The sequence below is a fragment of the Chelon labrosus genome (genome assembly GCF_963514085.1).
Source record: "Chelon labrosus genome assembly, chromosome: 22".
In the NCBI taxonomy this organism is placed as follows: domain Eukaryota; kingdom Metazoa; phylum Chordata; class Actinopteri; order Mugiliformes; family Mugilidae; genus Chelon; species Chelon labrosus.
In genome coordinates this window covers 8,504,436-8,624,265 of record NC_140355.1, presented here as the reverse complement: position 1 = coordinate 8,624,265, position 119,830 = coordinate 8,504,436, and the positions used below count along the sequence as shown (strand labels likewise).

At 41.6% G+C, this 119,830-nt stretch overlaps 5 protein-coding genes across 6 annotated transcripts; 3 read left to right on the top strand and 2 right to left on the bottom strand.

The window, feature by feature from the left end:
- The first annotated feature begins 2,566 nt into the window (after positions 1 to 2,566).
- LOC311507567 (5-hydroxytryptamine receptor 4) lies at positions 2,567 to 52,004 on the top strand. 2 transcript variants are annotated; one of them, XM_084571950.1, is made up of 7 exons: positions 2,567 to 2,901; positions 21,393 to 21,477; positions 21,909 to 22,076; positions 22,969 to 23,169; positions 23,502 to 23,655; positions 25,230 to 25,897; positions 49,733 to 52,004. In XM_084571950.1, the coding sequence occupies exons 2-7, from the start codon at positions 21,455 to 21,457 to the stop codon at positions 49,824 to 49,826; spliced, it is 1,308 nt and encodes a 435-aa protein (XP_084428076.1). In that variant the 5' UTR covers positions 2,567 to 2,901; positions 21,393 to 21,454; the 3' UTR covers positions 49,827 to 52,004. The 2 variants fall into 2 exon arrangements, with proteins under 2 accessions (XP_084428076.1, XP_084428075.1); XM_084571949.1 differs by lacking the exon at positions 2,567 to 2,901 and having other exon boundaries at positions 20,659 to 22,076.
- Positions 52,005 to 68,684: 16,680 nt separating this feature from the next.
- slc26a1 (solute carrier family 26 member 1) lies at positions 68,685 to 73,110 on the top strand. Its single transcript, XM_084572478.1, has 7 exons — positions 68,685 to 69,107; positions 69,442 to 69,648; positions 70,135 to 70,381; positions 70,490 to 70,721; positions 71,112 to 71,295; positions 71,722 to 72,009; positions 72,136 to 73,110. The coding sequence occupies exons 1-7, from the start codon at positions 68,700 to 68,702 to the stop codon at positions 72,715 to 72,717; spliced, it is 2,148 nt and encodes a 715-aa protein (XP_084428604.1). The 5' UTR covers positions 68,685 to 68,699; the 3' UTR covers positions 72,718 to 73,110.
- A 3,189-nt stretch (positions 73,111 to 76,299) lies between these two features.
- Positions 76,300 to 82,640, bottom strand: LOC311507721 (progestin and adipoQ receptor family member 3-like). Its single transcript, XM_084572178.1, has 7 exons — positions 81,809 to 82,640; positions 81,130 to 81,372; positions 80,835 to 80,997; positions 79,719 to 79,874; positions 79,333 to 79,530; positions 79,128 to 79,218; positions 76,300 to 78,221 (listed from the first exon to the last, which is right to left on the bottom strand). The coding sequence occupies exons 2-7, from the start codon at positions 81,324 to 81,326 to the stop codon at positions 78,079 to 78,081; spliced, it is 948 nt and encodes a 315-aa protein (XP_084428304.1). The 5' UTR covers positions 81,327 to 81,372; positions 81,809 to 82,640; the 3' UTR covers positions 76,300 to 78,078.
- A 1,430-nt stretch (positions 82,641 to 84,070) lies between these two features.
- LOC311507499 (anthrax toxin receptor 2-like) lies at positions 84,071 to 97,312 on the top strand. The gene is made up of 17 exons (XM_084571853.1): positions 84,071 to 84,507; positions 85,272 to 85,343; positions 86,126 to 86,197; positions 86,292 to 86,373; positions 86,551 to 86,655; positions 87,455 to 87,523; positions 88,554 to 88,634; positions 88,733 to 88,793; positions 89,528 to 89,623; positions 90,680 to 90,749; positions 93,032 to 93,110; positions 93,917 to 94,012; positions 94,141 to 94,191; positions 95,135 to 95,230; positions 95,410 to 95,583; positions 95,791 to 95,871; positions 97,158 to 97,312. Exons 1-17 carry the CDS (start codon positions 84,383 to 84,385, stop codon positions 97,194 to 97,196), a joined length of 1,449 nt encoding a protein of 482 aa, XP_084427979.1. The 5' UTR covers positions 84,071 to 84,382; the 3' UTR covers positions 97,197 to 97,312.
- A 45-nt stretch (positions 97,313 to 97,357) lies between these two features.
- Positions 97,358 to 111,445, bottom strand: LOC311507498 (ras-GEF domain-containing family member 1B-B-like). The gene is made up of 14 exons (XM_084571852.1): positions 111,176 to 111,445; positions 104,405 to 104,932; positions 104,155 to 104,277; positions 103,580 to 103,717; positions 103,234 to 103,449; positions 102,695 to 102,769; positions 100,706 to 100,798; positions 100,347 to 100,449; positions 99,914 to 99,993; positions 99,705 to 99,800; positions 99,505 to 99,600; positions 99,086 to 99,209; positions 98,910 to 98,982; positions 97,358 to 98,812 (listed from the first exon to the last, which is right to left on the bottom strand). The coding sequence occupies exons 2-14, from the start codon at positions 104,924 to 104,926 to the stop codon at positions 98,779 to 98,781; spliced, it is 1,773 nt and encodes a 590-aa protein (XP_084427978.1). The 5' UTR covers positions 104,927 to 104,932; positions 111,176 to 111,445; the 3' UTR covers positions 97,358 to 98,778.
- Positions 111,446 to 119,830: the final 8,385 nt, after the last annotated feature.

The window sequence follows — 119,830 nt, the reverse complement described above, 5'->3', positions numbered from 1 at the left end:
ACTCCGTATGTCTAATATCGTTGAGACTGTTTTTTATTTTTATTTTTTTTAAGTTTGGTTTTGTCAAAGCATCTGTCCCAACACGCTTTCACAATATAGAATATGAAGCCATAAATAGACACAACCAAACGTAGCTGGATAAAATAAGGACATTTATTTTTTTAAATAATGTGTCTACTGGCACCTGGTTGTTCCATTCATGCAAATGTATGGAACAAAGCAAAATACTTTACATGTTCCTGTTGTTTTGCTAGTAAAGAGGAGTCTTCTGTTGTGGTTATAGAGAGAATCTCGGGGATCTTTTGCTGAGTGAGCTTGCAGAGACAACCCCGACTTTCATAACTGCTACTGTTGATTGCTGTGATACCAGTACTACTGTCTCCATCTTATGAATCTTTCAGGGTATAGTCATCTCCACTTCTATTGAATTATGGGCTTTATTTAACCAAGAATGCAATGTTAACAGGTGTAAGTGTATTTCAAGTGTTCATAAAAAGTATGAAAAAAAGGTAAATGAAAGTGTCAAGTTTCAGCCACAAGACGTCAGGATTGTACAGTTTCTCCACTGGTCATTTCAGGTACAGTAATGTATACAGTTGTACCCTGTGGAGGTTCTGATCATAATCACTTTGCCATGACTATGATCCTGTGTTGTTTGCGTCTTGTCCTTCAATCATAAGCTCTAGGTCCTTTTCTTTTATACTTTATTTTGTAACCTTAAGCTTATTTTTGATTGAAATGTATTAACTTTGGTGTGATCTACAGTCTAAGGACTAAAACACAACAAATGGAGACCACAGGACCCATTCCTATGTACAATATAGACAGTAGTTAAATTAAATGAATATTTACACACATATTGACTTATGTTTTTTGGGGGTTAAATACAGATTTACATTTTTTGCAGTATTGTTACAGTTAAAGTACAAATGTGATTGAGAAAGCAGAGGGGGACTGGTCATCCTGCCTGGGTAAGAAAAGAAACCTTTATCTGTATAGTTTTTAGTATTTTGTTTCTTAAGTTTAAATCTGTTTAAAGCCTAACTGATCATCTGCTTTTAAACTCAAGGGTTAAACCATTTTCACAAGACGGGGAGCAATAGATACATAATTAGTGTTGATTTAAGTATTTAGTTTGGATGGTTTATACTGTTGATATGTTGATGAATGTATGTATCCATGTAAACAATTACTGTTGATGTTTACTTTCATATGGTGTGGATGTAATTTGGAGTGAAGTGTTTTATTTGACGATGTCCCCTTGTAAATAGACCAATCCTGTTAAACACCTGGAACAGGAGGAGAGTGTGAGTGGTGGTCGGTGTCGGTTGATGTTGGTGGTAATTGTTTATTGCTCTTTGAGTTTTATGGTGTCACACTGGGAGTTAATAAACAGCAAACCCTTTCATGGACCTGACCTCCGTGTCAAGCCTCTTTCTATGACAAAACTCAAAGCAGGTCAAACCGACACAAACTCAGGACTGAGGGTGTTGTTTCCTTATGTAGACATATATGGTTTGATGGAGCCTATCCCAGCTGCCACCTAATGTAATTTTGGCAAAACTACAATACCCAATGCTAGAAAATAATATATAATTTAATACTATGATTGATATGTTTGTAAATTATTAATGGTTTATTACTTAAGTAAATGGTGCATAATCTCTAAACAGTTAGTCAATAACACCTTAATCATTGAACAAATCAGCAGTAGAGAATTAACTAAACATTTACATATGTTTGTGAATGCAAAATAAAGAAGAATATTCCCTAAACTTTAAACACAATTCAATGATATTATTGACAATAGAGCAGCATTCAACATCCTAACCACGATCTGGAAAACAAGAAACGTCTCTCTCAAGACCAAGCTCAAAATCTTCAACTCCAACGTCAGAGCCGTACTGCTGTATGGAGCCGAAACACGGAAGAACACAGCTACCATCATAAGCGAGCTGCCGATATTCATGAACCACTGCCTAAGAAGCATCCTTGGGATCTTCTGGCCAAACAACAACATCACTCTGTGGGAACACACCAACCAGGAACCGATGGAAGTACAGATGAAAAGGAGAAAGTGGATCTGGACTGGTCACACACTGAGGAGAAACAACACAGCAGTAACAAAACAGGCACTGACATGGAACCCACAGGGCAAACGGGGGAGAGGTCGACCGAAGAACACCTGGAGAAGAAGCACAGAGCAAGAGTTCAAGAAGGATTGGGCTGACGTGGCAACAGCTGGAGAAGATGGCCCAAGACAGGCTTGGGTGGAGGCCATTCGTCATTGGCCTATGTTCCAAAAGGAATTCAAAGGCCTAAGAAAAAGACTCCAGGAGGTTGTGGACATAGGTACTTTAGTTTTAGATATTTTATTTAAAAAAATACTGAATACTGAATCATGAATCTTTGAATCCTTCTCTGTTTCCGGCATTAATGTTAAGCTAACAGGCTTCTACCGGTATATTTAGCATGCAGACATTAAACTCGTCTTCACATTTAACTCTCAAAAATACAATACATCATTAAATAAAATAATTCCAAAGGTATGAATATCATTGTCTTAAAGTACTCTCAAAATAAAGTCTCATGTCTCATTGCTCTGTCAGTCCACGCGATGGCAGCATTGGACACCAGTCTCTCTCTCTCTCTCTCTCTTTCTCTCCACCTCTCTTTCTTTCTTTCCACCTCTCTCCACCTCTCTTTCTCTCTCTCTCTCTCTCTCTCTCTTTCTCTCTCTCTGCACGAGGCGGACTGTCACCCGGTGTCACTCATCTCCAGCTCGTGCAGATCATCCTCACCGGACACGCGGGGAGTTCGTTTTTCTTATTTTCTTCATTAGAGCCTTTATCGCTCCGAGTCGCCTGGGTCAGAGGAACGGAGGCAGGGAGCCCGACGCAGGTGAGTGGGACACATGAAGACATTTTTAAAGTTTGCCAGAGACGAAGAAGAAATGTTTATAAAACAAACTGTTACAATTCTCATGTTGTTGCAGAGTTTTTATTGCGTGCTGACTAATAGGCCACCGCCGATCTGACAATTAAAGTAAAATTTAAAGTAGAAAAACAATTTCCTGAAAATTATTGAGCTTTTTTTTAATTATTATTTTTTTTTTATGTCACTACTTTACTCATCCACTTTTGTCTTATTTGCTATTCAGTGTTGTGAAACAAGGATGATGTTTATCTATACTGTCCCTTTAAGAGGACGCTATTCTATTAGCGTGTGAATTTGCCTCTTAAAGATAAATGATAATCTATTATCTGTTGACTGATCATTTGTCATGTCATTATTTGTCTTTATTTTTATTCAACTGAGGTGCATGGCCACAGGTAGAGAACTAAAACAGGTAGAGAACTAAAACTTGGCCCCTGCGTAAGTGCTTAGCCTTTAGTTGAACTTCCTTTGGCTCAGCACAGTCCCATGGCTTGTTTTATGACATGACTTTTATCATTTGAGTTGGAGGTGTGTCAGCCACTGTCTACGGATGGGTGAACATGCTGTAGATGTGTCGAATAGATTTTTTTTTTAAAAAAGCAGTTGTGAGAGGAGAATAGGAGGAGAATCGACTTTCGTCTTTTTTTTATTATTACTTTCCTGCTGAGACGTCCATGAAAAGATTGCCAATAGTTTCAGATCACTTTCCCCCAAAAGATGTTGTAAAGTGCAGACTGTCGGGAAGCATGAAAAGGTCTGCTGTTGTTCAATTACCCCGAACAAGGTGAACTGAACGCTGACATTTTATTGCAGGCGTGCTGCAATTTCCCCATCTGTGTTCCTAGATTACAGGGTTGTTTATTACGAACATGAACCACACGCACACATACTTGATACTGTGTCCATTGATAAAGCAAATGCACTTTATGCAGGATAGGCCACTGCTGCTGGCTGCTGTTCAGCTGATTAAGCTTTTAATTGAGTGTAAACAATGTAATGGCACTGCAGATAATTGTTACACTTCAGTAAGATAACTGCTTTGATGCACTGTGGATTGTATTGTTTACACAAAGGAAGTGTGTGTGTTGTGTCATGAGAAAGAGATAAGGAGAGGCAGAGAGTCAGGGAGGTGTCTTTTAAGAAGCTGTGAATAGAGAATAACATCTCTGTCAGTGTGTCGACTGCCATTCAAATAATATATATTATAAGATGTAAGGGTGTAGGTAAATATCAAGGGACCAATGCAGAAAATGATTTAATAAAATGTTTGTCTTAACCATGGGCAACCTGCTCAAAGCTTGTCTAAATCTTGACAGAAATAATAATGCAATGACGAGAATAATTATTTCCCACAAGTCTTCCATCCAGATTGGATGGTTAAACACGTCATGATTTTTATCCCATCCCAACATTCTGCGCCAACACAGAAAGTGGTGTCTAATATGTGGACATCCAGCTTTCATCCAGGAGACCAGAGCTCGTCACAGACCTGCAAAAAAAGGAGCTGTGGAGTAGTGGTTAGAGGTGCAGCTTAGGACCGAGGGGTCCCAGGTTCGGGACTCAGGGCACCTCAGCCATGGACATGGCGGGATGCGAGCATCTAACCCCCAAATTGCTCCCCGGGCCCGGTCCTGAGAGGCTGCAGCCCACTGCTCCGGCTGTAAGAACTACTGTGTGAACGACTTGATGGGTCAAAATGCAGAGAGATTATTTCCCCTTGTGGGATCAATACAATATCAATTCAAAATATTTGGGAAACCTTAAATCAGCCTCAGAGTGTTGTATTATGTAGCAGTTGGGCAGTCTGATCCTCATTAGTGGAAGAGTAACCGTACTTTTATGTGTCAACGCGTAAAAATGAAAGTTAGCAGAGTTAACGCCAGTGCTAGCTTTGCATCGCACACAACATCTCTGTCTACGCGACAACACTGCAGACAGTGTAAAGGTGAATATCTTCACCTTCAAAGATAAAAGAGAGATAAAGATAAAGAGCCTTTATTTGTCATTATATTATATAGGTATCATATAACGAGATTGCATGGTCAGACATGGAGGGTTGGTCCTGAGCCGCTGCACTCGCTCGCGCCGCCACTGTGGGCCAACCTGACCGGTGCCTAACACCTAGCATGTTTTGATGATGGGAGGAAACCGGAGTGCCCGGAGAAAACCCACGCAGACACGGGGAGAACATGCAAACTCCACACAGAAAGGCCTCCGTCCCGGGGATTCGAACCAGCGACAGGAGGAGTTAGGTGGTTCATTTTCAGTGACATAAAACCGTTGTTGCATGTGGATTTAAGGCCAAGGAAAGACGCAGGAAAAGCTATGTCGTTAAAAATATTCCTCTACCAGTAGACATGACCTTCTTGCTATTTACACATGCTGTTGTAAGCCAGAGTTTTAAACAAGCTGGGACTAAATGTAATTCACTTTCGTGTTGGGAAAATTGACAGTGTGTTTTCTACAAAATGACAACAGCAGGAGTTATATGGAACATTTTAACTTTTTCATGTTAAAACACCCTGTTTTGCATAAACAGAACCTCCTCTATTTCATCACTTGCTTCTCTTTTCTCATTCTTTAAATCATCAATAACTTCCATTTTACCAAATGTTGTATATGTAAAATTGTGGAAGTGCAGGGACGTGCTTTTTTGTATGAGTGTGTGCCTTTTTAATGTGGGAAAATCTTGGTAATTGAATTCTAGCAAATCACTCTGGGGAATTGCATGAGGCCAGTGGACACTGGTTTTGTGTCTCATTTATTGATCTCACTTGAAATATGTCAAATTCCAATATAATACATAATACACTGCCGTTGCAAAGTCTTAGAGATATTAGGAGGAGATTAGTTATATTTAGGTACTGTACATCTAACCTCACATATCACACAGGATGCAGAATTTTTGATCCACAGCTGAGGCACCATCAGCCATTGTTTAAATCATCTTCGTTACTTTCCCTTGATGTGACTTCTTTCCTTTGGAGAACAAACCACCATTAGCTTGCCAACATCTTTTTGGCATGTTCACATGTTCAAACATTTTACATGGAGACTCAAGTGTGTAATCCTTAAAGACACATCGCAGATTCCAGTTCAGCATTGGAAATAAGAAGCACTAGATCCTCGTCATCCTCTCTTCCATCCTGTTTTCCCAGAAATAAATGGTCCTCATTGTGTAACCTCTGGCAGAATCTGGAGAAGAAAATAAACAAACAACAAAAAAAAAAAAAAATGTGTGGAAACAAACTGCAGTAAACTTCTATTTCTATACAATTCATTGCATCAAAATTTGAATTATGTTGATGAAGAATATAAGCATGTGTGCATCATCCAAAAAAAATAAAAAATAAAAAAATCGAGGCACAAATCCAGCGCTGGACAGTAGCCTGCAGACCGCTGACAGACATGACCAGGTCTCAGAGTATCTGCAAATCAATCAGGCAGGTTAAACAAGCTTGTGTTGAGAGAGTGTACTCGATTAGCCTGCCTCTGGTTAGACGGCGTATTTGTTGCAGAAAAACTGATTTGGAGGATCAGAAACAGTTAATATCTTGTCCCTGCCGTGGCCTACTGTGCTGTCCTTATTAGCCACTCCCTGCAGACATTGAGGAGAGAGCCACCGCCTTCTGGCTAAATTTAGGCCATCTGAACCAACGCCAACTCATTAGCCTGATTCCCAGCACCAACCAGGACTTATTCATTATCAGTGTCACCTCACCCATATCTGTCTATAGGTTTTGCTTCTTGGTTATTGACATAGATAAGCTATCACACAGGCACCGGTCAGTTCAACACTGTAGAGTCAATATAGATATAATCTGTTTGTTGGGACTGGAAATGCCTTTACAGCTCAGCCTGTCACCCCAAGCCATTTACAGTTGTTTATTTTTATTCACCATAAAAATGATCAGTTCCGTATTAACCTATTAGGCTGAGTCTGACTCATTTCCTGACCACCTACACCTGAACAAGCACTTCTGTGTATTCAACTAGTGCTCTGGACCTATGAAGAAGTCTATTTGTTCTTCAGTTGTTTTAACGTCAAAGAACAACAACAGACTCTTGTGTTTAATTTGTGTTTCATGTTTTTTGACGGACACACAGCTGCTTTTGTATCAGTTGTTTCAGTCACTAGGTCCATGCTTTTACGTAACATGATAAATTTGTGTCTTACGATATGGTTATGGTTATTAACATCAGTCAGATTTAGACCCTACATTATTCATTATAAGCTGAGCTAATGGTATGAAATTGTGTGGTCTTCTTGTCTCCTAAGCTGGCGTTGCCAGAATTGCACAGAAAAACATTGCGTAGCTTGATTAAACATTTGTATTTTCTTACCATAGATGGTTACACAAATAACAGCCACTTTTGGTATCACAAAGATAAATTAGAGGAAACTTTTGCGAACCTTAATTGACACTAGCTTAGAATTTTAATGCACTCCACTTTGGCTAAAGTCAGTACTAGGATAGTTTTGAACAAGATGTGAATTGGAGGGGAGCTGTGGGGTACTGGTTAGTAGGGATGTCCAGATCAAGTTTTTTTGCTGTCTGATCCGATACTGATCTTTTAATAATCACTTTTGGCTGATCAGAGTCCCGATCTGATCTTAAACAAACAAAATTTCCACCCCTGGAGATTCATAAAGGTCTTTCTGATCTTACTTGTATTCTCTCAGGTCACAAATGCACCGTGCGACTGGATTAAGTGAACGGGGCTGTCAGTCTTAATGCAGCGAGGAAACGGTAGCTCATACCTTGGCTCCACAAAACCTGTATTCTATACTATATAAATGTGCTGGTCTAACTTAACGTAACCCTCTCTGTAATATTTTTCACTGTCGATGCTGTCTTGAGGAAACTGCTCTGGAGACAATGCAGCGTTCAGTGTTTGTTGGTGTTGTTTCGGTGCAGCCGTGAACTCAAGTTGGTAGTGTTGAATAACGACCTTCTACTACCACCTCACCAAACACCCACATTGCATAGTTTACAAAGTTACGTCTGACTGACTTCATTTGCCAGACTGAAGTTCTTCCATGCAGCAGACATGTTTAGGTTTCTCGTCTTCTGCGTTTTTTGGCAGCTTTGACATTAGCCAAACACCGTTAAAACAGAAGAGGAAGAAGATGTATTGACACTACAGGGATGTGGTTCTGGTTTATGGCAGACCTAAAATAAATAACTACAGAAGATTGGGCTTGGCTGAAGCCCAATACTGATCTGATACGATCATTTTAAAAACACCTGGATCGGGCCTGATGCCCATCTTCCTATACCGACTGGCACATCCCTAGTGGTTAGAGAGGCACCCTTGGGACCATGGCTTAGGTGCCTTGAGCAAGCACTCACTTGCATGGTGTGTGCTTACTTGGATGGATAAAATGCAGAGAAGCAATTCCTTTATTTACATGGCAAATAAAGCTGAGTCGGTTTTTAAATTTGATTTACTGGTGTATTATATGAGTAATGTGGCGGCACTTTGGGATCACACTGTGGGATAAATTAAAGAATTATCTTATCACGTGTATCAAAGTGTGAAAGCATGCACCCAATCCATAGAAATCTACATCCTCATGTGCTTATGTTATCAACCACAGAGCCTCGAAAACAGACAATCAGCTGTGAAACCTGGTATTTAGCCTTGCACTCGTTACCTCGTGTGACTTACTTATGGTAGCTTGTCAGAATGCCCGTTATGTGTAATGTAAACACGTTGCACGGGCTCTTAATGCGCCATACAAATAAACACGCTTGCCTTAAACTATTAGTCCACAACACATTTAGCAGTGAACACACCTTGTATAACAGTCAGAATTAAATATCACACTCATGTTGGACATTCCTGTGTCATTATTGAGGATATGTTTACTTAATAGAGAAGTACGGGAATGTGGAGAAGGGTAAGGCTTCTTTACTGGAACAAGGAAGAGCTTTCTGTTCTGCTTTTGGCCTGACTGTGGGCTGAATGATACCATTTATTTTGTGCAGTGACGTGAAGTTACTCAGACATTTTGGTGCTCTTGTGTCTGTTTCCCCGTACTGTAAACAGTTTTTGGTTAAATATTATCAAATTGAAATTTCTGTGGAACGAGAAATTCATGCGGACGAACAGATAGGAGTCCTGTTTGAATAAACTGACTTATTCGTGTTGAAAGGCCATGCAAAGCGACAAGTGAAACATTATACAGATGTGAATGAATAATAGAGGGTCTAAACTCGATTTAGGCGTTTTGGTGCGTGATGATAAGCACAATTTCCTGGCAGACTGCGTGCAGAAAAAGACATTGATGCGGACGCTGCTGCTGCTGTGAGACAGTGGAAAAGTCCTGACTACAGTAAATCCATGGGGAGGCACACAGTGGGTGATGGCCCCTGTGCACATGCTGTATGTCCACGGCCTGCCTCCCTGTCTGTCGCATTTGTCTACACATAGCTGTGTGTGCGCGCACATGCTTGTGTGTTGCTCACTTTATTCTTTAGTCACTCTATTTTACCCCCTTCATCCTGTGAGCTGGCACCCTTATTGTGACGAGTACGCTCAATTACCCGCTCACAACCCATTAGCCTCACCCACACAGCTTTATCCGCAACACTATATGCTCCACTCGCTCGGAGTTTCATCTTGCTCCAGTCATGCATGCAGCTCTCTAGCGTGTGATTTAGTGCATATTTGCGAGCACATGGAGCAGGAAGCGCCTCTTCACCCGGGGAGAAAATTAACAAAAATTAAGAGCGTTTGAATATGTAATACGTATAGGTTTTGCTCAAGTGCTTCAAACTGTAAAGACTTTCAGAGTGAGTCATGGAGTGCTTCTTATCTGGATTAATATTCCCATTCCTGTCTGCGTTATGAGTCTTTACATATTAAAGAGAATACAACATCCTCCGTCAGATGAAATGACGTTAAATAAAAACTCACAAGTGGTAGCTTTCTGACATTTATTGAGATGCAAGTTGTATTTGTACAACACATCATTGTACTTATCAACAGAGCCGTTCTGTTTTCAGCCAAGCTCTGTTTGTTTTAACTGGCAAACATGGTCTTTAAACCAAAAATACACGCCTCCAAGTGCCAGGTGGTTATTCAGCAGCTTGTTACACAGGTTGCTGACCGGATTACTTTAGTAGATTTAGATTTAGATTGGATTTAGTCTGCGCATCACATGCCACAACTACTGGGCTTATTTTGATTCAAAGTAAAATAGCACGCTTTTGGTTTGATGCCATCTAAATGTGATGTTTCTAAATTTTGACATAAAATTATACCATGATTTGAGATGAGTTGATTCTCTGTCAACACCATAGATAGTCCAACTATTTCACAGCTGACAGATGTTTTTTCTGTGCTCTAGTGTTTTTGTTTCATTGAGTTACATCGAGTTCCTGTGACTCCCAACTCATTTGGCAGGGTAACACAAACCGGACCAAAAGGAGAATGGGACCTGGTAGCTGTGTTGTGTCCTTTTAACTGTCTTGCAACCACTTGCCTCTGGTAATCCTACCTTCTGGTTTGTTAAGAGTGAGAAGGTGTGCGATAGCATGTGATAGCATGAACTAGCATGAACAACATTTACAATCTTGGCTGACAGGAAAAAGAGCATCATATGGATTAAATTTAACGGCAGAAAGCATTTCTGACAGGTGATCCCTTGGTACTGCAGTGCAGAAACCTTCACTGATTGTAACAAAGATGGAGACAAATCAAATATCAGAAATCGCCACACTGTTTCCCTACAAAGGGTTTTAGTGAAATTCTGTCAGTGCTTTTCCCACCACAGCATAAACCATTTATTGTGCATTGGTTGCCTTCACGAGTGTTACATGTTTCTGCTGGAGTAGCTCAACAAGTGTGCGTACGTGTTTGTGTGTGTGTGTTTGATGAGCTGGCTGCTTCTCGTGGGAGGTTATTTCATGGTTATCATTGCCAAACCAATTGGCTCTTGTGCAAACTTTACACGTTCCGTTTCCAATTACCCTGTTTCCTGCTGGTGCTGCCACATAACATAATATTGTAGGTTCAGAACTCTGTCTTCTGCTTTTGGCTAATTGTTGTTGAGTTAATCTGTCGGGGCTCTGCTTTGCTTTCTTTCTTTTTTTTTGTTAGACAAAATAGTGTCCTCCCAGCACCAAGCGATGAAGGTGAAGAGCCTCCGTACTCACTTGTGTGTGATGAAGATCATAATAATACAATAAAATAACAAACTAGCAAAAGCAGTAGATATAAGCACGTGTGAATAAATAAGTAAAGGAAAAATTGAAAAATATAAAACACTGAAGGGTCAAAATGAAACATTGTACCTTAAAGACACTCAAAGACCTGAGAAGACATGTGGGCCTTGAGTTTAGCTTTAAACGTGTCTGCAGAGGGGGGAACACTTAATTGAAAATGATGAATTGTCCCAAAGCGTTGGGGTGGCTTCTGGCAATGGCACAGCGGCCCTTTCTGCTTAGCTGCGATCGCAGGACAGCCAGGAACAACTCTCTTGGGATCTGAGAGGCGCAGAAGAGCTCAGAGATTTACTGGGGTGCCAGGCCATCTAAAGCTTTACAAACAAATAAAAGAGTCTTAAACTCAATCCTGTACTTGACTGGTAGCCCATGCAGGGATGCCAGGAGAGGTGTACTCTCTGCATTATGAACCAGCTGAAAGCAAGACAAGGATGACTGGCCAGTTCCCAAAAACATAGCGTTAGGGTAATAAATCCAAGAGGAAATTAGGGCATTAGTTACAATCTCTAAGTCATTAAATAGGAAGAACAGTTTGTTGTAGACGGTTGTTTTTCCCATCTTAGAGACGTCACTGAACTCAGAGTTAATTTGTTTGTCAAACTTTAAAGCTGGATCAAATATGATGCCAAGATTTCATGCATCGTCGTAAAGGTTAGGGGCCAGGAGTCTTAAGCGATTACCCCCAATAGAGTTGGAGGGACCAACTAAGACCCCTTCAGTATACTGTCATTTGAGAAAGTTTATTGACATTTAATATTTCAGGTCCTGGAAGAGGTCGCTGTGAGCCCTGAGTGTGTCATCATGGGTTAGATGTGGAGCATAGCAGAGTGTCATCTGCATAGCAATGGTAAGACATCTTCTTGAAATATTTGCCCTGAAGTGGAATCTTGACAAATCGTACAGGTGATGGGGCAGACATGGAGTAGGGGTTTCCAATTTTGATAGAGAGGATAGTTCAAGACAATACTATGGTCATCTGTGTCAAAGGTCTAATAGAATTAGTACAGTGCTTTTACAAGAGTCTATCAATAGCTGTAGATCATTAGAGACGATAAGTAGAGCTGATTCTGTGCTGTGACCGCCCTGAAACCTGTATTTCCCCGTATTGTTATTTTCTAAAAGGGACAAGAGCTCCAAGTAGACAAGAGATATATATATATTTTTTTTTATAAATAATGGGTTGCATTTTACCCAATGGCCAAATAGGGCCGAAACATCCTGGGATTCTTTTCCCCAATCGCACCAATAACAGTGGCTTTATGTGGGGATGCTGTTTTTGCTGCTACTGCTATCATAAGCCTCATCATTGAGCTTCAAACCAAGAAAAAAAATGCACTCTTGAAACAAAGTAAGATCAAAACCACTGTTTTAAATGTAAATGCCAATGTGTGGAACGTGTTCTGGATCAGCGACAAACAACAGCCCTGCGTCAAGTGGCACACAGCAGGAAAGGAGAACCCTGGGGCAAAGAAAACTGACATACCTCTGTGTACAACCAATAACAGGAGGAAATGTGGTGTATACAAATAAAATTATTAGCAGTGTTGCTGTCGTTGCAAATATGATTATACCGCAATAAGTCTTACAAATGGTCCATAATAAATAGACTCTCCCTCACCATTCAGAGAGAATGACAGCGACAGTCTGAGGCAATCCTTCTGACGTAGCTGGCATTAAAACTAGTAGCATGCATAGTGTTGAAGTGCCATGTTCAACACACCGCTACAGTCTGCATGCAAGTCAGCTTATCATTGGCGAGGTCTGGTAAATTAAAATAAAACTGATAAGTCCAGTCACATTTGAACTGGTGGTTTTCCTGGTTCACGACTTATCGATTAGTTGACAGGTAGCTAAGCTAGCATAAGGAGCTAATAAGCATACAGCTGTAGTACGTCATGTGTTATAATGCCTGTAGGTCAAATGTTGAGTGTATTTTGTGGGTCAAGGCCAAACCACAGCAAAGCAATGCGCATTTTATTATACTGTACACATTATTATTTTACATATTATGACATTACACGAGAAAGATATTTGGTTTCTGCAGGCCGGATGTAAACAAGGGGGAATGATGGAACAATTGGCTGGACTATTGCTCAGGATGAGTTGAACTGTAGGACATACAGTGTTGCTTCTGATGAGTCAGGATTTTAAGTTAGGGAAGAATATGAACTTTCCTTACAAACACACATCTCCTATTACAGTTCCCCACAAGACCCATGCTTTATTACCTTTGTTTATCATATAGGATGCATTTCAACACAGTCAACATAGTCAAGCCAGTTGTCTGCCCTGGCCATATATCAGTAAAAAACAAAACCCAGCTTGTCCTCCTGCCTGACTGCTAGCAACACTGACGGCCACACTGAGTCTGTTATACAGGACAGCAGCAGAAGTGGCTGAACCAGCTGTTCAAGAGTTGTTTAGCCAAAGCTGAAGCAGCACATACAGTTACATTGGTAGTCATTAAGCTGCAGTGGGCTTGTTTAGTAAAATTTTACTGCCAGCTATTATTTTATGGTGTGGAGGGAATAGCTCTTGATCCAACACTGCGTTAGTCTGTCCCACCACTTCTCTATTCTGTCAGCCTGCCTGTGACATACAAACCAAAGTCCACTGGTTCCTACGGACGATTAATATCTTTAAAAACTGGACATACATCTATACTTCTCCCTTAATACATATTTTTGTGTGCTGTTACTGTTTTCAGGAGTTGATTTAGGGCACCGGGATGGTTTATGTGGGGTTGACTCACACTCAACTACATGTTTATCATCATGAAGCATGTTCATAAATGACAAAGAATTGAATGTTGGTTTTCTTTTCTTTCTTTCTTTTTCTTTCTTTTTTTTTGTTTTAGATTTTTTGGCGATAACAGAAAATCTATAGATTGCTTCCCAGACAGTGCACACCTTACAGCACTTCTTCAAAAGACAGCATCTGGCCCGGCAGTAGTTTGTTTAGGAGACAGTCTTTCTTACTCAAACATTTAAAATTACAGAAGGATAGACTGGAGAGCAGGATACGTCTCCTTGGCAACAGTACCAGAGACTCCTCTTCCATGTACAAACAAACAAATGTGCATATGAACACACGCGCGCACACACGCACACACACGGTTCAGCCCGCTCACAATCTGAGGTGTGAGATTATGTGAGAAGCATTTACTTCCCACCTGACAAGCAAACAAGGCAGAGTTAGGGAGCATTTAATTAGCGGCTTTGATCACATTATCAGGAATACAATGGTTAACGGCCCGCTGTTGTTCCATGACGTTAATATGATTTACTACTTTTAAATATATACATATATATATTTTTTCACAGATAACACACACATTGTAGGGAATAGCACGCTACAAAATATTCCTGTTTGGAATTCTGTGCACATGGTGGAAAATCTTTGTTTGTGCAGCATGAAATATTTATGTGCGTGTGTTTTTCTGTGCAAATGTGTGTATATACAAGATGCTGTGTTTAATGTTTTACTAAAGGCTTAAATGAACTTTTCAAAGACATTGTGATTGTGTGTGTGTGTGCTGGTCTGTGTGTGTCGTTAGGCCCATTAAATATTTTTCTCGTATTTTATAGTAAGTGCTAAAAACTGTGCCAGAAAGATATTACCAACAGCGATAGTGAGCCGAACACGATGAGAAGAAATCTAATAACAAAACACTGTTTTAAGGATGGAAGATAGGCTAGTTTAGTATGTTAGCGATGGTGGTGGTCTATTGTGTCTTCTTAACTTTTTGAGTGCTGAAGGCTAATGTACTGGATATAATACAGTCTTTTCATATATGTCATTTTGTATGAGGAAGAGAGTCTAGATTCATGGTGTCCATCTTCTCCTCTCTTGATGGCAGTAACAGTGTTTCTCCTGTTTTTGTTTAAGGTGTACATTTTCAGACACACATTTACGTGTTTGCATTAGCACCCTTTGTCACTAATACTAAAACGAGGAATTACAAGGACACGGTGTCTTTCCAGCTAAGCCTTTGACAAAGCCTTTTAACTTCATGTTCAACCAGGTGGAGTTAGGTTTTCAGATGTGCATTAGGTTGGCAGCTCAGTAGATGAGGAAGACACCCAGATGGCGAGTGAGCATCTTCTAATTACAGCTCACTTCATGAGATGAGTCAGTCCTCCTACATCATGTGTCTGCCTGTTTGTTTTTGTTTATCGGTCGACCTCAGTCTGCATCTGTCGATGTATATGTATCTATGAAATATTATATTTTAACCGTATGTTATGAAAAAAGACATAAATGCATGTTTTTTTGTGCATTTTATATATAATACATCCAGTTATTTTAAAAGAGGTAGCTGATATAATATATTTTGACAATGTGCATGACTTTGACACGTTCAGACTGACATATCTCAACAATTAATGGACTGACCTTGGTGACATGTCCGACACTAGACTCAAGAGGTTGAGTGGAGAAGGAGTAGTGGATAATATTTCCCCACAGGCCGTGTATGTAAGGTTAAACAACTTCTGTATTTACTTGACTTTTCATCTTCTTCTATCATCACATAAAACATCCTTCGACCTACTCTTTGGTTTATCACCAGATATCTGGAAAACTGGCATTCCCATTAGCCACTGTGCCTTCTGTTTAGTAATGTTAGCATGCAATCACACTAAACTAAACACTAAAGTGTTAGTATTGCTAATGTAAGCATGTTAGCACTGGCATTAGCATTTAGCTCAGCCTAACAGTTTGTATTTCCTGTGACATCATTCAATCAGCTTCACTGACACCATGCACAATTTAGTTTTAGTATTTATTTTATCTTTACAACTTTGATCTAAATAAAACAAATGATGGCAGTTAGCGTGATAGTAAAAATGTAAATTATAAAAAAAAGTTGAAGGTGAATAAGTGAAGATAAGTGAAGGTGTATAGTAAATAAAAATAGAGAGAAATTGCCCTCTGTGCTCCAAAGTTCATGCTGTTCTGTTGAGCTCTGTGTCAGCCAGATGTGAAATGGACACAGTGACCTGCGAAAACACGCCTGGACACACATCACACAAGAGAGTCGCAGCAGCTACTCAGAAATATGGCTCTTTTCTCACCCTCTCTTTCTTTCTTTCTCTTCTTTTTTTTTCTCTCACAAATTTAATATGTGTTTTCCTTCTTAATAGTCCAACATGTGAGTAACTGAGTGAGCAGCGAGTAGCGACGAGGGTGGGTTGTGTTAGTTTTATTGTCCATGGATGATTTCAGTGTCTAAGTGCCTTTGTGTGAGAAACAGCAAGAGGATGATGCTGATTACAGTTTGCTCCACACATCATTAAAGATGCAGTAATCAGTAATTGCCCAGTGTGCTATTGAAACTGATGTTGTAATGTGAATGCAGTGCTGAACACCGTCCAATCTGTGCCCCATTGTTGAGCCTCAGAGTTATTTCTCAAGGAACTTGACATTTGATTATATTTATTCTGTTTGTAATCAGTATTTTCTGGTGTCCTAATTTTTACGGAATCCTAGAACGGGCTTAGTGAGTACAGCACTGACGGCAAATGGGTCAGGGGCCCCGGAAAGGTCTCTGTATACTTCAAATTAGGTGCTCGATAGAGCTTATTAAATTCGGTCTTCAAGAACAGACAGTTCAAAATGTTGCCGTGTCATAGAGAGCATTGTAAGTGAGCAAGCAAGAGGACGCATGGACAAGCTGATGCGAGTTTGTGCTAGGCTGATGACATATTCTAGCTGGCCAACTCTCCTGTCCATCCTACTCTTCAAAAGTCAGTGCTGTGTTCACGGGTTCAAACTTACATACGTGTTCTTAACCAGGATTGACATGAAATTAGGACAGACCATAGACTGTAGTAAAGTGGACGCTATGACAGCTTCTCTGAAGTGAAGTCGAAGGAAGTTGAGCTCCTCCTGGTGGCTGGCTGCAGTATAGGTCATAAGCTCCATGTCCTCCATGATAGCAAAACATAAAAATCCTTGTTTTTTCAAAAATTCTTTCTGTCAGTTCAGGTGGTTAATATAATGCTGATGTATGCTCAAGTCTCCATTTGTCTGAGAAGTTTAATTTTTGTTAATTATTTGATAAAAACAGGATGTGACATCATGATGATTGACAGTTGCCATTGAAAACTGCTCTGTGAACTGGTCCTGTAGGACAGATGCAGAGCAGAGCACATCATAATCAAACACGAGTGAGTCTAGCGGAAGTGTGGGTGCATCATCGATTAAAGCGGCTCCGACTCTGGCTCCAAATTTGCAAGATGGCACTGCCCCTGTCCCTGGGATACCAGCTTCAGTGTGGTTAATGGGAGGAAATGGACTTATTTATTTAAAGAATCTGACAACTTGCCCCTTTAAATTAAACTGAAACGATTGCATTGCAACAACACCACAGTGACGGTTATCAGGTCAGAGATTTAGAGAGATGAATGATGTGCAGGCTTGTCAAACTGTGAACGGCGATCTGTCTGCATGAAGCGAATGTTGTTGACAGGACCGCCGGCTGTCACACTCTGTCATGTGATGATACCGACCCTCAAGTGCGATAAGACCAGATAGCCTCCATAAAAGGCAGATGATGTTGTAATAGGTGCTTAAAGCTGATAAGACATCTACAGCTGTACCTTTGAAAGCCCACTGCTGTTCCTCATGAACAGATGTTTAATGTAACATGAGAGCTGAGAGCTTGACTCCATCTACTTTTGAACCTTTTTTTTTTGTCATTTCCTGTCACGCAGATTGATTCAGATTAAAATCCTATGCACATCTATTTTAGCTTTCAGCATGGTAAGTCAGCCCACCACTTTGAGTCGGAATAAAAACTATGTGATGGATTCACATGAACTTTTGTACAGACTTTCATGATCTCCAAAAAAGAAATTCTACTGACTGGTGATCCCTGTTTTTTTGTTTGGCGCCCGCTTAAAGCACTTTTACTGGATGGAATCCTCTTAAAACAGACACTGGGGCCTCCAGAGAATGGATTATAATCATTTTTCATCTAGCTCCATGATCAGGTCAGGTATTTGGTTCACGACCAAACTCGTAAGCATACTTTGCGTTTAGTGATATTTAGCTAAATGTACTGTCTTCCTTCAGGCTGTTGATAAAGATGTTTGTATTAGTTAGCAGGTTAAATAAGGGCTGCAGGAGTAAACACACTGTCCTTCAACAGGGAGAATAAGGGTGCTGTTCAAGTAGCTAGCCACTGACATTTGACCCCCCTTGACAAAGGCATGACAATTTCCCTGGTGGTACTCACTTAAGCGTGGTATTATTATTGCATTACAAAGACAAACTAACATGCTGATTTAATCTGGCAGACACAGCTGCTCCCTGTTGCAGACTGCGCAAGGTATTTTTCCTACTGTCACAAACTGGTTCATTGCCAGTGACAAAGATGGAAAAATGAGACAGGTCAGAATAGCAAACTGACGAAACCTTACTAAACATGAGGTGTGTGAAATCAGCCTGTGGTTCAGCATCAGCCCGACGAGACTCCGAGCTGAGCGAGCCGAAAGGTGAGGGGCTGTGACGTCCCCTCATCGGAATATCACATTTCTACTTAGAGCCTTAGCCCAGACGTAACACGAAAATCGCAATACGCACCACCTGTCCCACCAACCCCCTCTGTTTGGGTACCAAAGGAGCAGCCTAAGAGGGACAGTAGAGCAATGGAGTGTAGGTAACAGCGAGCAACACGAGTTAGTCCACAGGTGCAGAATTTACCACTAGGTGTGATAAATCCGATCAGTTTTAACATTCATTCCACTACGGTAGGAAGGAGACAAGTGGTGTTTGCTCTCTGAAGGACTTTTGTGATTGCATGCTTTATAAATGCGATAATATTGGCAGCTGACCTTAGTAAAGAATACATTCTGCTACGTAAAATGTATTCCCTTAGGCTTTTTTTTTTTTTTTGTAAAAGAGCCTTTTAATGTTGACTCTCAGCTGACTCTTCAGTCTGGCTTACATACTGAACCTTGAAATCACAAGATTGACTATCAGATCTGTTTCCAGAGGCGTCGTTAGGATCTTGAGACACTGTGGGGCTTAAGCCCAGAGTGAAATTAATAAAATATGCCAGACAAAAAATAAAATTTCATGAAATAAGTGCAACTCGACTTCACATTCATTTTTGTTATTACCTTAACATGAAGCCAACATACACATGGATTATGCCACTAATGCTTTTTTTTTTTTTTTTTTTAAAAACAGGGAAAATTGACCAGCCACGGTCTCATACAGTAGCTCCAGTCTCTCTTGTTTGAGAAGTGCTTTTTAACTGTGTAAACTCTGTGTCTCGTTTGTCTGATACTCTCCTGTTCTTCACCTCTTCAGGGACTCGTTTAGTGTTTCAGCTCTCTGTCGCGCTCCCCTTGTCCCCTGCTCTCTCCTCCTTTTCTCTCTCCTGTCTTGATCACAAAGAAATCTCACCATATCTCACATTTTGATATGATAATTTGATCAGAAACAAATTAAATAGTCATCATTGGTTATTATTTAATTTTCAGCTTCCAACTTCTATAAGTTGGATTTTACCAAGGCAAACTATGGTCATCCCGCTTCCTTCTGTGCAATGATCCATACTAATATCACAGATAGTGCAGGCGAGCTAGCTAGACCAGTGAATGTCCAACAGTATGCCTTTGGACTACGTCTTTTTTAACATTATTTACATAGCTATAAACCTAAGTAAAGAAAAACTGCACTAGCTCTTCTAAGTACAGATGGTATGCACCGTCTGCTCTTCGGCCAAATATAATGAGGCTCTGCTGCAATTTACCTGGCTCGTGTTCCCTTTCTGTTCTCCTCGAGGAAGTGGAGCCTTTGATAGGACACTTTTCTTGTCATATCTGTTTTGTTTCAGCTCAGCTTTCAGCACCACGGTAATTTCACAACTCCGTTCTTATATACATGACCAAGAAACAAGTTTCAACAAGTCATGCTTTGGGGACCAGAAAACAAATCATGTCTTGTAGGCTCATACTGTAACTGTCTGCGTGTCTTGCATGCATTTTTATGATGTAACATTGCTTTTTTTCTGTCATATTGAGTGATTGCAAATTATATTTATGCAGGAACATGAGGCAGTGTCAAGACAGACTAAAGAACCAACACCAAGGCATTGGGTAGAGACACAGATATATTAATAGGGGCCTAAAGCTGACAAGATACCTACAATCGTATCAATGAACGCTCACTGTTGCGCCGCATGATCAGATATTTACGGAGAGCATGACGCCAGGCAACTTTTTGGTAATTTCCTGATTGATACTAATTAAAATCCTGTCGATTTCTATTTTAATCCTTACTAGCAGCAGAGCGCTAATGACGCCAGTGTTGGTCTGTCTGGCTCTTAGCTGGTCAGTCAATCATTTTAAATCAGAATAAAAAGCAATTAATGGTTTGCCGTGAAATTTCCCAGATACATTCATGATCCCCAGAGGATAGATTTTTGTATCTTCCCCATCCACTGGCTTAAGCACTGCCATGAAGCTGACATTTGTAGTCTTAGTAGTTTTAATATTATGACAACTATGTAAAGATTGTCATTACAAATATGCAGAATTTCTCTGTAAATTGACACTTATATTCCTGGCCTCCAGAGGATGAGTGCCACTATCAGGTTAAAATTGAAAATTTTCCAGAATTCTGTTCATGGCCAAATATTCAGGTATATTTTGTGCAAATTTTAGCATGCTAAAAACTAATCCAGATTCTATTTCATTAAGTATCTTACATCTTGATATTGCTGATGTAAAAATGTTAAAAACTTCATTTACCAGTTTTAATATAGGCCGTCTGTCCTGACAGATTGTCCCTCAACAGAGAGAGACAGGATATTTGAACTGCAGTTCAGTAGCTGGTATCTGGCCTTTGACCTCCCTTGGCAAGGGAACGGGAGAGGTGAATTTCCCTTGTGGTAGTGACCAAAGCATGGTATGATTATTGCATTACAAAGACAAACTAACATGCTGATTTATTCTGGCAGACCCAGCTGCTGCCTGTTGCAGACTATATGCCCAAAAAACATTTTAATGCTGGGATCAAGTTACTTATTTGGGGAACAAATAGCACATTTTTGGCACCGTAGTGCTGCCACAAGACAGACAAGCAAGAACAAGAAATCCATCCAGTTTATACGCTGAAGCTGGTTACTATTCTCAGAAAAATACAGACTTAGTCCAAGAGCCAGTACGATTATCTCATGACGTGTGTGTGTGTGCATATTTGTATTAGCAGGGCCATAGAATGGGGTGATGAGGACTCTCCTCTGCTGACCTCAATGCAGATGACTAGTGATGGCCACAGCATCACCTCAACAGTAAGTCCTACAAATCACAGCACAGACTGAGTTATTGAGCGAGTCTGTTTTGTTACACCCATGCATTAGCATCACTGCTCTCTGCACGGTAAATCTGAATTTAATTTCTGCCTGAGCAAATCATCCATCGTGAACAATCTGAGGTTAAACTCTATTCCAGGGTTGTATTTGAGTAGCTTAAGTCCATCTTGTAAATCAAATGACAGTGATTGAAGGTCAAACTACACAAATAAATCTACATTTTGACCTACGTTTAAATGTTAAATGTGAAGGTGAGCGTCCAAGTGGTGTGTAACTCCCACTTAGCACCTCTGCAGTGCTCAGACACTATGAGAACATTTCCTCAACCCAACCATCCTGACCACGAGGCACAAAATGAGAATGTTCATTTTTGCTGATAAAGATGTGTATGTGTGTTTTTTTTCTTGCAGATCGTTGGATGACATAATTAACACAGGACAAGAGCAACAGGAGCAGCCGGAGTTCTTAAACACAGCGGAGACAATTGTCCTCGGCATCTTCCTCTCTATCATCATTATCATGACAGTGTTTGGCAACCTGTTGGTCATGGTAGCGCTCTGCAAGGACAGACACCTACGGTGAGCCTGTTGTCTCTTTTACCGTGCTGGAGACAGCGGCGGAGCGGAGTCTGTACCAATTAAATGAGTAACCCTGCAAACAACAGAATCTGGACAGAACACAACCTCCTGAGCCCTGTATAACCTTATAACTGTAAAAAAAAATTATAATTGAAAACTTCATCTTCACTATCATGGTGTAACTTAAATTTCAAGTCCGTCAGTAGTACTGTAGGGAAAGACATTAAAAGTAATTCTGGTTAAGCTACATTGTTTTGTTCTTTGGCAGTGAGAAAGCACTAAATATGCTGTATATACAAAAACCATGAGACACTGTGATCCAGTCACACACATTAGACCACATGTTCTATAATGGAAATGCTAATGCATCCTAAAGTGTCCCCAGCAAGGTAAATATATCACCATTGGAGAACCTGGTGGGCGGATTGGTGAGGAGCACTGATGTACTGTGTTAGAATAGCCAATATATATACAGTATATTAATTCTTGGAACATTTCTATTTTCACATCTTGCCTGTGCAACATAAAGGATTTGTGTTTTTTGAGAATATATGTGGTGCGGCATTTTATAAAAATTGCCTTAAAGGAACTTTGGAACAAACCCATCAAATGTCAGAGCACTCAGATTACAATCTGTCCTGAAAAACCCTCTCTGCCTGGACAGGTAGATTGGTATTTGGTACTTTTGACATTTCACGACTACCCCAAAATACAAGTTTAAAAAAAAAAAAAATAATAAAAAAATGCAATTTAAGTGAGAAGTTGGTTCTGTAGATGAAAAGTTCTGGGAAAAGGTTCTTGAATAGTAGCTCTTGATTGTACAAGATCATACAAAGAAAAGAGTATGAGATCATTTTTTGATTCTAACTCCTCTCCACATTCCTTCTCTCAGAAAGAAAAAGACCAACTACTTCATTGTGTCGCTGGCATTTGCCGACTTGCTTGTTGCGCTGGTCGTGATGCCCTTCGCTGCAATCGAGCTCACTACCGGAGAATGGCGTTTCGGAGAGATTTTCTGCCTGGTGCGAACGTCTCTGGATGTCTTGTTGACTACGGCATCTATCCTACACCTCTGCTGCATTGCATTGGACAGGTTTGTGTGGCAAAGAGAGGGAAACAGAGAGGGGAGTTTAAGGGGAGTTTAAACCTCATTTACGCTCATTAATACGTAAATCTAAAAATTTGCAAAGAAGTTTTACAATCCTGTGCAAAGACTGAGAACCACTAGTGGAAAAACAAGACGTATATCCTAATCCAGTGTAGAGGAAGCAGGAAATCACGTAAAAAGAAGCACAAGTAAGACTGATGCCAATTAATGTTTGGCAGATGAATTTGGATTTATCTTTGGATAATAGTTTACACTTCAAAAGCAGTACACCTGACTAAATAGTATGTGTGTGCAAGTCAGTGTGTCTATTATTCTAGGTATTATGCCATCTGCTGCCAGCCACTGGTCTACAGACACAAGATGACCCCGGTGAGAATGGCAGTCATGCTCAGCGGCTGCTGGCTCATCCCCATATTCATCTCCTTCCTACCCATCATGCAAAACTGGAACGCCATCGGGATTGAGAAAATTGTAAGTGCTCATCGTCGTAGTTAAAACAGAAGAGGCAACAGGTGACGGCATAATGGTCTCAAAAACAATCGGTTGTTTTATCATTGTTGTAAAAAAAATCCTGCATCAAATCATTGTATTTCAACAAAGCATGACTCTGAAGAGCAAATGCAGAAAGGTATGTTCTTTCTGTAAGGGCATAAGCAGCATTAAGCTCTCCAGTCAAACATTCCCTGATTCTAATAAAACTTCCAATCCCTTGAACAATGACAGGGTTATGCAGTGATCACAAAACAATCCCAGTCTCTGTGGATTCTTCCTCGCTGCGAGCGAAGACAGCACTTCAGCAAGCATTTTCGTCTGGTTTGGATATGTTTTGGCGTGAGGTTATTTCAGAGCTGCCTTGAAATGAGCAGCAGAATTCCCAGAGGCAGATAGGGATAGATTCAGCCAGACTTAATGAAATTCACGGCAGTTTTTTTTTCGCTGTCCTTCAGTCAGGCAGCATCCAAGCAACAGTGTTCTGCTATTTCATAGCTGGCTGGGATTCTGGACATCATAATGCACACACAAAACAAAACTGTATTTTGCCCGCACATTTAGGCCACTTTGTTATTATATATGCTCTGTGTTTGTATGTTGTTGTCTCTTCTTTGGTTGCATTTCTTTCAGAAACTTTGAACATTTTCATTGCACTTCTGTTCGGCCATAAAAAGAAATAGTTTGAAACCAAAAAGCTCCTCTCTGTCCAGCTGTCACAAGAGTAGAAGAATGGATTCAATAACTTTGACGCAAGTTAAATGATACGGTGCAGTATGTCTGCTTGGTTTGAACTGCGTGTTCCATTTTCACAAACGTAAAAAATGATCCTCTACACTCCTGGTGGCAGGGTGATTTGTTAATACCAGTCCACAAGGATATGGGATAAAATTTCAGCTTTGGGCCCTCCTGGACCTGCAGAATTTTAATTTACTGTGACATGCTCAAAGTTTTAAGTTAGGACACAGATAGGGGCCAGACAATCTAAATCTTTTTAGTAGGAAAGGATACCACAGAGCACTTTATTATTGTTATGATATTTAGCATATTACATCGTTTGGTCTTACCTTAAAGACCTGAAGCACAGGGGAGCAGCGTGGGTTTCTCAGAATTTCAGATAAAAATTACAGAACTGTAAAAAAATGACATTTTTGAATTTGGACACAGTTCGGCTAGTGTTTTTTCCCCCTTGCCTCCATTTTTTTTTTTTGCTAAGCTAAGTTTATCTCCTACTGGCTCCAGCCCCATACATGGCCCGTCACATTTATAGCCACGTTTCCATCCAAACTACACCGAACTTTTCGTCTTCAACTTTATTCAAGGAGCTAAAAGGTTAGTATGCTGACATAACAAACGGCAATGCTGTTTTTTTAAGCATAGTTTTCGGTGCTCCAGTACAGTAGAGTAAATGGCGGATATGCAGAAGACTACACAAGACACTAAGCGATGGAAATTAGTATTTTCGGAGTATTTTCAATGGTTTCCAGTCCCTGTGAAAAGTTCCTGTGTTGGAAACATAGCCTCTCTTATTTTGTCTTTATCTCTCATATTTACAGATTGAAAAAAAAAGGCAAGACTTGGCAGGAAGCTCCAACGACACAAGCTGTGTGTTTCTGGTCAACCGGCCGTATGCCCTGGTCTGTTCCGCAGTGGCCTTCTACGTCCCGTTGGCCCTCATGGTTCTGGCCTACCAGCGCATCTATGTCACCGCCATGAGCCACGTGCGTCAGATTGAGATGCTTCAGCGCGCTGGCTCTGCTCCAGTCCCCGGGACAGATCCGGTCATCACAGCGAGGTCATCCACCGCCTCAGATCCACTGGAGCACTATCGCCTTAGGACAACAACAGGTTCCTCCTCATCAGAGCAGGCTCCCATAGCGAACAGCCGCATGCGCATCGAGACTAAGGCAGCAAAGACACTTGCAGTTATAATGGGCTGTTTCTGCCTGTGCTGGGCACCGTTCTTCATCACCAACGTGGTGGACCCCTTCATACACTACTCAGTACCCTGGCAGCTGTGGACAGCCTGGTTGTGGCTCGGGTACATTAACTCAGGGTTGAACCCTTTCCTGTACGCCTTCTTGAACAGGGCTTTTCGGAGGGCGTTTCTTGTAATTCTCTGCTGCGGGGATGAGCGGTACACACGGAAGGGGAGCAGCTCGTATACACACACCCACAGAGCGTGCTCAGGGACATCGGTCAACGGGACTTCCATGGCACTGAGGTAGACACACAACAAAACCACATTTGCATTTTTCACTCATCTTTTAATAAGATCAAGCCACAGAGCCGAGAAATATATTGAATCAAATCCTTTATCTTGATTTCGAAGGAGATTAATTACAACTGTGAATAAGTCGCTGTAAAGAGGACTGAGAAAGAACTTGTTGCATTTCTGTCCCCGCGGCTAAAAGTCTATCAAAAGGAAATCAAGGCATCAAGGCAGGAAATAAGGTTAATGTGTTTCTTCCTGTGAAGACAGACAGTCTACATCTGAGTGCCAGTGACTTATTGGAAAGTATGCTCTCTTTGTATTTGTTTGACTTAGGTGCACTTCAATATAAAAATCTAAGGAGAGGATGACAGCCTGAGCTTTTATTTGTTAATAAGTTCATCTACAAATTTAATTGTTTTGTTGCAGAAGTTAGGAAAGTTAAGTTGACCCACGTTGCTGCTGCTTTGTAACATGGCCATGTTGAACTGCAAGGGTCTTTATATGTGACAAGGCACTGCATTTACCGACTGTATGCATACGTTACAGTTGGACTGCATGGATTAGGCTTCTAGAAACCAACGTTCCTGGACAAAGAAACTACAAGGTTCCGGAGATGGAACGTTTTAAAGCAAAGAGTGTAGAATGAGTTGAATAGTCACATCCTGTGTCCAGAATACACTGTAGTTGTATTGTTGCCATGAAGTCTGATCATGAGGTGTATCATATGCTTTCCCTTCTGTCCCAACTCCCGTCATGAACTATTTTGTAAGCCTTGAGAGCTGTAAGAGATAAAGTTGAGGCACTAATCCAGATTTCTGAGTACATGTGCTATGTTTGTATACAGTATACACTTTCTTAACGTTTGAAGATGTGGGGGGTGGACGAGTTGCGAGCATGTGTAGTTGTGTAACCCATGACAAATCGGCAGCAACTAAATGACCCAAGGGAATTCGGCAAAGACCAAGACACTGGACATTTATCAAAACCAAGTATGCAAACATTAGTCTTCTTTTCTTCTATTTATACAGCGTTTTTCTCTCTATTGTTACTCAAAGCGATGTACGGTCACAGTGTTACATTTACCCACTCGTTCACACAAGTACATACACATTCACACACCGGTGCCATGCACTGGGAGCAACTTGGTCTTCAGTGTCTTGCTCAAGGACACTTCAGCATGTTGTCCACCATGTCCAAGGCATCAAACTGCTAATCCTTTGGTTCATGGACAACCTGCTCTACCTACATCTGAGTGCTACATCACAGCTACATCACAGCCGCAAACTACGGGGGGGGGGGGGGGGGGGGGGCAATATGGTCCTGAGAAACGCCCATCATCTTAGTTTGGCCAGACCATCTGGTGCAGGACTCCCTGTAGTACGTGTTAATGAAGATAGATCTCCATAACCCTGGATATATGTTTGGGGTCATTGTCTTTCTGCGGAAGGAATTTGGGACTGATTAAATGTCTCCATGGGGACCGTAATAGATAAGAGTCTAACCTGAACCTGGTAAACATTAACCTTTTAGCGGTTTAAAACTGACACCCATTGAACAGTTAACATGGAATAGAAGAAATAACAAAAGGTGAGGGGTACAGCAGCTGAAGGCAGAGGGGGACGGGGGACTGATTTGCAGACATGGAGACTAACAGGAAAGCAGGTGGGCATTTAGCAATCCTTTAGCACAGAGAGGCAAAGAGCACTTCACTCGATAAAAAAACAACATGAGATCTGGGGGGGCGCTCCAATAGACCACCCGAGGCTATAGACCTCACTGCAGGTTCGATGGTGAGAGGACGGAGAACTGGGGTTAATATACTACTAAGCCGATGAATAGATGGATAGCAGGTGTGCAGGCTGATCAGCAACCAGGGAGCCGGGTTGGTGAGAGGAGCGCCGTGTTAACAACGAAGACACACAAACAGAGAAAGAAGGAGAGACAGCTCGGAAAAAGGAGACGAGAGAGACACTTTTGTTTATTTAACGGTCTAAATAAAGGATTTTTCTAACTGTTTAAAGTAGTTAACTAAGAATAACTTACCATAACACTGTTAACATTGTTTTATTCTAATTATCTAATTTATTAGAGACTATAGAGATGTCAGTTTGTGGATTTGTATTTTGTGCCTCAGTAAGGCCCTCAGTAGAACAACTTGACAGATGCTCTTACGAAATAATTGCCAGCTTGAAAAATATGAATCATCTTACGTCATTAGGCCACGGGATCAGCGTTTTTTACGTTTTTTAGGTGTTGAAGCATTACCAACTTGAGGAAGGATGGTTTATAATTTCCCAATTGTGATTGGATTACAGATTGGGATCTTCAATTTAATTACACTGTTTCATATTACAGTCCAGCAGTCAGTCATTTATTTGATTTGATTTATTTATTTATTTTTACAGCAGGTTCTCTGTTGATGTTAATGGTGCTGATTTAGTTGACTGCTGTGTTTGTGCTCTCTGCTTGCTCCTTCGAGTTGGGAGGATGATGGAGGAGGTGACATGCTTGCGTCTGCACTGTTTAGCTGAAACACAAGTGCTTCAGCGCTGGACAGAAACAAAGCCACTTGCGCGCAAACACAAAGTCACACACACAGATGACAAATAAATTAATACCAAATATGCACAAGCACACACGAGCCACTGACTGACAATATTTTACGTTCTATTCTTTTTCTTTTTTTTGCATTTTACTCTGTACAGTTATTTTACTCTGGAAGCTATTCATTCTCTATTTTTCCACCGTGCTGTGCATGTGCCTGCATCATCTGTCACTTGCAGAAAGGAGTAATGAAATGCCATATTGTCTCCGTTCCAGTCATACTTGTTTCACTTGTAATGTGTATAATGTGTGTGTCGTCTGTGTATGTCTAAATAATGTCTGTCTTCCTTGGTCTTTATGTGTGTGTGTGAGTGTATAGGAAACAGAAAGGCAAACAGTGTTAACTCCAATCTGATGTCCTCTCTTAAAATCTGTCTGGGACAGAAAACAGACTCAGACAATCAGATTACAGCCGACAGGATGCTGGAAATTGAAATTACTGGAGGGATCCTGTCAAATTATTCTGTCAGCGAGTTGTAGGCATTCAGGCGGGCTTTGTGGGCGGACGCCGAATTTGTTAGTCTGGGTGTTTCTTTGTAGTTTGAAGTTACAAACAAGTGTTCCTGCACTCTATTCATTTGTGTCCCGAGGTGTTTGATGGCACTCTTGGTTTGGATGTAGGACTTGGACCTAAGAAAGGGCAGAGTTATATACTTGTGTTCTCAAAAGTGTGTGATTTTTGAGTGATTTCCCCATTTTCGTCAGCCATTGATGATTTCTTTCACCAGATCTGCAAAACTTACCTCTGAATGGGAGATTTTTTTAGTTTTCCAAAGACTGCTCTAAAAAGTATCCTATTTGCTATAGTGTACAGTTGTTTGTCTACTTTTTCATGTAGTCTTTCTGCTGAAACCTACTGATAAATGAGTGTCTCTGTAATTTTTAACAAGTATTTTGGACGAGGATGATTTTAATTTAGGGCTTGTCATACCCTGGGATTATATGGCAACTGTGATTTTGCTTGATCCGATGATAATTGCATTAACATTCTTCTTTAACATGCAACAACATACAAATACATACAAAACCATCACTATGAAAATGAATACAAGGAGGAGGCCAGTGTTTTTAGTAAACTTCTTAAATCAATCTGCCATCAATTTGCCATCTTTGCCTTGAGGAACACACATTTCACAGGTTTCACTAGTATCCCTGCTGACACAGTGTGTTTAGGGAAGTATTATTTTCCTACTACGAAATTCCTTAGGCCGTTTTCCAGGTCCACACACTGGAGACACAAACACACACAGCTCCAGCAGTGGATAGTAGACACTTGTTTGTGATTAGAGTCATAACAAAGACCCTGTGTTGTGCCCCCCAGTAAGAGTAAGTAGGAAAGATATCTGGACCATCTGAAACAGGTTAAAGCTGTTGAGTAAATACAGTCCCACCATCCCTCACGTCCTTGTGCGTCCTTTGTTTACAGTATTCTAGTCTCTGCTCAGTGTTCGCGCTTTCTAGTAACTTTTGTGTGTCCTCTTCTTTCGTGTAAGTCGTGTGTCATATGTTATATTTGCCACAAAACCAATAATTTGCAAAGTTAATCAGTTGCCGTGTGATCAGGCGACACTTGGCTTTAATTAGCATAATGAGTTGGAACCGGCCAAGCTAGGACCATGGCTAAACGACCTCCCGGCCAAGATTTTTTCTTTTGCACAAAGTAATTGAAAAAATATGATGATCGTTGATTGATGATGGTCATTCGATAGACAGAGTCAGAGAGTCACAGTAGCTCTTTTCCCCGTTCATGCTGAGATAACCACCTGCTGGCTGTAGCGTTCGGACATCATGCTGAATTTCCCCAGGGATCACAAAAAGGATCGAGAAGAAGAAGAGTTGGTACTGATATCATCTAAGTTTCTGCAAGAAAATGAATGAGTGTTGCTAAAACTGTCTGCGTAAGATAAGTAATGCATCTGTTCTTTAAGCTAATTTTAAGACAATGGCAAGACACAAAACAAAAACCTTCATAATAGCCAGAAACAGAGCAGCTGAATGATTTGATTAAAAGTTGTGATTGTTAGTGCTTCGTGTTTGTTTTTTTTCCCACAGTAGTACAATAATGATCTGTTTTCCCAGTTTAATCTCACCTCTCCTCTGCTCCTCTGTTCTTCCCTCAGCTCTGTCATCTTTACCTCCTTCGGAGCAGATGACATTAGTGCTTCAAACAGTGTGGGCTGCACGTGTGAGCTTGAACTCCGAAATAAAATGCACGAGAGTGCGTTAAACAAGAGTGAAAGGCGCGAGTCGATGATACAGGCTTTTTCATGTGCACAGACCAGGCCTCGGTTTGCAAATTCGCTGCTGATATTTTGCTGATAAGGCCCTGTGCTTATTAAAGGAAGAAGTATATATAATTAAGTACTCTGGCTTTCCCAAGATGTTTGACAGCAAAGTGCTGTCTCGAAGACGCGTTCCCCTGAGGTGTCAAATGTCTAGAGAGAAAAACAACATGCTACACCTCAGAATGTCAAATCCTTCCTGTAACAGTTAATCAGGTTCAGTATGATGTTTCCTGAGGTCACCTTCAGCTCAGCATGGAAAAGCACCATTGAATTCCCTAAATACAGCCAAGCGGCGGCCTCTGTTATCAGCCTTGTGATTGTTACCGATCCTAGGTTAGCAGATTTCTACCAGCTGGCGGTCAGTGCCATAGCAAAGCACAGCTGTTTAGCTATTTGTAAATAGCTAAAAACTTGCAATCTTTCTGGAATGGGAGTCATCTGGAGGACATGCTAGATGACTCTTTGGGTCAAGGCCACGTTGCCATGCTTGGTCAAGGTATGAATTTCATCCATTATTCCATGGTGAATGTTTCTGTTTTTTTGGTTATTGAGATAAAATGAAGCTTCAGCTCCAAATAGGGACATTAGGTCTATGCCCAATGATTTAGCAAAGAAGACAAATGAGCTGTGAGTGCAAAAATCTAATAGAGTTTAGAAGTACTGCATTTATTAGACCAGGGAGGTATTAGACAGTGCATAAATTGTTATAGAATGGGCACTGCACTGATTTTATGCAGACAAGATTTCCTAGCCAAGTGATGTGCTACTCAGCCTGTCTAAACAGATGCATTTCTTCTTCTGTGGCTCTTGAAGACCTTTTTTGAAGGGGCGGCGATGTTGTAGTGACGTCATCAAGGCTGCCTCTGTTTGGCTTTGAAGGCAGGAACAAAACTTCAGGAAATGTATGACCCACGTTATTTGGAGCCTGGCCTAAAATATTTCTAAAATTCATGGCATTTGTATCTGCCTTATGTAACTTTGCCGTATGACATCTGTGGAGTATCGATTTAACTGTCATGTCTCACATCTCAAATTAACAAGTGTCCTTGGTGATCTGATCACAAGCGGACACCACTAAGTACGCCGAACACACACACAACGAGTGCTGAGGATTCGATCTGCACACAGTAGCGAGGACACATTCTTTTAGCAGCGTGTTTGCAAAAGCGGTAGTTCACACTCGTTCGCTGCGACAACAGGAAACAACAATAACACACATAGCGCATGACAGCAGGGACGAAAGCCACAGCTCTCATTTTTTTTCCTTCCCTTTTGTCATCCCCAAAGCAGTCCGCTGAGACACATACAAAGATGCATTCTAAGGATGTGAACTAGCGTACAGACATTAGAGCCGTCTACTTGTGAGCAGATCGCCCAAGACTCTTGTTAAGGTATGAATACTGCCCATGTCATGAATTTGCTGTTGCATTAACTTTTCAGACGTGTTTGACAGCTCTATCTTGATGGATGAAGCAGTGTTTCATCCGACATGAAAATTCGGTGTCAAATTTGAAACGTGACAATATGAACCCTTTTGGTTTTCAATGTTCAGTGGATTGTGGCTATACAGGCTGGGGCACTTTGTGCAGATGTGTAGCTGTGAAAAAGTGTCAATGAGAAGAAGGTCACTGGTGAAAGAGAGCACGCTTTTGTCAAGCACAGACCCCTGGTTTAGACAGACAGGTCGGGGAAGTGTAAACACTTGAGTCTGTGATTTATTATGAGACTTGTGTGATTTATTACTGCCTGATAGAGGCCTCGGATCCTCCAGCTGCTCCACTCCGCGTTTCAATGTCCTCTCTGTTTCATACCCAGGAGATTTTGATCTTTTGTTTCCTTCTTGTTCAACTTGGTGTGAAATGTTTGCCTTGTTTCTATAATTACCTTTATTCTCTCATTCCTAGCCTACCATTTGCCATCTATTTTTCTCTGTCTTTACCGAGTATAATGATCCAAAAAGGCCTAACCTTTGAAAGTTTTTGATTTAAATTGACAGTTAAGAGGGAGACAATTTAGATGCAATATGGGTCTCCAATAGTCACTGGCTTTCTTTAAATACTTTTTACTGATTTATAGAAGTGCATATAGGTAGAAAAAGTAATAGACGTGTAAGGAAAAAAATTAAAAGCATCTTAATAATGCTTATAAAAATAATAATAATAATATAGAAATACCAAAACCCAAACTGTTGGCTTGATTGCTTCATGTTCCACTTCGGTCCGAGGACATCAGCTGGTGTCAACTTGTCCTGTACTCTCTGAACTCATCTGTGACGCTAAATGAAACTCATCTCTCCACCAGTCTCTCTCTCTCTCTCCATCTCTGACTGACTGCGTGGTTTCCTTGGTGACCAAGTGGACAGTAGAATGGACCCACCTGGGATAATCAGCTCTCTGAAAACTCATTAAGGCCGTCTATTTTCCGAGAGGGACGAAGGGCTTTGTTTGTTTCTTTTTCCACTCTTTAAATTTTGGACCCTGGAGACATTTCACTGACTTGAAAGACGGCTCCATATTTACTCAGCTGAACCAGTTTTCTAGTATAAACGATGTCACCGCCATAGTTACATGTTTGTTGGGTATTAAAGTCAAACGCTTGTCACGTGTCAGTTCTGCAACACATAGAAATCTCTGTTTGTGCAAAATGAAGAATATTTACAATGATAAAATTGATGAATGAATTTCACTTAACTGATCAACTTTCAGGGTCTCATTAAGTTGTATACGTTGGACATATTATATGTCGCAATTGGAGCGCTCTGTGAAGTCATCGACAGGGTTGTTTGGAAAAAGTATTGACTGTATATGGAACAGGGAATGGATGCAGCAAATGCATATGGTTGGCTGACTCATCACTGCATCAGTGGAGCAATGAACAAAGTTGAAGTCAACTTTCACATAGTGATAGTTGGCGGACTTGATTATGTTGTTGCTGTTCATACTGTCCTATGATGGCTTAAAGAAACCTCATGTTAATGTATGCCATGCCTCTTGGAAGCACCTGTTAAAACGCAACAGACACATGAGCATCCATTTGTCGCTGTGGATAGACCACTTTCTTTAACTCCTGTTAAATGCTCCACAGTGATCATCGGCTAGCCACTAAATTTAGGTTGTTTGGTGCTGTCAGAGCCTTTTCATTGACTGCCTCCTTTATCTGAAAATGGCACAAGAGCAGTAACAGTAAAACAAAACAGTAAAGTTGCAAAACCAAGACAGTGAGTTGAAATGTGTTAAAATGCTCCATTGAGTTTATGGGAACCACAACGTTCCCCCACGCTGGCTTGTCAAAGCAGTTTTACTCTGAACATCAAGATGAAACCTCTACATATTCACAGCTGAAAAAAATGCTGATGGGCAGTGTCGCCCGCCCATCGGTGAGAATCTGTTACTGTTTTTGTGTTGTGTTCTGCACCGTTGCTGCTAGTCTGATCCCTGGCTTTTTGAATCAGCGGTAGAACAACTTCTCTGACCAGCTTTGCGAATCAGTGCTGGACAAGGGAAATGGAAGTGATGAAAGTAAACAAAGAAGGTCAAACGGCACACCCTTCTTGTTTTATACATCTTCATCTCATTTAAACATTCAAATGCACAACTATTTTCACAACGACATGATCATCTGGAATCAATAAACTATACACCAACGGATCAGCATGATTCATGATTCAGTTTTTAGCTCTTCCTAGCTTTCCCAACCTCCCAGCTTATCCCTCGTGCTACCTTTGGGGTCTCCGGGACCCCAAGCGAATGGACAGACAGAGAGAGATTATGCAAGAGGGTAGCACGAGGGTTAAAGCAGCTCTTCTGTTGTCTGTCGTCTTCGCGGTGTGTTCAAGTGCAAAATTATTTGCTCAGACATAGACCACGTGAGGAACAGTCACAGTCAGCCTTTGTTGCTGGTAGTTCATGTTAGTTTGGTGTGTCCGTACCTGAAAAGAAGATAAATTGTGTTAAAATCCCCTCTAGCCCTACGATACACTGGCGACCTGTCCAGGGTGTACCCCGCCTCTCGCCTGATGAGAGCTGGGATAGGCTGAAGCCCTCTGTGACCCTTCACAGGACAGTTATTTGGCCAAATTTCATGAGGCTAAAATCTGAATTTGTACGCAATGCGTGCAATTGCCAAGAAATGTATATATTCATGTACTGCAGATAAATCCATTGTAAAGATGGCAAATAAGGAACACACTGCAGTTCAAAAGGAAACAAACAAGATGACTTTACAATATTGTCAAACTGGTCCTTGACCGGAACTTCTGCTGGACTTCATCTCAGCTGACAGAGAGGGTACCTAAGGACGAGCTGTGTACTATCGTGACTTCCCATCATTCTATAAAGAGAGAGCATTCTTTTCTGAATTACAGTATTAACGCTGGTTCACAGTACATTCTGTGCAGTTCATGACACCGACAACGCAAGTGAGATAAATGGATTGTATGTGTTGATGAGTAAACCCGTGATAACGGTCCTCCTGATTCTGGAAATGTCAGCTTTGTTGAATTTAGTTTTTGTTTGGTTTCTTAAAATCCTTACAGCTAAGCTTTGAGCAGATTAGGCTTACTAAACAGATTGCTCACATTGCTCAGGTACAGTCACTGGATGCAGTTTTGATCATTTGTTTCTGTTTCACCTCACAAGCATGAGTACCAGCTGGTGATCACATGGTAGCATCATTGTTTTGCTTCCTGTAATTCTGTATGGAAGTCTATCTCCCGCACTGTAGGTCGGAAAAGGAAGTAGTTGTTCAAGGAATAATGATCCAAAATCCCTTGAGAACAATGTGCAGGTCTGATCTGCAGCTACTAGAAACACTAGATTCAAGTAATTGTGGCCTACAGTGGTTCGACAGCATTATTAAATCCAATCTCTTCTCCTCTAGCCCTGGGAATAACACGGAAGATAATTGTTTGTATCTTATTAGCTTAAGCGCATTGTGTTCGCCTGAGATTGAAATGAAGACACAGGCACGGTTTATGACAATTCCGAATGCAATGCAGAAAAACAGTTCTGGTCAATTTTTAACTTCCGATCTTCTTTTAGCTGCAGGTGAATCACATACTTTACATTTCTCAGTCTGAGCAAAAAAAATAATGGGCTCATATCTGATACAGACAGTAGAAAGGCTCAGTTTAAACCTGACATAAACACAGGCACAGCGAGCATGTGCACCTCGCAGAGCTGAAATTAGATTTGGAAATCAGGCATTCCTAGAATTTGTTTGTGCATTTTATGTTTTTGATGTTCCAATCATGTGTTTTTACTTGAAACTCTGCAGAGCACATTTGCAGCACGGTTGAAGAGGCGACTGGGTTCTCAGTCGGGACTACAGCAGCCTCTCCCTTTGTGCCAAACATTAAATATGACTTAATTGCCCCTTGTTGCGTAATGAACTATAAAATACCTCTCTGCGTCTGTTCTGTTTGCATGTGACGAGGATGTGTGGTAGCAGATTGCTGTGTTTTATGGGTCGCAAAATGTACAGACAGATAAATGGCGGGGAAAATGTTCTGAGAAACAGTGACAGACTCGATTTGTCTCTTAATGGAAGTGCAAGGAAATGCGGGATCATGAGGCCACGCAAACAAAGACTTTTAATTTTCCTCTGCAGTCAGCAGTACAGTATGGGGATAAGCTTTACAGGATTTCTCCTCGCAAGTGAAGGCACTTTTAAATGTCTGCTTTGTTTTTTGAGTGTTTACCATGTATGTATGTATAATCTTTATACCTCTTAATTTGTTTTCTTTTGGAGATTTTTGCTTCATATTTTTGGCGTTTAGATTTTATAGCCATGAACATATTTTATGTGGGACATGGCACACAGTGGAAATAGTGCAATCCCTTCTTTAAAATCTATGTAAGATATTATATGTAGTTATATATAATCCAAATTCTTGGGAGTTGACTTACTTTCACACTTTTGAACAATTACAGACATTGTGCTGCATTATACGATATAATATATATGAGTTAGGTACATATTATTCCATATGAATTAACTATGATTTCGTTTGGTAAATGCCGTGAATGAAAAATGAGGTCGACCAGGCATGAAGGTCTTAATGAAGCGAGACGGAAGCTGAGGCCGAACAGAATCGCTTTACAGATCTGATTAGCATGTCACACTTTCTTCATTACGCTCCCTCGGTATCAGCACGTGCTTACTTCAAAGACATTTAACTTTTCTCTACAGGTTGCTTTGCACATATGCACACTTGCTCAGGTTAGCCTCAGGGCTCTGCTGTTGAGCTGCTGTGCTGCTCCACTCCATGGCTCGGCTAAAATGCACATCATTCTCCAGACTGCTGCCTTCCTGGGATTTTCTCTTTTGTAACATCTCCAATGTTTTTTTTTTCCATAGTTAGGACTTTTATGTGTCCAAAGCAAAAGCCGGCAGCTGTGACTTAGACATATTTTAAACAGTCTTTTTGACCTGCAGAAACTTGGACAGATTTGGATATTGCCAATCTGAACTTAATGGCACACACCCCATCTTTAGGTGGTGTGAATGAATCTTTGCAGGACAATAAGCAATGATGGGCACCTTAAGGCCAGGAGCCTTCACGCTGTCAGACCTGCCATAATCCATCAGTGACGACGTTCTTCTGCTGACGCTTCTGAGATGGATTTTAAATGCAGACGGCTCCTAACCGTTTCAGCTTTTGCCCAAAGATTGTATCTGGACAGAGTAACAGTGACCGAGTGTACGTGTGCGCGTTACTGCAACTGTGTTTTTTGGATTGACAGTAAGATAGTTGCATATCATTTGTCTGAGGTGTACAGCCTCTATAGTTGTGAAGTCCTCAGAGCTTGGGCCAACGTTTCTGGTGCATGCCAAATAAAACTCTGGGCTCGATCCGGATCTCGATGAGGGCCTGATCATTCATTTTATTTTAACCAAGTTTTATTAAAGAAAAGCAACTTTCTCTCTTGTGTATAGATACTGGAGATATGACGTCTGGATTTGAAGCTCTTAGCTGGAGGAGCTTCACAGTAAAGACACAATCGTTATGTGCACACATACACACACTTTGATTTAAACTTTTCCAAGTATTTCTATTTCATTTCTTTGAGGCAGTCGGTTTCTGTTTGTGTTCCTATTAGTATTACGTGAACATAGCCCAGAGATCTATATGAATGAATTTGCAGGACTTAATTATTCCCACATGGTCAAGATCATCGGGGCTGCTTTGAAAAGTAGAGGTGTATTTACAAAAAAGCATTTCCTTCAAGAGCTGCCAATAGGTGATATATAACCAGGATTAAATTCCTCATTCACTCATTTGGATTTGCCCATACTGCCTCTGGTTTAAACTCAAAATTGTATATTGTTTATCTCACTTAATAATGTAAAAACGCTAAGCACCAGATGGTTTGTTACACCGAATGATGATGATGAGAAGTTATCACTTCCAGGCACTTTAAAATAAATACTTGGCAGGTGATCGGATGAACCATCTGCTTATGATGTGTCTGAGCAAGCATCAACCTCCGGCCCCGAAAAAATTAAGTCGACGCGGATGTGAAAAAGAAAACTGTGCGGGCTCCAAAAGCGAGACAGCGCACATGTTAAAATGCCCAATTTTATAGCAGAAATTAACATGTTTACAGCCAAGTAAAAAAAAAAAAGAGAGAAGAGGTTTTGCTCTCTGTTGCTAAATGTGTCATTCGTGTCAACTGTACAGATGTGACTCCTTCAAGTTACATTAAGGCTTAAAGTTATGCATAAATAATGGAATGGTCGCTTTGAGGCCAGGGGACAGGTTGGTGTCCTCAGAAGTGGCAGGTTGTGTGGCTACAGGTGCCACCCGCTCACTTGGCTCCATTAACGCTTCATGTCTGTACCCATTTTTGAATTTGCTAGGAATTAAGAGCTTCACCTTTCAGATTAAACATGGTCGACTAGGGTTCATCCATCTTTACAGACTGTTAATGAGTTTCAGGAACTTTGGGAGGTAGCAAATGGTCAGTGTAGCTATGTCGGTGGACCACTCGCGTCGTCTTTGTAAAGAAAAAGACGACCAGGATAGTCCGTCATCATCATGTCCGCCTAAAACACACCAGGTCCCAACTGACTGGGCCGCACCACTGTGGATCAGCCACAGGTGCACAGCTTGAAACTTCCCATGAACCACAAAATATAGTTAGTTGCAGCAAGATATTACCTAAACGAAAGGAAGAGGATAGAATGATTAGAAAATGAAATTAGAATGAAAGGAGACAGCCTTCTCTCTGGTGCCCTTACACACACAAAGTCTAAAATAGAAGCAACATCTCATTATCAGGCGGCCCATCTCAGAGCAGGAAGTGAGTCTGATTGAACTTCAGTGGGACGGGAGCGGATCAGCTCCAAGAACTAAGTAAAAGGTGAAATCATTTCCATTCTTCTCTAACAAAACAAGCCCTGTCTGGAGAAAGGAGTGGATTTTCTTTGTTTTCTTTAAGCCAGTCTTTGGTTTATGATGGGAGACGCACACCCTAGGAGCTGAGTGATGGGAAGAAAATGAATATCACGTCTGTTATAAGTAATTTAATCTCATTACATCAAGAACCACATTAAATATTGAAACTGGTCTCATCCCAGTGAACTGATTTCAACAATGTTTCTAATAATATACTTGTTCCGTGACATCAGACTTTTATTTTGAATTCGGGTTGTAGTTTCAGAACAGCGGGGTTTCACCGCAAGATATAAAGGCTTGTGCCTTTATGGAGCTGTGAATACAAAACCACCGAAGGAAATAAGTGATGAAAGTCAACATAAAACACTCATTATAGGATCTGAGTGATGTGTCAGCTCACTGCATGGAAATTTATCTTCTTTCAGATTGGCTACACATTCATCAGTTGCTATTCAAAATAGCATGGAGCGTAGAAGATAGGTCACTGTCAAAGTTTGTTTTTCAAACCGTGTGTTTCTGCCGCTTCCTAAATTTTTAGGCCTTAGGTCTCGGCGGAGCTTGTGTGCTCATTTGCATTTTAAGCGCCGTTTATTTGTGCGTTGTGTTTGAGTAACATCTCTTGAGAGACTAGGTGGGCCTGGATGGTGGCAGATGATATCTTAAGCTCACTGCTGGGGGGAGAAACAAATTATTTATAGCAGTGGAAAAAACAGGCTTAAATCAAGGTCTCCAAAAACCTGTAATGTCTTTTCATAGCCATAATTTTATGTGTCAAAACTCGTCAACTCTCATTGAGAGCTTGTATATCATAGAACTGGATTGATAACTGCTTCCTGTTTTCAGGTTTCCTTTCGAGGACCACATGTCAGCTCACTCAGTTGAGTTCAGGTGCTCCTGAATTATGCAAAAAACAGATCGAGTCAAGTGAAAACACTCAGTGACAGAAGAATCCAGTTGAAGAACTTTGTCGGTCGCCTCCTGTCGTGCTTTTTTCGTTGAATCCTTCGACTCCCAGAAGACCTGCCGTACGTACTTTTTGTCCTGAAAACACTTGAAGACATACTGACCCAGATTCCAGGATTTTATACTGATAATGTTTACTGCCATTTCGTCACTAGTGACTCTCCCTCAAGTACTGCTGCTTTCCAAGTACCGCTTCAGTTCAGTCTGTGCATGTTGTTATGACACAAGGATTATAGGGATGGAAAAACAAGACAGAAAAGTAAAATGCTGAGCTTTCCGAGAAAGGAATACAGACAGTAGTTTGTTAAAACAGCAAGACTACAGTAACATCTGCCCAACCAGTAATGAATGTTAAGTGGGTTGTACGGTTGTATGTTTCTGGCTAACGTTGCCAGTGTATCTGCCACCCTGCTGCACAGCGTTCCTGTGGGAAAACTCATCTTTATTATCTTGCCCCATCTGCACTCCCTCCTCTTCATCTCAGATAGTCAGGAGATAAGAGTGAAATTTGATTGTTTAATGTCCCAGAAAGAAATTAGCGCAAAATGAAAGGAACACAAACCTCCCCTGTATCTGGTGCCGATCTCTGCTAGGGTCACGGCACGGATCAGATGATGTTTTTATGTGGGTGACTTGGTGTCCGTTGTACGGGACAGCGGTGTTGTTTTGGAGGAGGAAGGAAGGAGACGTTGCAGCTGGAGTGGTGTATCCCACTGAAATATGATAGGCTGCGTGCATGGCAACACAATCACTTTAAATCCACGACTGCTCTGCTAACCCACCAACAGCCATAGTGACATCTTAGGGTTCTTAAACATTTATAAATTCCCATGACATTGAAAGTGGAGAAGTTGGCTGAATTAACTGGACAGTATTAGTACTGTTTTTTCATTATGAAGACCTAAACTTTTTGTTTCTCTTTGTCAAATATCTACATGTCAGAGCAGGATTACTAGGGAATTTACAGGGGGAAGATAAACGGGTCACTGGCGCGAAGCAGCTGAAGCTGTTGGCATCACACAGTCAGAAGCAGAGGAAACGACCAACGTAAACAAACATCCATGTGAACAAAGAATAAAATAATAAATTGACTTCGGAAAATCTCATCTGAAGTGCCCGCTGTCATTCCCCGAAAAGAACCAAAATCCCTTTTAAAATTCAATCATACCGGATTCTGTCCTTTCTCACGGTCGCTCCTGAAGCTTTTTGATGTTTGATCCGCTGACTGGAGTTCAGCCGCAGATCAGGCTAACTGACAGATAACGGCAAAGCTGGCAGCGTACATGCAGCACATCGGAGCCAGATGCTCTTAGGAAATAAACTGGTCTGGTTTAACTTTCTTTCTGGGGTTTTAACTTTCTTTCCGAGCTGCTACTCGGGCCCTCAGTCATGTTTCCACTGAGAGATCTAATTTGTGGGTTGGAGAAGTTCAGCTTCATTTAATGAAAGTATTTTAACCAAATTAACTTTTTAAAAGCCCACATGTTTAAGTATTAAGGTATTAAAAAATCAGTTCAAATCAACATTTGAAACATTTGCAAATCATCATAGCAGCAATTTAGCCACAACATTAAAACCACTGACAGGAGAAGTAAATAGCATTGACCATCTAGTGACAATTAAAAGTTCTGCTGGGAAACGTTTGGATGTGGATGTTACTTAGACACGTAATACCCACCTAGAACACACCAGGCACTCCCACCTCATAACAGTGACACTCCTTGATGGCAGCAGCCTGACACAGGCGCAAACACACAAAAACATTTTAGGAACAACTCAAAAAACATGAAAAACAGCACAAGGTGTTGACCTGGCCTCCAAATTCACAAGATACCAAACTGATCAAGTATCTGTGGGATGATCCACAGAGGTCCCTCCCCTCGACCCATAGGATCCTAAGGCCCCGATTAACAACGTTCTGTTACCAGACACCACAGGACATCCTGATAAGGTCCATGTCCATTCTCCGATGAGTCACAACTGTTTTGGCACAATATTAGGAAGGTGGTCATAATGTTTTGTCTGATCTGTGTATCTCATGTAGGGTTTGCTTATACTGTATCTTATTATTTCTATGGTATTTAACTTGGTTTGAGAATGTGCATTGAACACACATCCTTAGAATATACAGTAGCTAATATTTTGATGCCATCTCATGAAACAATGCTCAGGTTAAAATCTAATCTGTTACTCAATGAAAGTGGAACTGGAGCTTCACTTTAAAATTAAGTCAAAAATTACAGTATCTGTCATGAAAATTACCATTAGATGTTTTCCCCAAATCTAATCAAAATCTGGAATAGTGTTCCAAGATGTAAAAAAAAAAATCGCATCTCGAATCAAGACTGAAAAAAGGCGTCTTTGTGATATTTTATTTGAGCCAGCATTGCATCTCTTGATTTGGTTACAACCCTGAAGACTTCAGTCCTGGATCATTTAATTACATCTGTGGTAACAGTGAGGGCAGTTTAGTCCAGATTCTAGTCGGACAGCTACTTTGTCAAAGGCACAGACAGAGGAACAACTGGGGAATCTGTTTACAGCGCAACCAGTCGAACTCACGCTGTTTTAATAAAGAAGGCTGCGATAAATAACTCCAGCTGCGATTGGATTTAATCTAATTTGCCACAGGCTGTAAGGTTTGCGGCGTGGACATTGTAACAGCTCACAGTGGATGCTCCTTTTTTTTTCCAGTACATCGCCACCATACATCCTTTTTGGTCCTGCAGCATCAGCTAATCGGCTTTCTTGTCTGTCCTAATTGTGGAGACAAATATTAAACCCAAGGCCTTTAATGTGAAATAGTTTGTGGCAGCTGTGGAAGAGTGAAGAGTCTGTGATCTAATATTTGTGTGCGTGTGTGAAGGCAACTTAAATTGTCAGACTCTGCCAGTCCAGCTGGATGAAGAACTAAGTTCATTACTCTGAATACACTGAATGGCTATTGTAAAAATTCGAGGGGGAGAGGATAAGGCCATGCTTAGTATAGGAAACTCCTCGGGTCTAGACACTGATGATGGTGATGAGAAGAATAGAAGGCTGGGACTCTGGATGAGATGAGAAGTGGAAGCTAATGATCTCGACCTGGGCCGTGGATGTGAAGTCTCGAGGTGGACCGGGTGGAGGAGTGTCGCAGCACTTTCTTCTTCACACATGCATTAATATAAATTACAAACTAGTATCGATCCTAAAATGTTCGCTTTCTCCGTCTTTCTTTTCTGCCCCCTACAAGAATCACCGGCAACTCAAGTTCTATAATTGTGCTGAGGCAACACTTGGTTTTGGGTTTAGAGAAAAATCATCAAGCCACCCCTTACGTAAGAATACACTGAATGGCTATTGCGAAAAAAATAAAATATCCAACCCTTAAAGTGCCAGAAATGGGGTTTCATGTCATTAGACAGTTCTGAAACAGAATTCAAAATGTCCAGACGTATCAGCGCTGCTGTCATTTCCCCCCTGCTGACCAGTTCAACTGCAGTTGCTGCAGAATAGAAACAGATTTTTCCACATTTAAAGCTTCCCATGAGACAAACTAGTCAAATACCACAGTTCATTTCTCCTCTGTCTTCCTCTGACTGCCATTGCTGCTCTCTACGAGCTTTCATTTTTTATCACAATGGACAGCTAACACCGTCTCTGCCCTAAGATTACAAAAAATACTGGAACATCACCAAAAATGCACATGTACGGAAAGGTTTTCCTTCTCATCGGTTGGACAGTGAAATAGCGCTAAGCAAGACAGATTAGTCCCGACTCAAGAGGGGAAAGCTCTTGTGGGAGTGAACTGCTGAACTATCCATGGACAAGTGTTAGCCCTACAGTTCCTTCATGAAGTCGAATTTAAAAGATTTAACTTGTGGGAAACACTCTTTCGCCTCTTTTTTTAAACTCTGGGAATGTTCTCTCCTTACGGAGGGGAAAACAGCAGTTTCTTTTGCCAAAACGAAGCGACACAGCCAGAAAGCTGCTACGCTGGAGGTCAGAGGGAAGACATGTGGCGCGGATGTGGACCAATATATTAAACGTGATCGGGCTGGACGCGCTATATATCATCTGATACGCGCAGTCAAAACATTTGCTTCAGCCGTACGTCTATAATTTAAGAATAACACGTTCGAACAATACCATATATGAGTGGGCTCACTGTTCATATATGGCATTGTCCGAACATGTTATCCTAGCAAAGTGAGCTGTCATTTTTAGCGATAAGAAGTATAAACAACATTTTTCTTCTGTTGGGGGTGTTTTGGCCAAACTGTACATGTGAATTTATATGTGAATCGGTCTTCAGGATGAAGACGAATCTAAATCTACTTTGTTTAAGATGACATTAATGCGGTTTTCTTTATCCCTGTTTGACATAATGCCTTCCAGGTCCAGAGCTCTGGAGTAAGAGGGTTTAGTTACGTTCACAGATCCTTTTTTTTATCCAGCTGATCCACTGATTAAAAACAGCATTTTGGTTAATTTTGGCCCAGTTGCGATTCTGTTTATTAATGTGGACCGACTCTGTTAAATAACCCACTTAACAATAAATAACCTACCCACTGCAGTAAGTTGTTTTTGTCTGCAATCCAGAGCAAGAATGTATCTGTGTTTATGTACAAGTTCATGCCATTTAACACGCCGCATGTCTGATTGTTTATTTTTTATTTCCTCCATTTATCCCCCATGGGGATATTCTTAACCCATCCGTTCGTATACGCGCTGAGATTTGTGAGCAGTGGGCTGCCTCAAATGCCTTGTTTGATGCGGAGAAACAGCTTGGGGCTTAGGTGCTTCGGCCTTAAGTTCCCAAAGTTCCCAAATCGGCTCCTCAAACCACTAGGCCACAGCTGCCATCCAGGTCACGAATGAATAATTAATATCAAGTGAGATTTTTTTCCCTCCTCCACCTTATGCCATGTCTTAAATTAAGGATGCGGTCACGTTTGTGGTTTGGTTCTCTTGACTAGGACTAAAGCTGAGGTTCAGTTCATTTTAACTCTGTGCTCCACTATCTGACCTGAGTCAGTCGAGCTCTGAGATCGACTGACTCAGGTCAGATAGTGGAGCACAGAGTTAAAACCAAACACGGTGAAGCAGCATTTAGCTGTTACGCTGCACACAAATGGAACAAACTACCAGCAGAGCTGAAATCAGCCCCAACTGTAAGCACTTTTAAATCCAGGTTAAAAACATTTCTTTTTTCATGTGCATATGGCTGAGCCCTTTTAAATCATTTTAAATCGTAATCTTGGATTTACACTGTAAGTCCTCTTAATCGTTTTAATATATGTATAATATAATACACTTTTCTTTTTCTTTTTTCTTTTTTCTTTTTTCTTTTTTCTTTTTCTTTGTTCTTGCTTTTAACTGTGTGTTCTAATTTGTTCTGTTTTTATGTAAAGCACATTGAGTTGCCTCTTGGTATGAAATGCGCTATATAAATAAAAATGCCTTGCCTTGCCTTGCCATTTAGCGTTCACACTGTCATTTGTTTTCCTTTTTTTGTCTTAAATACCTTTATCGGCGTGGGGCGAAGAGACAGAGGAAGTGATTGGGTGGGAGGGAGATGACAGCATGCTGCAAATGCTGTTGGTTGGAATCAAACTTGCACCTCTGCAGTGAGGAGTATGGCCTAGGTTTTATTGAGCAGCCTGGCGCTCTTCCTCTGCTTGAGGAATGTTACATTTTCTGATTTGGTTTTTACTCCCATGTTGTCATTCTGTGATGCCTGTTTCTCTGAGTTTCCTCCCCTTCTGTATTTCAGTGTGCTTTTGTCCAGTACTGGTCCCTGCCCTGGATGGTGGTGGATAGGAATCTCATCCATGACTGACAGAGACAGAGCCATGTTTGGACAGTAAACAAACTCACTGTACAGAAAACACACAAAACAGAGGAGCAGAAGTTACGGAACATTTCTGTTTATCTTTTCCCTCGTCTCCACCTCACCCGGGACATGCCTCCACATGGGACCGTGTGTGTGTGTGTGTGTGTGTGTGTGTGTGAATGATCTAATAAGGGCAGGCTAATGATGCAGCCCCCCTGTGGTGAGTCCGACAGTCTTCAAGATGAGGTCGAGATGACAAAATGAGACATTTAGCCTCTACGTTTAGGGTTTTTCACTCTGTGCTCAAACTACTATAAAGATTAATTTATTTATTTATTACGGCTATATGGAATTTGATCCTCAGTATTTTTAGCGATTTTAAACGTGCACTATTCCCAAAATATCATGTTTGACTTGTTGCTCTGATACCCATCATAATCATAATAACCATCTCATCAACACTCCAAGGTCTGTGAGCTACTTCTACAATAGTTAACGGGACCAAACAAATATAACATGCTAATCTAAAAGGCGTACGCATACTTGTGGCTGTATTTATAGACTTCTTATCTGGGCTCCAAAGACACTTAACACCCTTCGTTTAGAGCTAATAGCCACTACATCATATCCACACTGCGCTCAGACAAACTCCTGTCAGATCGTGTGCAGACGCCCATTCCTCTGAGAGACTTTAAAGCTTCACCAGCTTATTTTCCAATAATATTTACGACTGTTTTCATTAGTGTGTGGTTTCTCTGAGAATGTTTTCTATTAGTAAATTACGAGGTCTTGATCTCAGCGAATAAATAACTAACATACTGTCTTTGTCAAGGGAAGACCACATATTTCCAAATGCCACCAAGAAAAGCAGTTTGTGTGTTGTCTTTTCTCATGTCGTCCATTTGGGTCTGACTTAATTATTTATTTGGCGTGACAGATGTGGGATCTGTTTCAGCTTTGCTCCGATATGTGTTTGGAGGAGGAAAAGATTACTTTTATTGAGCTTGTGAACGCCATCAATATATCACGGCAATAAACCATGTGTTCCCAGTAATTATCCTTTTGGTAAAATTAAACACCAGGCAGAAGGTTGGGCGTTTTATTGAGGCGTTTTCTGAGCCGTCGTTGAGCATCTGTGGCCCTAGTTTATTTCAGCGTGTGCCACAATGTTTGCGCTCGGCTGACCTCCGTTGCCTGCTTTTTAGCCGATTCATCGCATTGAACTGACGTCGCTCTGTTTGATTCAGAAGAGGCCAGATCTGTTTGGAGCTGAGAGCTAGCCTTTGTTACAGGTAGCTGTTTGATGTCAGGTTGATGTGTCCATACCTTGAAACATAAAGCAGCTCCAAATAGAGTCTTTAGAGAAAGAAAGAAAGATGTGAACAGTGGTAGATTTTCAGCTGGTTTAGGATCAGGTTTGCATGTTTATACAGGTAAAAGCAATGAAATGTTAACCTGGCAGCCAGACCAACTCCCACGCCTATATTATTGTTGTGGCAGAAAGTTTGTCTGGAAACCTTCCATTGGGAACTAACTGTGCCCCAGCAAAGATCTGCCAGGCCAATCAAATCGTTTGAGCAGGGTTTAAGGACACAAGAGATAGTAAGAAACTGAGTCTGGCTATGAATAGCATAACAACACGGTGGTCTTTGTGGTCATGTGATGATGAGACTCCTAGTTGTGATCAGTGTTGCCAGATGCACCTGATAGTTTCCAGTCCAAAAGCTGTTAAAAACCGCCAAAACGCAGTCACTAAATATAAGATTGATATTTTGATTGGCACATTAACCTACAAATCACAAACAAACCGCAGCAGCCAATAGCCACTACATCTAGCTACTATGAGGCCAATGGAGCTGTTCTCTCCTCTTTAGAGAGATGCAGCATGAACAACTGTGCCAAACACTGCTTGCCATGCGAAGACCTCCAATACAATAAGCATCTTCCTCTTAGCACAAAATACATTCAGTGCGCTTGCACATGCAAACACTGCATGCTGTGCACCCACGCACAAGCAAAGGTGAATTTGTGAGATCCTATTTTTGCAGAAGAGGCTACGCTGCCTGTAGCAGTCTGAGATGAGTGACTTAGTAAGGAAGGAGTAAATGTACTTTGGTTTTGTTTTAAATCTGCATTAAAAAGTAAAAAAACACATCAAAATTATCCCAAACCGGTGAAAATTGTGTTCACCTTGCCAGCTCTGTTTTTCAAAAGCACTCAAATGGCTGAGAAACCGCCCAATCTGGCAACCCTGGTTGCGATGTATGTATGATGTATGTTCATGGCCCGTATGTCTTAGTGGAGGAAGCTCCTTTTCAGCCTCTCAGTCCTGGCCATGGTGGAGCAGAGCCTCTTCCCAAAGGGTGGCCACTTGAACAGATTGTAGTTGAGGTGGTGAGTGTCTTTGATAAGCCACCGACTGTAGGGCAGTGATACTCTCTCAAACATATGGCCCAGGGGCCTAAACCGACCCGCCAGAAGGTTCAATCTGGCCCGCAGGATGAATTTGCGTTGAAGACAATAACTGCAATTTTTCAATAAAAGTAACTTCCATTCCTAATTTTTCCATGAAGGGTCGCTGTTTGAGTTGCAGACATGCAGATGGTAGCAATGTGTAGAAATTGCACTTACTTTTCTTAAGCAATTTGGGTTTCTTCATAAAATTTGTTTGTTAAAGGGTAGTTCATTAAATGTAAACATTGTTATATGTATATGTACTTATACTTCTTTGCACTAAAACAAAAGGCGTTATTCATGGGTTATTATGCTCTTTAAATACTGGTCCGGCCCCCCTGAACTAAAAGGAGCTTGACACACCTGTAAATCAGCATGTGTTGCTAAACTGATGTAGGTCAGCATCTATGGTAAAAGTCTGATATACTACAGTATCAGGAGTTTCAGGTACATGTGTTATCCTGCAGTTCTAGGAAACAGTAAAACTGTCATGGCTTTAAAACCTTTCCATGATCCATTGGAGTTATAAACAAATAAATGTTGCTACTGTTTCCTTGAGCTCAGTCCATCTGATCGTAAATAGAATGGAACCATCCAAAGCACACACAAAGTCACTAAATATTCTCGGTTTTGCTGTGATAAGCATTTTTCTGTTTAAAATTAGTTTTGTACTCTAAATAAACTGCCACTGCAAAAACAAACGAGAGAAATTCTCCTGAACTCGTCCTCGTTTTGCCCTCCTCTTCGTCACCCTCTGCAGAGGAGCTTGTGGCCCACGTTGAGAGGAACGTCGATGGCAGTTCGCAGTCGCTCTTAATCTGATTTCCTGTGTCTTCCTCCTCTTCTGTCCCCGCTGACTCTACCGAAGAAGGCTTGTTTCTGCCAGCAGATCTTTCATTGGCATCATTTTTATTTGATTGTTTGGTTTGTGCCGTCTTTTATTGCTATAAATTTCATTTCAGGTGTTTTATTGCCAGATTATGTGACATTAAAGAGCATAAGGGACATTATTGGCTCTAGTTTCTGGCGCTCTCTATTGGATGCGCACTCTTCAGGGTCTATTGTTGAATTGGAAAAAACTAAATAATCAAATCAATGACATGCTTGAATTTTATATGTTTATAAAAAATAACCAGTAAGGGCTTTCAAGGATTTAGAGTGGCCTGAGATTTAATTGATCAGTTTCTCTTTCTGTCTCTGCCTGCAGCAAAATGTGTAAAATGCATAAATAAGAGATCATTGAGTTCCAGTGCAGTGTGGGGTGTATAAATGCACACTTGTTGGGTGAAGTTTAAAAAAAGGATGTCTCTGTCTCCCTCTTTCAGATTGTCCTTCCTGCCAAACCGGAGCTACAGCGACAACGGACGGACGATACTGGCCAACGAGCAGGAGTCCCAGGACTCTCTGGGGGCGCTATGAGGACGACCTCTGCGACTGTGACGCCGCCATCCGGCGCTCGAGTTGGACTTATTGGCCTCTGTGATCTAAGCAGTGCGCTGTGAACTAACCTGACCGCTGACACACCTGGACGTCATCTTTGTCTGACTTTACTGCGCGTATTTAGGTGCTGTACAGTGAAATCTAAAGGTCCCAGTGCAGATGGTCATGCTCTCACTCATTTGGACTCATTTGGAGCAGAATGAAGCATGCAGGCGCAGAATTGGGAATTTGAAAGTATTGCTTATAGTTATATCAACGGACTGCATACATGCCAGGTGTACTCTCATCGTAAAACCCAAAGAACTTATTATCAGTCCAGGCCACGAGGTGGAAAAATCAAGTTAGCAGCGCTAGAGAGCTAATCTCTGAAAACCTTTAAAAAATGTGAGACGCAAGGTGCTTTTTCATGTCTGAGATTCGCCATGGCTTAAACATAACTTAAAACAACAAGGTATAACAGAGCCAGCTGCCGGCTCTAACAAACATACTGTATGTCTGTGTTCTTAAAGTTTCATTTGTTGTGCCGCGTTGCGTTTACTTGCCTTTTACCGGCATCAACAACTGCCTTCATCGCGTATGTGCTGTGAAACCGCTGGATGCGACGTTAAAGGCTTCCATCCTTCAGTTCTCGTTCAGCTGTGAAGACAACGCCAAAGACTGAGGATCTGACTACGCTAATGTCTGTGTTGTCGGTTTTAAATCTGTTGCATTGCATTTTACATCAGCGTGGAAGCTTCAGTTGTCAGTGTTAAACTGCTTTTTTACTTTTGTCATCATCACCCTGCAAGAAGCGACAGGGATGTATTTACTCATCTTAAATTGAATAGAAGATTTTGTTCCAAAGCACTGAAAGTACATACATACAACCTCTGGATAGACGCTGCCGTACATGTTTCTAAAAAAGTCAATTTTACTGGAATGATAAACAGAAAAAAAAAATAACCAAAATGCTCTGGTGATTGGTGTTGAGCACAGTTTATTGCATTCCTAAATCCACAAATGTGGCTGTGCATTGAAATCATTTTGTCAGGGAAGAGTTTGTTACCTTTAAACGCCAATTAATAGCAGTTTATAGACACAGCAGCAACTTAAGAAGCCACAAGTCAAAAGATTCTTGCTCTCGTTGGTGGAAGCTAAGGTTGCACCAACGGAGTAGCAGCTGAAAACCCCGGTGAGGCTGAAAACACGACCTGAGCAGACGGATACCTTCTGTGACCTTCTGTCTCAGATTCACTTTATCCTGGAGTTTTGCCTCGAGGCACCTGAAAACTTTTTCAATCATGTATTTCTATCCAACATTCAATATTTATGATGAAAGGAATGTGAGAGTAAAATGTTTAGGGGGGGAAACTAAAAATATAATTTATTTATTAAGAGTTCAACACCCAATCTGCTTCTCGTGGGCTGTGTTAAAGCGTTTTGATCAGATTTAGATAGACCGTAGTCTGACAATAACGTGAGCACTTGCCTCATAAACCGTCATCGGGACTCAGATAAAAGTTTGAACCCAAACATTTGATTCAAAGGCAGTTGAACCAAACATGAGTCAGTGACGCAGCTTTAACTCTCCTCCAGTGTTCGATGCTCGGTTTACATTTGCTCTCTCCGTCTTATCACAGCACCGGGATTTCAGAGATGGACTTACGACAAAGGTGTGAAAACCGACTCGGCCGCCTACCGCATGTCGTCTCTGATATCTGCATTTTCATTTCATTTCCCTGCCTCAGAAATCAACACTTAACTCTTCATCTGTCGTTTCTGTGTTTCATGTTTATTACGTGTGAAAGAGATGAGAAATAAAGCGAATTTCGAAAGGATTTTAGCTGACACATTTCTGAACATGTTGAAATGTTTTGGTTATTTTCCGACACACACAGCAACCTATGCCTTATTGACTGCAGCTTACACCGATCAGCCACAACATTATGACCACTGACAGGAGAAGTGAATACCATTGAGTCCTGTCCCCATAGCAGTGACATAGCAGTGACACTCCTTGATGGCTGCAGCCATCCCCAGCAGGACGCAGCCTGACACAGGCACACATGTAAAAATGGTTTGGGAACAACAAAAAAAAAATGAAAAACGGCACAGGGTGTTGACCTGGCCTCCAAATCCACTAGATCCCAAACTGAAGTACCTGTGGGATGCACTGGGATGACTCTCCTGGGGACCCAAAGGCCCCCACTAACAACATTCTGTTGCCACACAGCAAAGGACACCTTCAGTCGCCTTCATTCTCTGATGTGCCAGAACTGTGTTGGAGGCACAAGGGAGACCAACACAATATTAGGAAGGTAGCCATAATGTTATGGATGACTGGGGTAGGTATGAATGAAGCATAAATTGACTCCTCACAATCATATGGTTCAGTTCATCAAATTGCATATTAGGTGCAGAATTAAGAGCTGTGGCAGTGACGTTGAAACTCTCACCATTCAACCATTGCCCCAGTTAGCGTTTAGAACATTACTCACTTACATTGAAGTTTTGTTTGTCTGTCTTTCAAAGCAGCAAAATTATGGGGCTTATACACTGACAGAACGCTGGAACTGAAAACCAGTGACACCGAAACCACAGACACCTTTAAAAACAAATCCTCCTGAGCCCCAGAGCCTTTTTTTCTTTTTATATTTTTTTAGTGAAGACAAACAACAGAAAGACTTACTGGACAGAGACAGAAGAGAGAGAGAGAGAGAAATATATACAGTGATAATAGTCCATGTTTGATCGTCTCTCTCCAGACAAGTTTCTGACTAATTCCTCCTCCACGGAGAGCACGGCAAGTGATCATTGACTGAGTGGCATAGAAAAAAAACACGTTACTTATTATGAAAGCCGTTTTAGTGCAAGCCTAACCTGAACCATTTCATATTGCATTGCTGCTTTTGCAGTTTGAAAGAGAACTGCTTCATTATGAGACTCAATGAGAACAGTGTGGGCAGGCCGACTGAAATCACCTAAAAGTATCCGTGGAACACAGCTTGACTGGACTATATTCAGAAGCACATGGTCAGTCTACAACAGTCACTCACAGCTAGTTAAAAACTGTGGTTTTAATGTGAAAATCTTTTTCTCAGTATTTCTCACACCCATATTGTTTCACAGTAAAAACACAGTTTCCTGTTCCTACTTTTCACTTCGTCACCACAAAATTAATTTTGTGGCCACCTGTAAGGGCCCAGTCTCTATTTTGGGAACCGCTGCCCAACATCTGTCAAATACGCTTGCAGCTCATCAAATGATTTTTTTTTAAGCAAATGTATTTTCCCCATTTGGAGGAAGACTACTTAGTCTTTGTACACCTGCTGTTGGTGATCATACAGTAGAGCTCTGTGATGTGCTCCTGTCTTCAGTGAGACAACTTGAGCATCAATCACAGACTAATATTATTCTACGCGGGCCAGAAATATTTTTAACAAGATTTTATTATTGTTGGCGGCGGCAGCAAGTGGCAATTACGCACAAAGCCCCTCGTCAGGAAGCATGTTTGGTAACGGCAAACACGATTATCCCCAATCATTCCCTCAGGCTGCTGAAAAAAATAAAAAAAATGGAGTTGATTTGCCGACTTGATTGAGTCTGCTGGCCATTAACCAATTATTGGAGATCCAAAGGAGGAATTCATTATTCCGTGAGCCTTCTCAAAACTCTCTCTGACTCCTGGACAATCTCTCTGGGATTATATCCTGGCCAAAGCCTTGAAGATCTCAAGGCTTTGTCTCAGAGCACTGCAGAGCCAGAGCTAAAATAATCTGAGACTAACGCAGGAACCAAAATGTATTTTTAACCCCATCAGACGCAGATCCAGCTCCTTCTATGGGCCCAGAGAAGCCAGATGTGCAAGTTGCTTCAAGAGATGTTTTCGTTCTTGCGTGAATCTCGGCGTCTCCAACAGACACTGAAAAAACTATTCGCTCGTGGATTTAAAATGTACTTTCTCGGGAATACAGCCTCTCGGCGGATTTATTACTTATCGAGGTAAGAGTTCAGAGACATCAAAGCAGCACCTTGAGACTGGCCACACTGGTTGTGTGGGAGACTCACATGGTTTCCATTGACAAGCTGAGAGGTAAGTGGCAGCCAAACCAAACAGTTACTCCTCATCCTCGAATACTTTGTATGTAGAATCACAAATTATAGCTTAAAATGACTTTCAATGAGGCATACATCTCACCTTGTGTCAAATTTATTGTCTACTTAAGGGTCTTGTTGAGGTAGGCCAAACTTTAAAGTGCTCAATACTGCCCCCTGAGGCCTGAGAGGAGAAAACACCCTATAATATCTGATTGTTGGTGAGAACTGTAGTTGCAAAAGCTGCCACAAGGGAGGGCAATGAGCACATGATTGACAATTTGACACAAAGCTGAGAGGTGGGATTTATACTTTATCAGAAGTGTTTTTAGACAATATGTGTGTCTAAACTAAGCCTGGAAAATTCTTTCCTAATACAAATATTAATATTTCAGATCGTGTTGTCCCTCTCTCTCTGTTTTTGTCTTTTATCTGTTACTTCATCCATTCCCTTGTCCATCGGCAAAACAAAGCTAACATTATAAATTACGCTATAGTATGTGATCTGTGGATGTAGGGAAAAAAAAAACATAGGAAAGAAAGTAGTGTCACTTTCCCTGAGCTCTGAAAACCCACCTGCATGTCTTATCACTACCACTAGATGTAGCTGCAACACTGGAAGGGGAAAGGGGAAACTTGAACTCCTCCAGTTGTGTGTTCTGTTCGATGGTGCCTTAACACTTGGGCGCTTTTTGTTTTTCGTTGTATTATTGTGTGTTATTAGTGTTATTATATTCTGCACTGTCCCCTCTTTCTCTCTGAGAAGCCTTTGTGCTTCATTGTAGTGTGGAAACCAACAGCTCGGTCTTTGCAATGTTCATTTTAGATAATCCTAATGAGGAACTTCTACAACGGCAAACTTGGATGCTTGGATAAAAAAGGATAAAAAAGAAGTAAGAAAGAACCAAGAAAGAACCAAGCAAACAAACAGTTAGGGTAAGGACGTGTTTATATGAACTTCCTTGGTGTCAGAAACTGATTTGAAATCACCTCTGTGACAATTAATGACCATATGCTAGGTTATCAGTTGATATGTTTGTGCTTGATAAGCAAAGAGCTGCAACTGGTAACGTTTTAAGTGAATCATTATCAATAGTTTATGTCTTCATGGAAAATGTTGTGAAATGTACTACACCGTCCTGGAACCCAACACTAGGTCAGGCTGGATGGACGCTGATCACATTTATATGGGCAATATTTCTTTAGCCTGATTGAAATCTGTCTGGTTATTGATTCCAACTTAAATGTTTAGTTTACATGCATCAAGCAATCAGAACAGAACCTTTTTAAAATGTGTTTCTATGGAGTGTTGAATACAGTTTTTCCCCTACTTTATTGGCAATAAGGAATTTATTCACTTGAAGATGACCACAATGGATCCACATCATTTGTATTCAAAACCTCTCGGCCAGTGAGGCGTTGAACAATCTTTGGCTGTTTGAAGATCTTCAAAATAAAAAAGTTGTATCAGCCACAGACTAGTTCTGTTTTACTATCGTCATGTTTCTATCCAAGACTCAAGAGGAACCAGAGAGGAACAACTGCAACCCTCTCAGTCGAATCTGTGTCAGATTCACGTTTTTATTTGTGGTAGGTTTTTATTCTTATTATTTGTGGAATACTATTGTCCACTTCAATGCAGCAACTGATGCAAAATCCTGCACACTCGTCACTAAATTCAGACTTGGTTTGAGGCACTAAGCAGGGCATGGATTTGCTCTGCTGAGTCAAAAAATACTTGAAGTGAAGGTTTGCAACGTGATTAAAGTGAGCAACAACTTGACTGTTTTCATTATGTGACAGCTAATCTTCTTTAAACATTTACATTCCTGATAGGTAAGCAGTTAATTCTCAACTCGGGGGGTTAATGAGTAGAAGATGGGGAGTTTTTAGTGAATGCTTCACTGTCTTCAGTAGGACCTTTGAGGTTATCAAGACGAAACTCTGGATTTCAAAGGCTGTCAACAGGTCTGACAAACTGGGGTCACAGCATTTGGAGACAAAGTTCCACAGGTGAACCACCTTAATAATCTCAATATAAATGTCGTATTGATCACATTTGGGGGGGCACAGTACTAAAAAGGCAGACAACACACACTATACACCAATCAGGCATAACATTATGATCATCTTGTGCCTCCAGACCAGTTGTGACTCATCAGAGAATGGACATGGACCTTCTGGGGGTGTCCTGTGGTGTATGGTAACAGAATGTTGTTAGTGGGGGCCTTTGAGTCCTATGAGTTGAGGGGAGGGGCCTCGGTGAATCAGAATTGTTCCAGTGCATCCTACAGATACTTGATCAGTTTGGGATCTAGTGAATTTGGAGACCGGGTCAACACCTTGTGCTGTTCTTCATGTTTTTTTGAGTTGTTCCTGAACCGTTTTTGTGTGTGTGCATGTGTCTGGCTGCATCCTGCTGGGGATGGCTGCTGCCATCAAGGAGTGTCATTGCTATGGGGTGGGGGTGTCTGGTCTGGTCTAGGTGGGTGCTACATGTCTAAGTAACATGCACATGAATGCCATGTCCAAAAGTTTCCCAGCAGAACATTGCATTGTCACAAGATGGTCAATGTTATTTACTTCTCCTGTCAGTGGTTTTAATGTTGCGGCTGATCGGTGCATAACTCACAGCCATAACAACGGTGACCACTGAGATTAATTGTATGGCTCCCTCCCCCTTCATTTAGATAGAGGCCTGGTTTTGTTAACCTAAAACAACTGCCTGCAGGCTTTACCAGGATGGCTGCTGAGCGGTGAGAGGAGCCTACAAGGACTTTATCTCTAATCAAATACTAAATCATAATATACAATAACACTGCCTACATGTATCTACTCTATGTGAATACTTCTGTCACTGCTAAACTGCAAATGTTGAGGTACTAGTAAAAATGGTTGCTCTGCTGATTTATGTGTTTTATATTATAGGTGCAGTATTAACCACATATTACTTAAAGTACAAATTAAATTAAATTCCCCTCTGGCAGACGGCTGCGATCCATCGAATGCAGGACCACTCGCATGGCGAACAGTTTTTTTCCATCCGCAGTGCGTCTGCTGAACAATGCCAAGCCCCCCCCCATGAACACATCAAACCCACTACCATCCCACAGTAAATGTTCTGGTGGAATATACATATATATACTGTGTATATATTTTTGTATTTTGTTGTATTTCTATGTTTACAGCAAGTTTCTATATTTATTATATAATATAGTTTCTATATTTTATTTTATTTTATTTTATTTTATTTTATTTTAGGCGTAACAACACCAAAGCAAATTCCTTGTATGTACGATCATGCTTGGCAATAAAGTCTATTCTGATTCTGATTCTGATTCTGATTAAAAGGGAGAGATACCTAAACACATCAATTGAGCTGTATATTATTAAATAACAGTTTTTGTTTGCTCCATTACTATTAAAGAATGTGGAGAAAGGTGCAGGAGTTAGTCACCATGGTAACCACCATCCACTGCCAACAGCCCCCCCTCATCCCTCCATCCCTTCGCTCCCCTCTCCTCCCCCCTGCTAGGCTCCAATCCTCAGACAGAAACGAGGGGGGGGGGTTTGCTGCTCCCGTCATGCTTTGCACGAGGAAGCAGGAAGAAGCAAGAGGCAGTGAGCGAGCATCAGCAGCAGCAGTACAGAGGAAAGCAGGCTGATGGTGAACAAGGAGGCACCACTCAGGGAGGCATGGCCAGCGAGGCTTCCACGACACCTTCTAGCTGCTCCTTCTCTCCGGGTGAGTCCCGCTCACTTGACTTTCTCATAAAAATCACAGTGAATGCTGTGAATGAGGCAGCCTGCAAACAGTGGAGCAGACTTGCAGACAGATGGATGCTGCTGGTGGATTTAAAGGGGCAGTGCGCTAATCCTCTCAGATGGAGAAGGATTTTGTCCACACGGCAGAGGGGCCAACAAAGGTTTCGTGGCAAGCAGGCGGAAACCTCTCGCTTGTCGTGAATGTTAGTTTAGTCCACTTTTTGTAAGAAGGAAGTGACAACGCATTTGTGGTGTGTTACAGCAGTGACTGAAACTAGGACTGAGTGCATTAGAAAAAAAAAAACACAGTCATCTTCACAACATCACTGACAATGATGCCATTCAGTCTAGCAACATAATGCACACAGGGACACGCCCACACACTTGCACATGCATAGGCATGCACACACACACACACAGATCCACTGTCTTACACACTAAATTTCACCCCTATTTAAAGGTCCTTCATTCACTCATTCAGGTTTTACTCCAAAAAGATGTCCTATGTCTTCTTTGTGGGTTTGTCTTCTCTTGCATCATCAACATTTTAGCCTCAGTTAATGCTGAGACCACAGCAGCTACATACAAAAAGCAAACAAACCCACACACATTCCCTGAGACCATTTGCACCAACCCCTGGAACTCATCTGTACTTTGTAGCTTAGCTTATCTTATTAAATACCTTTTGTATGTTCTTAGATAAAACACAATTAAGCAATGTCACTGGGAGGCCACTTAACATATTAACACAGAGATTGTTGCACCACAATACAGTATATTAATGGTGTTAAATAGTTTCCACTTCATATCTCCTAAGTTTGCTCTCTCCAAGAGATCTTTCTACCCATACTTTGCACCCTGGACTTGAAACCGGTGTCAGGTGATTTTATTAAGCGTCCATGTAAACGGTTAAGTGTGAAATCCTAATCGTAAAAGGTCAATACAAAAACAACCTCAACTAATATTTATAGCTAATCTATTTCCATCTGCATGGTTTGGAAATATAGATCAATTATTCCACCATAGGGTGCTTGTTTTGACCGTTGCTTGTCTAAAGTATGTCAACCCTATACAACACTAGAAAAGGTACACATTTTCCGTGCATCTTTTTCGTTTCATGATTTTATCACTTTTGGAAAACATATCTGTGGCGCCAGATGTGGCAAGAGAGTGCTGCTGAGACACAGGCAGGTCATGAACGTTAATTTGTCTGAAAAATGACATTTCAAGGTCAGAAACATGTGAATATCGGAGTGAGAAACGGTCAGAATCTGTGCTCACGTCCCCCGGTGTTACTAACAGACTGAGAACCTGCCCCCTTAGTCCCCTAAAAAGTCTGGAGAATGTGGAAACACACGTGGCTCAGATACAGGAACCGACTCTTAAGGACGCCCTCTTAATTACTCTAATACAAAGTTGTACCAACAGCAACAAGTTCTGCAAAGTCTTCATGCTGAAGTTCATTTAAAAAATAATACAGAAGTAAGATCCAGATAACGTTTGGTGGTGTTTGGCAGCCCTTACACCACAGGTGTCGAACTGATCCGTGAAAGGGCTGCTGTGGCTGCAGGTTTTCATTCCAACCATGCGGCAGCACACCTGACTTCGCTCAATCAATCAACTGAACTGCCTTCACGCAGTCATTTCAGGCGTCCTCTTGCTTGATTGGAACAAAAACTTGCCAGCCACACCCACTGCATGTGCTGCATGGTTGGAATGAAAACCTGCAGCCACAGCGGCCCTTTCACGGATCAGTTTGACACCCCTGCCTTACACTCATGTTTGAAGATGAAACTGAACGTTTGTTATTTTTGGCCTCTTTGCCTTAGAATGTGGATGTTATTGTACCTACATCTGACTGGAGATTGCATTACATATGGGACTACAGATCATTTTGTTCAGTCCATTTCATAGATTTCTTTTTTTTCCTAAGCATTAGAACACATCACAGCTCAGGCTGCTGACGTTCAGGTTTTCTCCAGTACAGTACTACAAACTACAGTTTGGTTCTGGTTCATCTGCTTCAGCTGGGAACAAAACAACAACTTTACAAGCACTGTTGCACTGGACCCTTTCAGTAAGATTTTAACCAGGAAGTAATCATATTCATGACCCAGATGCTCATTCTTTCCACTGAAAGAACGTGACATTGTCCCAGTGTCCCTGGACATTCTACAACAATTCCCGTATCATTAGTACTGCTGCCAAATGCTGTCACATTTGAGTTATTTTTGATTTGATTTTTGATTGTTTACATTTTTTTTAAAACTTTGATGTAATGCAGATTGTGCTGTTTAATTAATAATGCCACTCTAGTAGACCTATTTTGTCTGTTTTCTTGCCTAAACAGTTCAAACTAACTTTTCAGGCGATTGGAAACAAGTTTCCTTGGAGCAAAATGTGTGAGTTAAGATTGTAAAGTCTTTTCGGGGAATGCCTGCAGTTGAACCTTTGCCTTTTCTCTATTGCTTGACTTCATGAATTAAGTACCCGGTTCATTTTGTATATATTTTATCAGACCCGACTTTACCTGATAAACAGACACATGTCACATACTGCACGCTGTGATAATTTTTTGTCATAAGTTAATTTATTCTGTCTCTGAGGACATTAAAGGTTCATGCATATGACACACAGACTGGCAGGTCAGGGGGAACTTGCTCAGGATGGATGTACTATGGCAACAAGACGGATTTCCAAGTCCTTCTCCGGTTCATCTGTGCACTGTGTATTGGCAGCTGCATTGAGGATTCTTGCTTGTGACTCGTCTGTGCAATCCGCAATTTCATCTTACTTCACTGAGGAGTCTGGCATTTGGAAAGGATGCTGACGTATACAAACGGAGCAGGTCCTTCCACGCATTGTTACGTTGAAGTGTGGACCAACATTTACCAGACGGGAACACTGGGGAACTTAAAAGTAAAATAATTGTGGGTGTGAGTAATGTGTAGCAAGGGAGGAAGGACTCAAGTGCAAAACACCCAATCCAGAGAGGCAGGCTGAGCAACTCAAAGTAAATTTAATGAAAGGAGCAAAAGGTGCTGCGAGGTTGGCAGAGTAATCCAAAAACAAGAGTAATACAAAAAACAAAAGCAAGATAAGAACCCAGGAACATGAGGAACTGAACAGGAAGACAAGGGAACATACACAGAGGTGAATTTACAACACAGGGACAACAGCACAGAAGAAAACTGACAGATAACTTGACGGAGAACAAAGGAAAAGGCAGGACTATATATACACATGGGCAGAGGGGTTGATGGGACGCAGGTGAAACTAATCAGGGCGGAGCACACCAGGATGAAACCAATCAAACAATCAAAGAGGGGGAACAGGAAGTCAAGAAGGACAAGAAACACCGGGGAGGACGATTACAAAATAAAAAACTGCTAACCCAAAGAAACCAAACAGGATTACAACAGATGTACTAAAACTACAAGATCATGACAAAAGTGCTACAACAAATACAGAGAAAAGACCAGCTTATCAAATTAGTCTGTGACTGACCCAAAACACAATTTCAAGCAAATGACCACACTGCATGTTAGAGAATGTGCAGAATGAATAGACAATTGAAATTTGATCCATCGTCAGTCATCCCCCTTCAGTCCCCCTAAAATTGATCTATTTATACCTTAGTATGGTGAGCAAATTAACAGTGACATATTTAACTTAACAGTCCTGTTCTACAAATAGTATACAAGCTACCAATAACGCTGTGCTATGACAATTACCTAGCTACGTCAAAGCCTATGTGTTAGCCCAGTCGGTCTAGTCCGAGCCCCAACCATTTAGTGTTTGCCTACCAAGAAACTTTAAATATAACAGGAGGCTATAAACCTTGGTACACGTACTAGCCACCTTGTGCAGAGGTTGCGCTAGACTTTTTCGTTGTCCGTCATTTTGACTGAACGCGTCATAAAAATCCCGTCATAATCCATTTTTACCCGTCACTTTAATTAATTTTTTTTTTTTTAAATTATAATAATGACATTCAATAGCATTTAATTTTCATTCATTTTCAATTAATATTCAGTAGCGGTGGAAATAAGATTCGGCTCATATAACCGTGGTTATATGAGCCGAATCTTTGGCCGGCCATCAAAAACGACTCAAGAATCATGAATCTAGACGTCTGTTTAACCGGCTCGGTTGAGTCCTACCACGTTTGATTGATATATAATCAATAAACTGCACCATTCAAACATCTTACATCTCACTCGACAGAGAATCAAAACTTACTACCCGACTTGACCACTAGCAAACTAAGGCACTCAGACACAATACGCAGAGAAAAAAAACTTAACCGACTCATAACCGCTGCTCGTGGATCCCTGCTTAACCGAGAGTCAGCAGCCACTCACTCGGCCGGCAGATAAACGAAACTTAAAGGACAATTCCGGCGCAAAATGAACCTGGGGTTAATAACACATGTGTACCGAGTTCGACCGTTCTCTGGTATTTGTTTTCATGCTAGTCAAATGTGACCAGTTTTCTTGCAAACCGCTAATTAGCGTATAACGCTAGCCTTCGGGGCACACTTACACATAAAAAGAAATCGCTATTTCTATACCACTAACAAGGCTCACAATATCACCACACTTACACGGTAGCATAACTAGGGTCTCTACATGTAAACCGAAGCATTGAGAACTTTGCAGGTATACAGGCAGTTTATTAAAAAAGGAACACAGTACCGTTCATGTCTGGCTCACATATCCAGGCGGGCGCCATCTTGGGGAAACTGAACTCTCTGGGACGTGAACCTGAATCTCGCGTGAAACTTTGTTGCCGGAAGAGGCGTTATACACGTGAAATGTGATTAGGCGTGTTCGACTTCATGCAGGTCTGTGCAGATCTGACTTGACGTGATGCATGCTGGGTTGTTCATGCTCATAGACCTGAAGTCGAAGTTCATTTTAACCAATCATATTCGAGGTCGTGCATCTAACACTGTGCTACAGGTGTAAAAGTGGCATGTCTTTGCACCACAAAGAGTCTTCAGGCCTGTTCAGTATACCAGCTATCAATAGCACTGTCCTATGGCAGTTACCTAGCTACATCATTAGCCCAGTTGGTCTAGTCTGAGCCCCAACCATTAAGTGTTTGCCTACCAAGAAACTTTAAATACTATAACAGAAGGCTATAAAACTTGGAGTCTGGCATCTAACATTGTGCTACAGGTGTAAAAGTGGCATGTTTTGCACCACAAAGAGCTAAGTTCATAGAGTGAAGTAATACAAGTGACGAGCTGACACTGACGGATGATTAGTGCAGCTGCCAACACACTTTGCGAGAAGAGCTCATGTGCGGCTATATCCTGCAATCTTGTGAGCAAAGTCCATCTCAACTTTGTCCTAAGACAAAGGGTAATGGGAGATCAACACGTTTGGATTCACTGTTCACTACACAGCAGCTCTTTGGCAAAACGTTTGATTTAAACTCCTTCATGCTGTTGCTGTCAGTGCAGTAAATGTAACTGTTTTCTCCAATGGGAAACAGAGGTGTATTCAGCTGGTTGGAATCCTATGCCATTAAAGCCTTCATACTAATCACTTAAATATGTCTTGAGTGACATTGACAAGGATTATGATTAATTAACAATGATTTGTGATACATGTGTAATCAGTGTTGAGTATTTTTATTAATGCTCTATTAAAATACCAGATTTTACAAAGCATGGCATGTTCAGAGCATTTATAAAACATAAAACATAACACCATTCAACAATTTGTGTGTTAGTTCTTATGCCGCCTTGCTGGAACCACCTATTCATCCCCACTTATGATATACAAACAACTCTTAACACAACTCTGACACGAGCTTATTTGCTATAGAAAACAGATGTTTCCCGCGCAGTTCACACAGATAATAGCGGCACTCTTCTGCTTGTCGCACTTCAGATTATCTTCTGTTTGCCATGTAATCCACTCTATCTACACTACATATTTAAACAGAGTGACACGCTGACATAAGAATAGGCCTGGGTATAACACAGGCTAGATAAACACTGCGATCCAGTAAAAAATTGACTCGATTTAACCTCTTGCACACACACACTCATGCACACACACACACACAGTCCCACCCATTCCCAGTGATCGGGCCAATAGGAAGTAGTGTGAGGGTGAGCAAAGGGCTGCTTTTATGTTACTACACTATATATTCCTCAGACTCACATGTAGTGTGCTTCGATATTGTGAAAGAGGGACACAGAGAGCAGAAAGGAAAGAGAAAAAGAAAAGGCATGCAGCTAGTGAGAGGAAGTTAAGGTTGACTTTAAGAGACACTTGAAGAGTCCTGTTTGCTCCTGAGCCAGAGAATCCGCAGGTGAGTAGATCACCACTCTTCAATGAAATGAAATGTGTTAGAATTTGGAAGCAGAGAAACACTTTTATTTTAATTTCACCACAAACGTTTGAAATTCGTCTGAAGGCTAGTCCACAAATATGACAGGACGTAGAAAATTAGACATGTTGTTGTTGTTATTGTTAAGTTGACATCCAGCGAGCACAGTTGCACTCGGCAGGTGAATGGATATCTAGGTCACATAGATTATACCCCACTGTTATCATTTTATGGTAGTAATTCAGCCCCAATAACACGGTTCATGTACAACCTTAGTGCATCTGTAATCTTTTATTCACAATTGAAAGCATGATATTTATAGACAAGTGAGATAAGTGTGTTTTCTAGAGATCTGGAGGGAGTGGGCACCATCAAGTATTACCGAATTGGAGAGGTGCTCTTAGGTCTGTGTGAGAGCTTCATTGATAGCAAGTTCTCTGCAGTTTTCAAAAGACCCTGCCCGTTGGTAACAGTCAGGCTAAAATGTCTCGTAACAAACATTTAAGCCCGGTCACTATTTCCTTTCATCTTTATCATTTTTCCTTAATGTCACATTTACCGAAACAGCCTCTCGCCTTTAAGTTTAGTTAAATGTGGACAATGATTTACATTTATTTTAGCACCGCTGGCTCTTAAAATAAGCAGCATCTGCAAAGCAAGCAAAGAGAGTCAGGGGAATGTGGAGCTGTCGGTGACTCAGTTTTAATAGGTTTTCCATTGTCAAGTGGTAAAACTATCAGATTTCATGATGATACATCTTAATTGATTTGTTTTACTCATTCAGCTCATCACACGGACAGTTGTAGTTTTTGTCATTAAATCTGTATGTCACTTTCATATGTGAGGATATGTTAAAGACAGTAATGATGTATATCTTCCTACTTTTGGCCTATTATAAAATGTTCTGTACATCTGCATGTGCCTATAACAGACACACTATAGCTACCTCTGTTAATACGCCTTCAGAGATTCATATGCAATGATTAGGTTTGAATTTACGTATATCCACACTGCCTGTCGTTTTGAAGGACTTACAGGAAGTGGTTAAAAAAAAAAAGACACCAAATATCTGCTAGATGTTGTTTTCACAGCTGAGGACTAGTCAGCCTTCTTCAGTTTTGATGTCAGTGTAAACACACTGGCTTTTAACATAACAGAATGGAGTACTTCATGATTCAAAGAGAGGTTGGACTCTAAGCAGCAGTAGGGTGTTTTTATGTCACATGAGAAAAGGCGGAGAACATGGATTAGAAAAGGCTGGCAGAAAGCTTTAATCTGTTGCTTTCAGTGCTGCTCAGGGTTGACACTGAAGTAAATTTTGTTTGCTTGGTCCCAAAATGTCCTCAGTGTGACTCCTGTTGTGCCTTAGATAACCAGGACGGTTTTTATCTGTTTCAAGGAGTGAGCTGAGGTTTGTTGTTGGAAGTCTTTCTTTCACTTTATGTGTTTTAGCTCAATGCAAAGGGTCATTATTCGTCTCCTGTGTCTTCTCTCGTTTAAAAATGTCAGGTGAGATTTAAAGTGCCCATGTAAACATAATGGGCTCTTTAGTCATTTGTGTAAACGAGTCATTTTTATGCAAAGTTATGAACTACAAAGTAAAGCCCAGTGACAGAAAGTGGGAAAACAAAATGAATGAAGAAGATAAACAGTTAAACCTAATCCATTATCAAAAGGTGTTAAACTAACCATTTGTCATGCAAAAGAAAATGAACCCAGTGCAAAAATACATAAAGAAATGACTCTTCCTTATCTTTCTGTCATATCAGTCCACAACAGCCAGTGCTGCCACCGGAAGCCTAAATCACAGCACATACCACAGTTGTGATGGCAGAGGCCGATTACACGTCATTTAGGGTGTTTTATGGTTTCAAAGACATGATTATCTCCGTCACAACACAGCTGCTACCGGTAACCTCATAAGAAAAGCCTGCCGCGACCTGGCGATCACAAGCTTTATTAATGAGTGTCATGAACATGTTGATGTGCAAGTTAAACGAGGAGTGTAACTAATGGATTTTAAAATCCTGTTGGACATTTTCACAGTTGTACAGAATCCCACTGTAACTGAATTCACGCTACTGTGCTGGAAAATCTACTGTAAGATCCATTACTGCCTTTAAATTCAATTCACAGAAAACTGTACCAAAAGTGTACCAAAGTCAGCATTCTTTTCCATTTCTAGTGATTTCTTCCATAAGTAAAACCAGGGCTGACTTCACGGTGACAGCAAGCATGGCTTTTCTTACTGCCCATATATGGACACTCTCTTAGTATTCCCATCGCTTTGGGATACTTTTGTAACAAGCCTGTCCCCGCTCAACCTCAACCAACATATCAGACCACAGTTCAACAGCACAGGGGTACAGATAACAAACAGTAGTACACTAGTTCCACAGAGTAAGACTTACAAGAAAGGATAAAAGAAGCTGAGGTATTTCATGGCAATATAATTCATATATTACTCCCTGTGACATTTAAGGTTTACACTATATTACCAAAAGTATTCGCTCACCCATTCAAATGATCAGAATCAGGTGTTCTAATCACTTGGCCTGGCCCCAGGTGTATAAATTCAAGCACTCAGGCATGCAGACTGTGAAACAAGACATTTGTGAAAGAATGGGCCGCTCTCAGGAGCTCAGTGAATTCCAGCGTGGAACTGTCATAGGATGCCACTTGTGCAACAAATCCAGTCGTGAAATTTCCTCGCTCCTAAATATTCCACAGTCAACTGTCAGCTCTATTATAACAAAATGGAAGCGTTTGGGAAAAACAGCAACTCAGCCACGAAGTGGTAGGCCACGTAAAGTGACGGAGAGGGGTCAGCGGATGCTGAAGCGCATAGTGCAAAGAGGTCGCCGACTTTCTGCACAGTCAATTGCTACAGAGCTACAAACTTCATGTGACCTTCAGATTAGCCCAAGTACAGTACGCAGAGAGCTTCATGGAATGGGTTTCCATGGCCGAGCAGCTGCAGCCAAGCCACACATCACCAAGTGCAATGCAAGGCGTCGGATGCAATGGTGTAAAGCACGCCGCCACTGGCCTCTAGAGCAGTGGAGACGCGTTCTCTGGAGTGATGAATCACGCTTTTCCATCTGGCAATCTGATGGACGAGTCTGGGTTTGGAGGTTGCCAGGAGAACGGTACATTTCAGATTGCATTGTGCCAACTGTGAAATTTGGTGGAGGAGGAATTATGGTATGGGGTTGTTTTTCAGGAGCTGGGCTTGGCCCCTTAGTTCCAGTGAAAGGAACATTGAATGCTTCAGGATACCAAAACATTTTGGACAATTCCATGCTCCCAACCTTGTGGGAACAGTTTGGAGCGGGCCCCTTCCTCTTCCAACATGACTGTGCACCAGTGCACAAAGCAAGGTCCATAAAGACGTGGATGACAGAGTCTGGTGTGGATGAACTTGACTGGCCTGCACAGAGTCCTGACCTGAACCCGATAGAACACCTTTGGGATGAATTAGAGCGGAGACTGAGAGCCAGGCCTTCTCGACCAACATCAGTGTGTGACCTCACCAATGCGCTTTTGGAAGAATGGTCAAAAATTCCTATAAACACTCTCCTCAACCTTGTGGACAGTCTTCCCAGAAGAGTTGAAGCTGTAATAGCTGCAAAAGGTGGACCGACATCATATTGAATTCTATGAGTTAGGAATGGGATGGCACTTCAGTTCATAGAATGAGTAAAGGCAGGTGAGCGAATACTTTTGGTAATATAGTGTATCTCATCGAGTTAAATTGTAATCTTGTAGCCATACATGGCACAATCCTGACAAGATTAGACAAAACAAATTAGCCCAACGTTGCACGTGGTGCATTTGCAGTGTAAACGATTTCAGCACATTTATTCCTCTGGGTGGTTGTGTTTCAGGAAACTGAGGAGGTTCAACTGCAAGTGACTGGCTAACTGGGGCTCTGGGAAAAAACACTCATTAACACTCGTCCAACTGTTAGTCCATTACCTTTACCAAGGGAGGTTTTATACAGTTAACTCATAACCTTGAGTGAATGATCATGCACTGGATATTTACAGGATGATACAACAACCAACAAAGCACAAGATACACTACAATACAGCATGTTCATAAAACTATGGTTTGTTGCTGGAAACATTATATGATCTCTGAGGAACCTGCATGTAACTATATTTTCTGTTTATTTGTGTTTGATTTGTTAAGAAATAAAATATGTATTAGTAAAGACTGAGTGGACAGACTTCTGGAATCGTAGGGTCTTACAATCCAGATTGGAGACTTAAAATTCCAATATTTTAGTTAGGACATCGAATTTAATTTAAAGTTACTAAAGTTTTAGACCACAGGGCGCTATAAAGGAATGCTTTCAGTTGGGGCCTGATTGTACTTCTACCTTACACGAGGTCGCACATGCCTGCAGGACGGAAGAAGAAAACTGCAAGTGAGATAACATAGACGTTAACAAACTATTTTAAATCCCTGCCTTTTCACGTGTTTTATGAAGACAAAAATGCATTCCGCGTGTTGGTTAGATAGCTCTCAAAGATATATGCATTTTGGTGAGAACCACTGACTGTAAACCTGTATCTGTCTTCCAGGGGCACAGCTGACCACTTCTTCCTTCACCCCTATTCCTTTGTCTCACTGTGCTGCCTCCTCTTCCTCCCCAAGACCATGGAGGAGGTCGCCAAGGACTCAGACACCCTACTGGCCCCGCCGCCTCTGTTGGAGCGGCGGGTTCGCCAGCGACAGCCAGCAGTTTCAGTCCTCAAATCCAAGCTGAAGCAAGGTGTGAGTTGCTCTGTGCCCAGAGTCCGATCCACCCTGACAGGATTCTTCCCTGTGGTGCGCTGGCTGCCAAAATACAAGCTCAGAGAGTACATCTGGGGTGATGTGATGTCTGGGATGATTGTGGGTATCATCTTGGTGCCTCAGGCCATCGCCTACTGCCTACTGGCCGGAGTGGAACCCATCTATGGCTTATACACCTCATTTTATGCTAACATCATCTACTTCCTCATGGGGACTTCCAGACATGTGTCCGTGGGGATCTTCAGCCTCATGAGCCTCATGGTTGGACAGGTAATGTGCCACGAAGTCAAGACAAGCTAGGATCATACTTTGGTCTTTAATGATATGTTAGAGGACATTATTATGAAAAATCCATAATTTATGGATGTTGTGAAAGTATAATTGGAAGGAAGTTATAATTTAGAAGCACATTTCTTGAAATAGTAAATATGATCAATATTATCAGAGCTAAATGGGTAATAATTAATTATTACAGTTTAAATAATCACATATTGTGACAAAATAACGTATTGCTTGACCTACTTGATGACTTGATACCAGCGATGAAAGTTTTTTGCACTGATGAATTAAGATTTGTTGCCGGTGTTGTTCTGCTTGCCTGCAGGTGGTGGATAGGGAAGTGTTCCTGGCAGGTTTTGACCTCAATGAGGATTCCACGCCATCTAGTCATGATCTCTTCAATGGTACACTTGGAACAAACTTCTCTGATGGTAAAGTCCACAGTGTGGAGCTAATGGGTATGGAGTGCAGCAAGGAGTGCTATGCCATCAGCATCGCAGCTGCCATTACATTCCTGGCTGGCGTCTACCAGGTAAATATAAAGTCATATTTTGACTTGACTGCATCAAAGCCGCAAGATGTCAAAAGTTAGGTACGGGAAATTGTGCGGTTTAAGACAACACAGTCACTTGAGGCACATGTGCTTGTTAACAATTATTCAAATTCACAGATTCTCATGTGTTAACCCTAACCCTAAGTCCCAGGCATAGATGGAGGTCTGGATGCAGAACCTAGAGTATGTCTGTTAGTGCAGGATTTTAGTTGTCCAACAGCCTGCTAATGTAATTTCCTTTCACCTTCCTTCTCTTCGGCCTTGTTAAATAGCATTAGTTTTATTTGCTTCAGTTACATATTTCACTGAGTTAATTTTTCAATAGATCCTTTTCACAAACCTGCCACAGTATGTTAAACACCTACAGTCACCGAAATAAAGAAGAAAGTCTACTTTTTAGGTCTTTTACTTTTTTAGGTCTTCTACTTTTCATCCCCACCAACCTTGTGTTTCTCCCCTCACCAGATTATGATGGCAGTGTTGAGGCTCGGTTTCGTCTCTGTGTACCTTTCCGCTCCCATGCTCGACGGCTTTGCTGCCGGAGCGTCTTTCACCATCCTAACCGTGCAGGCTAAATACCTGCTGGGCTTGAAGATTCCTCGTCACCAGGGCTACGGCACAGTGGTCGTTACCTGGATCAACATCTTCGCCAACATTCACAAGACAAATCTGTGTGACCTCATCACTAGTGCCATCTGTATCTCAATTTTAGGTCCGTCATTAGCTCACTTCACATATAATTACCTCAATTCCCGAAGGTATTTCATTAACACTTTATAACATACTTTTTTTAATATATATATATATATTTTAATTATAGTGGCTGGGAAAGAGCTCCAGGATCGTTACAAGGATCGTCTAAAGATCCCTCTGCCAACTGAACTGGTAGTTGTGGCAGGAGCTACGCTGGCCAGCCATTTTGGGGAGCTGAACAGCCGTTATGGCACCAGTGTTTCGGGTCACATTCCCACAGGATTCATCCCTCCCCAGGTGCCCAGCTTCAGTCTAATGCCACGGATAGCGATGGATGCCGTTCCTCTGGCAGTCATTAGGTAATATACAACAAATTAAACTGCACCAAACTTGGCACCAATATGTGTTTCTTATCTGGGTTATTACAGACGGTAAGTAGTAGCCAAATTTGTTTCTGACTGAGACGATTGCCCTCACAAAGAAACCTGATTACCCTCACAAAGAAACCTGATTACCCTCACAAAGAAACCTGATTACACCTACTTGCCAAAATTGACATAACTAGGGAAATTACCAACCCAATTGTATGCATTCTGCAAAAAAACATAGCTTGAACTCTGAAACCGGTAATGATTTAGACGTGAAGAATCTGCCGCCAACCAAAGTAATTACAACGCGATCAGTGTTCACATCATGTTCTGTGGTGTCCTTCATTCACCCATTCACCAAACTGTCTTTGTGTCTTGTAGTTTTGCCTTCACTGTGTCTCTGTCCGAGATGTTTGCCAAGAAAAATGGTTACACCGTCCGTCCCAACCAGGAGATGCTGGCCATCGGCCTCTGTAACATCATCCCCTCCTTCTTCCACTGTTTCACCACCAGTGCCGCATTGGCAAAAACCATGGTGAAGGATTCAACTGGCTGCCAGACCCAGGTGAATTTCTGGCTTTTGAAAATGACCAAACCAGCAGAAGCTGTGTTATTACAAATCTTGTTGTTTCCAGCTAGCGGATCTACACTTGAAGAACGTTGTCACGGGATTTATTTGCTTAACAAGGATGACTTAGATGGTGAATTGGTAGGTGATAGTAAATGAGGTGCCCTAGAAATTGTGCCTCTGCTATGTGTGCCCTATCAAATAAACCATATGGAAATAAACTCAGCATAACCAAATACTGGTTTTATATTGTTGTTGGCAAAGCCTAGTTTTCCCATGAGAGCAAATAGTTTCTAGGAACCTTATTGAAGTCTATCTTCAAGAAATGTGTAGAGCCTCAGTATTCAAGCAGCAAAGCATACGGTATTTTGAGCTGTCGATAACTGTAACTATAAAATCCTTGTCTTCTCCACATCTCTCCAGGTATCGAGTCTGATCAGTGCTCTGGTCGTCCTTCTTGTCCTCCTCTTCTTTGCACCTTTCTTCTACGCACTCCAGAAGTGTGTTCTTGCTTGTATCATCATTGTCAGCCTTCGAGGGGCTCTGAGGAAGTTCAAGGACATTCCAGCTAAGTGGCGTGAAAACCGGATTGACACCATCGTCTGGCTGGTCGCCATGTCAGCCACGGCTCTGATAAGTGTGGAGCTAGGCCTCCTTGTCGGAATCATCTTTTCCCTGAGCTGCATCATCTTTAAGACCCAAAACCCAAAGGTGAGTAAATGCTTGCTATGAATGGTTTTTGAAAGTTGATAGAATTGAATTAAAGTGTATCAACCTGTTTAGCTAAATGTTATTGAGGTTATTCCATAACCTCAAAAATCTGATGTTTGATTCCAGGTCTCTCTCCTGGGCCGAGTCAATGACACTGACTTTTATGAGGACTTGGGAGAGTACAAGAACCTCACGCCTCCACCCAGGGTTCAAATATTCCGCTTCCAAGCTCCTCTGTACTATGCCAACAAGGACTCTTTCCTCAAATCCCTCTACAAAGCTGTCGGAGTTGAACCTTTCTTGGAGATGACTAAGAGGAGGAAGGCAGAGAAGAAGGCCAAGGAGATGTACACAAAGCAGGCCAAGGGAAATGGGGAGACAAACAACGGGGACGTCGCCGTAGGACTTGTCCAAAGAGAACTGGAGTTCCACACAATAGTTTTAGACTGCTCTGCCATTCCTTTCATAGACTCAGCAGGGATGACCGCTTTCAAAGGGCTCATCAAGGAATACAACGATATTGGCGTGAGCATCCTCCTCGCCTGCTGTAACACATCACTCATTGATACTCTGCAGAAAGGCCAGTTCTTTGGAAAGAATGACAAAGACATGAGCAGCCTTCTGTTTTACACAGTTCACTCTGCAGTTCTTCATGCAAACAGTGTAAATGCAGCGGTAGGGAGCATGTCAGAAGACTCGGTTGTGTAGATCAACGATAATAGAGAAAATATTGTCGTTTTCTGCATTTCTCTTTCTCCTTTCCTTTGAGTGCCTACAAGGATTTCAGGAAGTAACAACTGCATTAGGGAGATAGGCGAAGATGCCTGCTGGATAACTTTGTCCATGAAAACAGAGGTACTAAAAGCACTGAATTAGGAGGAGTATCCTGTTCAGGAAGTTTTGTGTCCTTATATACCCGGAAAACTTGATCTTCTAAGTACGCCTTCTCTTTAACTGTTTCCTAAGATCTAAAGAGCTGGACTCAATATGAAATTCAGTAAACCAGATTTAAGCAAAGGGAAGTCAGAAACCATGCTCACAGATCATCCAGTATTACAATAGCTGACAAAGCTTCAGTGTTAAAAGTGAAAAAATGCAACATTTTCATGTATGACAAAAAGTTATAAAGGCACGTTTTCCAATTTTACAGACTGTATATGCCCATTTACTTATATTTGTTATATTTTTAGTTTCTACTTTTTCAAATTAAGATGTAAAACGAGGAAAATTAGTAAAGATTCACTGTACAGTAAACGTCTGGCTATACATTTCCTTCATCTGTTATGCCAGCGGCGGTCACTCTCTCACGAAGTCCCCGCCCACTCCCTTCTGTTCGGTGCAGCCGGAAAGCAAATCAAACACATCCATGGCGTCAGTGGCTTATTTTTAGTCGCTGAATCTAAAGGTTGGAAATCACCCCTTTAAGACAATGCTTTGGTACAGTTGGCCAGGAAGCGAGTCTGAAGGCCCTAGAGCATTAGTGATATCAGAGCATGAGGTAAATTAATGTCCAGTAGTTGCTGATTAATATGTGTGTTTCCATTTAACGCAACAGTCCCACTGTAGCAAAGTGCTGTTTACTGCAGTTTACTTCAATTCAAAGTCCGCAATGGCTTTCAACTAGGAATCTAGAGTCCAGACTATCAGTCATATATCCTTAAGTGCCAACCTTAGGCCTAAAATAATTTCTAGAGGCCTAGTTAAACTCTGACTTAAAGAAGACGCTCTTGTGCACGGTGGGAACACAAGCTTTAAATTTGTATATTTTTTTTACACTGTCCTCTGATCAGCCAAAAGGAACAGTGGAAAAATGTCCGGATTTACACAAGTCTGAGATATTTCCTCCGATGCTAAAAGAAAGAAAAACGTCTGTCTGTGCTTTTACCGAACAAACTGATGGCAGGCGGGGGTTTGCCATTTTGGTCAATTGTTTCACTGCCGTCTTTTTGCTAAATCAAATATTTTGTGACTAGCAAAAAGAGACCACAATCTTGTATGTTTTTTTAAACCAGTGTTTTTCTTTATGTCTTTGTCCTGTTGACTGAGAATTAAGAATTTTGAGACAGCTAGTAAACGTACTAACTTTACATGCGTGACATAAATCTGTTTGTCCATATAATGAGAAATGATTGTAAATTTTAAAATTATTATTTTGTATTTTCCTACATTTATTTTGTCATCTAACATTGCCATCTATTAATTTATGGTGAATTGTGATAGTGATTATATTTTTAGGGGAAGTCTCTTGACTTTCTTTTTATTTTTTTTTAGTGTTGACATTCAACATCCGCAAACACTGGTTTAATGTTCAATACTTGAATTGAACTAATAACTTTTTAGTGATTATAACTGCAACTGATAGCTTATTTTTAGATAACAGATAAAACAGCTATATAGAAATGTGAAAGTGCCTCTTGTAGTGACCAAATAGCATACTGAACAGCCTCCCTCAGCATTTTCTCATTGTTTTTTTGGATTATCTGCAAAATATATAAATAATATACAATTGTTCATTTGCAGTGACATTAACATTGGTGCTTTACAACAATTAATATGACAGAAAACACACAAAAATGTAATGTAATTGGAGCTTATTGTTTCAGAGAAGCAAAGATTAGATTTATACAGTATGTGTAGTGCAAAAGATATTGACAGTTTTTGCTGATTAGACGCTTCTCTACACAAATATCCATTAGCCAATGAGGTAACACACTCAAGGCTGTTATTTGCGAACATAATTACTGTACTTTTAAATGCTGACATTGTGTCTTGTTGCATGGTGAAGGTCATTCTGAATGTCAGTGGCCCTTCCAGCAACGCAAAGTCAAGCACATGCTTACAAACAGTTCATGTAATTATCTATAGCACAGTTACTCATGCGGGTATGTCTGAGTGTCCCATCTTTTACTTATTAATTGTGAACGCGTTGCGAGCTGTCTGCCTGCACATACGTAGTCAATGATTGAATAGGTATACGTGCCATATAATCTATGACCCATCACTGAAAGATATAAAACTGAGGTGCTTATTGAAACTAGTATCAGTATATTCAAAATAAACTTGGCACAGCTTAACATAACATTTACACAGCTATTGAAGGAATGTGGATTTAATGCTTGTTGTTTTCTTTGTTTAAAGCCTTTATGCTAAGCTAGGCGAAGCTAATCAGTTTGTGGCTCCAGCTGCAAGTTATCGGTCAGTTGTGCAAAATATTACAGGAGTTGTGAACAAGTCATAAAAATGTGACCCCAACTGCACAATGATTTTTGTAGGAATTCAGAAAGGTTGGAAACCTCTTGTTTAGGAGCGCTGCGATATATTACCCATCGAGTAAACTCTTCATTGTTGCATGACAATTTTTTTCTGCGTATGTCTTGTCTTTTCTGTTCCCTCCTGTCTGCTTTGGCCTTCCCCGATCCTGCAAAAGGTGCACCTGAGGCCACTTACTCAAGGAAGATAACATAAAACTAAGAGAGAGGAGTCATCCACTTACCAGTGGGTCATTCTGCAGCATTCAGACTATGTGCTGGCTTAAGTAGAAAAGTTCTTTTTGAAGGAGGGTGTTTAATTATTACCTTTATTTGGAGAGAAGGCATCTTCTTTTTTTTGTTTTGTTGTACCTTTTGTTTTGTAGCTGACCTTATTAATGTAACTGTAGGCTTGTTTGAAACCTGAATCCGTTTCTCCTGGTTCTTTCTCTCCATTAACTTTTTGCTTGCTCAACACATCACTTAGCCAACTGACGCAGGTACAAGTAACTGAAAACTGTACTTAAGTATACTGCCTAAAGTAAATGTGCTGAGCAATTCCCAGCACAGTTTTCTTCTACGTAGTGTAAGTATGAACCAACTAACTGTGTTATGTGAGGCATGTGATGACCTCTTACCAGCTGAGACATCAGGGGGCCCCTGTATTTAACAAGCACGTAATCATTTAATTGCTGAAGGCAATCACACTGGACAGATACACCCCACCCAGAAGAACAACCCAGAGCCAACAATGTAGAAAACAACTGATAACTGAAAAAGTAACATTTTTGAATCTACATTTTTCTCCCAACTGTAAGTAGAATATGTTTGCATCAATGCTGCCCTCTAGTGTTCAATAATTTGACTAGCAGAAAAACACTCACCACGCAGCTTCTACAGCCAACAAAATGTGATTACCATGGTAATTATGGACGACTCATTCTGCCTCCAAGGTGTCTGACCTCTCTCCTGATCTTCTCTTGCTTTTACTAAAATTCAAACCAAGAAAAGTTAACACAAGCGCAAACAGCACCACCCCGTTTCCCAGCATTCTTTATTCATTCAAAAGGTTTAAAAATATATTTTCACAGAGGCACTGAAATAAGTATCATACATCTCATTAGTCAGTGCCAGTGTTTTACACACAAATGATATTCAGTGAAAGGACAAACAAACTCACAGGATAAAACAATCACCCACAAAATGAGCAAGCAAAGTTTACGGTAAAATAAAGTCACTTTTTTTAGCACCTGTATAGTGCATGTTCCAGCGCCGCTGCAGTCGGCAGCAGTAAGTGCTCTCTGACTGCATCCAGTCTTTGTTCAAAATAAATTGTAACACATATAAAAAGAAATACATACTGGCCTCACGGTGTAACAGTTTGATCATTTTGTTCTGCATGATTTTGCTTCCTGGCCAACGGATTGTAACAGTAAGAATACAGTACACAGATATACAAATAAGGCAAACGAAGGATGACTGAAATTATGCACGAATAAACACAAAACCAAAACATTAAAATAGGAACCCTTAAAAACTGTGATTTTACCTTTAAAGTACACAAAATTCCCTTGACCTCCATTCTTTTAGAGCACATAATACTGAAACACCAAAGGCATGCCAGAAGAGGTAAATGAGAAAATATGCTTTTGATTTTCAGTTAATTCTACACAGTATAAACCCAGTATTGTTGTTATGCCCTGTTTGGAAACCTGAGGCAGTTTAGCATGTGTCTACTGGCCAGAACTGCAATATGTAAGTAGATATCCTCTTAATTTTATGGGGTGGACACAATGCTTTTCTTGTGGACCCAAAAAAAGGAAACCCAAAACGATGCAGCCTCATAGAGACACACTACAATAAACAGTATATTCCCAACATCTTAATGATGACAAGTACAGCAAACGAGATGATAATTTAAGCATTGAGATTAACTCCATTTCATAGTTTATCGATGTTTGCACATGCGGCGACTCGGTGAAAAAACGCGAGAGACAGAGGAGAGTTGACGGGCGCGCCGTAAGATCGCATTTATGTTTCAATGTGCAGCAATTTCAGATGATAAATATGAACTCGGTGAGCAAACTCTTCCAGACTGACATGACGGCAGTGATTTTAAATAATCCTACCTGGTTCTCTGGGTACTGCAAAGAGTTATCAGAGTATTTTCCATTAATGCCATATTATGTGTTCTAATATATTTAAAAAAAAAAAAAAACCCCGACACATTAAAACAAAAAACAATGTACCCTAGATATTGCTGCTGGATCATTGACTGGCATACCTGAGGCACTGAGATTGGTTTATACCAAAGATAGGCCCGTTCAGCGTCCGAATGTTGAAGTTCCAGTTTGATTTGTATTCCCACTTTTTATCAAGACATTTCATACGGTTGAATTATTGTAGGAATTAAGAGAAAAGTGTCACACAGTCTACTGATTTTTTTTTTGATTCTGTACAAAAAACGCAACCATGATATAGCATATAAATCACCTAAGAACATCGAAGTTTGTTTCTACAAATAAATAAAAATTACCGCGTCATGCATTACTCTAATTGTCGAATCTCAGTTCAGAATCCGCATAGACTGTTACTCACAATCCCTTCTGTTTTCTGACTACTATCCAACATCCCAAAGTACAAACAGGCATAGCTTGTGGTCGATTGTGGCAACATATCAAGTGAAAGTCAACTCATGTTCATCGGTCAGATTTACATTTTAGAAATCAGTAGTCGGAATCATTGCGTAGTTAGTGTTTGACAAGGTAAGGCTGTCAATGCGGTGCTTCTAGTTGGATATTAGTTGTGTGATGAGTTTCACTTAGCTGCCTTTGTTCAATGATGGACAGGGCTGGCTGTGCCTGAAGTGCATTATGAGCAGAGCGGACTGATGCCACCAGTATAACATCATCACCACCAGTATGTGCCATAGCTGGTGGCTGGCACCTACATAGTTCATCTGGCCTAGATGAGAAGAGGGAGAATGGATGTAAATACAGTATATATGATCATTCTCATACTGAAAAAGCAAAAACGGAAGTAAGTTTCAGGAGGAACTGTAGGCCCTGAAGGTAGAGCCACACCAAAGCAGCAACAAAGAACTACTTGCACTTGAACGCACCACAAAGAATACAGCCAACAGCTAGCTGGCACGTACGTTTGGAAACTCAGGGAAACTGGAAGAGCTAAAATTAGCCGGGATGCTAGGAAACTAAGCCAAGCTACAAACAGTGATGGCTCGTTCTACCGCTTATTCGTTCTAGATGATCACGTTGTAGTGAAAATGTTTGTGTATTTGAATACTCAGTTTAGCTTGTTGTGTCAAAGCCCTAAGGGAAATATGTTATTAAAAGGTTGAGGTTGAAAGTTCATTCATTGAAAAATGGATATTCAACATGTCCAGTAACATAACACCTCAATCTCTTAATGAACATCATTTGACCTCCAGTGCAGCAACTACCTTGAAGCCTAGTCAAGTCAGAAAGTGTTGTCAAATTAGATTTTTTAAAACTACAATATATTCATGAAATGTAATTTATTTGTAGAGATATTGAGCTATTGAAAATTAAAGAATCTGACATAAAAATGTTACCAAATCACTCGTCAATCACTCGTTCTGATATCAAGAAAGAAAATCTAGTTTAAAATTGGGTAAAGCTTCACATACAATGACCTCTAGTGGTGGTTTTTCACCCAGCAGTTGGGTTAAAACTAATCCACAGGAACGCAGAGCAGTGGACTATGGGCCAAAAAAGTTAGATGTATTAAACTTTGAACTGCACCCAAGAGAATGACAGAACAACAGCACAGTGTCTCATTACACTGCAGCTTTAGGCTTGTACACAGTGAGGGAAAAAAAGCAGAACTCACCAGGGAAATAGCGTTCAGGAATTTTGGTGGCGTAGAACAGGAAGGCAGATCCAGCAATCAGGTACATTACTATCACACGAGGCAGGAACAGCTGCACATAACAGCAGCAGCCAGGAGAAGAAAGGCTTGTGAGCTTCAGTATTTCAGGTTTAAAATATCAGTGACTGATAAAACTGCAAAATGGTAAATTACTGCGTTTTCTCACTTGTACAACATCACAGTTGAATCCTCCATTCAGCCAGATCCAGTGGCAGGCAGGGATCACACTGATGCCCGCCACACAGCAGAAGATTGTTATCCGTATCCGTCGCCAGTCGTTGCTAAGGTAACGAGGGTGGACCTGAGCACAGAAGACAGCCAGGATCAGCGACAGCACTGTCAGCAGGTAGACCTGTCGCCAGAACTGCAAGAGAGAGGAACAGATGTTAGACGCAGTAAAATCTGAGACAGAGAAGCTGTTCCTTAATTAATTTAATATTGTAAAAGGATCTGGTAATTGCCTGAGTATTTTAATACAGCACATACATTGTCCAACAAATACTTTCACACTCTTAAAGAGTCAACCAGCTGCTACTGAATGTTTGCACTTACAGCATTACAGTAGAAAGCGTAGAAGATTCCAGGCACATAACAGCCCAGGATGCCAACAGAAATGCCTGCATAGTCCAACGACAGCCAGCGACGGGAAGTCTTCTCTGATCGGTGGCATGCGAACAGGTGATACCCCACCGAACACAGCATACAAACCTGGAATGAAAGAACAAGGTTGAGTTACAAGCTTGGAGATGATGTGCAAGCGAACTTTTAGTATTCCACAACATCAGACATTAATTTAGTTGTGTTTAGAGCATTTTTAAAGATGCTGTTTTTAATAAGTAAGAAGGTAAAGTACAACATCTTCATATGAGTGTCATATAAGAACTTACCTCTAAATTGAATTTGCAAATACCTACAACATGCACGTATACAATGAAAGGTTTTAAGTGTCGGATGGGAGAGATTCACACTGACTGGTTATTTATTATACGAACAGGACTTGAGCCATTATCAACTGCTACTCAACCTACAACACATATAATACACAGCTAACATTTATCATCTGCCGATAGGAAATCATGACTATATCAGCTCTGGGTGATGCCATGCCTTCACAACAGTCATACCTACACACAACTTACACACCTGAGTATGTAAAGCCGATTGCACCCGTGGCAGGAAAACTGCATGCATCCATTTGTTGAACCAAACAAATACAGGAAACAGTGAATATTATTATTAGTCCTACAGTATATTTCCCTTGTTAATATCTCGGAACACAGCGCTGCTCTGTGAGAGTCTCACAGCGTCCACTGGAGCTACCGATTGTCTTAAATGAACAAACCATGACGATATGAACTTTCATTTTCAGACTGAGTCACTCGGCTTGGTTCCTCTTTTGTCATGTTTTTCTGTTGAATAAATTCAGTGCTCTCAATAAAGTTGTGCAAAAAAGTGTTATAACGTATCTCCGATGCTCCACAACATGTAAACGGTTCCGATTGGTTTGATTTTTAGTGTTTTGTGCCATGGAGACACACTTATCACATTGTTTTATTTAGCGTCCGTGTAAACTGTGAAGTTAGAACCTTATTTTAGTTGGGTTAAAGAAAAGAGACGCTGTTTTAGAAACAGCATCCCGACACAATTTTACAGTCAAATAACTTTTACCTGGAAGCAGAACAGTCCTATAGCGTAGATGACGTAGTCCTCTCGGTTTGCTTTAGAGGCCGGCAGCACTGACGAGAGATCGTTGACTCCCAGAAAGAAGAAAAGCAGGAAACCCAGAAGGTGGCTCCAGATATTCACCGTCTCATTGGACAGAATAAAAATACTGCAACAGAAAAAGGAAAGAAAGATAGCTTTACGTTCTATCTGTAATCTGTAGAATACTTGCCTGACTTATAATAAAAATGTAGGATTACTGAAGGATATTTAAAGTTTATATTTCCAGCATGGCTCCCACCTCTTCAGGCAGAGTGTGGAGGGCAGGTGGGCCCTGTAGCCGTCTGTGATGTAGGGGTTTTCTTTGAGGAAGTGGGGGATTTGTTCGTAGGTGTACAGTCGTATCCTCTGGGGTATCAGCACCGGCCAGTGCTGGTAACTGCCCATCTCCATGTAGTGGGCAGTTTTCAGCAACTTCTTGGGCATCTTCAGCAGCATCTTGTTCTGGGCTCGTCTGGCACAGGGCAAGCTGGGGGCGTTAAGGCTGCATTTGGAGACAAGTAAACCACACTGAGACAATGCCACGTTCAGTCTATCTCAGACCAGTATTCACAGTGTAGTATGGTGATATTTCTTTACTAATACATAAATATATATTCAAGAACATAAGTCAGTGCTAACATGCAATGCTAACGACAGGGGCTAGTGTTAAACTGTGTTTACAAGTGAGCAAATTTAAGCTGGAAACTACTATATTTCTGTTTATCACCTCGTTTATCTTCTCAAAAGCTTTTACCACTGAGCACATGGCTCTCTGCACCTCTTCCACTTTGTAACAACGTTTTTAACGTAACAAAAAACCACACAGTGGCATCTTCCACCAGCACGTCAAACCGGTTTGTTATTGTCGAGCCACGTTAGCTAGCGTCAAAGCTAACCTGGACAGCTAAACAGATGTGAAACAGGGTTACAAAGCTCACCATTAGTCGCACTCTGGCTGTCTACTTCCTTGTTCAGGTAATTCGGACATATTCTGACCCCTATCAAAATAACGTCGGCGTTAAAAGTCACATTTTAGTAAATTCATGTCAGCTAGCTCCTGCCCAACGTCAGTTAACACATCTTCCTCTTTTGATGTTGATGACAAAAAAAAAATAACAATGAAACGACACGTTACTGCCACCAATTGGTGACTGTCCAGAACTGCACTTGTAGCCCTTTAGTACATTTCTTAACAAGACTCTGTTGCTTTTTCCCAATAAAATATCCTAATTTTAAAAACAAAATCTGACGAGAAAACTACCAGACCCATGCTCCCTCTCTCTCTCTAAGCATTACATGTCCAATAGTATATATTAATTTATTGGTTTGGTAGGCTGTACCCAGTATATATCTCAAGCTTTTGGCGACAGACAGTTTAATTACAATGCAGTACTGACGCTAAATCTGTGACCACAGCTTAAATATGTTTATCTTTAGTTTTGATGGATGGATTGTTTGTGGCCACGCTCTATTAAAACTTCATTAGTATCGTAAGCTGTGAGGAAACCCACACTAGTTTGGCTCCAGTGGAGGCAACCCTGTGGCTCCTGCGTTCTGCTATAGTCAGCCCCTTTAGCCCGGAGGAGACAAGTCCAGTCATTCCTCTTGAAATACAGACATGCACCTATCTGCACCTCTGACAGGCAAATTCTCCAGTTTATTAACATTTAGCATCATCTTACATTACACTACATCTTACTTTCCTGTTATGGCAGATTAACTCTGTTACACTAAATCATGCATTTGATTATTTTGTGCACAGTGTTACAGTGAATATATGTAAATATATAAAACTAATGTGTACCTGGTGGTCTTGGACTTTATTTTTTGTTGGAATCAGCTGACTGGAGTGAATATGCAACAAGAGTTTCTGTCTTGTGGTCCAACCTCACCCACAACTAAAACACAGATGACATAATCTTTAACAGCCATCCATGAAATAAGGGCACAAGATCAAACAGCAGAGATGCTCTTCGCTGACACAGTGACTCTGGTATGTTATGATTTGAACTGATTGCTGTCGTGACCTCATCCTTAAAAGTTGAAATTGAACCAACTGGGGAGCAAGTGAGGGTGTTACATCCCTGCAGTCAGCACAATGAAATGTATAATTACAGCATCGTGCCACAAAAGAACATCAGTTATTATTACAACATCTCACACTGATGATGTGAAACAGATGAAAACATCGTCCGTGTACGTCTCTTGACAAAGGAATAGGCTCACTTTTAGTGTTTGGGTGGTTACGTGTTCATGCGAAGCAGCAAATGTCTCTGACATACCAAGAGTGTTTTCTTAGCTTACTCAATTCTACTTCCCATCTGCAATAGATTTTCAAGAACATGATATATTTGTTTGTATAGAGTTCAAGGTATTTATGAGTTTGTGAGACACGTATTGTAAGAAGCCATGGCTGGGTTGATCACTTACAGAGGGGCAACGTTTTGTCAAATCTCAATTAAACCTGATTAAAATGTCCTCACTTAATGGATGGAATTCATTCATTCACGTCTGCTGACAGAAACATCTCACACAGTTCATTTTCAGATATATTCCATAATATTTTTATTTAAAATGAGCAAATACTGCAGATGAAATTCAAATCTGACACATGCAGAAAAAGCTAACAGGAGAAGGACATTTCCATACATACCTATACTTAATAAAGTAGTAAAACATTAAGTTAAGTTAAATACTAACAATAAAAGATCATATTATGTAGCAATAATTATAGCAAGTGATTTGAACCATCACTGTAGAGTTAATTTCGTCCCCTCACTATTTAATCAGCCAACTGCCCAGATCAGGCCGGGTATTTGTAAAGCGTCTTGAGACGATTTGTATTGTTATTGACGCTATATAAATAAAATTGAATTGAATTGAACAAAAGATCCAGCTGCTAGCAACACAGGAAAATAATTTACAGTACTTTCAAAATAAAAGCGTAAAGCCTGTAAATGTGGAACGTATAGGAATGACAGACAAAGCATATTTTCTTATATAGGGCAGCAAAATTAAATTCGTTGTCGTTGTCCGTTTTGATTCAATTAAACTGTATTTATTTATTTTCATTTATTATTTTTAGGGTAACATAATACAATTAAATCTATTTTAGATATTTTGAAGCTGAGAAAAATTAGTTTAAAAAAAGAAGAAGAAAGGACAACATGAAAACTTAAAAAGGAAAATTAAATTATCCACTTGTCAGCAGGAGGTCACGGTAGTTTAATTTGAAGTATCCTGGAGGAAAGCAGGGTGGAAGTTGTGTTGCGCTGTGATTTCCGGTAGTTTGACAGTGGTGCGTGCAGCTGTGCGCCCTGCCCCGTTCATGACATTACGATCCTGCTCTCTCAATGAGAACATCCCACATGCACAGTGCTCATCTGCCCACTGCAGTGATTCAACATGTGAACTACGGGGCTGAACCTGTTGAGATGAAGGACTCTCCATAAACTCTACTAACTGATCTTTCACATAAAACAAAGTGGCTGCTGATATGTAACGCATGGATTATGGAGCGGCTGTGGATCTGTAGCAAAATCCTCCTGGTTATAAGTGTGTGCGTGGGGTCATCGTTGCAGGGTGGCGAGAACGCTTCTTGCGATGGGGCGTTTGATATTTACTTCGTGTTGGACAGGTGAGTAGTGAATGTGGGGTGTGTCTCCTGTCGGTGTTATTATTTAATGACTGGCTACTTCAGAGCACAGTCAGTCAGTCCTGTCCATGTATGGCTGTGTTGAGTTCCCCTCGTTGCTCCCCTGCTTCACTGCAGAGTTTATTTGAATCTTTCCTGATCATCAGTGTTTAGACACTTTTTTTTTGTTTTGTCCAAGTAAATGTTGCTGTTACGCACAACTAAGCCATAACGGACTTCCTAACACTAACAGAATAACCTCTCTGTTTACTTTGATGTCTCCTGCATGCTAAAACAGAATAAGCTGACCAACATCCTAGCTATTTATTTTCTTCTCATGCACATGTAGTCTTTTTTTATATCAGCTTCATATTCATTTTTAGAGAACCTAATAAAGAAATGTTATGAATTTCAAACTTCTTCTCAGTGAACCACACACTCAGTGCAGCATTCAAACTTTATTAACACATCTTAGACAGAAAATCCAGGTTTAACTGGTTTAACCCATCCAAGTGAGCACATAGAATGTAGTGGGCAGACATGCGAGGCGTCATGGGAGCAGTTTGGGGTTACGTTATGTTCTAGATGAAGGCATGTCAGCCATGGACGCAGAGGGAATTGAACCAGTGACCTCACAGCTGCCCCTCTGACCACCAACTCACACCCACTTTGTGATCGTTTGGTTTTGTTTGCTTGTTTTGTTCCACATTCTCGAGTCTCGTTGGGTACGCTCTTGTGTTCACTCCGGACGCTGCCTTGTTCTGCAGGTCGGGCAGCGTGTGGGCACACTGGGATGACATCTACGGATTTGTGGAGCAGCTCACCAGCAGGTTTGTCAGGTAAGGGAACTGGCTGTTTCACGTTCACACGTTCTGACAGCGAAGCAATCCCTTTCCCCTCTGTGTGTTTTAGGAAAAAAAGTATCAGAACATAATCCAAACCTTTATATATATATATATATATATATATATATATATATATATTACATCTAAAAAAAAGTTTCTAGAAGTGCTTTGCATGCACACGCAAATTAAACAAAGAAAACAGAGAAAGTAGGGCATGTCTATTTTGGGCAGCTGGGCATCACGGAAGGCCACCAACTGGTCCAAACCCCTCTGGGTATTGGTGAAGAGGGTGTGCGTGTGTGTGTGTTATACTTTTAGGTTTAATAGCAGGGTATGAAATATGAGAGCCAAATATGCAGCCAGATGTTGAAGGTGGTGCTGACCACAACAGACGGCCCTGTCCCCTTCACTGTAGGCATCAAGGCAGCAACATTAACAGGGTTAGTGGTTAAGTTCCCTCTCTTAAGATAGAATTTAATGACTTTAAATTCTGCTTGACGCAGAGTAAATTTATGCCATGACTTGGTGTTATTTTTAGGTGTTGGCATGTTCAACTCTATGACAGATATTATTTTATATGTTACCTCATGTGTGGTGAGTATATGATGCACACTTTGAGTGTCACAAATATTATCAAAAGGTGAGTGTGGTTCTTTGCATCCCCGACAGTAATAATATGTGAATTAGCACGTATGCGTTTTGACCATTAAAGATACAAACTCTAGTTTATTATTTTGCATATTCACATGTTTTATTCGTGTCTGTGTGTGTTTCAGTCCCAGGATGAGAGTTTCCTACATAGTTTTTTCATCTCAGGCGGTCATCATACTTCCACTGACAGGGGACAGGTACAGAATTCTGAGTCCTTCATAACCTATCCTCCTCCTCCTCCTCCTCCTCCTCCTCCTCACAAACGGTGTCTTTTGCGATCTGGCTTCACAGATCCAAGATAAATGAGGGGCTGGTGGAGCTGAGCCAAATCAAACCTGCTGGTGAGACGTACATGCACGAAGGTTTGAAAAAGGTGGGTGCGCTCGTCTAACGTTGCAATTAACTGCCAGGAACCTTATTTCTCAAACAGGTGATCGCACAGTTCTGTGTTTTCTGGAAGTAATTTGTGTGTGTAAATCAGTAAAGCAGGTAAACGGATGGATCCTCAGCAGGAAGTCATGTGGTCAAGTCATTTGTTTTTGCTCATCAGGTGTCGGAGCAAATGAAGACACAGACATCACCGTCATCCGCTATCATTATTGTTCTGACTGATGGAAAGCTGGAGCTCTACCCGTATGAACTTAGTGTAAAGGAGGTAACATTTGCACACACACTTCAGGAGTCTAATGGTAGAAGCAAAGACTATATTTATATAACAGAGGGACGTAGCCAAACCCATTGGTTTGTGAACTACTGTTCTGAATGGCCAGGAGTCCTTTTGGGGACTAATATCTACTTAATTATAAAATTATTTTCAAAAGGACCACAAGCACACTGACCATAAGAAGCGATTTTAGCCAACAACTTGGTATTTCAAAATAGAAGTTGACCCCTTTGAATAGTAACTATCACCATTCCACACCCGCAGGTAACATTTCGAATTTGAGTACGAGACCTTGTTGGAAGATCTTGTTGGGCAACCCGTCTAATTTTTTCCACATGAATTCCAAAACTTGCAAACACTGTGCAAAACAAGGATGTGAGGAGAGCTACTCTGTAAATATCACGTCCACTATTTGGTTTGCGGGTTTATTGTTGAGCGTAGTTGACGGATGCAACGATTTTCAAAAGTTACCTCAGAAAAAATGAAGCGTCACGCTGACTGACCAATGGGCATAAATCACGCTTTGTTTTGGGATTAGCAGCACGATAACAGTTTCAGGGCTCAGTTTGTTGGCTTTGTATCGCGTTCCATAAACTGAACCGGTTTCAAGGGGAGAAGAAAAACCTTATCTCATGTTTTGCAACATTGTTGGCTGCAAAGTAAAATACACAGTACTGAATGGAAATGAGGTGTAACATTTAAGTTTTATTAGTTATTTCTAGTGACATAAATGCCTGCATTTGCTGTATGTCAGTAGGATAATGTCCACTGCTTGTGTTGTGATTCCCAGGCTGACAAAGCCAGAGGGTTTGGAGCCAGAGTGTACTGCGTCGGGGTCATGGAGTTTGATAACAAACAGGTAGGAGGTCTTCACCTCGATTCTCTCTCTGTTACCAACACTGTTTCTTGTTTAAACACTGAGGTTTTATTTGTCTTTCTGTGTGTATATGTGTCAGTGTGTGTTGTTTCTGGCCTGGATTTATTTGCACACCTTGACCTTGTATCGTAGCCTGTCCGGGTTCAACTGAAACCTCCCGAGGACTGAACAGCTAGCACCTGGCATGGATTTGTACTCGGCGGTTCATGTTACCTTTTGGTTTATATAAAAATACAGAATACATTTTGTGAGGCAAAAGATTTTAAGCCACGATTTCCGGACTTTGATTCCTTCTTGTGCAAGTATTAGGTTGTTGAAAGAGAGCTTTGTGTCCGTAATGAAAGCACTCAGCGCACCACAAACAAGGATTAAACTTAATGTGTCCTCAAAGTTGTCTTTCATGTCTTTCAAGGGAATAAACCCAATGTCTCCTGCTGGCAGTGTTGATTGTAGGAAATACACTGGATGGAAAAGCCATTATACACGTTGATTAAGACCCATTAATCTGCATAGAAAAATTTAATTACAGTAGTGCAATGTTTCATTTAAAGTGGCATCTATTGTTGCACAACTCTGTGTTGTTGTTGTTTTTTTTTTACTGCAGCCTCCTTAATCACATTATTAATATGTGTCATAAGTATTAATGAGTATATATGCTTCGAAATAACATAGCTTTTAATCTATAAAGTCTTCAGTAAACAGTGGGTCCAGGCCACTGCCTGCCCAGTTACTGTCTGACAGTCCTCCGTGGTCTGAGGAGGAAGTAATTACATCACACTCTAATTAAATAAAGCCAGCCAAACTTCCTGTTCTGCTATCATCAAAGCAGGAGATGAAAGCTTCAGCAGCTCAAAGCATTCATCTCTGAGAAACATACGGTCCTTCCCTAAACGCTACTGAACAAAGACCTCTCCTACAGGCAGCAGGCCATGAGCAGTTTGTGCACGTTTATATGTAAAAAAAAAAGAAAAGAAAAAAAAAGTGGTTTAAAGACAAACTGTTTTATTCACAGCTCGCCGAAATAGCAGATGGCACAGAGCAAGTCTTTCCGGTCTTGTCCGGGTTTCATGCTCTTAAAGACATCGTCAACACGGTGAGGTCACACTGTTTGTGCGCACAAACGCTCCCGTGCATGCGGCGGACTTGAATGCAGAGTTGTCACTGTCCTGTATTTGCATCTCCGTATCACAGATCCTGAAGCAGTCGTGTGCAGAAGTGTTCACAATAGAGCCGTCAAGTGTTTGCGTGAATGGTAAGTTCACTGGGAGGAGTTTGTGGCATCTGCAATGTTTGAGTGTGACAAGGGTGACAGAATTCACGTACTGTAAGGAGGAGGTAGAGGTTGATGAATGGGTCAAACATATGACTTTCACTGAGGCTTATCCCGTGTGAAAGTAAAAGTCAGGGTTGTCTCTCTTTAAAAATGATATTCAGTTTTTAAGTAGCAGAACGTCTCGGTTAGGTTTAAGAAAATAGTCCCTTTTACACTGCTCGCAAAAAGGCTCTCCTGATGGATAACTTCTCCCATGTACTTAGTATGATTTTGTCAGTTGTCAGTCAGTTAGTCCACCAGTTTGGTTCAGACTGGATCTCCATGTAATTTTTCTATACACAGTCATCGTCTTCCGAGGACAAATCCTTATGACTTCGGTAATACCCAATTTTTCCTGTAGCACCAACGTGTTTTTGACGTTTGTGAGACTATGAGATGCATTGCCTTGGAACTTGATACCAACATTCATAATTCATACAACAGAATTTATAATGACTTTAGTGATCCCATTTGCTAATTGCTTACTTTACTTATGCTAACATGCTGAGGCTAGGTGGCGAACCTGTAAACATACCTGCTATGCTAGCATTTTTTTAGCATGAAAATATAGTTAATTCACTCACCATACTCTCTGTTTAATAATTATTGTTTCTGTTCACTGCTACTTGAATACATTCTCACAGCATTGTGTTGACGTATCTGATGTTTTCCAGAGTCTTTCAACGTGGTGCTGAGGGGTTCTGGCTTTAGCGGATCCAAGAGGGTTGAGAACATACTCTGTTCTCTCACTGTCAATCAAGTGACGCACAGTCAGTACACTCAACTCAACACACTCCTCATGACTTCTTTCATTCATTCATTTTCTGTGACCTCTTGTCCTCTGGAGGGTCGCGTGGGGCTGGAGCCTATCCCAGCTGCCATTAGGCGAGAGGCGGGGTACCAGTCTATCACAGGGCTAACACAGAGAGACAAACAACCATTCGGTCACTCGCATGCGGTCAATTCAGAGTATCACCAATTAACCTAATGTACCCGGAGAGAACCCACGCAGGCACAGGGAGAACATGCAAGGAACCGAACCCAGAACCTTCCTGCTGTGAGGCATCAGTGCTAACCACGTCACGTTGCCGCCCCTCCTCACGTCTTACACAGTGTTATCACAGTACATTCTCAGCTGATATACTGTTAACATTTGGATGCTAATGCTATGATGCACTGATGCTGAAACACATTACTCTAGTGCACTCTGGTAGATAAAATGATCCATGAAGGGAAATGTGATCCCATGTGCACATCTCCTTGGTGCAGTGGAAACTCAGAGTCATGACATCCTGAAACAAACAGTGGCTGCTTTTTATTGACTTCAGCCAGAGAACAGAGGAGATATTATGAGACTGAGCGGAGGGAGGGAGGGAGGGAGGAGATGTTCTGTCTCGTTAATCTATTAACAGATCGATGGCAGGGGGGTGAGAACAGTGTAACCGAGAGCACACAGAGAGAGGAGATAACGCATGACTGTATCATAACATCTTGTTTCTCATTCTTTATGTCTTTTATCTCTTCTGCTGAAATAGTTTTCATTATTTCTTTTGTGACTTTACATGGCTGCGACGTTTACAATCATTTTTAAAATTGAAAGTCAAAGACAAAGTCAGTCAAATTTTTAACATATGTACAGAAGTACATAATAACATAATGGCATACAGGGTACATGGCATTTCTTCTTGGCTAATGTTAGCATATAAAATTCAATCATGTGTCAGTGCTACAAGAATTTTCTTTGGAGATTGGCTCATTTTTATTTTTTCTATGTCATAGCCAACTGCAGCTCTCAGAGTTTGTCCTTTATCTCTGTTTCTTCTCAGATCAGAAACCAACAGTAGTTAGAGATGGCTATTTGCTGTGCTCGGCTCCAGTTCTGCATGAAGTTGGACAGTAAGTCAACTCATACTGTACGCACCCAGTCAAAAAACGTATCACTGTGTGAAAGGCAAAGCCCCATTATCATTTAAAGATAATGTGTAGTTAGAGTTACCCACAAGATAAACAAGAGCCACAGGAATTTCTTCATCTCATCAGCCGATAAGCCACACTCGGGTTTGAACGATGAAAGCAGCCTTCCACGTGCATGATTACATGGTCTTTTTTTGGTTTGGTTTTTCTCTTTCTGTTTTCTTTATTGTGCAGTAAAACCCTGGTTGAAAATAATTAGCAATTCTGAGTTGGTTAAAAATACTTGTTGCCTGTGTTTCAATTTAAAAAGACATCAGAGTTCTTGAAAGGTTCTCAGGCCGGAATCACACGAAAACCTCACTAATATCTGTCCACGACAGCTGGATCCAGGCTTTCGAAGTTCGTCGTCAGTCCTGGTTGATTTGGCGACACCTGTAGTTACTTGTGGTAACAGCAAATGTGGGCTAGTGCTGCAGGTCTGGGGTCAGGAAACAAACTATTGTTGTTTTAATGAAGACGTCTGGCAATAACTGATCTGATTTTATGCTCGCGGCACGAATCCGAAAACAGCAGGGCGCAGCGACAGGAGTTGGCTGCCTAAGTTGGAAGTGCGCAGCCTCTCGCCTGCAGCTCTCAGTCATTACCTCAAATCCGCTGTTAAAAATTTCTGATTAACAGTATTGCTGCTTAGCTCACTGATGAATACATTGCATTTTCTGTGACTACTTCATAATAAAAGTCAACATGTTTTACTAGTTAAATGCTTTTAACCTTAAACTCCAGCAGGTGAAAATGTTTCATTTGCATTAACATCAATCTCAGAATCAATGTGCAAATATCTGATGACGATTTCACATTTAATCTATGTGGGATTAGCCCCACCGATACCAAATCGTAGCACTTGTCATCCCAAGGTACTTATCACGGTAAAGTCAAAACCATACACTATTATGGAGATAAACTATTCCCAGAGGATCTGATAGCATCCCTTCCTTTATCTGATAATGAAACAACTCTCTCAACTCAACTTTTGTTTACAGTAAAACTTTCTCACTGTGTTGGATGAAGCGAAGCTAGTCTGACCAGAATATCTCCGTGGCATTTTAAGAGAGAGCCAAAGCAGATTGGACCTCGTCCACTTCAAACAGCGCTCTGCCCCTCTGTCCTCCCGTCACCTCTCACTTTCTGTTCTTCTTCAGTCACTCTGTAACACCTAGTCCTTTTAGTTGACACAACCTAATTTGAGTTGAACCAGAACAGTGGAAACCAAACAACACTGAAGTGAGAAACTAAAATCTTGTCGGAGTGGACTGCTAGGAGCTGAACGCTCAGACTGGTAGTCAGGGTTTAACCAAGTGAGACGGCTCAAGGCTTTAGAGTGTCCAGAGAATGTGAGTGTGAGCAGGAGCAGAAGCAAGTGGGAGCCAAAAACTGGATCAGGCACCTAGAGACCATGATCTGTTGGTGTGGTGGAGCAGAGGCCCAGTGTTTGTGGCTGCTGTTAAGGCCACGCCCCCAAACCTGACTCCGCTCCTGCAATCAAACACAAGACACACAAGGGCGAGAAAGAAAAGACAGGAAGGAAGTATCCAGACTAGCAGGAGGGCATGGAGGGCATGACAATTTAGGTCAAAACTTGATAAGAGCGTGGATTGCAGCGACTTCCTTTTCATGTGACTCTGTGTTAGCTGCACTAAAGACGTTTGAAGATCAACTGGGAAATTGACATGGTTGTTTTCATTTTAACAATTAGAATTGTTTAGATAAGATAACTGCTCCTTTTTAGGCAGTTTCATGTCATTAAAGAATCCAAACACTAGGTGAACAGTTAACTCGAGCTCAAGTAGTACTTCACATTCAAAATCTTGCTCCCTGTGGTAATATTTGTCAGCATATTAGCAAATCCTAATAATATTCAAATAAGGAGAGGTCATTTGGAAGAAAATGTATTCTGTTCTGATGGTCAGAATTGTTGAGCGGGGACGTCACAGAGTGGAGGTGGTGCTGGTGGAGCAGATAGGCTAATGCAGACTTCAGTTGAGATGCTCTGCACAACAAGGATGAGGTGGAGAAGAGGGACGCTGAATTAGATGGTAAAATTAAGAATGACGTTATTTTGGAATTGCGGACACAGAACGTGTGAACCTATTCCTTACTGAACTTCTGACTAGGCTTTATTCATCTGATACTGTGATTCTACTCTATAGAGATAGATTACATCTTCTTCAGATGTCATTTTCTGTCGCTGTGTTTGATAATTGCAGATCAGTTGAAGTGCTGGTCAGCCTGAACAATGGAAAATCCTACATCTCCGGTCCCATCAGCATCTATGCCACATCATGTGTGAGTATCAGGCATACTGTATAGCACCAGACCAAACCCTTATTTTGTCAATTTAAAGATAGTTTAGACTTTTAAAAATATATAAACCGATCAGCCACAACATTAAAATCACTGACAGAAGAAGTAAATAACATTGACCATCTTGTGACAATTCAGTGTTCTGCTGGGAAACTTTTGGACCTGGCATTCGTGTGGATGTTACTTAGACATGTAGCACCCACCTAGACCAGACCAGGCACCCATCCTGGCAGCAGCCATCCCCTGACACAGGCACACACACAAAAACGGTTTAGGAACAACTAAAAAAAAAAACATGAAAAACAGCACAAGGTGTTGACCTGGGCTCCAAATTCACTAGATCCCAAACTGATCAAGTATCTGTGGGATGCACTGGAACACACCTGATCCACAGAGGCCCCTCCCCTCAACCCACAGGACCCAAAGGCCCCCACTAACAACATTGTGTTGCCAGACACGACAGGACACCCACAGAAGGCCCATGTCCATTCTCTGATGAGTCACAACTGTTGTGGAGGCACAAGGGAGACCTACACAATATTAGGAAGGTGGTCATAATGTTATGCCTGATCGGCGTACAACTTAAAGCCACGAAACAATGGTAATTGTATCGTATAATTATCGTATCAGTAATTATACTGTCACATTTCAAGCACATCTACAATTTGTTATAAAGCTATCAAATGAGACATGATCCCATGTATGTAATTGAGGAGAGCATGTGACACTTGCAGGTCTGTCTATCTTCTAAATACAGTGTGTAGCTGATTAGTGTGTGTTGTTTGCAGTCAGATGGGATGTGGGTGCTCTGGTTGCTCTTGGCTCTGTTGCTGTTATTAATCCTGAGCTTACTCTGGTGGTTCTGGCCTCTCTGCTGCACTGTGGTGAGTTTACAGTACATTTGTGCGTGTGTGTGTAAAGCCTCTTTTTGTTTATATCTCAACGGGCGGCCGTTGCCACGTGACTGTCCGTTATTGTTGTGTATCATTTTTTTTTGTATTGTTTCCTACAGGTCATCAGAGACCCACCTCCGGCTCGCCCCCCTCCTCCACCTCCTCTGATTGTGAGTAGACTTCAGACAATACAAAAACATATTTCCTGAAGGATTTTGCGCCTCCGAAGGGGCAGTTTGAAGGACGAAGTTCGAATTTTACCACACACGTGCGCCAGCTTGGAAGCGATAGAGGCGAGAAAATCTAAATTTGGAGGGAGTGTGGGTGAAGCTGCAGAAGGAGACAGAAATCATTCTGTGGGAGATTTTGAGTCAGAAGGCAAAGTTTGCTTTTTATTGTTAGGATCAAATACTCTGGTACAAAGCAATCGAGCTGAATCTTCTTCACACAAATACAAGGCAACACTCTCCTCTTAGGAGTCCTAAAAAGGTAAACGCAAGTGCTGTCATGTGTCGGTGACCGTTTTCCCCCCCGAGAGTGGCCAACAAACAGTCAGCCAGCAGCTGCAGAAAGAGGAGGAGGAACAGAGCCTTTGACGCTCTCTGAACCGTTACAATGAAGAGAGGGTGGGGCGACTCCTGGCAGACTGTAAACACAGAGACCAGCATCCATCATGATGTCAACTCACAGGTGTTGAGTGGCTTCCATTGTTCTGGAGAAGACTCCGTCTTAATGACCATAGCTTCTCGTTACAACCCCCCTTATACAGCGCTGTGTAAATGCAAGACAATTTAGCATTTTATTGTTGCGTGTAACAAGACATGTTCTCAGCAGACAAACGTCACCTTACGTGAGATTAATTAAAAAAATGAAACTGAGAATAGATCTGGAGATTTCGTGTAATCAGCACCTTCTGACCACAAGTGGTACAGCATTTCTTGAGCATCTTCTTCAGCTTTCATTCATTCTAACATTATTTCTGGACATCATTGTATAATTTTGAGTTTTATTCATTGCCATATATTTTTAAAAAGTACAAAACTAGTATTGGAACAACTATTTGTTTCCTGGAGCTCACTCTAAACTTAGTTTAATTACCTTTTATTGTTTAAGGAGCCAGAAGAGGATCCTTTGCCCAAGCAAAGGTGGCCCACAGTGGATGCTTCATACTATGGAGGCAGGGGTGCTGGAGGGATCAAACGCATGGAGGTGAATAAGAATACTTTATCACGATGACTGAGCTGCTAGAGCCTGCTGATGATGGACTGCTAATGCTAACCACCCGTGATGGCCTTTGCTGGTGCTAAACCTGCGTTGGCTTGTTGTCTCAAGTCTTTCCACACTGCCGGACGGAGCCTTCATCTGTCCTCTCTTCAAATATCCCGTAGGTGCGTTGGGGGCAGAAGGGATCCACGGAGGAGGGAGCGCGGCTGGAGAAAGCCAAAAATGCCGTGGTCACAATGCCGGAGGAAGTGGAGGAGCCCATCATTCCTCGACCACCACCAAGACCTCCTCCTATATACAACCCCCCATCACAGTCCAAATGGTACACTCCCATCAAGGTGAGAAAGAAAATAGCCTCATTAACTGATCTTTATTGTCTCTACACTTTTCAAGCATTTGGATTTTTGTCATCTCCAACTATGTTTTGTCTGCTAAATCTCTATCTCTGCCGTTCCTTCACTCAAAAGAACAAATATGTAATTTCTCTGTTTTATTCCTTTTACGTGTGTTATGATTGAGCCAACTTGATCCGATTTCACCTTCAGGGACGTATGGACGCACTGCTGGCATTACTGAGACGACAGTACGACAGGGTGGCAATCATGAGGCCGACAGGTCACGACAAGGCAAGACACAGCCTCTGCAAATCACTTCACTTCTGTCACGAGTGAACGTCTCGTGACATCCCACTGCCGCAACTGTTTTGCCATAAATTGTCACAGATGAATCAAATTAGAAAAGTGATCCACTCGTTCAACCCCACTGTGATCTCATTAGATAATAACAGATAGAAAATACCCTCTACAGTCTCCCCGCTCTTATTATCGGCGCAACAGATAGAGAACAGCTTGCTGCTTCATCTTCGCTGTTATAAATAACAGTCGAAATGTCAACGCCTGCACAGTGTGTCATCGAGCACAGCTCAGACGGGCTCTCTTAACGGTTGCTTCTTACAAGACTTACTGATGAGTTGTCTCCGCTCTTTCTCCCTCACTGTGAAGTGTTACATGAACTGTTCTGATGGAAGAGCTACCGTGTAATGAAAAGCTAAGATTTAATCGCATTGTCACACTATTTGGATGGGTGAACTTATTCTGAAAGGCGTAAAGAGGTCCGAAGTAAGCATGCATTTAGGCAACATGCGTTTTAAAATATAAAATGGGACTAAATGCAACAGATTTCCTCACCATTCTATATGTAGGCGATGCAGCGTTTACCTTTTTTGTGAATGTGTTTTATTCCATCTTTTAGGCTTAGCCATGAATGTTATACACTGATCAGCCACAACATTAAAACCACTGACAAGAGAAGTAAATAACACTGACTATCAATTCAGTGTTCTGCTGGGAAACATTTGGACCTGGCATTGGTGTGGACGTTACCTAGACATGTACCACCCACCTAGACCAGATCAGGCATCCCCACCCCATAGCAATGCAGAGGCCCCTCCCTTCCACCCATAGGACTGTTACCAGACACCACAGGACACCCTCAGAAGGCCCATGTCCATTCTCTGAGGAGTCACAACTGTTTTGGAGGCACAAGGGAGACCTACACAATATTAGGAAGGTGGTCATAATGTTGTGCCTGATGGGTGCATAGTCGCTGGGCGCTGTCTAATTAATAGTATTATAAATGAAGGCAGCATGTTTCTTTCTGAACATTATTCATTGTTATCACACATGTCAACATACTGACAACTGCCACTACACACTATATTACAAGTCTGCACAGACATGGCAGTAATAATAGTGTTCCCTTCAGGAACAAAAAAGCTTTTGGCAGATGATTGAACCTGACGCCTTTGTTCAGAAATAAACACAGAACACGCAAAACCACTAATTAGATTTTTTTTAGTATGGTGTGTTGCAACGTGTGTCTGACTACGTCCTCTCTCTTTTGTTGTCTCCAGGGCCGCTGCATGAACTTCACCAGAGTTCAGAGTCGCTGACGTTCATACACAAGGAATCAGCTTTTCACTTTATTCCACCTCTTAGCCAAAGACGACCAGTGTGTACACCCAGACATGAATGTGTGTTGTAAATAAACTTCTTTACTTAAAATGTGGCCTGAAGTTCGTTTGATCCGTTAAAAAACGCGCCAAAGAACACATTCTTCAGATATTCTGTTTATTTGAAAGAAAAATATATTTCTCTTTTTCACAAAGACCTTCAGTACAAGTACCCTGACTGGCGGCACAAATGATACACAAAAATATATATAAAAAAAGAAAAGCATATATGACAAAACACATAGAAAATGAAGCATAAATGTCTTTAAAACCTGAAAATGCAGCATCACTTTCACGCATAGCTGGGTCTGATAGAATCACATCATCACAGAAAGATGAAGAGTAGGATGAGGTTCCTGTATAAACTGCACACACACACACACACACACACACACACACACACACACACACACACACACACACACGTACTTCATTCCGACCAAAAAATAGTTTTCTCATACATGAACTGGTGTTGTAAAAGCTTACCAACACAGAGCCAGCCAACCAGCAACAAGCTCATGGTGACACTTCAGAGAAAGTACATAAAAAAATTTACTTTCTGATACAAAATACAACTCAATACTATAGTATACAAAGCTGCCCACAAACTGCAGTCACCAAGTCCTATAATACATTACACAAGAACACACTGAAGTGCATTTAGGTTTAATCTGCATGATGTTGCTGCCACGGACATGATTTCGCATCACCAACAGAGCCAAAGTGCGCACACCGCAAAATATTCACAAGCAAATTCCATGTGGTTGATGAAATCTAAGTGTTATGTGAGTGTGTGGCTGACTTGCATTGTGTTTTCAAGTTGGATAAAAGGTATTAATGACAGTGTACAGAGGGATTAAGTGAAATGGATGTGGCGGTAAAAACGAAGCACAGCAACGGCGCTTCTAAAAGCAGTTGTCAGCGTGTTATTTATATGCAAATCAGACCTTCTTTTCTGAGCTCTTCTCTTAGTGGATATCCGAAAAGAAGCAGTGCTAATGTCCGTCTCATTCTGAAACATATCCTGCCCTTCGTGCTTCTGACGTACGAGTCCTTCCACAATAAGAAGCTAGTGTTGCCATCATGGAGGTCCGCTGCTGATATGAACCAAATCCACGCGCTTTTAGCTAATCCTGCAGTCGTCTGGTTTCGTGTTAAGTGCCTTGGTTGGATCTGATGTTGCAGAAGAAGCGCAGCTGATGACGGTTCAATCACCAATCCAGCCTCTTGTTGAGAATCATTATGGCCAAAAAGGATTTAAGACTTCCTAGCACCGAAGTTTGAAACAACTGCGGCACTGGTGTTCTTTGGCACTGGACTGATTTCATCAAGTTACAGTATCATGAATCATTTATTCTCCTTGTGATCTCAAAGCCCAAGTAATACTTTGTGGTACTTATAGGTGAAGATGTGGTCCCAAGAAATATGATTTGGCCATGGGAATGTTATCTTATGATAATATGGAGGAATCTGCAGCTTTAAACCACCTCAGTCTGTGATATCAGAGAAGATTGTCTTTCTTTTAGGAGCGATTCTCTCGATGGAGGAGGGAAGATCTGGAAAACAAAGCACAAGACGCCAATGTTATTACACTGATTAGATTCGTTTGAGGTGCATGATTTAGAGAGCCTGTGCACATGTGCCTACACTCACCTAAGAGACCTCCGACTGTCTTTCTCCAGGTTGTTCTCTGGTCCTTCACTCTCGTATGAGGCCAGATGCAGCTCTGCAGCAACAAGGCAAATTAAGTTAGTTTCTCAGCAAACAAAGACTCCACAGGGATTTTTTTTTATATAATTAGATAAAGGTAGTGAAGACTGAATACTGACCATCTTCGCTGAACACAGGCGTAGTGACGAGATACTGAAGGATCCGGCGGTCTCTGTCGAACGGACAAATGACCTGACGCCAAACCAGGAACTCGCTCACCTGCTTTGCAAGTTCCCACAATTTCTGTTGAGACAACAAACTATGTTAAATACTGACATCATTATACACAATGCACCTGGTTGACTTTTGCAGATGCAGTAAATACACAGCAAACTGTAGGCTCATAATGCACATAAACGAGAACAAATGAGAGGAAAAAGCCTTCTCTTTTTAGCCACAAGGGGGAGTCCTTAAATCACATGAGAGACTCCTGTCAAAGCCTGAGTATCACTGTGTAGAACCATTTCACTGAGAGAGATCTGATTCTTCATCATCACTCAAACAGTAAAAGGTGTCACTCTATGAACTGCGGACTGACCTCAAAGTTGATGTGTCCGTTGGGCAGCCTGCTGGCACAGCCTTCATTCAGGAAGTAAATGTCTTTAATGAGGAGACTGAAGAAAGGAATCACAATCTGAAGGAGACAGACAACAGCTGTGTTATATTTACATCAGGGACAGCGACAGGGATGTTCAACGTTTTCTTTTCTTACTAGAAAAAAAAAATGCTCTCTCTCACCTTCTCCTGGCTGCTGTGTGCGGTCTCAGACCTCTGGGTGGCGCCACGGAGCGCAGTCCGGTAGTTGCTGAAGTTACTGGAAGGGTCCATCTGGTGCTGAATGAGATCACACAAAGGAGATGGTCATCACAACAGACTCATGTGGGCATGCACAGAATTGGCACACACTAAGGACTGACAATTACATGATTGGTGTAAATGATTTTTACCTCCAGGATTTCAAACTTGTCAGTGTTGACTTTGTTCCAGGTTTTCTTCAGTCTGGCAACAGGACTCATGTTCATTCCGGCTGAAATACAGAGGAAGTATGAGTATACAGTATTTACAGAAGCACACCTTAGACAATGAGAAGGCTGGGCTGCTTCGTAACTCGGTCTGTACTTCCTTGAACTGATTAGAAAATCCAGCTGGCACTGCATTTGTTTACTGTATTCAGTTCATAGTGTGTGCTATAGACATGACGGGAATTATAATCCAAGCAGTATACATTTTAACAACACACTGCATTCAAAATCATTTCATACATATCAACAGCATTCAGCAACATCTGCTGATTTTTACTTGGTTTATCTCATTTCGTGTATAATGACACAAATTTATGTACTGAGGTGATTCACACAGCGTTTCCTGTCGTATACTCACTGATGATGGCCATAAGGGAGTTGAAGTTGCCAATGTTGAAACACTCCTGAGCCACATCGATGAAGAATTCGATGATCCGAGCTCTGTGTTTCTTCTTCACTGGCTATAACAAGGAAGAACAAGGAAACCGGAGGTCATTTAACATATCGGCAATTTTAACCGCGCTTTTCTGTAGATATGTCTTGTGTGCAAATCTAGAACAGATGTAGATAACAAATAGTAGTTGCAGTAGTTTCTTTCGATGGAGGTTTCTGATGTAGTTTTGTTAAGTATTGTGAAGTTGTTCCTTCACGTTTGTTAAAACCCCAAATGACCATGTAGAGGGACAGATGCAGACATCTCCTTTGAGTACAACGTACCATGCAGATCTCTGTGGCCACCAGGTAACTCAGTCTGTTGAACCAGTTCACGTACGCCTCCAGGTTGCTGGTTTTACGCTTCCGGAAGAAACCCTGAAACAAGACGGGAAGTTACAACATGATGAAAACAGAATGAAAATGCTACAGTATTTGTGTTTTTATGTGTGTGTTTATTTCTAACATTTTGTCTGAGGAAAGGCTGTCCTGTTGTTTAATGAAGAGAACCGCTCCATATGGAACAAATATTAAAACAATCTGAAACATGAAGTGTTTTGTATGGTTTTACTTCTAAAACAATCTGAACTCAAGGTCCACTGATTCGATTTTTCTGGAGCTTTAAAGCTACAGTGCAGGACTTTTACATAGAAATGAACATAGAAATAGAAATGATCGTGTAGCCAACAGCAACTAGCACTGTGGCAGAAAGACAAGAGTTATTAATGTAACCAAGGTTCTATGAAGTAGCTGCCTAAGGGAGTAAGGAACAATGAATGAGACTTTAGGAAGTGTCCAAGAAAAAAGAAGTTCTGCATTCAGAGTAAAGATTATGGTTTAAAAGCTAGCGACAATGACACTGGTGTGACTGAGGAACTGCAGAATGTAACGGCCAGTCAACATTACTTGTGTATTTACTCTCACTGCCAGAAGGGGGACACATGAGTTCCACACTGTAGCTTCTAACTGTATCTCATGTTCTTCCTGTGCAGATGGGAGTCTATAACTGGCTCTGTGAAATTCAGCATCATCTGCCTCTTCCTCTGAAGCGCATTCAACAAATAATTACATAAAAATAGAAGGAAACAGACTGCTGCTACTCCATCATTTCCTTTGCTAATGGATCCTGACAGGCTTCACACCCACATAATCTCTGGACCTGCACACTTGAGTCTGTGACGTGTCTGCTGTTATTTTCTTCTCATTTACATCTGATTTTTCGGTGTTCTGTGCCCGCTCACTGTGGCGAACCTGTTTGCCAGGACCCCTTTTATATAAATAAACATTATAAAAGCTATGTATAAATAAACTTGACTTGGCCGTGATGATGTAATCCCAGAGATTCATGGTTCTGTTAAATGCTTACACAACACCGGCAGCCCACTCCACTCCAAACTTCCACTCTACACTTCAGGAGCCCTTTCGCTGACTCAACCGCTCTTTCATACAAAGTGGGTCTTATATAACCGGCGCAGCACCGGTGAGAGCGGGGGTTACCAACAGTGGGTGAAAGCCTGTTCTCAGCGGCACTGATTGAGAACGACCCTTCAGCCGACTTACAGGACCACTTAGGATAGAAAGAGCCCCTCAGATACACTTAGACGTGCGCAGAAAGGCTCTTTTATGCTGCGTTCGAGGCTTTTTCAAAAGCTATGTTAAAAATATATCAGCACAAATTCTCCTCTATCTGCCAGCGAAGTCTTTCATGTGGTTTCTGAAGCAAATTAACTTGAACTGAAGCAGGCCGCAAATTACACCCGAAGCAGACCCAGAAGAAACTTCAAATCAAAATAATAAAGAATGACTTGAAAATAACTACAATCTGTGTTTTTTTTCTGTGACAGTCCTTTGATGCAGATAATTATAAACAGGTCACATTGCTGTATTCTTAAGCTGTCTTTACGTACAACTATACGCAGCAGGAAGACGTAGCTGTTAAATCTGTCTGTCTGCTAATTCTGACTGCACTGAGATTTATTTACATGATTTTGTGCAAATTTCTCATGCAGCGCAAAGACAGCTTTCACCGTTTAGAAATCCATGAACTGCTACAGTAAAAGGTAAACAAACAAATTAGAAAAACAGTAAAATATAAACTGCAACTCTCTGGTTGCGAGGCTGTGATTATCTTTAATCTGTGAGCGTCTCACAGGATTGTAATTAGGATCATGCCAAAATGAAACACTGTGAGCTGTGGTGTCCAAAAAACCAGCACTGAAAAACTGGAGAGAGAACTAATGCATTTGCTGTTTGTTCATTCCAACTCAATCGTACCTTATGGTTCTCCAGAGGATCCTTCATGGCGAATGTCTGGATGAACTCCTCTGGGCCAATAAAACTCAGCCTGTCCTGAAGAGAAAACAATCAGGACAATAATATCAGTAATAGTAAGCAGATGATGGTTAAGCTAATTCATTTAAGATAAAAAGAGATTCAATTTGGACTGCCAGAAAAAAAATTAAAACAGTTTATCTCCATGTAAAATGATGAAATAATGAACTTTCTATGAGCACCACTGTAAAACAGACCACACAAAAGTTTATGGAGAAAACTATAAAATCAAGAAATTACCATCATAAACACACAAGCAAGACAAAAAAAGACAACTTAGCCTTTTAACATTGACTTAGACGTTTACGGTTTGTCTACAAAACGGTGCTCTCGTAAACAAATAAAACAACTAATTTAATTCAGTTCAGTAAAAGGCCAATAAGGTAGCGAACCACACCTGAAGGCTAAAAAAGACAACCCAGCTGCAGACTGGCCCTCAAATCTCACACGTGTTACCACTTTAACCACAGCTAACTTCTTACCAGTTCAATGTGTGTCAGCTGCTGGGCGAGGATGAAGGGGTCGTCGCACACGCTCAGTACGTCGCTCCGCTGGCCCGACGCCTGCTTGCTTTTCAGGGAAGCGGGGCGCTCCATCGCCACGGCGTTGAGCGCAGCCACGGCCTCCTCGTACTGGCCGAGGGCGGAGAGCCGCTTGATCAGACGCTGGGTCATCTGCTGCATGGCACGCCAAGAGTACTGGAAACACCACACGCACGTAAATAAGGCAGCCATATTTAGCTCAAGCGCTGGGGGAAAGCTATAGTTATATGGGCCAGCAGTCACTGGTTTTTATCTGTGCTAGAAATGCAGGAGCCGTGACACTAACCTCATCCCCTCGGGCCACGTGGTGTGTCATGTCCTTGAGGCAGCGCATCATCCTGTCGTCCCTGAAGTCGTATGGAAACGTCTCCGTCCACTCAGTCAGCAGCTGCACCAGCTTCGGCGCCACCTCGCGAAAACGGATCTGAAAGACATTGAATTGACACATTATTTCATATGAAAGCTACTATGAGTGACAGCTAGATAACAAGGAAGAGGTCCAACAGTGTTTTGCAAAAATATTCACTCCTATATTCTTATATTCATCCTGTGCATGCCCTCTTGACTTTCTCAAAGGCAGACTGACACACTGTGTCATTATAACCAACTGGCGGTCCAACACTGGATGAGCCTTAAGACATATGCTGCTATTATGTCCTTTTCGGCCAGTCAGTTTGAATCCTTTCTGTCTGTCTGGAATTTCTTTGCCTATAAAAAAGCTGACAAATACCTTCTCTCTAAAAGGAGGTGTGGGAGAGTTTGTGGATTTTATAGTGGGTGTGAGGTTGTGTGGGAGCCGGAGAGGTTGACACAGACAGATAAAATTATACTTGTGTGTGTGGGTATGTGTATTCAGCCCACCTTATCCAGCAGGGCATCTCCGGACCGCTGCTGCTCCACACACAGGTGACAAACCCTCGTCATGAGCTCATATGGGTGCAGGAAGAGGCGTGAACTCAGCAGGAAGGTGAAGACATATGACCTCTGTTGGTGGGGAAACAAAACAGCTTTCAGAGAAACAACAGAGGAAGGTGGACACTGAAAGCACCGCTGACATCTTTCCTTGCCCTGAACTAGTCCATCCACAAACATTAAATCCACTGGTACTTACGTCAGGGTAGTAGTCCACTGTGGGAACCAGGTGCTGGATGAGCGCCTCAAGAGATGCCGAAACCAGACTATTGTCATGGTAACACATCTCCCCGTAGCTGGCGGTGATGCCGTGTCCGTAAAGCCGAGCTTTCGTCGCAGCCGCGCTGCTACGAGAGGACTGCTCGCTGCCGCTGCTGCTGCTGGTGTGGCGGTACGCGCGGCCCGGACAGGAAGTGCTGTGCTGGCGAGGGCTGTGGGGCTGCGTTGGGGAGTACGGGTTCTCCGAAACGGTGCAGCTGCTGTAATGATGCTCCTTCGCGGTCACAGAGGAGACAGAGGAACTGCGATACCCGCTTTGAGGCTGCGGTATGTCGTAGGGGTTTTCTGCTGCAGAGTAGGCGCTGTTGTAGATGTTTTCTCTTGTAGGTTTTGGGGCAGTGTTGCTGCGGTAGGGACTCTGAGGCTGCGGATGGTTGTTGTTGTTGTTGCCGTAGGGAGGGCAAGAGCTGAACTTTCCGGCATATGGGGTTGTGGGAGGCATGATGACCTTTACAAAAAACACGAGGAGGAGGTTAGTACTGGGGAGTGTGGATGATATCACTGCATATTAGTGAGGTAATAGTCAGTAAACATGAGACACTCAAACATCAATAATCCTTCTCACGAAAATGCTGTTGTGAACAGACAATCCGTCAGCCAAGTCACAAATCCCAATTACAAACGTTTTTTGCAGAGTTGCAGATTTCCTGCTCTTGTACTACGTCAACCCACCTCTCTCCCTGGGAATGTGGTTGATGTTTAAGCTGTGTTCAAGTGTTGTGAAAATATCTGTTTGAGAAACTCGATCACACAAAGCCGAGACTTAGAAGTGTCTGTGAAAGTAATTACCCTTAATCACGTAATTTTAGCCCTCCGCCTGTTTATGCTTTTGGCTTTGAACACTTGAAAGATGTATCTCCTTGTAAATTCACCTTCCCAGTCATTTGTTGGTAAAACGTCTACAAATCAGTTTTTAAACACGGACTCTTTCAGCCGCCCTCTGTTTTATTGCATCTTTTGTCACATTCTTGAAGCTAGCGCGCTGGCAACGGTGCGGCATGCGGGGAAAAGAATCAGGCCGACAGATGGATGATCTCGAGAGAGTGGTGATTTTTCTTTTCGTGTTAATGGTTGAGATAATTGGATCCGAGGACGGTAAGCTGATCCCAGATCACCACCAAGGCGTGCTTTAACTCTGGAGCCATCTTTATCCTGCTACTGTTGTCTGTCTAGGCACCACATGCCAGCGTTAACCTCACACAGACGCCTATGCACACATACACACACACTCAGTACTGTACCTCACACAGCGGAATATACACATGCATGTAGAGTGTGCCAGAAAACAAAACCCTGCAGGAATCCAGCAGACTTTTTGTTTGTCCATCACAGCGCCAACGGAGGAGTGTCTGCCATAGCCAACTTCTAACACACACACACACACACACACATACCCTTGTCCACCATGGCGCCTAGCCCCATGCCGGTATAATCCAAATACACACGCACGCATGTCACACATAAACAAACGACGGCCTGAGCGACACACACACACACACGCGCTTGTATACCACAGTGCATGGCACCCTGCCAGTGTAAGCCAGTCCAGTGCCAACCCGTCTTCTGAACTCTGTGATCTCAGCCTGCTGTTCTCCGTCTAACTCGGTTTAAAGATTACACTGTCTTTACCTTCCTTGAGTCACAAAAACGTAATCTAGCCAAGCTGAGATAAGAGCCCGCCCTGTAATATTTACTCCAGCTTGGGTGCCTTTTTGTCTGTTTGCACTGAGAGGTGACCTTGGAACGAGAGGAAAACACGTCTCAAAATTCAACCTCGGTTTTTCCAGACTGACTTCCTGAAAAGTTGACCCTTCGGATGGTTGCGGCTTCCAGGCTGCAGCACTGAAATTGTACACTCTCTAAAATCATAGGTTGGACTCTCCGTGGTCAGCTTAATGACGGCATTGGGAGCATGATTTCATATTAAAGGCATTGTTTACATTCTCTTGTTTGTAAACTTTGAAAACTGCAGCCGTAGTATACAGTTTGATGTGGCTATAGGAACTTGAGGAGGAGGCACAAATGTATAGTTGTGTGAGAACCCTGTCCCAAGAAAACCAGTCTCAGCTTCTGTAACAAACATTCTGAAATAAGCTTTTAGGGTATTTGCCTTTCGTTTTTGTAATGAGACACAATAGACAGTATGTCTGGTGTTTGCACAGACTGCACAGACTGCAGTGCGTGCCGCCTAAAATGTCGTAACACAGTTCACTGAGAGGTTACCGCTGACTGAACTTCTGATGGGACAGCAAGCAAATGTCATCAACGAAAGGATTGAATCCAGTCAAATGTGGCACAAAACACAATCTGGTGTCCTAGTTCTTTGATTGCGGTAGGTTTTATTCTTAGGCTTGTGACACACGAAGCCAGTGGTCGACCATTTGCTGATGTTTGTCTGGGCTAAGCGCCTGTGACCCAAGCTTTTATGCTGCTGCTAGTCGGACCTCTGACAGACTTCATAGCCAGTGAATGAGAAGAGACATGGGAAGTGATAAAAGTAAGCAAACAACATGATCATCTTGAATAAATAAACTACTAGACCAACTGATCAGTATGATTAAGGTGCAGCCAGTAGGATGGTATGCAACCCATCCTAGGTACCTGACTTTCTAGACAGTTTCCAGTTTCCTCTTTTGGATGACGAATACTGAGAGCATATACACTCATCACCCGCAACATTAAAACCAAAAGGTATTGTTTAGTTCTCCCGTGTGCCTCCCACAAAGTTGGGGTGCATGGGAAAATGGACACTGGCCATCTGAGGGTGTCATATTGTGTGATACTTGATCAGTTTGGGGTATGGGGAGTTTGGAAGCCGAGTCAACAGACTATTTTTCAGTTTTTTGAGGTGACCCTCTGCAGTTCGTGCGATGTGAATGGCCATATTATCCTGCTGGGAATGGCTGCTGACATTAGGGAGTGTCGCTGAGGTGTGTTCAAGTGCAGCTCCTTTGATCTATACACAGGCAATGTGGGGCGAAACTACAGTCGGCCTACATTGCCAGCAGTTCAGTTTGGTGCGTCCAGGCCTTAAAAGACAAACATTTTCTAAAGCATTTAATGTGGTTTTAAAAGGTAGTCCTAGCTGTGCTAAGCCCAACACAGGAAGGAGGGGGGTTCAACAATAGAGGTATTATCTATCCTGTCATGGCATTAACAACCACACAAAGACCCCCAGGAAGAGATCAGAGCAGATCAGACCCACGCAGCAGCTTTCACACGCGCGCGCTGCTGTCAGGCCATATGACGCCCTGCATCTGCATGAGGCCCGTCTGGGATCATTAGATCAGTCAAACCAGTAAAGCAGACTTCAGTCATTCTTCTGTAAGGTGTGAGCTTCTTTAATACCTTATGTAATATTAGGTCACGACTCATAATCTGCTTTTTTTATGTTAAAAATACAATAACCCAAAAGGAATTTGTATTTGTGACTCTGGTAAAGCAGCATATCAAAGCCCATATATATGCCATATAGTCATAGCCATATAGTGTGCAGGAGGCTCAAGGTCCTCACGCTACAGCAGCAGCTCAAATGTAGTGCCCAACACTCTTCAAGGCACTGCATTAGCACCCTTTGTACACACAGCACAAAATGGAAAAATAACGCAGTCATGCAAAATAGTGTCAGTCGGTGACTAACTTTTCAAGGCCAATTGACTCCAGGGAGCACCTATGTACATGCTAACTTAATAATAGTGGAAAAGCCCCCAAGGTTTAACTTCAGCAGGAGCTGAAAGAAACTAGGGATTTGTCTGACTCCTGCTTTTTGTGTCGACTAATATAATTAGAGGCTTTCAAGCTGGATCAGTCTTTCAGTCTAAATAACGGACTCTTTTGTCACTACTGTTGCGTTCTGTCATCATAACCCAGTTTATCTGAAAGCAGAAGACAACTTAACCAGTTGTGGGACTCCTAATGAGTTTAAAGATCTAGGTCCATGACACGGGTGCACTAACTTGTGTAAAGTTCGACACGTAGGCTAACACAATGTGGCTGGCCCACGTGTCTGAAGAAAAAGCCCGCCCCTGATAAGAAGACCTGTAAAACCATTTGTTAGCGTGGTAAAACGCCAATAATGCCATGCAATATTCGTTCGCCTTTGTACCTGATGTACTTTGACACTAATAAGTCACAGCAGGTATGGAGTGCGAGCAGGAGAAGGATATTGGTCTAAAGAAGTCTTCACGGAAAGGCTTGTTTGTATCAATACATGAGGCTAAAGTTCAGCCTGTGCTCTCTTGAGATTTCATGAAAACTGCATACTAGACAGATTTACACGTCCAATAGTTCACGCTTTAAATAGAAGTGCTCAGATGGTGTCAGTACCTATACTAAAGAAAAACTTGTCCTGCATGAAATTTTTATGTGCCTGTTCATGTGGGAGGAGCAGACTCCTTCCTGACGTTTGTCACAAGACAAATAAGATGACAACTGAGCTGTGAACTATGTAACTATCGTCAGACCTGACAAATGTACCACACAATCACCTTTAGTCATTTGGAAGTAGTTGACTCCCTATGCGTTGCTTGCATTTCAGGCCCCACCCTGTACTAATACTGCTGTTGAAATTACAGTGGTTGTTGCAGCCACCAAAACAGTCAAGTGGGAACAAACTGCTGATTTAAAAAAGAAAAAAAAGAAAAAGAGGTCCAAATAAATGTGACCACGGAGCAACTTTACAACCTAAGGTGCTAACGAATGCCAAATGTAATGGAAAGCAGAAATAACACACTCATCTGTGATGGAGAGAGGGGAAAAACACGCTTTTGGAAAAGTCATGGTACCCTATTCTCATACGGTCCCTAAACATGGCACGCCATTGGACCAAGATGACTTTAAGAATTCAATGCAAACCTCTAAACTCAAACCAGGTGCTTATACCACAAATCAAGACTCGTTGTTGGTAAAATATACGCTGGGTTATGCTTGTTTTTCTTTGGTAATTTCCAGATGCCTTTGATATATATGCAAATACTATGTTGTATACATTCCCTCAGATTTATCAAATTCTTTCAGATGAAATCTAAGGCACTGTATCTTTTTTACCATCTGTGTGGCCGACTCTAGTATGGGATATTTTGGGTTTTGAGGTCTCACAGTCACAAGAATGAGCCAAGTTGATAGAATTATCTAAATATAAAACATGAGCCCACGTGTTACTTTGGTCTATTCAGTTGTCCACGAGTAAAAAGCTGCATCCATCTGTATCCATCCCGTACTGCTTTGTGTCTTTGGGTTCCTTTTCTTCTAATTAAATCACCTACTAAATCATTACTGCCCTATTCAATTCACCAAACGTCAGCGTCCTAAGTGCTATAGCAAAAGTAGGAGGAAATGACGAGGGAGCAGCCAATGTCAAAACACCACAGGGTGGGACCCTGATGGCCAGCTTGAAGGGCTGTATCTTAATCTGATAGACAGGCAAACAGAGCAGGACGTGGCCGCCAGAATCAGATCGTCTCGAGAGATACGTGGAATACAGTTCACCCATGGACGAGCCTGTTTTCATCTTTCCATTTCCTTCTATGTTGCCTCTACACACACACACACACACACACACACACACACAGGTTTGTGACGTACACAAGCACACACATACACACACATGCACCTGTCGCCTGTATCATCTGGTAGGCTAGTACACTATTAACCTAGAGCCAGAAAGGATAAAGACACATTATCTCCTCTGCTGCTGGGAGATAATGAACCCAAGCTTGTGCGAGAGGGGGGTTCTATCTCACCACGCACATCTACTTTTGTCCATAAACTGATCTCAAAAACCTACATCTCAAAAAAACAAAAAACTAATCATATGAGATATGGAGACCAGGTGAAGTCCCAAATGTTGCCTCTGTGTTAATTATTAAATGTGTTTAAACATTTAATGTGAGGTTTATGTACACTGCAAACTACTTGAAATTGTTAACAGACTATGGGTTGACATAGAGGGGTGTGCGGAGGGAAGGAATCTGTTTCAAATCTCTCTGGACGGAGTTTAAAAAAGCCTCAGACACACGTACACGTACTTTCTTCTTTTCCCAACAGAGGTACACACACACGCAATCTGTTATTCTCTCTCTCTCTCGCTCTCTCGCTCTCTCTCTCTCTCTCTCTCTCACTCACACACACACACACACACACATATCAAGCCACCGTGCCTGGTCTACATTATGGGCTTCTGACTGAGTCATTACACAGTAAAAGTAAAAGCTGACTGTGAAAAAGCCATGCTGCGCAACCACGGCCCCATCGCAGGTGCTGGTGAGTAATGTTTGTTGGAGTCTGACAGTAAGTCTAATTATAAACTCATATGGGCGGTAAACAATAATAACAACAAGTGTGACACATGTGCTAGGGACTTTGGGGAGAAATAATGTGAGCACTTTAGCATCATTTTCTTTTATATAAAGATAGAAATGAAATAGAAATAGAAATAGACTTGCATTATGGCCAAGCCAGTCAACTTAGTGATGCCTGAAGCCTGAATGCAATGAAAGTGGACACTGTAAACAGCATTCTGTGACTGTGAAGGTGGATTTAGTGCAATAAAATGTATTTTTGTGACTCCATTAAAGGTATCCATGAGTTATAAAACAGATTAAGTAAAAATAAATGTTTAAATATTTAGCTTAATTACAATAAGAATAAAGTTTCAAACTAAGCCCATCATCCACACTCCTGGACAACTTACCTCTTATGTGGTGCAGCTCCGGGTACAAGCTCTCTCTCACTGGCAGAAACGGTTGGGGGAAAAAAATAAAAAATAAAAGAAGCAAGACTTATCCAAACTTGCTACCGTCGTTTGTTTCTCTCGCTGAGTCGAAGGTGCGCGGCGTGTAACATGCACATAAGTCTCTCAGCAGTGACTCCGTGCCGTACTCTCCTCCATTGTGTGCCTCCTCTCCTGCTCTTTGAGTCAATTATTTGAACCAGCAGAGCTGTAATGAGCCACAAAGCGAGGCGTATTCAAATGACTTCCATAGAGCCGGGAAAACCGACCAATCAGCGCGCGGGGGCGGGTGTCTCCAGGGGGAGGCGCTGGCCAATCGCGGAGGAGGACTCGGAAAATCGAAAACTCCCGAGATTCTGATTGGCTGTCCCGTCCTCCCCGTCGGAGGAGTTCTTTTCTTTTCGAGTGCAGCGGCCAAGACAGCGAGTGTTTTTGTTGGAGAGCTGGAATATGGAAGGTGTAAGGTTTCCTCCCGGAATGTGTCTGTGTGTGACTTTAGGTTGGTCTCAGGGACTTAAAAAATCAGAAGACTGCAAGAGGAACAGCTTCTAAATAGTTTAATTCCGTGCGTGTGCAGTTTTGTGTAGTGCGTGAGGTTATTAAGCACTGTTAGCAAGTTGCAGGTTAACACATCTGAGAAATAAAAAAAAAAGGTAATAGCTTGAAAAGTTGCGAGCTAAAGAGTGATAAAAAATAAATTTGAAACATAGTATTGTAGTATCTAACATTATTTTTGTTCATGAATTTGCTTCAGATTACCTAATCTGAGTTGTTTTCCTACCTGTTTTAGGTTGCCATTCATATCAGCACAGTGTGGAAATCAGTGGACACACTTGGTAATCCCTCAGAAATCTTTAGTGTCTTAAAGCATTTAGTGACATCTAGATTGCATAAAGATTGCACCTAAGTGAGTACCCCTCCCTTTCTGTGCATTTAGCAGAACTTGTGGTGGCCTCTACGTTTGTCCATTTTGGGCTTCTTCAGAAACATGGATGGAAGGAGAACAATGGAAACCAACTACATACAACAGTGTAGGTATGAAGAATTCATTTTAAATGTTGGAAAATGCAACTAGTCATAGTTACAGGTGATCATTCACTAATGAAAATTGCAGTATTATTTCCAATGTATGCCAACATATCTGCCTTAATCCCATGCACTGGTCCTTTAAGATGCATTCACTTATTTATCTGTCCACCTTGGCTTTGAAAAATCCTGCTGACATGGAGCAAAATTTTCACCCAGCAAATTTCCATTAAATTGCTTTTTTGCTTTCCATCTCCTAAGAAGAATATCTCATTTTTAGCTGCTTTATGCTCCACTATGGGTTCATCAACCTTTGTCTAGCTATTATCCAGTTCCATTAAAGCTTCTTGGGAGACAAGTTTGTCTCTTGCCACAAAAAGACGTTAATAAGAGAGAGTTTGCTGGCTGGAGAACCTGAGCAGCAAGATGACTGTCACTAAGATGGCTCCAGAGAGCTGAGGATGGTTGTCTTTAATGGGCATCGTGTTGTTCTTGTGTGGTAACGCCGTTAAAAGTGGGATTAATTAGTTGCTGGTGCGTTCATGTTCTGGCGGCAAGCTCCAACGTTTAAGTTTTCATTTGGTTTATAACCTTTTTTTACAGCATTGATGCTACTTTTAGTCACAAATGTTTTCATCTAAAATTGCGGTATGAAGGACACAGTTTATCTGATAATTCTCCCGAAACTCTTGTTCACAAGTAAATGTACTAGTGCATTCATTATAGTCATTCCAGTCCAAATGTGCAGCTCTGCTAAGCCATTAAATAGTACCTGATTTGAGTAAATATATAAACACAGTTGCTGACTCCCAGTTGTATTTACTGAATTCCATACAACTGGGTTTTGAAAGGATTTCATACACGGTTGGAGACATTACTCAATCCATAACACCACTTTATCCCTAAATTGAAGTGAAAACATGAAGACCCACCACAGTATCATTTTCATGTAACAACAGGAATACTGCCTAGTGCACTGCTCTAATTGCATACAGTCTTACGTAGGCACCAGCAGGATTAAAACATGTTTACTATGAGCACAACTCTGGCCGTAGAATTTTTTTAAAACTTTGTCAGAGTATAAATACACACCTCATCTCCTTTTCTAAATGTTTAGAGTACACATCTAAATATATATACTATTCTCCCTCCAACAGTCTAATTTCATCTGAAATATGGTGATTAAAGCAAGGTGGGTGCGCATCACGCCTACCTCCTCGACTACCACGTAAATTGTGTAAACGTCAAATTACATAAACACAGAGGCAGACTTAAGAGTACAGCCAGGCACCGAGGTTGTGGGCGGCGCTCATTTTCTGATCACTGACGCCTCTCACATTCTGACACATCACCATTCAGGCGAGAATAGCTGATTTCTGAGCCTTTCAGGCTGCAGGGTCTTCTCATTTCAATAACCCAACTCCTACACCAGGCACCCGAGCGGCCAGCTTCCGGGGCGCGCTCATCTCTGAGTGGCTCACGAACGCACTGAGACAAAAGGACTCCCATGCACGCATTCGCACGCATCTTCTTCCGCTGACACCTGACCTTGTGACTGTGTGGTGAGGGCCCTCGTGGAATTTGCCTTTGTGATTGGCTATTTTACACCCACGGCTGGCGGAGAGTTATTGAGGTAGACTTCTTGTCAGAGTGGCATATGAAATAAAGATTATCAACGTAATAAAGATTACCCTCATCTTGTGGTTTTCAAAAACTCTGATGTACTATAGGCAGCTATGTATCACCAGATGTTTTCCCTCCTCTGGTCATCTTAATGTCACCACTCTCTTTCTGTTTGACACTCACTGACTTTAATGACTTAAATGGCTAAAAATAAGAGAGAATGTAGTTACGAGAAACAGGACAGGACCATCATGCACAACCAAACTTATGTTACGTTCACACTATGAGGGACAAAATCTTCAACATGGCCAAGCATGGCCAGCTACCTTGCAAGTACATAAACACATTTGATTGATTGACACAGTGTTTCCTATTAATTACCAAACAAACCCCTGAAATAGACAGCTAGTTTAGTCGTTCCTAATTTGGACATGTTCACAACAGCGCTGCTATCACATCACGAAAGCTCATCCTTCAAAGTAACTCCTAACACTAGGGTTGGGTGTTTAAAATCGATTTTCCAAACCAAACCGATGTGGAATTATCGTTTATAAAAAATCCATTCCTGCTCAAATCTTGTGAGACCTCGCAATGAGATTAGTCCACGCGTTAGGAAATTCCAAAACATGACCAAAGAAGCTAGACACCTGAGAGCACCATCAGGCCTGAAGGCTGAGAGAGAAGAGCTACACAAAAGCAAGATGCAAGATGTGCCAGCGAGAGATAAAATGTTGTGGAAATATCACAAATCTTTGGAACCAATGACAATGTTATCTTTAATTTGAAGTAAAATTGTTTTGAGACTGAAATATCGCTGTGATTCAGCATCATATCGATTTAGGAAAGAAGAGCGATACCTAGCCCTATCTAACACCACCACAGATATTTCAGTGAGACATGACGTAATTTCCAGCCTCTGCAAAGTAAGTTGACTCATGTAATGGCAACTTTACAGAGGTTTATCCAACCAGTCTACCGGGGACACACCCATCATGTAGCGTTGGGTGTCAGTTTGACACCTCATATCCCCGGCTTCCACTGAAAAACTGAGTTCAGCTTGTTGCTCCGTCGCTGCTAGTGAAAACGCAGCGTTAGGCCTGATCTTTCCAGAGACTTGACTGATTAAATGATTGTTTAATTGAGTTTAGTGTGTTTCTGTTCCTCGTCTAATCACATTTCCTAGCTTGAACGTGGTGAGATGTTTCCACAAATTTAATTTTTATGCCACGAATATTACACAAAAATTCTTCACACAGAATTCACAGAGCTGAGTACAGAGCTCTCTAGAAGTTGTTCAGCGTCTATGGAAAAAAAACACAACATAAACAACCGTTCTGTTGTTTTCTTGTCTTGTCAAGATAGCGCAACAGATGTTTCTCATTTTTACAGTACCCATCTAAGCCACGCATTGAGACTGATGTTCAGGAGAAATAACGAAACTTGGAGCCTGGTCCTTGATGCTTAGTCATCATGCCAAATAACAGGGAAACCGTTGTTGGTGGAACTGTGTACAGAGCTATTGCAAATTCACTGTAATTTCCCCAAAACAAATACAGAACAGACATAGGTGAAATGACATGGTGATGTCTGCATTTTATACACAGGTTAATGTGGTTAACTTTTCATGGCTTCATTTGTATCTCCGAGAATGACCTGACAGTAAATTCAGCAGATGTAGAAACTAAAAGGATTGGGTTCCAGACGTCTCATTTATCTCCGTTTGTTGGATCTATCTCTGCTGTTTCCACTTTCTATTGGACTAAACTATCCTTTATTTCCAACTCTACCGAGGCTTTTCTTATTACCCATTTTCAAATGTTAGATAGATTCATTGCTTAAGATTAATCCAAAAATGCCAAAAAAACCAACAACATTGCATTCAGAAGCCTCTGACTGGCAGCGTGTTTTGGATTTCAGGGAAACGGCGACAAGGACAAAACAAATGATGTCAGCAGCCACTGCCGCCGCCGCCAGCAGCAGCAGCAGACCTGTGTGCTGCAGTAAGTGTGGGTGGGATTACACAGTGACAGCTGGGTGAGATCATTACCATTCGGGAACGAGGGGGGAGAGCCCGAGAATCGGAGGAGGGGGTCGGATATAATGGGTTTTGGGGGCACAGGGGGTGGGAGGCTTTAATAGTGACATTCTTTTCTCTCGGGAATGCATGCTCTGGTATGCTGGAGAAATATAAAACTTAGGTGTTTGGAGCGTTTAGAGAGTTTAGTGTAGGAGGAAACAATCTGTTTGAAATAAACCCCAGCACGCACTGGCTGGCGTTGTGCATTTATGTGTAAATGCACGGGGATCCTGAAGAGACAAGCGTACGGGACGGCTCAGGTTGAAAAGAGTGGCTGATACGGGGAGGGGGATGTGGAGCGAAGAGGGGTGGATTAGGGGGGAGAGGAAGACGGGTGAATCACAGGCTTCCAGTAAGAGGTCTGACTCAGCTACTGGAAGCCCCCTGACCCAGTCTGGAGACAATATGCAGCCAGTAGTCTGTGTTTTTCACTTTTCTGGAGAAAACATGTCACAGAAGGTCATATTCCAATTGCAGCAAGGGAATATGTTAATAAACCAACAGCTTTTACTTTACAAACCTCATCAAATGTGATTATGAGTAAAGCACAGTATCTTGATGGAAGAAATTCACGTATATAACAACAAAAAAAAAGATTCGCTGATGAGTTTTACACTTCTGCCAGGCTCGGTTTTAATGATGTTTTGACTCAAAAGCACATGAGCCAGTGAGTCACAGTTTAAAAGGCTTGATTCACCCGTCTTATAAAAATAACAGAAACAAAAACACACGCTCACTGTCCCCCATTCATTCATGTGTCCATTGTTTCGTCCGCTCACCCTCACGGCTCAGTGCTTTCCTTGAGGTGATCCGTCTTTCTGTCGAACCCCCTGACCTCTGGATTGCGTTCCTATGGCGACGCTAAGATGAGAAAAAAGGGATCGTTTTCACCCACGGCAACAGTAGCCATGTGATGACGAGAACTGCCATTATGAGTCAGTTTGGCAGACAGCTGATCGGTGTACACATGCCAGCGTTTACAGCAATGTTCTTGGCTTATTTTATTTTATTTTATTTTTTTTTAAATTTGGGCTGTTTATTCATTGTTGTGGCCTTTATCTGTTGGAACAACAGATAATTGCAGGTGTTTGATTATGCAATTGATGACTAAGGTGCAAACGTCAGTGGTCGTCTGCGTTCGCTTTCTCCTGCTGTCAAGCACAGCTACAAGCGCATGATTTGGCTTCAAGCGAAATTGGAGGAACTGCTCTCTGTCAGATTGCCTGTCTGTCAATTGTCCCTTTATTCAACTAATCCTTTGCGTTTCCTGCACTCTGTATGGTTGGCGTGTTTTCACTCCAGGAAAACTGCACCACAGTTCACCAGGAAGAGGACTCTGTGGAATTTCACTTTCCAAGCGACTTGAACTTCCAAATAGCTGTTGGAAAGCGCTGTAGATATGAGGAACAAATTCATCTTGCCTGCTTTCCGAGTGAAGAGAGCACCAATTCCACTTCTTCCCAATGTTTTGACAGCCTCTCTGCCTCCAGTGATGCCTGCAGGTGATTGATGGTAGCAAGACAGAGGGCCTGTTTCCTGGATGTGCCCTTAACTTCCATGTCACGCACACAGATATCCTCAAAGGATGGGAGGGGCGCTAACGCATGACCCTCATTCACTTACATATAGACGCACCTTACATCCTCTTCGGACAGGAAAAACTCACATTCCATACACCCGACCTACATCTGCTTTACGTTACTGACATGCATGTGTATACGTTTAGGTCAGCGAGCACTTGAAATATGATGAGTACCTGTGAAAAGACACATGAAAAGTAAGTGAACGTTTATGTAAGTCTCGTCCGGCTGCCAAAAACTACAAACTGGCCTCCAAAAAATGAGAAGCATGTGAATTAATGCACAGGGAGACCTGAACCTGTTATACTATAGTGACCAGTGTTAACAATTTGCTCTCAGGGTACGCTTTTTGTCACTCTGTATTTGCTCAGTTTGATAATGCTTCTAATTTTATTCTGTGTACGTGATGAAATTTTGAATCTCTGCCTTGACTTCTTTGGAAAAATTGCGCAAACTTGTGTGGGCGAACTTAGCAAAACAAAGCAATCCCTTTTTATTTATATCCGTACAGATGTGACTTTATTGTTCACTTTTGTAATAGTTTCGACTCTGGAGGAGGGGAGGTGACACCTCTCTCGGCCTCAATTATCCCTCCCCCTGTGTCCCTGTTTACTGTGTAATTAAAGCTGGCGACCCATGGAACGTAAATATTTAAAAGGAGTCAGTGAAACACATATTCGTGTACAGATTTAAGACGCGGCGTGGGCCCTCTTGCTTTCCTTCCAGCTCCATGGAGCGCCCACTCTGCTGCCTCCCAGTCCTTCCAATAAAGCGTTAACCAAAGAGTGGTCTGAGGTGGGATGTGAGCTGCCCACGCTCTTACTAAAAACAAAAGTCAAGATACATCTGGGAGTGAGCGCAGTCTGCGCGTTTTTTGATTTACTTTTGTAATTCCGCTGCAGCTCCAGTGGTTTTACTGTAAACCACTCCTACACCGTCTGCAGATGTGGCACTGGATTTAGAGGGAGGGAATGTATATAGTGTCTGTGTGAGTGTGTGTGTGTGCGTGCTCTACTACACGTCTAGCCCAGATTGGAGCATTTCTAGAGTCATTTTGAGTGTTTTCGACTCAGACCGACTTCATGGTAATGGTTGATTCATGGCTCTCACAGTGACTAAAATAATGGTGTAAACATTGTAATTGAAAGACATCCAGCAGGCTTTTTAAGCCAGCTCTAAAATTGTTCCAAACTGCTTCCCAGTTGGTGGGAACCGTCCTCTCCTCGTATCTTTCTACTGTCAGACTAGAGGGGTCCACACGTCTTATCATTTTTGTAACTTTCTGATACTGATGATCCGTTATTAACACCCACCCCATCACCCTTCAGAGGTGAGAAAGGAGATATGGGCAGAACTTCTCTCTTTAGCTTTATTTTTAATTTGTTACGCAACCATTTCTCTCACTTTTAATGTGTCTAACTGACTGCTAAGCTCTGAAGGGCTTCCAGGAAGGAGAGTAAAAATCTGCGCCATCATCCTTAAACGATATCAAGTTTCCCCCAGCTTGACTTGAACCAGACCCGTCTCATCAGACACTGGAAATTGCACAACTATACAACTATGGAGTTTCTCATGTACGAACATTAAAGCGGCTGTAATCATGTAACAAGGATGTACACCGCAGACAATCATCATTAGACTCTACAGTTCCCTGCAGCTCTGAGCGGCTCTTCAGTGTCTTTCAGCTTATTGTTTTGATTTTCCGATCTCCAAGTGACTGCTGTGGTTCATTTGAAGCTGTAGCGGGCAGCTGTTTTCACTGACAACGTTTTAAAAACCCTTTGCCGCCTGCTCAGGAGCACGTGGCAGGCAGACTGATCGGTGGCAACCAGCTGGTGAACATGTAGCAGCATGAGAGTCAGCTATTTCTCTTTAGGAGATGGTGGAGACCCGACACTGAGTTTAAAGGAGAGTTAGTTGGTAGTTTTTGTACGTTAAACATATTCTTTGCACATTATTGTAGATTATTGTAAAAATCAATGATGCTGAAAAGAACAAATATTTGTGCTCTTATTATCTATATGACTGATTGCTATATGGCTGAGAAAACTACATATGTTGACTCAATTAATGAGCCTGATGGGAAGGAACTCCTTTAGAGTGGTGGAGTCAGTCTTATGCTGCCTGCACAGTACGTAACAGTGGTTTGGCTCTAGCTAGTTGCAGCAGCGATTGTAGCACTTTGAGTTGCAGAGTTTATTCCCCACCTTTCGCTCTATTTGCAAATGTTCGTTTTGGCTGTAAATACATATTTTTTTTGTGGGACTTTTGGGAGAAGAGCAGAATAAACTTTAACCATCACTCTACAGC

What these genes read in the sequence shown, in the direction of transcription:
- LOC311507567 (XM_084571949.1), top strand. Translation starts at nt 21,853, where the DNA reads ATGAGAATGTTCATTTTTGCTGATAAAGATGTGTATGTGTGTTTTTTT. An exon ending in TGCAAGGACAGACACCTACG is followed by an intron (nt 22,077 to 22,968) that starts GTGAGCCTGTTG and finishes TCCTTCTCTCAG; the next exon opens with AAAGAAAAAGACCAACTACT. An exon ending in TGCTGCATTGCATTGGACAG is followed by an intron (nt 23,170 to 23,501) that starts GTTTGTGTGGCA and finishes CTATTATTCTAG; the next exon opens with GTATTATGCCATCTGCTGCC.
- slc26a1 (XM_084572478.1), top strand. Translation starts at nt 68,700, where the DNA reads ATGGAGGAGGTCGCCAAGGACTCAGACACCCTACTGGCCCCGCCGCCT. An exon ending in CATCTGTATCTCAATTTTAG is followed by an intron (nt 70,382 to 70,489) that starts GTCCGTCATTAG and finishes TTTTAATTATAG; the next exon opens with TGGCTGGGAAAGAGCTCCAG. An exon ending in GTTCCTCTGGCAGTCATTAG is followed by an intron (nt 70,722 to 71,111) that starts GTAATATACAAC and finishes TGTGTCTTGTAG; the next exon opens with TTTTGCCTTCACTGTGTCTC.
- LOC311507721 (XM_084572178.1), bottom strand. Translation starts at nt 81,326, where the DNA reads ATGCTGCTGAAGATGCCCAAGAAGTTGCTGAAAACTGCCCACTACATG. An exon ending in ACGCTTTCTACTGTAATGCT is followed by an intron (nt 79,531 to 79,718) that starts GTAAGTGCAAAC and finishes TCTCTCTTGCAG; the next exon opens with TTCTGGCGACAGGTCTACCT. An exon ending in TCCTGAACGCTATTTCCCTG is followed by an intron (nt 78,222 to 79,127) that starts GTGAGTTCTGCT and finishes CTTCTCATCTAG; the next exon opens with GCCAGATGAACTATGTAGGT.
- LOC311507499 (XM_084571853.1), top strand. Translation starts at nt 84,383, where the DNA reads ATGGAGCGGCTGTGGATCTGTAGCAAAATCCTCCTGGTTATAAGTGTG. An exon ending in GTCAAGTGTTTGCGTGAATG is followed by an intron (nt 88,794 to 89,527) that starts GTAAGTTCACTG and finishes GATGTTTTCCAG; the next exon opens with AGTCTTTCAACGTGGTGCTG. An exon ending in GGCCTCTCTGCTGCACTGTG is followed by an intron (nt 94,013 to 94,140) that starts GTGAGTTTACAG and finishes TGTTTCCTACAG; the next exon opens with GTCATCAGAGACCCACCTCC.
- LOC311507498 (XM_084571852.1), bottom strand. Translation starts at nt 104,926, where the DNA reads ATGCCTCCCACAACCCCATATGCCGGAAAGTTCAGCTCTTGCCCTCCC. An exon ending in CACACAGCAGCCAGGAGAAG is followed by an intron (nt 99,601 to 99,704) that starts GTGAGAGAGAGC and finishes TGTCTCCTTCAG; the next exon opens with ATTGTGATTCCTTTCTTCAG. An exon ending in ACGGACACATCAACTTTGAG is followed by an intron (nt 99,210 to 99,504) that starts GTCAGTCCGCAG and finishes TTGTCTCAACAG; the next exon opens with AAATTGTGGGAACTTGCAAA.